Below are 125,625 nucleotides of genomic sequence, written 5' to 3'. Positions count from 1 at the left end.
CAAGTGTTTTAAAACATTGTGTAGCGTGTTTTTTCACTGCTTGAATTGGCATCAGGTCTCAGGTGCAAAGAACTGCCTGGGGTTACATGCCTGGCTCTGCAAAGGACTCAGCTACAGAAAGAATCCAGATGAATACTCAGGGGCATAGTTTCACTATTACAGGAAACATGAAGCTACGAGTTTGTTCAAGGGGCAGAACTTCCTCCAATTTCTTGCTTTCCTCTGCCACCCACCTCCCCAAAGCTTTACTTTCTGTTAATACCCTCAGCAGTGGAATATTGATGACAGTAGTTAATCAAGTTTAGCAGTTAATCAAAAGAGACCATTATTTCTCCCTGAAATCCCCATTATTCTTCGTATTGACAAGCATGTTTGCAAGGATGCATTGTGGACTGAACCACATAGGTTCTTCCCTTTGAAACTAGCTCATTGCCATACAAAATCTGCCACCCTGGCTTGTTTGTTTATTATGGACCCGTCATGGTTTGGAAATGTAGCTTAAAATAAATGAGCCTGAATGCCACTGACTCTAGAGTTATTATTAAACTGCTCAGTCCTGAGGAAATTGCTTTTCATAAACATCCTAAGCTCTTATGGGTTTCTTTTAAAGTGTTTAATACAGTGAGGATCCTAGTTAATCTGAATCAATCTGCAAACTGCATCACTAATGAGAAAGGAAAATGTATTATCGTTCGATATTGGAATACTAGCGTGAAAAGGACAAGGCTAGAGAAATGGGAGGGGATGCACAATATACATATATTGTTCTCTTACTACTTGATGCATCAGCCAATACGTGAAAGAAAATGCCTGTTAATTTTTTTCTTTATTAGCCTCAAACTTTATGTAACATTTATTCCAACCTTATTGACATTGCCTACGTGGTGGCCATCAACCCTCTGATTTTATCACCTGAGATTGGCCTTGTTCAGACAGTTGTTTCCACCTTACAACAGCTGATGGCCTACATTAAAAGAAGAGCTGGGCTCAGGGCAGTTCTGAGTGGATTTCCCAATTACAGAGCTAATACCACTGCCTAACTTCAGTCTCAGGAGTGCAGAAGCCATCTTCTGGAGGTGCTCATTTCTTACTAAAATATTTGCACTATGGTAGCACTTCGAAGTCCCTTATTAGGCTCTGCTAGACATTGTACCCTCTCAAGGAGGAGAAAGTCCCTGCCCCAAGGAGCTTACAATCTAAGCAAGTTCATTTCTAAACAGGGGCCCCATGCATTGCACAAATGAATGAATGGCAGCTGGATGGTACATTCCTACAAGCAGTGCCATGGCTTGGGGACAGTGAATCCAGACACAGATTTAGAAGCATAACCCAGATGAGCTCTGAACACTCAGCAGCTCCAAGGCCTTTAGGAGGGAGAATCTCGTGTTCCAAGTCTGCTCCTACACACCAGCAAGGTATAGAAAGGGGATGTCCAAGTGACTGGAGTCTGTCTACTTGTGAAGCCAGCATGTGATGGCGACTCCTGTGAAGTGGATGCTGTTATACCCAGTGAAACTATCTCAAACTCTCCCCTACCCCCAAAATCCTTGGCAGCCTCCTTTCACCTAGTCGCCACTTCCTGAATCTCTGAAATAATAATCAGTGGCCTGCAAGAAGTGAGTTAGTGGGTCTTAATCCAGTCCCCACTAAATGTGTCCACGTGACCAAAAAAAAAACCCCACACATATTGGCAGTCTCAGAAGAGGCAACAAAGAGTGACCAGGTTAGGAAGAGTGACCACTTCTCTTCCTGCCCCTCACATCAGGGTTGAGACGTGTTGCTGAGGAGGAGGAGGAAAGGAGGGAGTCGTATGCCTAGCTTACCTTTCTGCACTACTGTAATGGTTTATTGGAAATTTTTCCTTTGAAAAGATTTTCCTTTAAAAACATAGGCTTTATTCAAGAATGAGATTTTCACCAAAAAAGTACTTTTGTGAGAAGTTGTGCTTATAAAATGGTAAATGTACTAATTTCAATAGCTATTTTGCCAGGTTTTTCTAAATAAGTTTTTAATATTCTTGAAAAAATGGAGGGAGGGGGCTAAACTGAGAAACAGGTCACTTTTGAACACCACAGAATAAAGAAGGTCTAAATTTTACGTACATACAGGGTTTCATTTTTTGCCCAGCTCAAATTCTTTGTATTCTAGTAACATGTAGAAAATTCCAATTAAAAAAAATGAAGGTTCCATCATGCTAGATGCCATCAAAACCATTTAATAAACAGACAGCTCCTGAGAGAAAAGACTTCAGTCTCCAGAGCTGCCAACCCAGCACTTTTCACCCCTGCAAAACGGGTACAAAACAAAACAAATTAACCAGCAGATGCTCCACCTTCCATAGCTTTACAATGTGAACTAGCCAAGTGACGTCAACCTTTCATTTTCCCCCTCGCTGACAGATAACGTGATACAAGAAAGAAATTCCCTAGACCTGATTTTGCATCCGGTCAGAGAAATGACGCAGGTCCCAGCCCTTGTCACATACCCGACCTTCTGCAAAATTGAAAAGAAGAGATGAAAAATAGCAGCTAAAAGAACAAACAAGAACTCCAGGAGTGCCTGACCCCTTCAAATAAATTCAAGTGCAATAGTGCCTATACAACAACATGGAGCCAAGACTCCTTGCATCACATTTTTTAAAAATGTAAAAACTAAGGATCTGTAACCAGGAATAAATTCTTATTTGCATTGAGGCTAAATTGAAGAAAATGATGCACATTTTTCCTCCCAGAAAATGGGCAATGTAGACCAATCTGGGTTGCTATGCAACCAAGGCCTGCACATGGCTGATAACACTCAAGGCATTATCTGCGTGCCTGACTGCACTGAATCAGAACAAAGCCTGGCTAATGAAGCTTTCAAATGCTGTTGGCTTTGCCTTTGACGGTTCAACACAGGTTCTCCCTGCATGTATGTGACAGTCACAGCAGTGACTCAACATCCCCTCTAACCATGGATGCCTCCCAAGCCCGGACAGGAAAAGCCCAACGGAAAGTGACAGACAGACAGCAGCGGAAAAGAGTGGCAAAATGTCTGACACCTAGCTAGTTTTCAAAATGGAGGACAGCGATGCAGAGAGAGAGAAAAAAGAGGGGATAAAAGAGCAATCAATAAACCACCTGCACAAAACGATGAGCCACTGCACAAAAGACCAAGCGGATTTTGTTTAATCACAGAATGCAATAGTCCTATTTCACCAAGGCTAGAGTTTATATTCATGCTGGAACAGGGACAGGGAGCAGAAATCTTTCTAGTATTAGCTAACCAGGAGGAGAAGAAGAAAGAGTGATCCTTCTCCATTAGGTTATGTAGTTCAAATACCCTTCTGCTAATGCATGCACTAATATGGGGAAGGGTACTTAAAGCCAAAAATCAAGTCTAAAAAATGCTATGTTAAAATAAGTTTGGTTCTGAATGTATTTACTCCATTCATGGATGGATGCAATTTCTTTCGACTATCCTGCAGTTGGAGAAACAGATCCAGCAAACAGATGAATGCTGTCCCCAGCAGGACAGTGTACACGCTTTTCCCCACACCTTGTCTGTCCCTACCCACCCTCAGCTCTCCCAGGTGATACTGAGATGGAGTCCCTTTTTACCGCAATTTCTGATAGTCACTACCAATCCCATTGTTAATAGGTAAATGCACTGGGGATATCCTCCTTAGAAAGGCCAGTTAATTAGATACCCTCTCTACCCCTCTGTCCTGAACAGAGCTATCATCTTTTCCCAGTTGCTCTGCCATCCACCAGATAGTCCATTTTCTGGTAGGACAGAAGATACCACAAGAAGAAAGGAGATCCTATTTGTTCCATTTCATGAATTTCTCATCTCTTTTGAAGGGATCATGTTAGGATGCGATGTGCATATCTCCAGGGATCCTTTACCTGCAATCACAGAGCAGTCTGGGTAAACGCTGTACTTCCTGTTCTCTGTCAGCAAAGAAAGCACACAGCTCTATCAAGCTTCGGGTTCTCTGCTGCTGCTCCTCACCATAGTGTTGGAATGTTTCCACACAAAAATCAGTATCAGTGTCCCTAGTGGACTCCATAAGCATCTGGCTCTTCTTCAGTTTTAGGGTAAAAAAATCTCTGCTTCTGTATCGAGATGAGGTTTGTTGAGTTGCAGAGGAAATTAAACAAAAAGGTGAGCCATGTTGCATCTTCTCCTGTTAGAAAGACAGGGTGACGTGCAAGTGGGGAAGAGGGAAGAAGAGAGCCTATGTAAATACCTAAATGTAAAACAACTTCTGGGTCTGATCCTGCTGTCAATGCAGTGAACATGAGTTTTGCAGATGTCTTGATGATTCAGAAGGAAGCAGGTAACCTACTGAATCAGCAGCATCTTGGGTTGTCACTAGAGGTGTCCCATCCAGCTATTAACCAGGCCCAACCTCGCTTAGCTTGGGTGAGCTGGGGGAGGGGGAGAAAGGGATCACAATACAAGGTTCTATGGCTGTAGAGCAAATTTAACGAGAGACAATTATGCAGCTTTGCCATTAAGACCAACATGTGAAAAGCTTTAAATCCGTACAACGTGTGCCACTCCTGAAATTTGCAAACCTCTTCCCCACTTTCCAACTAAATAACACTCTTTCAGTCAGTTTGTTCTGTCACAGGCAGCCAAAGTGCAGCCAGGCTTGATCGATTTGCTAATTACAGTAATTTTACCTTAAATGCAGGCAGCTGAGTGTTCATCAAGTCACAAATTCGCTGTTTAGGAAGAGACCTCCCCCCAGCTAAATAATTAGGGATAATAACAAGTGGCTCATAATAAATGCACCACACAACAATATGTGCTAAGGACATGATGCAGAGTCAGGAGGGCTATTAGGGAACCCCCATGTCTATTTCTCCTTTTGAAAAAAACAATGCACTATCCTTAATTGTCTTGCTTGAAAACTGGAATCTAGCTCATCAGCCAGCACTGTTGGTTTGTTATAAGTAATACCCAATTATTTCCTTTTTGGCTGCCTCTTATTGTGTCCGGAGAACAGTTTACCACAAAGTCATCAGCATGGGTCAAGAGCACCTTCTTCGATGTACACCGACAGATATGAAAAGCTGCAATGCGAGGCAGCGGGAGACACCGATTATTTATGGAGTTCCTCACCTCATAGCCCTCCAGTTTTTCTTAATCATTAAAGTAGCCAATTTGTGAGCCTCCTCTATAACATGGCATGGGTATTTGGGCCTCTCTTCCACCACCCCATAAATATCTTCCTGGAGGGGAAAAGAGACAGATTTTTAATTTGCATAAATTTAACTAGGCTGGGGAACTGCCTCAATTACAAGGGTCGGAGTGGCTGTACCCGGTATAACACCACGGCTGGCACTGGTGGAACTTACTCTAGGGTTTCAAGCAAGAGGTAAAGGCTACCAAAGCAGATGTGGTTTTGTCCATCTCCACTAGTGGTTGCACCATTATAGCATACTAGCTATATTCAGGACAACCCCCTAGTCAAGGAAAGGCCTTACAGTGATTATCAGTGATTGGAAAAGGAGTTTCCATCCACTCCCACACCAATGGAGAGGAGCTGAAAGCACCAAGTACAGTACTCAGTGTTGTTGCCATTTAGGGTAGATGGGGGCTCTCAGCATCCTGAAAGAAAAACACATGCAGCTCTGGAATTTTGCCCTTGCCACTTCCCCTGTTGGCCACTAGAGGCTTCTGTGTCACTTGCCCTGCAAGCTACCTGTGCCTGTGAATCCCTGAAGCAGAGTGGAGCCCTGAAGTAGGTACAGCATAGCAGAACCACCCTGCACACCCACAGTTCAGGAAGGGGATGTTAATGGAGGTCAGGGGCCAGTAAAGCCCCATCCCATGAAAGCTAGAGACAGGGAGCAACTGCTGGAGCCTGCCCCAAGAGGGGGTGCCTGTGGTAGTCTGCTTGGAAGGAGGGGTTTTGCAGAACCCTGCCAGAGAAACCCCTCCCTAGAATATAATCTTACACACACACACACACACACACACACACACACACAGTGAATTAATCTGCCTCCCTCTTACCCAGCCTCCCAAATACTTGTGCAGATGCTCCAGATGCGCCCATTCCCATTGCTTTCCTCAGCACTAGACTTTTCTGCGCCATCCCCAGTTTCTTTGTTCCTTCAGTCCCCTCTTAGTTCTATCTGGGGCACCTGGAGTCTCACTTCCATCCCCTGCCCAAGCCACGGGGTGGGGATAACAGGAAAGAGTTTATTCACCCTGCTGTTCCAGCCCAAGGACAGGGCCATAACGGGAACCTGCGAGGAGGTGCTGGAGAACCAGCTACAGAGGAAGGAAAGGATAAGTGTTTCAGATGTGCTCCTGGGCCTTCGAGAGTGGTGGAGCTCAGCCCATTGCAGGTGCCGACGGACAAAGAAGCCATGTGGCGCAGGGAGAAGCTGATTAGCTGCCTTTTCCCTCTCCCCCGCCTCCTGAGGAAGGACAGCCAATCAAAGGGCGTTCCCACAGAGGGACAGGTGTTCCCCATAGACTTCAGAAAGCCTGAAAACCTGGGGAAAACTATGGAAACCAGAGCTGCCAACTCTGCGGTCACCACCTACGTGGTGTACAGTCACTGCAACTCTGCATTATCTTCAGTGGGACCCTGGTAAATGGCACAAAGTTTAAGAGGTTGGCCTAAATGCATCAATCTTGCCCAACTGGGACAGTCCCACAATCCAAGGATAAACCTTTATGGCACTAAAGGATGCATAAAACTACTTTCACGTCATGTTACTTCAGTCCGAGACATTAAAACCCAGTGAAAAATGTAGACAAACACTGGAATTCGTGCTTCATGAATCCGGTCTCAACATACAAAGTATCACTTCACATTTAACAATGTTCCCAAATTAGGTTTGGGGATTCCTTTCATTTGTATGGTGCTCCTCTCCCCCGTACCTCAGAGGCTGCTTGAGTATCTGCAGAAAGAACTTCCAATTCATAACCGTGCGTGTTCATCCTTCGTCCTAGAAACCTCCAGTTTTAACCAGCCTGTCACCACCACTGCCAATTAAAACACAAAAATGTATCCCAAACCAAACAGATTTTTTTTAAAGCTTACAGTTCTCCTGAAAATCATGACCTACTGTCAGGAATTTGTAGAAATTATGACATTTTTAGTGAATAAATTTAAGAGGAGGAAGTCAAACTCCTCACAGGCAAGTACCAAAGGGAAAAAAGCATCTAAAATGTGATAGATGAGTTATTTGCTACAAATTATTCATGTTGCTTTAGCAAATGTGTTTATTTAGCAGAACCGTTCTGTTATCTGGTTGTTTTTCTATGGCATTCATCTCACTGTGCTAAAGTTTCATTCAGCCACTGAGATTATTCTTGTTCAAGACTTCATTGTATTTCTACACTGATTTTGTCCTGGGGCAAATGTTTTTTAAATAGGTGACATTTAAGTCAGTTCCACTTTATATAAATCTGTTTAACCAACATTTTGCTAAGCTCTTGCATGCTATTTCCAATTATCACCTCACGTCTCACTGTGAACAGTATACAAAATAAATGCCCAGCTTTTATTCAGAGCAGACAAGATGGCCATGTAATGATCAATCAAAAAAATGCCCTTGGGAATGAGAGAGATTAGCACTTTGATAATGTGGAAGATGAATGGGTGAACTGAGTTTGATAAACTGGTGTTTTCCTCAGATAATCCCTCTAAAATACTTAAAAAGAGAAAAGCAGCCTCGAACCACTTGGCCTGTTTTATCCTCCCATTCATCTAAGAATCACTTAGGGAATCCTGCATCTAGAGTGATAATCCTGTGCCCACTGCTATTGCTTTTTAAATAAGCACAGCTTTGGGCTTGTGCCAAATTTCACCACCCAAACAATAGGCAATTGCAGCACCCAGCAATAAAACAGCAACTAATCATAATTTCATTCCACAGATAACGTGTGAAACCCTTAGCTTCCCTTAATCTTAGTTAATAGTTGGTTATTAGCCGTTAACCAATAGCTGGACTACTCTGAACTATGCGTAACCATAGACATGGCCCAATGGAGGGTGGGGGGCAAAAGAATAGAGGGGTTTTGTCTTTAGCTGGAAGTTGAGATGTAGGTGAATGAACATGTATTGCCTTTCTAGGGCCTCTTCTTGGTTAGGTCAGGATGTCCATCAAGAACCTAAAGTCTCTGGCTTTGCTTCTTGTTGTCCAGAAACACTGGAGATAGAGCAGCCACAGCCTAGCACAGTGGACAGGTGACCAGTGGCAGAGGTAGGAACTGAACGAACACACACACACGGGTCATTCCCAACCCAGCTGGTTCCCTTTGGCCTTAGAGGAGAAGGGAAGCTGTTGAAGGCTGAAGTGTTCATTTCCGAACACAAGCCATAGAGACATTACAGGACAATATGGCTCAGGAATGAAGCAATCAGCAGTCTGGTTTCCTTCCTTGTTACAAGATCTTACCTGGAACCTCATCAGGTATGCCATACCTCAGTTTCCCCTTGTGGCCCAGAGTCTCCCTCCAGCTGGTAGGATGCTTTGGGTGCTTTAACCCTCTGCCCAAACCAAAAGGATCCCCTCCCAAAGAAAATTAGTTGAACAAAAGCAGACCAACCCACACCCTCCTGGGTTGAGTCCCTTTCTCCTGAAGATAGGGGTTAACACCAGTTCTTGCCCATCCCTGGGAAAAGTTCTTCTCCATGGCTGCAGGGACTGGGTGTTGGGGGGCTCCTCCCCCTTCTTCCACAGTCCTGGCCTGGGACCCCCTAACTGAAGAGCAGTAGCACAGAGCAGGTGTCGTCCCCATACTCTGTCCAAGGCCAGACCATCCTCCACCCACCCCAAATCTTCACCAGAATAAGAGCTCTTTACATCTCAATCCAGGGCACACTCCTCCTTGGCCCCCATTAAAAAACAACCACCCTTTATCTCAGGGTGTCTTCCAGAGGCCTGCAATGGAGACCCATAGACAGCTCCAGGCCTCCCTGCTAGCTTTTTAGCCCAAACACCACCCCTTCCTTGAGGGCTTCCTTTCCCAGCCCTTTGGTTGTTTCCTCAAGGCTTCCCAGCACGCTCTTCTTTGTTCCTTCAGTCCCCTCTTAGTGCTTTCTGGGACAGCTGCTATTGTTCCCTTCAGTTCTTCCTTTCCCAGGTCCAACTGTGGAAATGCTCCTGGCACGGATGTTGGAATTTGGAGTGCTGGGGGTGCGACAGCACCTCCAGCTTTAAATGATTTCCATCATATATAGGGTTTAAAGTTTTGTTCAATGGCTTTTGGCACCCCCATAAAAACTGTTCCAACACCCCTGCTGCCAGGCACATCTTGCCCACCCTGTCTCCCTCTTATTTAGCGGGAGTCATGACATCACACGATTCCCTTCTCAGTCATACAATCCATCCAAGTTTTAAAAGGGCTGAGGCCCTACAACAAGTGCGCTGGTAGAAACTTACCTTTAAATGGCCAGCTTGCTCTGTTACAGACCTCATCACTTCCTAAGAATAGGTCTGAAGGGCACCTCATCCGAAGTGAGGCAGTAATGTCTACAGAGAGTTTGAATCAGGTCCCATACCACAAGGAACACAGGGACAAATTTGTAAGCTCTGTGTACATCTTGCCAATGTCTGGAACTAAAGACATGCGGAAAGTCAAAAGTTACTTTAAAAAAAGGTCATCTTGTAGTTCGTTTGACTGGTCTTTTTGCCATTGAGTACTAAGACTTACAGTCAATATGTTTTATTGTAATATTGATAATTTTACCTCAAGACCTGTAAAAATTTATTGTTGATATTTTGACTCGAGTCTCTCTGGTTGACCAAATCTTGGCCCCATCTATAAGAGTTTTGCCATTACCATCAATAGAACAAGGATCTGTCTCTTCATCGTCTAATCCTGCAAATATTAATGCACGAAGTTTTACTCACTGTATGCTGCCAAGACTGAATTTGGGCCACTGTCTTCAAATGAAGTTAATAAATCCAGCATGTAACTGAGATCAGAATATAGGGCTAGTATCTCCAGTAGACAAACATAGTTGCATGAATGTATTTTTGTCCAGTAAGCTCATAGTTGCTATCCCATCCTAAGTGCGGATTTCATACCCTGCCACTGGAACGTGGGACATAAGAAAGCCATTTATCTAACAGCTTATGATTCTTTTGTTGGTTTATTGATTAAGTGGATTTTAAATACAGCATTAAAAATATTGTAAAAAGTTAATAAAAGCTAACATTCAAAACAAAACTTTTACATTATGGTGACATTGTTCTAGCCTCACCTGACTTGGTCTTTTTTACAAAACTAGGAAACTGAAAATACAAAAGAACATCAATTCTACAGAGATGAGGAGTTTGAAATACAATTTCAATACAGTTTTATATTCCTAGCCTATTTGCCTCACGAGACATTCCCCCTAACCTTGTTTTTCACAGCACTTATTTCACATGGTGAGTTTCTCAGCAAACCAAAGAGATGAGTTCTTTTATAGAAGTGATGGAGTAGCATTTTCCTTTGTCCCCACTCTCTAGCCCTTGTAGCCACTCAGAATGCACAGTTATTATAGCACTATAAAATATTCCTCATACCAAAGCAAGCAGAGTCCTATACTGCAATTTAGACTATCCTGCTGCTGCTGTTGTCTGTCTTTGTACCTTGAACTATATATATATATATATATATATATATATATATATATATATATATATATATATATATATATATATATATATATATATATTTAAAACAAGTACATCTCATTCACCATTACATTGGCCAATGCCCTTTGTGTTTTCATGTATAAAGAACCTCTATTGTCTCAAAGCACACTATTATACTTGCCATTTACATGTCAGATTTTCAAAAACGGGCACAAAATATCTGTAATTTGCATGCACAAGCCAGACAGCTGTACCTGCAAATGGATGAAGAGCATTTGAATGTTCAGTTAAATTAACTGGGCATGCAAATGAGGCATGCGTTTTGTATACATATTTGAAAACTTTGAAAAAAATTTAGCCCTAGATGTAGAGTATCCCTCCTTCTGAGAGCTCTAAATCGTTACCCCCAGCAACCAACTGATCGGCATTTCCCAACATTCTGAAGCGTTCATATCTTGCCATTTCTCTGAACAACTGGGCTAAGATTGGGAGAAGAGGGAAATGCAATGTCAGCTGCTTATCTGCTTGGGAGAGAGGGCGATCATTTGTTTGTATCTGGTAGGAATGCTCTGCTCCAGTTCCCGATTGAAGATATATTGTAATGACTTGTGAAATGCCACTAGACAAGTTTTACACTGAAAAAAATTGAATATATAAACAAAGACACCTAGGATAGTAGCCGATGGGTGAAGAAAAAAAAAAGAAATCCCCGTGATTTAGAACTACCAGGAGTGCATCTTACAGTACGAACACCTTTAATAGGAGGGCGTGAATGAGCTCATCTATATACTTCTAACTCCCACATCATTCATGAGATGGTACCCCGGTATCCAAAGACGTGCCACCATGCAGCAGCAGCTATTACTTTAGAATATTGTATTCATGTTTTGTAAATCTTGGCTGTGTTTTTGTTCTTTTGCTAATATTCATAACAATCACTTTGGCCAAGATTTTCAAAAGTGACCAGTAATTTGTGGCCCTTGGGTTTTAAGGGCCCAAACTAAGAGCAGCCTGATTTGCAGGAGTTGTGAAGCATCCATCCTCTGAAAACCAGGCCCCCCTAAGGTAACTTAAGTAATCCCCCCCAAACACACACACACAAACACACATTGAGGCACCATAGTCATTAGCCACTTTTGAAAAGCTTCACTTACAATTTCAGATCGTTTTTTATGCTCTTTAAAAGAGGATCAGGAGAGTGGAAGAAATGAAAGTAATGATCCCTCAAATCTGTGCATCTGCACATCATAGTTTTAATCTAAAAAACAAACAAACAAAACAAACAACCAACAACAACAGACATTCTCATATAGACAACATTTTAAAAAGTCAGCAGCGTAAATACAGGAACGACATCAGGACTAAGAAAAATTAAACAGAATATGGCTCAGCTGTTTCTCAAGCATCTTAATCCTCTCAAAAGAATTTAACTGGGATGGAAAAAGGAAAAGAAATCTATATCTGAAGTGCTCTTATAAGAAATTTTATGATTCCAAGACAGGGAAGAGCAACAGCCAAATATCAGCCTGAGAAAATAGTAAAGAGGATCAGTTCAGATGGCAATGGAAACAATTCAATTAGTTGAAGAAATAATACTGAGATCGTCGCCAGGGTGGATAAGGATGGGCCAAAGATGACTTTCTGAAATACACTTGAAGGACAGCCCTGTTTGTGCCACATGAATGTTTAGAATACATTATATTGCCTGCTAGGGGTAGAGTTAGGTGGATAGATTTGCTGCACATTCCACAGTCTATCATTGTGTATAGTGGGCTCCCTCATTCTTTAGGGATTTCAGACCACTGTGACACTTCTGAGGTATTCTTCCAGAGCTGCATTCCAGTTCCGATCTTAAGGAAGCCAGTACACAGATGTTTATGCTACCAGACAGGCTGTAACAATTCTGGGCTCTCCCGAAACCTACTGCATGCACACGCCAGAGTCATGGAAGATTGCAGCCAGTATAAAAGAGCCTGATTCAGTGCCCACAGTAGCCTTAGGGAATTTGTAGTCAAAGATGATCTCCACACATCACTTAGATTACTTTTACCCTGGCAAGGACTTTAAGAAGCTGCATGGAACTGTGGCCAAGTCAGACTAAGCCTCACATTAATGTTGATTTTGCGGGCTTTAACATATCTACCACACCCAAACCAAGCCCAGTTTGGCCCCTAGATCAGAAGTTCTTTGAAATACAATAAAAAAAATCCTCAAATACAGTTCCAAAATCTCTCCTCTGCCACCTTTTACCCTTGAGATTTCACAAAGATGATCAAGCAGCAAAACTAGATGCTGGTCTTCCTTTCAGTATTGGAGCACTTCACATCCTGGGTGTATCTATTACGATTTCCACTGTGAATTACCAAAAGGACATGTGCAGGGACAGGCAAGCACCTTGGCATGTCTCCTCTATCAGTTGGTCCCTCTGAGAAGAGCTGATACCAAGTCCATATTTTTCCAGAAACAATTAATTCTTCTTGTGCGCAGCTTTAACTGTAGATGTTACATGAAGAATGCAAGTCTCTCCTTACATCTGGCCACATCCATTAATCCCTCCACAAACAAAACCAAAAGCATCCTAACACTTTTTAGAGAAACCGTAAGACTTGAGGAGTGGAGGGGGCTGGGGAGAAACGAGTCTAGTTCTCCCAGCACTGTACATGTGACGCTCACTGAAAAGTCCATGAAACTTAACACATGCAACACAAGGAGACTAGATTGTTGATAGTGCTAGTTGATTTGACCATCTCTCTCCTCCAAAATGAGGACATGGTCAAAATAAAGAACAATGCAAACCCAAAAGGATTAAGAGACATTCTACCAGGTTCTTCCTCCAGGACAGGTCTCTCCTCCACTTTCTCTGCAGCTCTGCTTGCAGATGCTTTACTAAGAGTATTCACACCCTCTGGATTCTGTGACCTAATGTTGACTTCCGCTGGTTAGCAACTCTCAAGTGCTCTCTTTTTTCAGCCTGCTGTAACTAAAATAGTAAAAAACATTCCAAACCAACACTGCTTATTTCCCTCCAAAGTAACAACCTTCCTCCATTCTGGGATGCCACATTCATTAAGAAAAGTTCTAGCTTTCTGCTCCCACCCAGAATCTTGAAACAAAAGTCTGTTTTCACTCATGTTTTCCTAGAGCATCCGTGGAAAGGATGGATTTTGCTTTATAATCCATTCAGCATGGGGGTTGATCTGGTACAAGTCTAAGAGATATGTATCGGGGTCCAGGCAATGTTCACCTGTTGGATAAAAACACAAATTTTAAAGAGAAGTATTTTGCACCCTCAGTCCCATAGCTATTACTTTTTCCTGTGTGTAACACTATTCAAATTACATCAAATAGATATGTATAGCTAATTAGAGCAAACAAGTTCCATAAGTCAGTAATAGCTATCCTTGTTTTTAGAAGTGGACTCATCACAGATCAAGTTTTAAGAACTGATTTTCATTTGTGAACATGCAACTTTTTACCCATGCACTTCAGGACCATTAATGCGTGCAGATATGAGAGAGACAATTCCACCTCCGTGCTGGTGATGGGTTTTGCAAGTATGAAGTTCTATCACTTGTTTGTGCATTGCTGGAATCTGATCTGAGTCCTTCTCTGCATTAGAAAGTTTTACTGGTATAACAATTTGGTTATGGGACTGATTTATTTTACTGAAATAACTATACTGGTATAAGTCCTAGTGTGAACAATTATACTGGTATAAAAGAGATATAGTTATTCCCTTTCCCATACAGGAATAAGCTATATCACAATTACTGCACTCCCACTAGAGGAGTTGTTCCACTAATTATATTGGTGTATTTAAAGCAGTACAACTCTGAGTTTAAAGATAGCTTGAGTGTGCAGGCAGTGGTTTTGGAGAAGTTTAAGCACAGAAATGGGTTACAACCTGATCTTCCCTTTAAAAACATTTTTTAAATAATGAAGTTTCCTTACCTGTGTTACTAATGTTATCTTAGCTTATAAAGATGACAGAATTTGTATTATTTAATTTAGCTTTCACAATCTATGCTTTTTATTTCTTTTTTCATATCATAATGATAAATTAAAAGCCAGATTTGTAATTCTTACGTGTTTGTAGTCAATTTCACTTTCTAGTTCTCATGCACTAGTGAGTCTTTGAATTAATCACATTCCAATGCAATCTTTCAGAAATCAACATATATCCTTTTTTAAATCAATCAACCAGAGATCAGATTACCTTTTACTTTCCTTACACAGTTCTGCCGCGTATAGAAATGGCAGACCAGAATAGAAGCATTAAGAGTAATGTAGCAATTTACTGACTATATTAACTATGGGAGTATGGCCCTGACTCAGCAAGGTAATAAGCATGTGTCTAATGTTAAGCATGTGAGTATTTCTCATTAAAGTCAACATCATGAGCTTAAAGAGAGGCATGTGGTTAAATACCTCACCCTCTAATACTTACACGTGACAATTTGTCTTACCAACAGTTCTGTGTATTTTTAATAAAGAGCTGGCAGCTAACAAAACAATTAAGTTCATTCTAGATTATGAATAATTTTCCCCAGTGTTGTGTGTGTTTGTTTTTAAGTTCTGGGGTAAGTTGACAGTGTCCCTTGGAATAAATGACGTTTACTGGGCCATCCTCCAGCATATGACTTGGTAAAGTTTCCTGAACAGATATACTCTTGTTGCCAATTTAAGTCACTACAGAGAACCAGCCTACCATCCTCATTCCTAGCTTTGGTCTTTTTTCATGATAAAGGCACTATAACACAGTATTAATAGCCAGGAACTTTAGTGCTGGTAAAGACCTTCACACAAATCACTCGCAGCCTTTGGATCTGGTAGAAAGGATTTAGTTGCTTCTATCAAGCAGGCAGAGTCCTTTGTCTTTTGTTGATATAATGGAGACGCATTAAAGGCAGACCTCTGCTGGTAGATCGAATTATTCTTCTGACAATCCTGTAACCCATTATAGATGGGCAATACAGAAACTCCATCTTCATGCTTAGTCCATGTTGCCTCACCTCCATGTCCTCTGTACTCATTAGGAGAGACCAATCTTTAAAGATTCATAATACCATAACAAACCTTATCAGTCCTCACAAGACAAGCAGTGACCAACTAGAATAGGGGTGGGCAAACTTTTTGGCCCGAGGGCCACATCTGGGGGGAAATTGCATGCAGGGCCATGAATGTAGGGCTGGGACAGGAGGTGCAGAGTGCGGCAGCGGGCTCAGGGCAAGGGCTTGGGGGCTCAAGGCAGGGGGACAGGGTGAAGGACGGGAGCAGGGTGTGCCAGTGGGCTCCAGGCAGGGGTTTGGGGTGCAGGAGGGATGCGGGGTGCCACAGGAGGCTGGGATGTGGGGTGCAAGCTCCAGTCTGGTGCCGCTTATCTGGAGCGGCTCCAGGGCGGCAACAGCATGTACCGGGCCCAGGGCAGGCTCCCTGCCTGCCTGTTCTGGCCCTGCACTGCTCCCTGAAGTAGTCAACACCTTGTCCCTGCAGCCCCTGGGGGAGGGGGGCAGAGGGCTCCGCGCATTGCCCTCTCCTGTGGGTACCTCCCCTGAAGCTCCCATTGGCCACAGTTCCCTGTTCTCAGCCAATGGGAGCTGCAGGGGGAGGTACCCACAGGTGAGGGCAGCCCTTGGAGTCCTCTATCCCACTCCCCCCGAGGGGCCGCAGGGATGTGGTGCTGGCTGCTTCCAGGAGTGGCACGGGGCCCGCAGCACCACGGAGGTGGCAATCCTGCAGGCTGGATCCAAAGCCCTGATGGGCCACATCTGGCCCGTGGGCCATAGTTTGCCCACCCCTGAACTAGAACCTTGAACTTGTTGAGCCAGCTGCTATCAGGGAAAGACAACCCAAACAGGTGTTACTGGTTCATTAGCGAGCAAGCCTTCCAGTAGCATTAGCCTTCTCCTTTAATATTTAATAGATGATACTGTACATCATATTATGGTACAGGATCATGTTACTAATGCTGCAGACTCGGTCTTTAAACAGGATGAGGTGTACAATGGAGACTGACTCACAAGAATAAAGTTGGGTTTGGTTAGAAAACCTGTATGTGAATTGGAGGATGGCAGAGGATGGGATTGCATTGCTCTGGATATCTGTGTAACTTAGGGTTAAAGCCACAAGCAAGCTCTGCAGAAAGAACTTGTGCCAGAACTATTCAGAACTAGTGCCAGAAAAGCCTTTGTATCACCATGAAAAGAAGTAGACATGTACCTTGTTCTGCTGCATTTCAGAGGAGTTTCTTTAGAAAGCATAACTATTTTAGGGTCACATTTTCAAGAGATCTCTACTGTAGGCACCTGCACCAAGTGGACCACTTTTACGAAGAGCTAAGCACCCACAAGCTCCCATTGTTCCAAATGGCCTTGTTCTCAAGGGGAGCTGACCACAACTTTGGAATGTCTGGGCTTTAACATTGCTTAATGGGCCCATTTTTTCAATAACTCCCCTCTATATCAAGCTGGATTGTCTGGGTAACCACTTCGAGGACTCTTTGAACCGCTTAAGTGGCAGAGGGTCTCGTATGGGCCCTATGTACTTGGGGTGAATTTCACCCATGGGGAGAACGGTTTTGATCCACCTTTATCAGAACCCACTCCCCCAGCCGGATTCTCTTTCTTAATTCCCCACTAACGCCCCAGCACCAAGAAGAGATCTGTAGTTGTTCAGCATCCAATCTCACATACTTATATTGCCGCCTACTTCGTAGAGGAGCAGGTTCATTGACTCGACAGCACCATTACTGCAGGAGACAAAGAAGAAACACAACATTGTAATTGGGCTTTGCACAAGGCAGGCCGGAACAATCGCATCCAACTCAGCAGTTCATGTTTCTAAGGACAGCAGGGGTAAGGGAAGCTACAGGGCATAGGGCAATAGACTCCCCTTATGCTCTAGGAGTGCAACTCTTGAAAAGCTCACCCAAGAATCAAGACTGAAGCAAGGCAGACATTCTTCACTGCTATAAGACCCACAAGGGCTGGCAAAGGACTAGCTTCTCAGACAGAAAATAAAAGGCACAAAATCAATGTCTATCAGCAGCGTCCACCTTGGACTGACAGCCTATTTGAGCAGCACTCGTCTGTGTAAGGAACACTGCAGCAACCTTTGGCAGAGCCGGCAGCTGGTCATTGGGATATTAGTGCTAATGCTTTCCAGTCTAACGTGACAGCTTTGATTGCCTTCTCCCCTGCTCTCCTAAGCCTGGACATACCCTGCTTAGGGATGTGATGTAAGAGATGCATCAATGTGTGCTTCCTGAAAACACTGCCAGATACAAGAAACTGTCTGGATTAGCACAAAGGGTGATATTTTGGCTGCTAAGGAAAGCTGACACCACTTCTCCTGGTTTACTGCAATCTTTGAAATGGAAGCCAATAAGGGCTCCCCACAACCCCTGGAAGGGCATGCACTCCTCATCCCCAAGAGGATCTTGCATGTATTGTTACAGTTCACCTGCTCTATAGCAACCTGGGGGCAGCAGACCAATAGCTGCTCCACATCCCCAAAAGCCCATATGATGACGCAGTCACAATTCAAAAGGAAGATTAGGGTTTCCTCTCCTTCCCCCACACACACTTCGAAAGGTTTAAACAGCAAACCAGAAGGAGTCACTGAATGTAATCACTATATAACAGAGGTGGGCACACTAGTCCCCGGCCCCTCCTCTGCTGTTCCCCCTCCCCCGCAGCCTCAGTACGCCGCCGGCGCAATGCTCTGGACAGCCGGGCAGAGCAGTTGCAGAGCCGCAGCCTGACCCGGTGTGGCTGTAGCATCACCAGCCACCAGTGCTCCTGGCAGTGCAATAAGGGGGTGTGGGGGTTGGATAGAGGGGGTGTTAGATAAGGGGGAATTTGGGGTGGTGGTCGGGGGCAGGGAACAGGGGGGGTTGGATGGGGCAGAGGTCCTGGGAGGGGCAGTCAGGAATGTGAGGGGGTTGGATGGGGCAGCAGGGGGTGGTGGATGGGGCAGGAGTCCCAGGGGAGCCGTCAGGAGGCAAGAAGCAGGGATAGGAGGCGGGGGCCGGGCCACACCTGGCTGTTCGGGGAGAGAGCCTCCTCTAACTGGCCCTCCATACAATTTTGGAAACCCGATGTAGCCCTCAGGCCAAAAAGTTTGCCCGCCCCTGCTATATAACCTCTTTCTCCAGCCTCCCATTCCTGCAAGAGAAACATATGGAAACACAAGAAAAGGCCTTTTACCGTTTGATGAGGCTGACTTTGTTGACAATACTCCAGCCGTTCTGGCTGAGGTGTTTCTGAAACTGCCTTAGGACATCTGCAGCTTTGGTTCCATTGTTCAAATGAACCTCCAGTGAATCCTTCAGTAACAGAGATGTCTGGACTTTCACTGTCTTGGAAGGCTAAAAATAAAGGGTGGGGGAAGAGAAATGGTTTTAAAAGAAAGACACTAACAATTTGAAACAAGATGCCAGTTTTCTAAACAGAGATGGGAAATCATTGTACAAGTACAAATCCAACGGCCCATTGATGGGATTTACACCAGACTGAGATGTGAAAATACAGAACTGTCTAAAAGTGGTGAAGATTAAAGAGATCGACTTCTGTTTTAATATTAGGAGTACTTGTGGCACCTTAGAGACTAACAAATTTATTAGAGCATAAGCTTTCGTGAGCTACAGCTCACTTCATCGGATGCATTTGGTGGAAAAAACAGAGGGGAGATTTATATACACACACAGAGAACATGAAACAATGGGTTTATCATACACACTGTAAGGAGAGTGATCACTTAAGATAAGCCATCACCAGCAGCAGGGGGGGGAAAAGGAGGAAAACCTTTCATGGTGACAAGCAAGGTAGGCTAATTCCAGCAGTTAACAAGAATATCAGAGGAACAGTGGGGGGTGGGGTGGGGGGGGAGAAATACCATGGGGAAATAGTTTTACTTTGTGTAATGACTCATCCATTCCCAGTCTCTATTCAAGCCTAAGTTAATTGTATCCAGTTTGCAAATTAATTCCAATTCAGCAGTCTCTCGTTGGAGTCTGGTTTTGAAGCTTTTTTGTTGAAGGATAGCCACTCTTAGGTCTGTGATCGAGTGACCAGAGAGATTGAAGTGTTCTCCAACTGGTTTTTGAATGTTATAATTCTTGACGTCTGATTTGTGTCCATTCATTCTTTTACGTAGAGACTGTCCAGTTTGGCCAATGTACATGGCAGAGGGGTATTGCTGGCACATGATGGCATATATCACATTGGTAGATGCGCAGGTGAACAAGCCTCTGATAGTGTGGCTGATGTGATTAGGCCCTATGATGGTATCCCCTGAATAGATATGTGGACAGAGTTGGCAACGGGCTTTGTTGCAAGGATAGGTTCCTGGGTTAGTGGTTCTGTTGTGTGGTGTGTGGTTGCTGGTGAGTATTTGCTTCAGATTGGGGGGCTGTCTGTAAGCAAGGACTGGCCTGTCTCCCAAGATCTGTGACAGTGATGGGTCGTCCTTCAGGATAGGTTGTAGATCCTTGATGATGTGTTGGAGAGGTTTTAGTTGGGGGCTGAAGGTGATGGCTAGTGGCGTTCTGTTATTTTCTTTGTTGGGCCTGTCCTGTAGTAGGTGACTTCTGGGTACTCTTCTGGCTCTGTCAATCTGTTTCTTCACTTCAGCAGGTGGGTATTGTAGTTGTAGGAATGCATGATAGAGATCTTGTAGGTGTTTGTCTCTGTCTGAGGGGTCGGAGCAAATGCGGTTATATCGTAGAGCTTGGCTGTAGACAATGGATCGAGTGGTATGATCTGGATGAAAGCTAGAGGCATGTAGGTAGGAATAGCGGTCAGTAGGTTTCCGATATAGGGTGGTGTTTATGTGACCATCGCTTATTAGCACCGTAGTGTCCAGGAAGCGGATCTCTTGTGTGGACTGGTCCAGGCTGAGGTTGATGGTGGGATGGAAATTGTTGAAATCATGGTGGAATTAGTCAAGGGCTTCTTTTCCATGGGTCCAGATGATGAAGATGTCATCAATGTAGCGCAAGTAGAGTAGGGGCATTAGGGGACGAGAGCTGAGGAAGCGTTGTTCTAAGTCAGCATAAAAATGTTGGCATACTGTGGGGCCATGCGGGTACCCATCGCAGTGCCGCTGATTTGAAGGAATACATTGTCACCAAATGTGAAATAGTTAAGGGTGAGGACAAAGTCACAAAGTTCAGCGACCAGGTTAGCCGTGACAGTATCAGGGATACTGTTCCTGACGGCTTGTAGTCCATCTTTGTGTGGAATGTTGGTGTAGAGGGCTTCTACATCCATAGTGGCTAGGATGGTGTTTTTAGGAAGATCACCAATGGACTGTAGTTTCCTCAGGAAGTCAGTGATGTCTCGAAGATAGCTGGGAGTGCTGGTAACGAAGGGCCTGAGGAGGGAGTCTACATAGCCAGACAATCCTGCTGTCAGGGTGCCAATGCCTGAGATGATGGGGCGTCCAGGATTTCCAGGTTTGTGGATCTTGGGTAGCAGATAGATACCCCAGGTCGGAGTTCTAGGGGTGTGTCTGTGCGGATTTGTTCTTGTGCTTTTTCAGGGAGTTTCTTGAGCAAATGCTGTAGTTTCTTTTGGTAACTCTCAGTGGGATCAGAGGGTAATGGCTTGTAGAAAGTGGTGTTGGAGAGCTGCCTGGTAGCCTCTTGTTCATACTCCGACCTATTCATGATGACGACAGCACCTCCTTTGTCAGCCTTTTTGATTATGATGTCAGAGTTGTTTCTGAGGCTGTGGATGGCACTGTGTTCTGCATGGCTGAGGTTATGGGGTAAGCGATGCTGCTTTTCCACAATTTCAGCTCGTGCACATCGGCGGAAGCACTCTATGTAGAAATCCAGGCTGCTGTTTCGACCTTCAGGAGGAGTCCACCCAGAATCCTTCTTTTTGTAGTGTTGGCAGGAAGGTCTCTGTGGGTTAATATGTTGGTCAGAGGTGTGTTGGAAATATTCCTTGAGTCTGAGACGTCGAAAATAGGATTCTAGGTCACCACAGAACTGTATCATGTTCGTGGGGGTGGAGGGGCAAAAGGAGAGGCCCCGAGATAGGACAGATTCTTCTGCTGGGCTAAGAGTATAGTTGGATAGATTAACAATATTGCTGGGTGGGTTACGGGAACCATTGTTGTGGCCCCTTGTGGCATATAGTAGTTTAGATAGCTTAGTGTCCTTTTTCTTTTGTAGAGAAGCAAAGTGTGTGTTGTAAATGGCTTGAGTAAAACTATTTCCCCATGGTATTTCTCCCCCCCACCCCACCCCCCACTGTTCCTCTGATATTCTTGTTAACTGCTGCAATTAGCCTACCTTGCTTGTCACCATGAAAGGTTTTCCTCCTTTCCCCCCCCTGCTGCTGGTGATGCCTTATCTTAAGTGATCACTCTCCTTACAGTGTGTATGATAAACCCATTGTTTCATGTTCTCTGTGTGTGTAGATAAATCTCCCCTCTGCTTTTTCCACCAAATGCATCCGATGAAGTGAGCTGTAGCTCATGAAAGCTTATGCTCTAATAAATTTGTTAGTCTCTAAGGTGCCACAAGTACTCCTTTTCTTTTTGCGAATACAGACTAACACGGCTGCTACTCTGAAACCCGTTTTAATATTGTAGCCAAGGATAGAATTGTTGGTCTTGGATATAATTTGGAACAGAATTAAGCATGGGTGCCCTCTGGTGGGCCTGAGTGGCATGGGCATTAAAGCTGGTATAGAAACTTTGACGTAGCTATCTTCTGTCAGAACAGTCAGTTCCATTGAAATGGAAAAGTTTAGTGAAATTGGGTTGATTTTGCCGGAATTTCATTTTTGGAAGAAAAATGGAAAAGGAGTTCTGAAAGCACTGAAATGCCCCATTGCAACATTTTCCAAACGAAACATTTTGATTTTTTTATTTTCGTTTAGAGAATTTCAAAAAAATTTCAGTTTTGGTTCCAATCAGAACAAAGCCAAAATGTCAAAGTCTCAAAATCCTTCGTAAAACTGAACTTCCGTTCCCTGCACAGCCCTTTAAAAAAGTTTTATAATGGATGTCCGAACGCACACAGTTCTTCCTGCTTCAATTATACCTCTGTTTGCTCCATACCTGATGGATAGTTGCCAACTCTAGAAAGCAGCAGCTTTTCAACAATGATAAATCCCGCATTATGGAATGCATGTTGAGAGTGACCTGTCCCTTTTGTTTAATTGATTTGTGGTTTCTAATTGTTTAATAGTAAAAGCCAAAATTTGCAAGTACACCAGTCTGTGCATCACTTCCTAACTTTGGCACATTTTCCCTTAAAAAAAAAAAAAAAAAGAGCGAGACACACTCCCATTTAGTAACTGTTGTTTTAAATATAGTTTGAAAAGGATCCGTCAGCACCAATGGAAAAGAAATCGGTACGGAAACAAGTACAGTGAATCACTATTGTTATTCGTATTATCTCACTGCCTACAAGCCCTAGTCATGGACCTATTGTTTGCTAATATACAGCACCACTGCATGCACCTGTACTCATTAAGGCTGGTGTCATGCAACCCTACTGATCAGAACAAGTGTTTGGAAGCACAAAAGCAGGGTAGGAGAGACTGACAGGTACCTGAAGGCTGCTGCCCTCACCTCTAGGTTTCTAGGATTTCTAGCTGGCACTTGTAATAAAAGCCAGTGTGTATCAGTAAGATGAGCCGGTATGTCCATTGTGAGCATAAAGGGCCAGACCCTCAGTTGTGTCAAGTTTACACTCAGTGCAGCTGAGAAGACAAGATTCAGCCGCCAACATTTCAGATTTCCCTCCTCACACACAAGCCTGAGAGCCCATGGCATCTAGGCCACAGCATTTGCGCAATTTAGTAAGGGGAATTGGGCGTGTTTTGCAGCAAGCCAGTGAGATGAATTTTTGAGGAGTCTGTTGTAATGTCTTTGTCTGTTTCTCTTAAAATGTTGTTTAAGGAGAAATTTAACCCCTTGGCATACACTCATCGCTCATGAGGGGATCTTTAACAGGAAATCCTCATTTAACTCCATCCTCAGAGGGTTCAGCTTACTTACTTCTGCCTGGTTTTTCTCCACTTTGTCCTTGTCTGTGTGAATCTTCCGTAGCAAGTTTTTGATTCGTTTGTCGTAGAACTGGTACCTCCGGCTGCTGCTCTCATTCAGTTTTCTCACTTGAGCTACCAGGAAAGAGGATATCTAAGGGAAATAAAAACAAACCAATAAATAGAACCAATGGAGAGGGGCGTGTGGATGGATAGATTCAAGGACTAGACAGTCATTCTATAAAGATACTTAGAAAGCACTGGGCTCCAATATACGTTGACAGTTACACTGCTGCATGCGCAAGTTTTCCCTACATTGAAAGGTTGATGGGGTTAAGTAGAACATGGTGAGTGGGGGGTGGCACATCCCCACCCACTTTCAACCCTGAGGAAGAAGAATGCCTCCTAGAGTATCTCCAGAAAGTTACTCCTGCAATGTCCAGTGCTCTTTAGGGGACTTTTGGTGGTGTTGTTTCTTTTTAAAAGGGAGGATTTGTGGCTTTATGCATATCACCTCCACAGGCCAGGTCACCTGTATTGAAATTAGAGAGACTTTCAAAGACTTCTATTGTAAATAGGAAAAAGCCCCTAAAAAACAAACATTCCATAGACATAATATTTTGCCTATGTGCCTTCAGAACAGCAAAGACAGCAACTGAGCTTAGCCAAACAACTTTTGTCTACAGAGCTCAGTTTCCTTTAAGATCTCCAGGATTATCTCATTCTTCTGAGTCACGTCCCAGTCTGGTTAATGCACAGGTTGCTATCACCCAACGAACAGCCACGTGACTTACAGTCCAAAGCAAGTCTTGGTAACGGATCATCATCCGCACAACGTCAGCTGCCCCCTCTGCCAGCTGCTTCTCCTTCCCTTCTGGGATCTTATTCACCAGTCCTTTATGCATGAAGAGATTAGGAGCGATGACTGTGGAAACATTCCAGAGATTCATTTTGTTCTTTTTCTCCCTAGCAACCACTTTACTAAGAAATTCCAGCAGAGTCTGAAAGAGGGAGAAAGACATGTGTTTTCAAGACATCTGTGAACAGTACAATTCAGCAAACCTGCTTGGGCAAGTGCTGCGTGGCTTAGTTGTTTAATGTCAATAGCCTTTCATTTCTGGAGACCTGAAGGCAAATCACAAGCGTAAGTGGACTTGGTGGTCAGGTCCTAGCGCTAAGAAGTCATCAATTAGTTGTACCAAGCTGTGATGGTGGCTTTTGGGGGGTCAAATCCATAAGTGAGGAAAGACAACAAGGCAGACAAGGTCTTCTTTCCTGACCCATGGCAGGCTGCATCCTTTGGAATTCACTCTGAATTTCAGATTCCAAAGACCTCTCAAAATTCAAAGCTTTACTCAGATGAAACAGACAAGCGTATCCTGTTTCTACCCAAAACCATAAGCCATCCCAAGCTGCCTCAGAACACTAGATCATTTGACCAATTGAGCCTGAGTTTTAAAGTTGCAATAGTTCTGCAGGACTATGGAGATATAGCACCTTGATCATCTGGAGGCGGCAGTATCAGCTGACTTGGGAGATACTTGTGGGAATTAAGGACATGGCTTCTGCAGTACTCCGGACACCTGGGTCCCCAAACTGCGAAAAAACAGAAGTAAAAGCCAAATGTCCTGAACTGCCACAAAACATTCTCTTGTTCAAAATTAGCTGCACAGGTGAGGAAGGGATTTTAGTGCAGTCTGATCCGTAGGGGGTAGAAAGTTAAAAGTTCTACAGCACTTTTTTCCATGTTTTAAACTGATATTATATAAGAATCACAAAGATCAGCTGCATCTTGGTATCCAAGAGCTAAGGAGACTTTGGCCAATGGATATTCTAATAGGAAGAGCCAGATTTTTAAACATGGGCATAAGAGATGCACCCTGACAAGGCACAACTCCTGCTGCTCCTGCATTTGCATTCATAAACTTGGCAATCCCACTCAACTCACACAGGAGTTTGTTTGGCCCCAGGCATCCACACCTAGACAAGTTAATGGAGTTGATACGAGATCAAAAGGAGAAGTCCAGATTGCTTATACATCTCTTTACATGAGGTATTAAGACATAGGTTCTCTGGAAGGATTCACATTCTCTCACACAACTGATACAGTAGAAGGTGGTTATTACCTTTAGAGTGTTTCTATTGGGCTCTGGCAGAATCAGGATAAGCAGGTTGAGAGCTTGCAATCTCTGCTTCAGGTCTGGGATATCTATAGGAGGGAGAATGTACTATGTCACATCAAACAGCAACAGCATACATGCAAAATAATCTGAGTCTAGTTAAATATCTAAATCCACCTGGCTCCCACATGGAATCAGAGTTCTGAACATGCTGGTGCCCTATTATGAAACACATACCACGAATATGGGAAAAAACACAAGAGTAAAACTTTCCAAAGAATCTAAGTGATATAGGGCTTGTCTCCAAGGTACTGCAGTCTCGCCTATGGGGGTATGTACTATAGAACCCTCTAACTGCCCTGTATTTAGTTTGCTTTAGTAGAGTCTATAAAGGACAGTTAAAGCACTCTACAGTTCACACCCCCAAAGTTCAGACTGCAGCACCAGGCAGACTAGCCCTTAGAAGCCTGAAGCCTACTGACTCTCCATGAAACTTCAGAGAGTAAGTCAATTTTGAAAAATGGCAATTAGGTTCCTAAATCTGAGGGCAAAGTTTTCCAAAGAACCTCAGTACATTATTTTGATTCTAGGATAGGTGCTACTGAAATGTGAGGCTGTTTTACAGAATTAACTGAGCTCACAGCATCCCTGTGAATAGATAGATTATAACCATTTCAGAGATGGGGTAACAGAAGCACTGAGGTTGTGATTTGCTTTAATTAAGATAGCAACTCTGTGGCAAAGCCACTAGCAGCACCCAAGAAACCAGATTCCTAGAATGTGCTCCAACCGCTACTCCATATTTTCTCCAGAGGCAGAGAGACAACAAGTACAGAAAACTAGGGAATGAGTGAGTTTTGGGCGACAGCATTAATAAAAATTAACTAATTTAATAATGCATTTATATTCCACTACAGCAGCTGCAAGACTTGAAAAATACACTACACTAGATGGATTGAAAAAGTAAACTGGTGCCACATTCTTCTGTGTTTATGGAAGCAACACGTTTTGAGACAAAAGTCATGTTCTATCTGAGAACCACAACAGAAAGTGAGAGAGAGTGTGTGTGTGTGTGTGTGGGGGGGGGGATGTCTTGTCCAGAGGTGTGCAATCCATGTGTTAAGGCAGGCTATGGAGGACGTATTGTGGTCCATGGAGTGTGGTGGTGGTGGGGGGAACGGGATGGGACAAAGAACTGGGATTCAGGAGAGCTGGTGTCTATTCCTGGTTCTGCCACTGACCTACTATTTGACCTGGAGCAAGTCACTTCCTCTGTCTGTGCTTCTATTTTCCCTCCCATCCTTTATCAGTCTTATCTTAAAGGCTAATTTTTACCATGTGTTTGTACAGTGACTGGTACAACAGGGCCCCATATCGGGTTGTGGCCCCTAGGTGCTATGGTTACACCAGTAATAAATAATACTATTGGGATACTTGAGTGCCATGCAAACAACTTTCGTACACTATTGGAAATAAGAAAGAATCTAGTGTTTTCAGCACACTGGGTGCAGCGTCCGTATGTATTTGACTGATCCTAGTTCACATCTGTCTAGAACACAAACGCTTATGTGGCACATATCAAATAAGAGATCACAAGACGAACAGAGCTTTGAAAAAAACCAAGGCTGCTAAGACCAGGCTGCTTGGAAAAGGACTCACTTTGCACAGCAGCGAACGCCGGCAGATACTCGGCTGTCAACAGAGGGGTGGGCAGCTCTCGAATGAACCTCTTCAGTAAGCCAGACACATCGTTCTGGCGGACCTCATCCCAGCGGAACAGACCAGTATAGAAGTCACTTTCCAGCTTTTCTTCCAGGCTCTGTATAGGGAGGAAACACCCCATCACTTTCACTAACTAACAGAATGGGAATCCAACCGGGGGATCTTGCACAAGGCAACCCCTCAACAATGCACACACTGCAGAGTGCCTCACAACGTAGACTACTAGCAGGCTCTCCAGCAGTGAGTTTTCCCTATTGTGTTGGCAAGGTGTGCGGGGATTGCTTTAAATAAGGCTGATACTATAAACAAGGCTCATGCAACATGATCACTTGACATGTAGTCCCGTACTTTACAGTATTACACAAATGATTGTACCTTAATCCTGGTCTGGGACCCAGAAACTCTCAGGATGCCTTCAGTGTCAAGCCCTTTCTTTTCCAAACATGACAGCAACTACAAGGGAAACAGAAAGCTCTCAGCTAAAGATCTGAAGGCAGCTGTTTCAGCTTATGGTTCAAGACCAAGGAGCTATCACGTGCAAGTGAACTCTGAAGATAACTTACTGCTTGGAGAATCAGCGGGACCTTGGTGTTGGGGATGAGTTTTTGGTCATTTTCCAACAAAGTGCTGAGTGGAACTCCAAAGAGTCGATTCTCTGCATTAAAGGACAATACAGGTTGTAATTCTTTACTACAGTTATAAATCAAAAGGGGCATTTCTTCTATTGCAACCAAGAACTACACTTTATCAATATCCAAGTTGCTGGAGGAAAGAGAGGAACAGAAGCTACAACAGTAATTAGCAGAGCAAGGGAATAGGGGAGACCCACAGAGAGCAGCCATGAGAAACATGGACCCGTGTTCTGATCTCTCAAGTGACAGCTGTGCAAGTGTGGCAATATCTCAATAGTCTTTAGTCTGGATTTACGTTGGTTAGACTGAAGGAGTCTGTAATGAAGTCTAGTGTTACTGAGACCCATTGTCCAGCTTTAATCACAAGAACTGAAATAGAACTGACCTTTTGCCTTCTGTTTGGTTGCCTTGTTCCTCTTTAACTCCAAGCCCAGGATGTCACAGAGAGCAGTCAGCTCAATCAGGGCCAATGTGGGGATCTTCTTCATGTCCTGTGGAGATAAGTCTCCTATCCGGGTCACTCCCAGCCTGCCCTTGGGGATCTTAAACTGCTAGGGAGAAAGAATGGAAGAAAGTTTGTAAGGTTTGATGCAGATAATTCTATTGATTTTCTTGTGTGTCTTGAATTCCTTTGTGTCCCTACCACTTCCTTGCACAGCTCTTATGGCTGTAAATCTTGCCTCTCACCAGCCACAAACCACTGCCCAGGAATATCACTCACTACTTCTGCTTCACCTCCAGGGAAGTTCTTATCCAGGCATTCACCACCTCTTGTCTCCACTACTGCAATCACTTTCTCTGGGGTTACCACAGAGTCCTAAACTGAAGGTTTCCTAGCAGCTGTCAAGTTTCATGCTGCAGCCTGCTTTGCACCCAGAGCTCTCAATAGTGCAGCGGGATGAGTTGAACACAGTAGCTCAGCTACTTGCTGTGTCAAAATGCACCACCACCAATTTGGATGGGACTTAAATCAGATTACAATTTCAGGGTGGATGCACATAAGACAGGCTAATAATTTAAATAATGCTAAGTGTGTGTTTTAAATAAAGAAGATTTGTTACGCTCTGGAAGAGCTCGCTCCCTTCAGCATTGCTTTTCCTTGATTACTGTCTTATTTGGGATCCCAATTTCGTCTGGCAAATTCAGTACACAAGACCATCCCAATCCACTGTAGCACTTAGAAAGGGGCCCAATAGCTTAATTCAGCTTTGACAGAGAGTCTCCTTTCCTATGCAAGTCAAAATTCCCCAGCACGTACCTTGGGTCTGGTTATTATCCTTCCTCTAATGTACAGTGAAAAGAGGAAATGCAAGTGGTCCAGACACCAACAATGCAGAACTGCAGGTGTTACATCAGCTAAGATTTGATGCAGAGATACCACTTTTCAGGACTTCTACCACAACACAGTTCCTTTTATTTATCATTGCATTACAAGCACACAAACTCCCCTATTCACGCATACACAGTTCTGCTATGCTTACCCAGAAGTCTAACCTGTTTAATATCCTGAAAACACAAAATGAACTAAGTTCACAAGGCTTCTCTCTATAAGAGGGGAGTTCAACAGGTTCCAAGGGGAGAAGTGCCTTAAAGCCCTTACAGTTAGGGCGCTCTCGTCCTTTATCCTCCTAGACTTTCGTACAAATGATCCCTTGAGCAAAATGGCTGCTTGCTCCGAGTAGGCAATGTCAGTACAGAATATCTCCTCTTTTCCAGGGCTTCCGAGCATGCAAGGAAAATCCTGGAGTCCTCTTGAATCTGCTATGGATAAAAGAATCTCTTAGTTGAGGAAGTTTGGAAAGCAAAGGGGACACATGGGCATACTAACCTAGGAATGTGTATTAAAGTGTAAGACTTGTGGAGCCACCATAAACAAACAACATCCATGGGTATTTGAGCTGGGCAAGGTTTGTCAGCACACAGTATTATGTCCATGTTCAACAGGATAGACTGGCTTAAAGTCATATTATATCTACGATCTACCAGGTCAGCGACACGCAAAATGTCTAAGACGACCTTGAAATGAATGAATGTCTAGATGGACAACTTCTTAAATATAAAAGACACACAATTGATTTTGGTATGATAGCATGCATTAGTCTCAAACTACTTATTTTCACAATCCATAGCAACTACCCAGGTCTGTAACAATGTGATCTTAAACTTAAACTCCATAAACTTTATCCTCTAAAAAACCAAACACCACACAACACTATTTGAGCATTGGGACAGGTCTAGCAAACCCATGACAGATGAAATGTTTGGGTTCAAAAATCTAGGCCAATGCTCTGCCATTACCAGATGACACTGAACCTAGATATTGTAGCATGTAGAATATGTGTTACATAAAGATAACTCTTCTTAGAACCTTTAATACTGGAGTCAAAGCCGTTTAAGAACTTCGATTAGAAGCACGTCCCTCCTGGATTTTTAGCCCTACCTAGGAATTTCCTTGCTATCGGAGATGATAAACAAAGGTCAATACATGTACGCAGTTGCACATTATCTGAATATTGTGTTGCCAGGTTGACTCCAAAGTCAGTTACTAATTCAAACTGTAAACAAGTGCTGCACTCCCTGACTTTTTTTAAACCAAGGATCAATTAGGAAAACCTGAAACTTGAACGGTTCTAAACCTTGGCCTTTGCATACGTGAAGAGAGAGAAATTAAATAGCAGAGTGAATTACATCTCATGTGTATGTTTTAATCTCTTATAAAGGGATGAGATTCTATGGAAGTGGTGCAGGTACAGCTCTTAGTTTTTCACTGCTGCTAACGAAGAAGGCAGAGGGATATTTGCTTGTGTTTTTATATTGTGAAAAAGAGCTTATCATAGATGCTCTGTTCCCAAAACATGCTCTCTTCCTTAACATCAATGACACACTGTAGATTTACAATACAGTAAAACCACCTTACGTTTCTGAGTGTAGTTTGAAGTCTCCACACTGTGCTGAGACCGATTCTTGCCAGATTCCTCCATCTCCACTACCATCTCCTAGAAAAAAGGATGGAACACAATATGCCACATGCAGAGCAGATCAGAGACCAACATGGGGCATCCTCATTTTGGCAAAAAGTAACATGCCAAATAATCTTGCTCTCTACCATTGAAGAGCTATAACAATGCCATTTGATTGAGCTGAAATCTGAAAGGGCTGCCATGGATGCGGCAATCACTTAAAGAACTGCTATGGAATAAAATACTTCACAAAACTCAGTGTACATGTCTTAGTTTTAGAGTATCTATATCTTACTTTCTTCAGCAGCAGAAACCTGCAATTAGCACTCCTCTGCCTGCCCCTCCCTCCATAACCTGTACACTCACACCATTGTTAAATCACCAATTCTTACTCTTTCACAGCTTCAGGAGTCAGTTGACATATCTATTTAGTTTAAGTATTCTAACTGTCAAAATGCACCAATCAGCAGTCAATTTTCATTCAAACAGCTCCTGTGACATCCACCCATAGCGTGATCCATCCATGGAATACTGGCCTTTGAGGAGAAGTCACTTTCTTCAACTATATGCCATTTAGCCACATGGATGAAAATGCACTAAGCAAACTAAGCAACACAATGTTTCCCTTTTGTCTGCTCTACAATAACGCATCTCTTTGCCACAAGTCATATAGGTCCCTGATGTGACATGTGTCTAAAAAATTAGTGTGATCCCAGATGCCTCCTAAGGACATGCTGATAAAATCCCATGGTCATCAGAGCTGGCTGTGAAACAGGAAAAAATATTTTCACTCAAGTTTTTTACCTCAAAAACTTTAATCAAGACTTTCTAACTAGCTCCAATTGCAATGATCTTAGTGTCCAGTTAACTCAGCAATAAAGAATATGGAACCTGTGCTGAGCCATTGCAAATAAGTAAAATCATCCAGGTGCAGAGAAAGATTTTACTTTCTTTTTCTTGAACAAAATACATGACTGATTAACCTTGTGTACAGCTGGCCAGTGACTTAGCAACTACAGTCCTGTACCTAACAAGCACACAGAATGACATCAGAGCACCATGGTCCTTTCCAACCTGGCGTGCCTATTCTGTGAACAATGCGGTGCATGCATGTGTGTGAAAAGCTATGCTAGAAATGCAAGTCATTTTGAGGACTAAAAATGCCGCTTCAGAGATGTAAATAGGAGGTCAAGGCAGAATGAAATGCCACACCCACTGAAAACACCAGTAGAGAACTCAGATAAGGAAATTTTGTCATTGTGAAGCAAATTAAGAGTCCCTGCTGGTTTTGATCCATTGGAGTCAACAGCTGGATTCCCATTGACTGCAAAACTGCAAGATAACTCTCACTGTTGACATATTTATTGGGCATAATATTTTCCTTAGATCAAATGTGGCACCTAGAATTCACAGTAAGAACAGCATTAGAAACAGGAGAAAACGTGCATCTGAAGATGAACAGGAACATGGGCAAGGGTCTGATCATAAGACCAGGAGCCAGGTTTGCAATTGTTACTCTCTGCCTCTTGCACTGAATTTTTTCTTAGTGAGATAGTTTTGTGATTAAGGCAGTGGGCTAGGAATCAGGGGATCTGGGTTCAAGGCTTGGAATGCAGTGAACTTCCTGTGCACCTGTTGGAAAAATCAGATTATCTCTGTGTGCCTCAGTTTTCTCATCTGTAAAGTGGGGACAATATTCAACCACCACACAAAGGGGTATTGTGAGAGCTCATGTTTGTGGAAGCACCAGGAAAACAAGACATGCTAAGTATATTTGTTTGTTCAGGAGGGAACCCACACTTGCATTGGAAGGCAGAAATTGCCCCAACTTTCAAGATGTTCTGTGAAAAAAACTGGCCTGCTCCAAAGCTTATTGAAATCAATGGGACTCTGGATCAGGGTCTCTAAAAGGGTACTAATCAACACATTATACAAGTTGTTTATGATCCCAGGGCATTAAAATACAAAGAATTAAATATTACAAATAAAGACACTGATTGCTCTTTAATGACCCGAATTAAGGATTTGGTACTTCCCCGGCAATGGAGGAGGGTATCACAAAACTCAGAAGAGAGAACAGATTAATTTCCCTTTTTATTTTAAGTGCTTATGATTTCATCTTCTCTTGCAATAAGGGGAAGAAAATCCAGGAATATGGAATTCAGGTCTTGGCAAGTCAGTAAAGGAGGAACAAGTTTTCAAACAACTAACTTTAAAATATACCTATTTGCCGTTTTTAGCTTTGCTCACCCTGTCCAGTACATTCTGCTAATGTTTGGGGATCTTAAACACATGACTGCAAAGCTCTGAAGTCCAACAATATTGAGACAGAGAAAACATGAATAATTCCAATGGCTCTAATCAGAGCCTGTAGAATGGTGTTTAGGAATCTTGCTTACAGCTAGAAATGAGATGGAACATTCTGTTTTCTTATCAAGTTAAAAGCTATTTAAATAAGCAGGTTTAGTATCTTTGAATGTGCACACATTATACCAAATATTTTAAAGCGTGAAGCTGGATCTCAGTTGCATGGATTATCAAACGCAAATATTAGCAATGTATCAAATGCACACAGGAGACTGATATTTATAAACTCAGCAAATGCTTTAGGAGAAATGGAAAATGGAATTTCACAAGAGCCAATGGGATCACATTACATTTGTTGCTGATAAGTCAAAACTAAAACATTCAGCATTAAATTTTAAGAAAAGCAACTAGATTGGACCCCAGGGCACAAACAGTTACTGTAGCTCCACAGAGGATAACCAGACATCCTGATACTAGGGGCTTTATCTTATATATGCACCTTTACATTCCCACCCCCTGAAAAAGTGTCCCAATTTTTCCACACTTGCTATCTGGTCACCCTAGTTGCACATGCAAGATGACAACATGTGTGCTGTCAACCACTTGTGCATGAACAAGAACATTCTGCATTTATACAGGATTATTCATAACCCTATCTCCATGCAATTAAGCATGCTAGAATTATCTCAACCTAAGAACAGTGAGAAAGCTACAGCTAACATCTGCCACTGGTTTTCAGCCTTATATTAAGGAGACACTAGTTTATTTTTCCAGCATGTATTTAAACAGTTATACTATTAGTGTGTTCAACTGAAACCTATCAGAAAGGTCTCCTGGAGAAGTATGAAGGAACAGCTCATTCCTGCAAAAGGTCTGAGTTATAAGGATGACACCAGGCTAGGCTCAGCTTGTATAAATGAGTATTCCAAATTTTTAAAAGGCATCAGGTGGAAAGGAAGGAATTTGGCAACTTCCATTGGGTAAACTCCCTGGGTTAATTCACTAGCAAGTTCACTTTCCAGGGCTCGTAATGAGGTAGGTTTAAGGACTGTGCTATCCTGCCTAATGCTTTTTTAAAACCGAGCGATACTAGCAAGTCTCTGAAGGCAAATTAATTGGAAGAGGAGCAATTAATCCAAATGTTCCACTTTCATGGGACTAAGTTCAGGAACATATTAAATGGGATCTGTATTATGATCCATTCTCTCGCTCCTGACTAGGCACTGGCCCCAGACTCATAGCAAATTATAAATTAATACCTCTTCTCCCTACCCTTTGTGTCCATGTGGTCAGCTTAGACTCTGAGCTCTCTGAAGACTGTGTACATGCATAGTGGAGGCCATGATCTCAGCTGCGGCCTCTAAGTGCTTTTGGAATACGAGTAAAATACTAATGTTCCATGTATGACACACAAAAACATTTCATGAATTCAGATCTGACCAACACAGTTAACAACAAGGAGTCACTGGTGTTGCAAGCTCTGGAAAGAGGCTCTTACTTGTCGACTATGTACTGGAGTATCAAACATCACAAAGATCCCCACCACTAAGGACATTAACTAAAATGCTTTTTGACCGTCTGCAGGAAAGCTATGAAACAGCCCCTCAACGCAGGAAGTGTTAAGGCATATTGGCAGAAGAGTGGCTGGAAAACTTGCATTGCCGCTGTGGCTACAGAGAGGTCTTCAGACTTACAGAGCTGCCATTCTGCTACCTTTCTCTAGCGCTACACTGAATAGAGTGGCAGTTCTCAAACTGTGACTTGTGACCCCAAAGTGGGTCATGACTCCATTTTAATGGGGTTGCCATGGCTGACATTAGACTCGCTGGGGTCTGGGGCTGAAGCCGAAGCCTGAGCCCCAATGCCTGGGGCTGAAGCTGAAGGCCTGAGCCTTTGGCTTCAGCACTGGGTGACTAGGCTCAGGTCACAGACCCCCTGCCCTGGAGCTGAAGCACTCTGGCTTCGGCTTTGGCCCCCGCCTGTGGTGGAGGGGCTTGGACTTTGGCTTTGCCCCCACATCCCCCGGGGTGGTGGAGATCTGGCTTTGGTCCCCGCTCCTGGGGTCATGTGGTCATTTTTGTTGTCAGAAGGGGGTCGCAGTGCAACAAAGTTTGAGAACCCCTGGACTAGAGTTAAATCTCTAAATCCTCAGAGTCTATAACATTATTTTACTGTAACCCTGAGGTGTAAACTCTGCAAGTTATACTTCCGCTTAGGCTCAAAGGTGAAATGCTGCTAGTTCACAGTCATACAACCCCACAGAGCCAGAAAGCCAAAGCGGCTGATAGGATACATGGAAACATTCTGGAAGTCAGTAAAGCAACATACCTCAGAACTGGCCACACCAAAAATGTCTCTGACGTCACGCACGGGCGGTTTGTTCTTCTTCCGCCGTGACTGCGAGTAAGTATCCAGCCTTCGCTGCACAGCTGCAGCCTGGGTCTTGGTCAAGGTGGAGAGCAGCACTATGTTGTCATTGTCTGAGATGTCATCCCCAATTAGGTCAGAGAGGCCTGCATCCTGTAGCCATTCAGCTTCGGCTTCTCCCTCTGAGAGGCAAGGGATGAGCAGAAAGGCAGTGAGAGAGCAGGGTAACACTACGAACTAACAGATACAGTCTGAACAAAGCAGGGCTAGAAAGACAGTCAGACATGCCAAAAATCCCAACAGCTCATTTCATTTGGGTCCCTCAAGGATTGTTTCTCCTGAACTACCAATTTATGAAATCTAGAGGGCTTTGAGCCACGGCCCTGGGTTGGCGATGGATCCAAGTCACATCACCCCAGTGGGCACAAGGAGAGACTGGGCTTATCAATTAGGGTTGGGGGGTGTAGAGGGAAATGCCCATTGCAAAAGCTGCAGCCTAAACTCCTCTCTGCAGCTGGACAGCTCCACTGAGCTATGGGGAGAAAAGGTAGGGCCCTGTTACCAACAAGTCCCCTTTGGGGGGAGGCTAATGCCACATCGTTCCCTACTGAGGGCTAATCTTTAAGCTCTGACAGTGCATTGACTATGATTATGGCTGAACACCGTCAGGATGAGGATGGGGGAGGAAAACTTGTGCTCTCCCATTACACAGCTGCCCGCCACAATCTGGCCTCAAAGGAACTTCCTAGGCAAAATTCTGCCCTGGCATAAAGCAGCACTCCACTCAGTGACCGCACTGGGGTCGGCACCAGTTCACCCCATCTGATCCACTGACAGCTTCCTAGCACAATCCAGAGAAAAGCTCTGTTAAAACACAACAACTGATATTCCCTCGGTGGCTTTTATGCTTTTACTATTTAGATTGTTCCTTTAACGGCTAGATACATAGTTAGATTTATCTCAGGATATATCCAGACTCTGCCTGGATTCAATTTTACCATCTTTTATTTAACTTCTTATGCGCAGTTATCTTGGTGCAGTAACATTATTCTTTTACCACCACAGTTTATTTGCCATTACATTTTAAGTGGGCCCAGACATCCTTGCAGTATTTCTACATGCAGGTAAAATTAAGTTAAGTTATGTATTTAATTTACAACTATATTCATTTAAAAAAAAAAAAACTACTACTACTATAGTCAAAGCACGTTATGGATCCAAAGTGAAGCTCTCAGAAGTCAGGCTATGCCAAATGTAAGGTTGTCTGCAAAAACTTCACCCTGTTCCCTTCTGCAAATAAATCAAGTCTGAGGACATGGCATATTTTTCCTGCATAACTCATTCGGTGTGCAGGTCAGACAGTGCTATGAGAATGAGGCAGCTGTTTGAACTCCGAGGATAAAAATATTCATGTGTAGTTTCAGCCTTAATACACTGTATGCCATACAACCTCCTCTCTTCCTCAGCCTGGTCTCTGCATACCGCACTTATTCTCTACAGGGAGGTTCACAGACATTCTGTACTTATCCATTTACAAACATGGCCAAAAAATCACTATCGAACTGACAGAAGAGGGAATATTTGTTCATGCTCTTCCTCTGACAGAAGCTGATATTTCCTCTTCTGGGATAGCTGCTCAAGCAAACCATGAGTGTCCACTCTATTATACTGAATGTCTGTTAAATGTTTTTTATAGGAAGTACCCCAGCCTTGTGAAGTTAAATTCACCTAACAACTGGATAAAGCTAACATCTCATCGCATAGCCTTAAAAAGAAGTATATTTAAGTAAAAGAATCCATATAATGAAGAAAGAGGAGACAGCTCATTATGGAGTCACAGTGCAAGATATTTTGCATGCTAAACCTTATTTTCTAACTTGGTGAAAATAGAACAGAAACAAGTATCACTTGCTTGTAGTCTAGATTTACTATTCTGAGGTTCAACTTGGCCAGGAAGATTTTTGACCCCTGTAAAAAGTATCAATGAAATGAATTTGGGGGGTGGGGGTGGGGGTGGCAAAAGGTTCCCATTTTGTCAGAGAGCCATTTTTGCTGGAAAAGGCAGACAAAAAAAATGCAGCCAGCTCTATATTAAGCCCCCAATCCTATAAACACCTGTGCACATGAGTGGTGCCACTGAATTCAATGGGAACTCAGATGTTTGAGGTTACTCATGTATTTGCAGGACTGGAGCCTTAATCTAATCTAATCAAAGAGCCTCGCACTAGACACCTTATTCTGATAAAAATCCTGACCTCTGAAGTCAGTGGGAGCAAGGTGTGCACAACAGGGCCTTAGTTTATTAAATTTTGGGGGTGAGGAGAAATGTCAGTGTAATTTTTGCAACTCTGAAAGTTTCTAATTCCAATCATAACAGGAAACAAAAAAACTGGCACACACAGCTAATTCGGTATCTGATTTATGGTCTTCTATTAAACCTACTAGCCTGTCTGATGCATCCAAAGTATCTTGGATATAATTCATCTAAATAATTTCCATTTAATAACCTTTGGCTAAATTACATTTACAGCTGGCATACAAGGAAACAAATATGACTGGTTATTTCTCTGGGAAACTCCATTGGGAGGAACTGTCCAGTATACAGGTTCATGAAAATCTCGTCTTGGTGATTTAATTTGGAGAATAATTTCAAGGCTGACCCAAGCTACATAGGTGCTAGACATAAAACATTCCCAGGGAGGGAAGGGAAATATGTAACTGAGAAACATAAGAATGGCCATACCGGGTCAGACCAAAGGTCCATCCAGCCCAGTATCCTGTCTACTGACAGTGGCCAATGCCAGGTGCCCCAAAGGCAGCAAACCTAACAGGTAATGATCAAGTGATCTCTCTCCTGCCATCCATCTCCACCCTCTGACAAACAGAGGCTAGGGACACCATTCCTTACCCATCCTGGCTAATAGCTATTAATGGACTTAACCTCTATGAATTTATACAGTTCTCTTTTAAACCCTGTTATAGTCCTAGTCTTCACAACCTCCTCAGGCAAGGAGTTCCACAGGTTGACTGTGCACTGAGTGAAGAAGAACTTCCTTTTATTTGTTTTAAACCTGCTACCCATTATTTTCATTTGGTGGCTCCTAGTTCTTATATTATGGGAACAAGTGAATAACTTTTCCTTATTCACTTTCTCCACACCACTCATGATTTTATATATCTCTAACCCCCCTTAGTCTCCTCTTTTCCAAGATGAAAGTCTTAGCCTCTTTAATCTCTCCTCATATGGGACCCGTTCCAAACCCCTAGTCATTTTAGTTGCCCTTTTCTGAACCTTTTCTAACGCGAGTATATCTTTTTTGAGATGAGAGGACCACATCTGTATGCACTATTCAAGATGTGGACGTACCATGGATTTATATAAGGGCAATAAGACATTCTCTGTCTTATTCTCTATCCCTTTTTAAATGATTCCTAACATCCCGTTTGCTTTTTTGACTGCCGCTGCACACTGCGTGGATGTCTTCAGAGAACTATCCATGATAACTCCAAGATCTTTCTCCTGATTAGTTGTAGCTAAATTAGCCCCCATCATATCATATGTATAGTTGGGGTTATTTTTTCCCAATGTGCATTACTATACATTTATCCACATTAAATTTCATTTGCCATTTTGTTGCCCAATCACTTAGTTTTGTGAGATCTTTTTGAAATTCTTCACAGTCTGCTTTGGTCTTAACTATCTTGAGCAGTTTAGTATCATCTGCAAACTTTGCCACCTCACTGTTTACCCCTTTCTCCAAATCATTTATGAATAAATTGAATAGGATTGGTCCTAGGACTGACCCTTGGGGAACACCATATGGAAGACACATGGATCTGGGAATTTAAAGAGAACACTGACTATCATGTACACACCTTTTGAGATGTAATTTAGCCAAAAATAGTAGTCATAAAGGAACATTACCCTGAATTACCTAAAGAGATTTAGCCCATCCTGCATTGGACTGAAATATGTTGTAATCCCAAAAGCTAAGAGAAAATTTCTGACACATGGGTTTCAAAGAAACTGTAAGAGGAAAGGGTTTTCCCTTGTACAGACCTCTTTCTTAGGCATATGGCAAAGTCACTGAGCTTCAAATTGGGCAGGAGACAAAGAACTTCTGAGATTCAGTAATCTCACAATCTTTGTAACTTCAGTTTAGTGTCAGCCCAGCACTGCTTTCTGCAACACACAAGTTTCTTGACCTCTTATCATATTCTCTCTTTCTGGGGGGAAAAAAACACTGCTACTAAAAATGCCCATTTAATTCTACATGCTTGTGACTGGACAGCTGGGGTAGTTGCTAGTATTGAAGATCGTGAACTATGAGGACTGGGGAGGCAGCACGATGAACAGGTTATGATTTAAATACAATTTCAGAAGCATGGAGAAAGCTGCCATCTTCCTTCCCACACATAGTGCCACAGAAGGATTTATGAGGGGCTTTGGGAGTACCAAGAAAGCCAAATAACCAGAAGGGTCCAGGCCATCTTACATACATGAAGTGCTTTGCTGACAGTTTGTGAGGGAGTTCTATGATTAATTTTTCCAGAGGAGATAAACCACTTCCTCTCAGGAAAGAACCAGGATATTTTTCATTTGTGTCAGCATTTTGGGGAGCTCCTCATCTGTGCATAGCCCTCAGTTTGTTTCTGTTATCAATATTTGTTGTTTGCTAAGCTCCAACCACATGCCCTGCAGCGTATACTGCCTTAGCAGTGCTTTAAACTGCAGTCTGGAATCCAAGCTCTTCCTTTGCACTTCATGATCTGCAAAAAACGTTCAGTGCTCTCTTTCTTTTGCTACACAAAGCTTTGAATAGCTCATGCTCCAATGCCATCTAGTGGGCTAGACTGACTACAAGGAGAAAGAGTAGCAGCCGTGTTAGTCTGTATTCGCAAAAAGAAAAGGAGTACTTGTGGCACCTTAGAGACTAACAAATTTATTAGAGCATAAGCTTTCGTGAGCTACAGCTCACTTCATCGGATGCATTTGGTGGAAAAAGCAGAGGAGAGATTTATATACACACACACACACACACACACACACACACACACACACACACACACACACACACACACACACACACACACACAGAGAACATGAAACAATGGGTGTATGATAAACCCATTGTTTCATGTTGTGTGTGTGTGTGTGTATATAAATCTCTCCTCTGCTTTTTCCACCAAATGCATCCGATGAAGTGAGCTGTAGCTCACGAAAGCTTATGCTCTAATAAATTTGTTAGTCTCCAAGGTGCCACAAGTACTCCTTTTCTTTTTACAAGGAGAAAGTATCAGAGGGGTAGCCGTATTAGTCTGGATCTGTAAAAACGGCAAAGAGTCCTGTGGCACCTTATAGACTAACAGACGTATTGGAGCATAAGCTTTCGTGGGTGAATACCTACTTCGTCGGATGCATGTAGTGGAAATTCCTGCCTCTGAATTTCCACTACATGCATCCGACAAAGCTTATGCTCCAATATGTCTGTTAGTCTTTAAGGTGCCACAGGACTCTTTGCTGCAAGGAGAAACTAGTTCCAAAGAGAATGAAAGTAAGAGCTTATTGGGAAATTCATAGATTTCAAACCCAGAAGGGACTCTTAAATCTAGTCCAGGGGTGGGCAAACTACGGCCATGTCCAGCCAGTCAGATCTTTTAATATGACCCCCGAGTTCCCATCTATCTTTCATAAAGGCCCCCTGTCTTGAAGGCACCACTTCCCTTGGTAGTTTATTCCAACTGTTAATCACTTGCACTGTTAAAAAATTGTCCCTTAATTCTAGATGAGACCATGCTGCACAATTCCTTTAGCACCCCAGAATATTTTTGCCCTTTTCCCCATCCAAATAGCTGCCCCTACTCTTTATCCCCCCTCCCCAAATGGTAAGAGGTAAAATTATCAAAAAGTACCTATGTACTTAAATGACTTAGGAGCCTACATCCCAAATGACTCAAATACAAAGGTACTTTTCAAAACTTTACCCAGTGAGATTTGTTCCTTGCCAACGACATACATTTTCCTCTCCATTGATCCCTCCACCCATATTCCCAGTGACCTACCCTCTGGGGTTTTGACATCTGTAAGGTTGCACTCCTCTTGCTCAGCTTCTGTGCTCTGTTTGATATTCTCCACCTCCAGCCAAAAATTGTCCATTGACAAGCTGTCCAAATAATCTGCTCTGGAATTCATGCACTCCGACAATGGGGGCTCCATAGAACTCTTCTGAGGAAACTGACTCATTTTGCAAGGGCAACTTCTGCTGCGGAGAGAGGAAGGAAATAAATTAAATAAACTGATATCTGGGCTTGACTTTCACGCGTAGTGAGAATAAGTCAACGCTTCATGATTAATGACTGCAACAACCAAATAAAGATAAGTGCACGACATCCTATTGTTTTTGTTTAGTGATAATAGGAGGTTGAAGGCTGGAAACAGGCTCATTAATTAGTCAGTCTAGCTACATGCAGTATGATGCGAGTAGCAGCAGTAACAATGCACGTTTCCTTGGACTGTCTTTCCGACGACTTAATACGGAACACTCGTCAGCGTAAGTGAGGAGTAACAAAATCTCATACTAGCTCGGGTCAGCTAAGCTGTAGGCCTCTCCAAAGAAAGCTACAGTCCTATTGAATATGGGACTGTTAGTGCAAACTAGGTACCTTTTAGAGCGTGCAAGCAGAGTCTACATGGGGCAGTCAGAGCACAGGACTTTAGAGCACTCTACAAATCACACCCTTCTGGTACACTTAGCCAGCGCCACATAGACAAGCTGTGATGTTGCACCCCATAATTCTTTATGGAAATATGCTTATGAATGTAAATATAACATAACTGGAATATGTTTTATGCTACATATGCCATGTAATGTTTTTGCAAAGGTTATGACCTACTGAATACATTTATTCTATTTGTATGCATGTGTCATTTTTGTATTTGAAGTTATGAATATTGGCTGTGTACTTTTTTGAGTTTAAGTAGCCTTAGTAAAGCATTTGGTTAGCTTCTTGAGAAAGGAATGTGCAAATTAAGTGCCCAATTAAGAAACACTTAACTGACAATAGATCTTGGAAGACTCCAATTTACACAAAAAGTCTTCCTGAAGACATTAAGATAGCATGTGGGCAATGGCTGCTGCCTGTAAAAACTAAGTCATGCATGGACATGTAACTAGCCTATGCGACTCCAAAACTCCATCTTGGAGCTGGCTTTTGCATAGAAGAGAAGAGGGGGTCTCCATCCACAAGAGAAAGTCTATTTAAGCCCCTGGGAGACCCCTCCATTTTGTCTTCAGCTGGCTCAAGACATAGCCTTGCCATCCACAAAGGACACCTGAAAGAAACTGGAACAAACGACAGTAACCACAGGAGGGTGAGTGATTGCTGGACCCAGACTAGGAGGCTACTCTGTAAAAGAAGCTTACAGGAACATCTGAGGGTGAGGTGTCATCTGTAATCACTTTCTTACTGTATTAGGCATAGGCTTGCGTGTTTTATTTTATTTTGCTTGGTAATTCACTTTGTTCTCTCTGTTATTACTTGGAACCACTGAAATCCTACTTTTTGTATTTAATAAAATCACTTGTTACTTATTAATTAACCCAGAGTATGTATTAATACCTGCGGGAGGGGGAGCAAACAGCTGTGCATCTCTCTCGCCCTCTCTAATACGGAGAGAGAACAATTTATGAATAAAACAATTTGGGGTTTGGACCCCATTGGGGGTTGGGCATCTGAGTGTTGGAGACAGGAACACTTCCTTAAGCAGTTTTCAGTTAAGCCTGCAGCTGTTGGGCGATGTGATTCAGACCTGGGTCTGGGTTTGCAGCAGACTAACGGGTCTGGCTCAAACCAGGCAGAACACTGAAGTCCCAAGCTGCCAGAGGAAAGAGGCTCAGGGTTAGTCTCAGCATACCAGCTGGAAGCTCCAAAGGGGTTTCTGTGATCCAGCCCGTCACACAAGCCTTAAGAGACCAAATACGGAGACCAGAATTACTCCCCAGTTGTCTGCCGAGCAGCAGGTTATTAGGCTTTAAGCAAAGATACTTGATCTATTTTGACAATAGAAGATGCTCTAGGCATAGTCTCAGTAAGTGAGGATTTCGGAATTAACACTGCCACCGCACTCAAAGTAAGCAAAAGCAGAGTAGATTTTTCACAATGGCTTTGATAACTTGATGGTTACAGAACCTGGATTCAGCTCCAGTCCCTACACCAGTTGATCGACACTTGCCTGATTTCCATAGGTATTCCCAAACTTCCTGAAGGAAAGAATTTTAGATCATTCCAGACTCAGAACACAAATCTTTTGTAGTGCAAGCAATATATGCAACAGAGACAACAAAAAAATGAGAGTACCACTCATTTTACCACAAGCTATATAAACTGATCTAGCCCTATGTAACCTACTAACTAGTATGATAACCCTGAACCTCTATGTCACAGAGATTTTGCCATTATCAAACTCGGCATTTTAGAGGGCTGTCACTAGCTCTATGGGTGAAATCAGTGTTGCCTACTCTTGTGGTTTTATCACAAGTCTTACAATGTTTGGTGTTTTCCTTGAAGCGACAGCTCCTGCAGTCACGTGATTATGTGAGAAACTAAACTTTCATTTTAAAAAAGAAATCATGGTCAAGGAAATAAAACCTAAAGCCTCAAAAACCAAAAGAGTCTTTACCCCAATACTTTTTTTTTAAATCTCTGTCCTTAAGCCAATCATGATTTTTGGGGACCCAGCTCATGGATTGTTGTTTTTAAAACATTTGAGACTCACAATACTGAGAATTAGTAAAAGAACCAAAGCAGCTAGGACCTACTGAACAAACAGCGCACTGCTATGATTCCATGAAAGGGAAGTTCAAGATACTAAAGCCCTATTAGGCCACCCAGCCATCCCCCGATGAGTGTCTGCTTCCCCTCCCCAGCTGTTGAAAGTTGTATTACTCTGATGGTCACAAAGTAAGAGACTAGCGTTTGCATGTTTGGGAAGTCCCCTAGAAAGGAGAGAAATGCTTATAAAAGGGATCTGATAACCAGCTCTTAAGAAGAGGAAACGAGTATATTACGGTAGGAGTTGGGGAGATGAAAAAAGAAATATCCTTCCCTATTGACCCAAATTGAGTAGTTCTGCTTGGTATTCCCCTATACCAATTCCAAATAAAAGTAATGGTCACTTGATCAAACACTTGCCTAGATGATCAGATCTGTTTCTCATTCTACAGTGGTCATTGGCTTTACTAAGGAAGTAATTCTGGAGAAACAAATGACAGCTCACGGCTCTTCAAAATGAAATCAAATTGGAGTCAGGAACACAGAGAAATATATATCTGTATACACACCACAGATATTGATATGTAAATATGCACAAGTAATCACATTTAAATATGTATATAAAACCACCCGACTTGATTCTACATTTGATCCCATTACAGAAAATAAAAACATAAGGTGTACAAGAGAATCTGGACACTGAATCGAGGACGCATCGCCTTGCTTGCCCTGGGAGGGACAGTAGAAGACATTTATCCACACAATTCTGAATAAAGAACCAGCCCCACATGGTTAATTACACTAACAATGATTCCCACCCAACCCCAGAAACTCAGAACATCCCTTTTTTCTGACTTATTTACACCTGATGTGTAACTGACACCGTTTTCCTCACTGAATTTGGCCCACAGACATCCATGGGTTCCATTCCCACTGACATCACATGTGAAGTTAGGCTGCAAGCTTTTTGGTGCAGGGGCCATCTTTCCATTATGCATTTGTACAGCATTATGCATTGTACAGCCCTGACTGGGCCCTTTATTTAAAGTACTTCTATGACCTGTAGTATCTGGTTGCCTCACAATCTTTAATGTGTTTATTCCCAGTACCCTATGAGGTTAGGAGTTGCTATCCTTTCCATTTTACCTAAGGAGAACTGAGGTACAGGGAGGATAAATGATTTGCTCAAGGTCATGCAAGAAGTCTGCTTTGGAGTAGTGACTTGCACACAAGTCTTAGGATGGCACACTAACCACTGGACCACCCTTCCTCTCACACTACTGTAATGCAAATAGATTTAAAGCCCAATTGTTTCTGTAAACTGAAGACAATGTTTTCTTTTGATTTTTCTAAACAACAAAATTGACATTTTAAAGCTGCTTTAAAAATGTGACTGATGAGGCAGAAAGCATACATCAAGTTAGCTTCAGATTCCAGATGCTTATAAGATTATCCCTCATTGACCTGCGAAGACAGTGAGGAAGGAACATTCAGTGACCTACACGAGTAACAGCAGTTTAGATTGGAGGTGGAGATTGTATGTTTTAAGCAAAGAGTAGGTGGAATAACCAAATTCACTCAGACGAACCGCAACCATAACAAAAAGTTTAACACTTAGAAGATTTTTTACAAATTAACTCGACAAAGCAATTGGCTAGAAAATCAAGTTAGTGAAGTGCATAGTAAAACAAACAAACAAACAAGGCAATCCTCCATCTTGAAAGACAATGGTGTAAGTGCCAAAGCAGTTCAGTTACTGCATGTCATGCTTGCAGCACCACAAGTAGCTAAAAAGTCCAATTCTAAAGTGAGAGTCATTGCAAGAGATAATGTAGGCATAAGGTGCAGGGCCAGAAGATAAAGCTGACTCATTACAAGCACTGGAGGGCTGCTGCTCTTTTCTCTTCACTCCTCTCCACGCAACCATCTCTCTCCAGTCCCTTTAGCTTCCTGATGCAACACAACCATCTAATGCAGGCTGTTGCTAGCTGCATCTTCCCAGCTGGTAACATCCATGTTGAAACTTTTCAAGTCCCTCTTGCAAACGTCCTTAAACCTGAGCCTAGGTCGGCCCAGTAGCCTTGGAGCATCCACAAATTCTCCATACTGGAGATCCTTGGAATGTATCCATTGTCCATTCAGTGCCAATAACCATTCTTATTTGAAGAATTTTACACAAGCATCTGATGTGTTTAGTTTTTTTGTATGTTTAGGGTAAATGCTGGATTATAAGATCCTGAAGAGTACATTGTACGCTGAAACTCGTGAAGGATCTAGAAAGAAGAGGAAGACCGCTGTTTAGATTTGAGGATGCTTGCAAAGATGACTTAGTATCCTTTGGAATCTCTGTGGAGGATTGAGAAAGGAGTGCAGAATGCCACGCTGGTTGGCAGAGCCAGTTTGTAGATTGAGCAAGGCAGACTGGATCAAGCTTCCTGATGTCTGGCATCAGAGGAGGAAAGAATCTGCTGCTCCGATTCAGAGCATTGCTTGCGTGTGGGTGTTCCCTACCAGTGGAGGGACGGTCACTCATCCATTGGACTTAGCAGTCATCAAAGAACTCATATGTGCATACACTATGCTCTATAAAGAGTGACTGTGCCATTATTATTATTTAGACACGTTTGAGTGCTATGATGAAGAAGCCTAGTAAGTCAGATGGAGCAGAGTTATGAAGAGTCAACTAGGCATGGGATGTCATCTCATGCTCAGGTCAATCCTGGGCCAAGTGTTGTGAGGGTAAGAAATTAGGGAGGGGGACAGGAGGCAATCAGATATCTGGAATGATTTGAATTTTAACGGCACAATCTCTTAAGAGGCTACGAGGACCAGAAAGAAGTGCTTTCTACAGCACCACTGGAAAGAAAGGATTCCCCTCTCTCCAACAGCACTTGTTCCTAAATCTGGTGGCTTGTAAAGCATTGGATATCAAAGCTGTCACAGCCCCTTGTTCCTGCAGTGCTTTTTGGGTACTAGAATAGTAAAACACAGTTTCATTTTTAATCAGTAGACATTGACAAACGCAAAACAAAAAGTGCATCATAAAACACTCACATAAACCCAAGCTCTTCTTAACCTGATAAGAAAACAGTAATCATTTTGTTCCAGCACAGGATCATTCCATCTAGAGAGCTGCGCTCTATGCAGTGTTAGACTTGGACTTCTGCATCACCTGCTCAATGTTCTTTCTGTATTGAGAACTCCTCAGACTGCCTCTCTTTCATCAGATGCATTAATAAAAAAGGTTTTCTCCCCTTGTGCTGAACTACTTCAAAGGGGACACTTGCTAACAGTTTAAGCCAAAAAAATATGACCCACTTTAAAACTGTTCCAAACCTAACCAAGGTGGGAAAAGGAAAGAGACTGAAGTCTTCCAGGTATCAAAAAAAATGCAAGACAGGCATCACTTAACTTAGAAGTATTTCCAAGGACATGAGCCAGGCCCATAGGGACTCCTGGCACCAAGAAACAAAACGAGCAAGAGTCAGTTTGAAACTAAAATAAAAAACTAAACACAAAAATGTATCAACTCAGAGGGGAGGAGTCAGCAGGGTGCAGTGCTACAAAATCACAGGTTTTAAAGAACAACATTCAGTGTGGAATAAACAACAGTTCTTGAGAAGGGGAAAGCAGGAGTTGATTGTCATTAGTTGGATAGGTTATTAATTTAGAGGGAACAACTGAAGGTCTCAAAAGACGCCTGTTTCTTGTTGACCTTCAATTTATTTCTCAAGGTAAAAAAACCCTCTAAAAACAAACAATCAGCTGGCACAGGAGCGCAGGATTAAAGGAAACGTAGGAGGACCACGCAGTGGGAAACTAAAGTCCTCTTTAATTTGCTTCCAAGTTTCAGTCCGGAGCCATGAGTATAAATCCTAATGAAGAGGCATACTAGTGAGTTCTGAAACAGAGCTGTACATAGGACAGATCAGCTGATAGGGGCTCACAACAGGATAGATTCTCCTTTGCATTCGGATCCCTTTGCTCTGCGACCTGAGCTACATGAAGGGGCTAAAAATAGCCAGGTCTGACCAGCTAAGCATTCCTCTCATTGTGGGGGAACTGTGAGCCATTAGAGAGCCAGGATACCCACCCCCATGCCATGCCCAGCATAGAATACGGTGAGCAGAGAAAGGCTGCAGCCAGAGTACAATACACAGGAAACATTCAGTGGTCATATGGCCCCTCCAGAACATAGCCAGATATCTTACGAACTGCATCTAAGCTGGTCTACCCTACACTGGAGCTGAGTATGGCACAGATCCATCCCAGACACTTCCCCCTTCTCACTGAGATAGGAAGCTTAGTGAAGCAAAGATTCTTGGCCAGCATGTTTAAATAGGCCACTTCAAACAGTCCGGTTTATTCACATGTAGATTCATAGATTTTAAGGCTAGAAGAGGCCACTGTGATCCCACAGTCTGATCTTCTGCAGAACACTGGCTGGGAATTTCACTTAGAAAGCTGTAAGAGACTCTCTTTGGGGTGCAGGGTGCAGGAATCTCAGACTCTATACTTGTTGGTTCTTGAGTGGTTGTTCAAAGGTAGATCATTTGAGAAGCTGAAGGGAATCCTGAAGGAAATTAAGTTGTTTCATTTGAATGAGAAATATTTTAAAATGTTTTTGAAAATAAGTTAAGATTTTTTTATAAAATTAAAAAAAAAGTATTTTCAGTGCACAAAAAGGTCACTTATATTCACAATATTGATCTGGCTGCCAGTTACCCAATGCTTAGATGAAACTATCGGTGTCCTGGCAAAAGCAGTCTTTAAAAAACAGGTTTCATTGTCCGTTGTAATCCCCAAGTTCAGTTCAGTTAAAGCGCTGTCCTCAACTCATGCTACCAGTTGTCCCTGAGGTTTGACAGCATAACAATACAACTCACCCCTTTAAAGAGACTGATTGCCAAATAACAAGGTTGGTGCAATTGTTAGGTCCATAACCTATTTGTTGTCCAGGCCATTCTACTTCTCAACTGTGTCACAGATGAGGGACCTCAAGCCCAGACAACGTTTTCATATGCAGACAAGATAGGGTGATCAGACAGCAAGTGTGAAGAATCAGGACGGTGGGGGAAACAGTTCCCTATGTAAGACAAAGCCCCTATTATCAGGACGTCTGGCCACCTTAAAACAAGAGCTTGTGTATGCAAATTACAGTGCCTTGAGTGTACCCTCTTTCTAAAACAGTGTTCGACAGCCAATCAGAACACCTAACGAGTGCTTTATACACTGATAAAATATAATATCAGAATTTCTTCAATGGGTGCATTTTCCTACTAGCTTTTAAAATAAATTTAAGTGCTCCCATACTAACATAATAGGCCTCAACACTAAACCGGAACAAGTTACCCAACTCTCGATTTAGACTGTTGGAGCGAAGGAAGAAGAAACAATGGCTCCTTGCTAATGTAACTGCTGTTCCTATAGTGTTTGAAGGGAAAGGGAGAAAACAGCAAGAAGGAAAGAAAAAAACACCATTTGTGATAGGATCACCTTGTACAAGGTGGATTCATGCCAGGGCTATTTTAACCTAGCTTAACAAATAGAAGGCTAAGGGGTGACTCGATTACAGTCTGTACGTACTTATATGGGGAGAAGATACTTGATCAAGAGCTCTCTAATCTAGCAGAGAATGGTATAACATGATCCAATGTCAGGAAGTTCAAGCTAGACAAATTCAGACAGGAAATAAGGTGTTAATTTTTAACAGTGAGGGTAATTAACCACTGTAACAATTTACGAAGGGTTGTAGTGGATTCTCCATCATTGCCAATTTCTAAATCAAGATTGGATGTTTTTCTGAAAGATCTGCTGTAGGAATTGTTTTGGGGTTCTCTGGCCTGTGTTATATAGGAAGTCAGACTAGATCACAGTGATCCCCCTTCTGACCTTTGAATCTATGAATAAAATCCAATCAGTGGTTAACAAGTTCACACCGCACTATTATACAAGAGAGAAACACAAAAAAATCTCACTCCAGAGATTAACTGCTGGAAAGCAGGAAAAGGATTTTCAAAGGAGCTAGAACCAGTCTCTTTCTAGGGGCAGTCTCAGCTGATAAGTCTTAGAGTGCTTTGCTTTTTTGGAATGAAGAGTTGTTATAGCCACATTGGTCCCAGGATATTAGAGAGGTTAGGCAGCTGAAGTAATATCTTTTATTGGACCAACTTTTGTTGGTGAAATACTACCTTACCCACCTTGCTTTGTTTGCACATACGCTCATATTGCCCTGATTTATACTTTCCAAATACTTTCTGGGTAAAATGACATCTTTGTACTGATAGCCTTTACCTTGAGCAATGAATTTTAAAAATTTATCATGGGCCTTGGGAACAGGAATGTCAATGTCCAGCCCAAGCCCAGAAGTCTCCACCCAATGAAACAGCCACGCAGCCCTGATCTTTTTATTTACTTCACTGGGAATTGGACTGAATTGGTCCTGGAGATTGTTCTGTGATGATAGTAATAGCAATAGTAGTAAAAGCTGCTGTCATTGCATCCCTCTGAGAATAGGAATAGGTCCTGGAAACAACTTCCATTTAAAAGTGACAGCAGAACAAAGAATAGGACAGAGCATTAAGACAGGTTTCAGAGTAGCAGCCGTGTTAGTCTGTATCCGCAAAAGGAAAAGGAGTACTTGTGGCACCTTAGAGACTAACCAATTTATTTGAGCATAAGCTTTCTAAGGTGCCACAAGTACTCCTTTTCTTTTAGCATTAAGGCAGTTTGCAGGCTATTTTGCCAACTACAGACCATAAGTTGGAAGGCTCTATGTACACCGAATCCCGAATTAATGGCGGCATCCCAGTCTTTCATTGCAGTTTCAAGACCAAGTTTTTTAGGTGCAAGGCTAACACTTTACACCACATCACTAATGAATCTGGCCTTAATGCCAGTATAATCAGCTCAGGGAGGATCAAACCAGTGCAAGAGCGAGCCTTCAAAGCTATAGCCAGGGTAGAGACTTCCATACTGCCCTTCCTCTACTGCTGGCATTTCAAGAAAAAGGGGCAGGGTCAAGATTCCTCTAGACTATGCTGATCCTCTACTTGTGATGTGAAACCAGTGAAAGTTAGAGCTGCCTCCAGGCTTCTCTAACTCAGCATAGCTGGATCAGCCCTGCAGAACAAGAGGCATCAGTTACAGGGCAGTGCAAAGCCGAGCTTTAAGCCAGCTCTGCACATACTTCCCCTGACATACTACATGCAGGTCATCCACAGCCCAGGGGAGCCGCAGCATTCATGCTTGTGTCAAAATACTTTATCAAGATTGCTTGGCCATAAGACTGTAGACTTGTAACTCTCAGGCACTAGCAACAGTAGCTGGGATTTTGTTACCACCATCTGCCTCTGGGATTATAGTTTATGCTCAGACATGACAGTTGCTTTAGCATGGCCTTCCTTTACACTGGGAACAGCTCTGGAGCTGATATTCTCTGCTTAAGCTGCCCCCCTCATCCTGATGTCAAGCACATTTTTCATTGTGGTACCATGTTTTCAGCCCACTGCTGATCCCTCAGCACAACAGAAATGAGAGCGCAATGCTGGCTGACTGCCTCCTTCGGTCAGCTGAATGTGGTATTGTGCTGTACTTTTAAAGCAGTTTTTTCACTTGTACACAGGGCCTCCTTAGACAATAAGTGTTCCACAGGCTTGGCATACCTAGCACGTGCACTGAATCATCTGTACAATTCTCCCCTGCTCCGGCCGAGTCTTCTCCAGGAAAAAGGAGAGCATGCCCCAACTGCTGGCCTTTCACCCCACAACCCTACCCAGAGCAGGGTGAGAACATAGTGGCAAAATATTACCTTGCCCTGTCTACATGAGGTGGTGAACTATGAAGCCTAAATTTACTTAAAAGTGCATCCTCAAGTCAACTTGTACTGCTGCATTCAAGCAACAAAAATGCTTTCTGTTCCATATCTAAACCTCTCCAATCTTTATTTCCACTTCAGCCATGCCAACGTAAGAGCACGTCAAATTTTCATGCTAAATTACCCGAGCCCTGGGAAACTGCACCTCAGTCCTCTCTTTTCTGGGCTGCATCCCAAGAAGGCTACCATTACACACCTAGGATGTGGTGGTGCAGAAAAGAAATACCAAATTAGAGGTGAAGGAAACATGAGATTTGCACACCACTAATAAAACAAAACTACCTTAAACATAATTGAGACATAAGAAAAAAAATCAAGACGATTTGCATTTAAAAGTGATTTATTAAACAAAGGAAGCATTATTGTAGTTAGCAAAGTGAACTGATTGTTTCTGACCACCATGTCCTTCAAGATTTCAGAACTGGTAGATTTCATCCTCTCACGCCTACTTTCTATTCACAGATTGGAATAGAAAAAATAAGCTTTCGTGCTTTCTCAACTCTCAATTGATTTAACTAGTTGAATAAACTGGAATGATGAAAACGTTCTCTCTGTACCAGCAAAAGGGGTTACTGCTGTCAAAAGCTAGCACACTCAACCTCTTCCATCAGTTCAGAGTTTTGACTTTCTTTAAAAATACGGCAGCAAACATGTACTGCTTGATATTATTTTCTGAATTTAATTGAACTGATTTTAATAGATTATAATAATTTTTGGATTTAATACAAATTAATTTCAAATTTAATTTTAAATAGTTTTTAAGTAAACCTGCATTTAGTTAAGATTAAATAAAAAATTGTTTTTTTTTTAAATAAATTTTATCCACTCTGCAACCACACAGGCAACTATGATTTATTCACCATCCTACCCGCAAGTGGGAATAATGATGATCTACTTCCATCACACATAAGGTAACTGGGGCACAGAATTTCAATCATTTGACAAAAGCCAGAGAGTCAAGATATCCTGGCTCCTAGACTTCTGCTTCAACCTGTAGACCGTGTTGCCTCTGTGTTAGAGTAAGTGAGCTTGGTTCTATTCCAATCTCTGCTGTGCAACCTTGGGCAAAACACAACCTCTGTGTACTTCAGCCTTCCCATGTGCACAGGGACAAGTTATCTGTCTCTCAGTGGGAGAGCTAGTCTGTGTGTTAACATGCTTTGAGATCCGCAGGCAAATCATGGTAGGAGGGTACGCCAAGGATTATTTTCTGTTTGGTTCTTCGTTTATTAAAGGAAGGCCTCCTTGGAATTACAAAGATACATATCACATGTGGTTAGTATGTTTCTAATTTGCCTTACAACTACTCTAGTGCTGAATACCTACTTACTCGGTGTAGTAATTACTATAAAATAACTCAGCAGCGCCAGTCATTTCCTGTTGCAACCCATTCTAGAAGCTGGCCAATTTCACTGTGCATTAAACCAGATAGAATAGATAAGCATAGTTTACTGATCAGGAATGCTGGGAAACAATTGGCAAGAGATTACAAGGAAGGTACATGAATTAACTACTGACCAACAGCATAAAAAAAAAAAAGAAAGAAAGAAAGGACCAGAGAAAGATACATTGAAGGATCAAGTTAAGCTTCATGCTTAAGAGATTTAGGGACAGTGGAAAAACAGGAAGGGCAGAAACATAAGCTCCTTACGTGGATTGCTCAGGTTATGTCTACACTTAAACAACTAGAGTAGCACAGCTGCGCCACTGTAGTGCTTCAGTGTAGACATTCACTATGGTGACAGGAGGGATTCTCCAGTTCCTGTAGTTCAGAGGTTCCCGAACTGGGGTTCGCGAACCCCTGGGGGTTCACGAAATGTTGCAGGGGGTTCTCGGGAAAAAATTCCCTAATGATGGACAGAGCTGTCCCTAGGGACCCCGGGCAGCATGGAGCCAGCAGCCCAGAGCCCCTGGACTTCCAAGAGCTCAGCAGATCAAAGCAAGTATATCTATCACACTGAGGAGATTTAAACTTTAAGACTCCTTATAAGAAATGGAAAGGGAGGTGGATAGTTTTTGCTGTTTTTAAAATTAAACAGGCAACTAGTATTGTTTTTAAAATTATTATGAAGAACAAATTTAAGCTTTGTTGTAAGGTGTGTTGTTTGCCTGGACTTCTCAAGACCTGAATGCTTGTGTAGGAGGAACTCTTTGAACTGGATTCTTAAATACATTCATGCTGTTTCACATCTGATACTCCTTGATGAAACACAGGAGCCTTGTCTTATAACAGGCTTATTCAAAAAGTGATACAAGTTACAAAAGTGAGATCTCGAAAGAGTGTTGCCATTTTCATAAATGTAATAAAAATACCGTAATGATAAATAATAATGTCACAAAAACAAATTTTATATTTCCAAGATCACTGCTTTTCTGAATTATACTCAGATAAAGGAGAAAATCCCTGGAAATATTCATTTTTAGGAGAAGGTTTGTGAGACTTGACATCTTAGTGAAAGAGGTTCACAGGTTGTTAAAGTTTGGGAACCACTGCTGTAGTTAATCCACCTCCCCAAGAGGTGGTAGCTAGGTCAACAGAACAAATCATTGTAGCACGGTCCACATTGTGGGGTTAGGTTGGTTTAACTACATGGCTCGGAGTGTATATTTTTTACCCTGAGCGACATAGCTGGGTTGACTTCAATTTTTCAGCGGCATATGCTGAAACAGTAAAAAATGTTGACTTTGCACAGAGACAGAAGATTCCACAGCTTGGTAACCGTTCTCAGGCAAAAGCAACTGTCAAGGACAGGTTAACCTTACCATTGTTCATGATACATGAACAGTTCCTGTCTGCAGCTTGGTCATCTCGCGGAATGTCACTAAGCAAGTTCTAGAGTTCAGAGAATGCAAAGTAGCTGGCTACCAGCATGCAGAACAGGGAACTCACCAATACTCACACATGGCCTTTGCCTGCCAGATTTAAATAGAAGGGTTACAAGTAATAGGGGGAGGTGCACTCAGGGAAGGAATTTGAGCTGGATCAATAGCACTTTTCCAAGATTGCTTGGGAGGAATGGTAACAAGGCTACCATTACAGGGGGTCCCGGGTATACGACTCGGTATACGACGGATACTGAAATGACGAATACCAGGGAATTTTTCCCCATAAGAAATAATGTCCCCCACCTCGTTCCACCTCCTCCTCTGAGAGCACTCCATCCCCACTCCTGCCTCTCCCTCCCAGCGCCTCCGGAACACCAGGGGAAGCACCCAAAAAAAGCCACACAGAAGGTGAAGCGACGGATATGCGGATTGGGACCAATATGAATTGGAACATGTTCCCCTACTGATGAGCGATGGATACGTGAAACGACAGATATGGGGAAGACGTATCTCGGGGACCCCCTGTACTGGGTAAAATGATATGTATCTTAATGACAATCCAATACACATTCCATAGTTACCACTGCAGGAACAATGGATCATGAAAAGCAATTAATCTGAATACTGGGATTTTTTGCACATCATTTCACAAACATACACTTCATTGTACAGCAATCAAATTCTATGTCTATAAGACTACTGTGGAGAGATTAGTTATACAAGAGTTAAGTGGTTTATATGATGTCTGGATTTGAATGAGTGTTTCAAACCAATACCCGGCATTCTGCCTTCAACCTATTGTTTGAATTTAAATGAGAACTACTTCTATTCCAGCACCTTCTGATTGAGCAATACAGGTATTATGTTGGCAGTGTGGAGAATTAAGAACAGGTGGCTAAGTGGTTTTTCAAAAATACTAAGAGTTCAAACTATTCAATAGCCAACTGTCTTAAAAGAAACCCCCCAACTGTCTCAACGAAATACTACGTACTTAGAATCTAGTCCAGGTTTTAAAAATGTGGAATCTAAAGTAATGTTCCCCTCCCAACAGTTTTTACAAACATGTTTTTTGTTTTCCTCCTTTGTTGCTATGTGAAAGACTCAAACTGACTGTACAGCAAAACAGACCACACAGAGTATTGTGAACTTCAAAAGTACACAAACTGAAAACAGAGAAACATACATTTTCCTGTAAACCCTTTCAGATGGGATAAGCTACCCTGCTCATTCTAACAATAAACAGAAGCATGATTTTTAAATAGAGGGTCTCTGCAGCTGGTGTATATTCTCAATACAAAGTGGTAAGCTAGCTAACTAGCAGAATCCAGTAAAAGATGCTCTGATATGATGCATTGATTCTTAAGGTTTATTCTGTTTCACACAAGAACTCTGAGCCAAGAAGCATATTTATGTGACACTGTTTTAGATTAAAATGCTATATGAGAATTTGTGGAAGATCAAGATGGCCAAAGTGTGTTTTTAAAGGAATTAACTACTCTTGTTCATATTCCCATTAGGGTTTCACCTTGTTTCCACTCATTTGTATATTCTACTGGAGTTCAATATTGTTCTAACCTTACATCCTGCTTTCTGAACAGAACTTAAATGCACAGTAAAAAAGTAACTCAAAAATGTGAGCACTCCATACCTGCAAATGCCAGAGACCTGTGAATGGGAAGGAGGCTGGATGGAATGGAATACAAGTTGAGGTCTGGGAATCCGAGTTCTGGCAAACCCAGAACCAGGCTTTCCAAGTTTATCCATGGTCTTGGTTACAAGAGGAATCAATGGTTGCTTTCTTTCAGCAGCAGCAGCAGCCCATCCGTGTGCCTTTGACAGTCACAGAGCAAGGGAGTTGCTGTTATTCCTTGTGTTACATCTGCAGCTGATTGCAAAGAAAGCAACACCACAGCTCCACCTACTCATGCTGCAGAAACTCTGCTAATTGGATGGTAATTCCCTCCTCCTCCTCTCATCCACCCAGCCAGACTGATGTAATAAAATCATGGTAAACATACCTGTGACTTTAAATATACAGCTATGCAGCCCGTCCAAGAGCTATAATCATCTGTGCTGGGAAAGCAATACATACCTGAAGGACATAGTGAAACCAGCTTCTGGCGTTTGAAAACTGTATTGTTATATGTTTAGATCTATAGAAACTGTCTGCTCTACTATTTTCCACATAACTGATGCAAATCAGACAGGGAACATGTCCAAGCCCGGGCTGGTTAAACGATAACTAAAATCTCAACCATGTGAAAAGTAACTCCCATGAGTGGCATAAATAGCTCTCAGAGTAGCAGCCGTGTTAGTCTGTATTCGCAAAAAGAAAAGGAGGACTTATGGCACCTTAGAGACTAACAAATTTATTTGAGCATAAGCTTTTGTGAGCTTCGGATAAATAGCTCTGAACAATCAACCCACCTGAACTGTACCAAGGGTCCTCACAGACTGGGGTATGTTAACCTTTCAGTAATCCCATTATATCTACCAGAGGATGAGATGATATAAGTGCACAAATTGAAGCCCAAGAACTCTTGGAGAAGAGGAGAAACAAACAGTTATATGGCTGTTCCAAGCTTTGGTATCATGTTCTGAACCTATTTCCTGATGAGTTAGGAGTGTAAAGAGCAGTATTAACTGGATTACAGTAGTACCAACAACATGCAACCAAACATATGGCAAGATACAAATCCCAAGCCCAAAAACTCATTGAAGACAAGCAATATGTGACAGGAAAGGGGAAAAAGGATAAAGCAGTCATATTCCCTCCTTTTGTTCTTTCACCAGCTGTCTTCTTTCCACCTTTCACCCTCAATTGCTCTGAGATTTTTCCCGTCTGATTTTCAATGTTTGTTTTCTGCTCCTTGTCTTTTCACTAACACTGAGTTACCATAATCACTGCAAATCTTATAGAAAAATAAAATCACATTTGAAATTTACTCAGTGAAGCCATGTGAGGCTTGTCAAGTACTAAGAGATCTTCCCAATATTCCTAGCACTAATGGTTCTACGGGTCATTCTTATTACTGGGTCAAGAGAAGGGACATCACCAATTGAATTTCCTCAGAAGGACTCAGTATTTAAAGTAAGAGTATGCTAAGGCCATCTCATTTGTGAATTCCTTCTACTTATTAACACAGCCCCTATTCCAACCTATGTACTAGTAACTATAGACCCTATGTAGGTGATTCCTAACCACTGGATCTGCATAAATTTAGATCTAGCGGCCAGTCTGCACTAGTTTATTCATTGCAGACAAGCATGGCCCATGACAGCAACATGTGGCACTCTACCCACGTTGCCGTCCCTCCGCAGGGCTAACTTAGGAACTGAGTGAGGCATGGGGCTATGTGCAGGGAATCTGCAACGGGGTGAATTTCACCCCAACCCATTTGTAGAATTCAGGAAGTCTGTCGCCTGGGCATTAATATTAGCTAGCAGGGGAACATTTCCAGTTTTCTTAAAAGTATAAAAATTACCCTCACTTCTGTCGTGTTGAAGAATTTGTCCTTTTGATAGTCTTGGAGCTTGACAGAATGAATGTTAAATGTTAACAGATTGTCAGTGGGTGTCAACTGGCATCACTCCATTGAAGCCAGTGGAGCAGCTGAGGATCTGTCTTACAAGAGGTCTCATGCCAAGCGCACCATGCTCTGACACAGGCTGTAAAATTCACAGCCTTTTCTTTGCCTTTTAGATGATCCTTCCACAGCTCCCCCTTAAAATTCCTATGAAAGAAAACAAGTGCACATAACTACCTTTGCTGAAAGAACAGAGGGCACGTCACACCCCACGAACGCCTTCTCCCAGCACTTGTAGGCAGCCTCAACATTTCTTGCCTTTGCCAAACAGGTTTTCTGATAATACAAGTTGTCTGCGGGATATGCAATAATAATACAAACTAGATTCACAGTCCTGGGTTTTTAAAACGGACAGTGACTATACAAGACGATAGTTCAATCGGGTAAGCTACAAAATGGAAGCTTTTAGAGTATATAGGATGTACTGAAACAGGAACATGTTTCAATTAGTTTATGTAACTTAATTCCTGGGAGCAGAGCAGCTTGTGCACAATATTTCAAAACTGAGTTTAACAACAGGGGTACATGTATGCAACTCAGAGTTGCTCCATATCTTGTATGGGGCCAACTGGGTGAAAGTGCTCAGCCTATCACGTATTCATTCCTTTTTGCATTAAAGTTGGTGACTTGCTGGCATCTGCTAGGGATAATTCGCGTGAAACTTTTTTTTTTTTTTTGAAAGAAAGGACAGAAAGTCACACCGCTTGCTAAGCTTGTGCTCCGGGTGCAACTCCACTGTTCTGACTCTGATCTCTCACCACTGAGAATCAGGAATCTCTCCAGTGAAGTCAGTGGGATTACATGGGTATAAAGCCAAACTGAGTTCAGAACCAGGCCTCTCACGCGCATCCTCAGTCATGCATCTTTCAGATGCAAAAAAAGACACAGCCAAAAGGAAAACACAAGAATTCATTTCTGGCTTCTGAGAGCATTTGAATGAGTCATTACTGCAACCTAGCATCGGGATTCGGCTGTTAACAATATAGGTGACTCCATCACCAAACATGAGTTGCTGCTGAGTGGCTTGCCAATGCCGCACAAAACATTTTCAGACAAGTTGGCCAATACCAGTAAACCCTCATTTCGCTGGGGAGTGCGGGGGGGGGGGGGGGAGAGAAGGGGGCCTGAGGGGCGCTATAAGAGGTTCAGATAACCAGGAGGTTCAGTCAAGCAGACTGCATATGCCCCACAGGGCTGAAGCCTCCGGGTAAACTCATGTGCAACCCCCAAGAGCTCTGTAGTTACATTTCTGTGAGAATTTTGCTCCTGCAGGATGAGCTCTGCAAGAACAGTTTCAGATGATGCAACACCTTTCTAGGTACATGGTGTTAGCCTGCATCCACACTGCTGGTTAGTCATGTTAGAAGCTGATGGGCTGCGCTTACTTGAGCGGTAGCCTACACCACTGTTTGGGCCAGCCAATTTGAGTCAAAAATCACCACCATATTTCAGTTAAGCGTATGCGTGGGCATGGGACTCAAGTTAAGGGCACCACTCCAGTAAACCTTGCAGTGAAGACAAGCCGCTAGAAGCGACAGCAGAAACAGATATTGTAAAGTGCCTTTTAACCATTCAGACTTCATATATGCTCCCAAGTGAAAGACAGTGTTCATCAGAAGTGAAGGGTGAAAGTTGGTCATGTCAGCTGAAATCCCAGAAGGGAATGAGGTCCTTTGCTCAAAAAGCATGAAGGTTAGAAAACACTCTTTACATTTTACAGAGTGCCCATTAACGCTAGGTGTGCAAGACAACATTAAGTCATCCAAGTAATTTTAGCTCTTCCCCCTGCTCCTCATCAGAGATCAGGAGAAACCTCAAGTTACACTATCTATCCATCAACACATCCTTATTGAGATTAAGAAGTAATTATAGTTTTTGTAGTCCCTAATGAGATGAGCCTGTGTGATGGATGGATAAGATTATCTGAGTCTCTGCTTGTTCTCAGAATGATGCTACAGATAGAGCCCTGCGCGGATACAAAATTTGTACCCGCATCCAATCCACAATCTGCAAACATGCAGATGAGGATATCCACAGATATAAAGCAGATATCCGCAGCTTTGCATGGCTCTAGCTACAGAGACATTGTTGTGGCTTGGGGTAGTGTAAAGTAACAGTGAGGTTTATTCAATGGTAAGCAACCAGTAGCAATCAAGCAGCTACAGAGGTTTTTGGACCCTATAGAGCTCCCAAATTTGTGGTTCTACATCTCCTCCAAGAGTCAGGATCTTGGTTTTACATCTTACCTGGAAAATGGCACCTCATGCAGCCCCATGCTATGCCGGGGCATCAGTTCAGTGCTGACTCAGAAGGGAAAGCATCACCTTCAGTGAATCCCCACCATTACTTTACGTCCTGCAGCCACCTAGCTTTTAAGTCAAAGGATTCAATCCAAATACTGCACAGGTGAGAGCCTGCTCAATGGCACATATAAGACCCAACCTGATCCCAGCCTAAGACTGTAAATCAGAGGGCATAATCCTCCATTTGTGGATTCATAATCTGCTTTAAAGCACCTACGTGTTATGTGACAAACAGAGGTTCAGAACTTCAAGTGAGAATAAACAACAGGAGCAGATGACTCAGAAAAGCAGTGCAGATTCTGTTTTCATGCAAATAAAACTTTAATCTTGTAACTGATTATCTTTCTTTTTAAAAAAAAAAGGAATGATGGTCAGGGAATACACTAGCAGCTGGGGAAAACGGGGTGGATGCAGTGAGAGCTACAGACAAGCAGTGGAACCCAGAGTTACTTCTGTCCATTCAATACACTATCAGCAGTTGCAGCTGTGCTGTTCAGTTGAAAGTAGAGCAGAAGATGGGAGCTGCCTGCACAAAGCAGGAATAGATTGCATACCATAGGAGGTGGGCAGAGGAGAAAAGAAAATTTGCAGGATGGGGAAATGGAGAAGAGGGCAGGAAGAGGCACTGCAAAGCAGGCTCTGCATTCCCAAGTTGTCTCAGCATTATCCGACCAATTATCTCACCACTTCTGCTGTTCCCCAGTGTGCCTCTAAAGTGGCACATGAGAACTGAAGAGTTAATAATGAAGAAGAGGGGGGAAAATGCAGAAAATCTGTACACAAAAGCCCAGAGTTTCAAATTTTGTACATAGATTTAGGATACAACATCAATGATATTTCAGTTATAAAAGTACCTTGGGCTGTAACATAGCAGTCATCAGGCTTGAGAGCTATAGTGAACTTTGAAGAACCTTTTCCTTTATAACCCACCCATGTTGACTTACTCAGACCTTTGTCAAACATTCTCCTTTTGAGTTAAAGTTTTCCATGATTGCTCCTGCCTAGAGTAGAATTGCAACCCGTATTTCTCTTTCTTAATCAGAGGCAACTTTCCAAATACAATAGGGTTCGGGGGCAGGGCACCCAAAGAGGTGAGGGTGTGTGTAAGTAGAAGAGAGTATGTATCCTAGAGGCTAAGGTGGGGGCAGCTGTACTGGGAGGGGGTGTTACATAGAAACGTTATAATTATCAGAACCTAAAAATTTCCCTCCCCCCCCCCCCCGAGATCTCTTTTCTCATACTACACCAAAAATCCACTGAGTCATATACTTCCAGCTCCCATACCTTGTATTGGGATGCTGTATCATTCACTATGCTGTTTTGCCACTAGAGCTTATTTAAATTCTGATGCGAGTAGTTCAGACCCACCTTTGTACATTTATTTTAAAACATTCTGCATCCTGAGTTTGATTCAGTCCTGTTTGTGCGGAGCATTCATTATTGGTGACAGTTCAGGCCACCAAAAATTGATTAACTTGCACATAAATGTACATTTGCTTGGAAGTTTCTACTCCAAGTTACTTACTGTCCTGTTTCAGTCATCCATTCTGGGAACCAGAACACTTGCAAAATAGCGGTTAGGAAACAGCACCAATTTCATTATTCCTGCATTGTTCATACGCCATTTAAGAGAATGCATTTCTGCAACCTACAGTTTTGGATCCCATTAATTACATCATTTCACACTCGGGCCAAAGCTCTCCGTTTAGATATAAGCAGCTCTACAATAAAGTTTATCTAAACCAATGTACGTCTCGTCACTACTGTAAATAATGAGATTTAAAACTACCCAAAACATTTCCACTGCCCAAGGAAAAGCTGTAACAATAGACGGAAGCTCTAATACATAAAAGCCACTATTGCTTTGATGAATGAAGTTATTTACTAACCTAGTTGCACAAGTTTCTGCCTCCAAGGCATTTTTCAAAGATCGTAAAAAACTGCAGCTCTTAAATAGATTTCATATTATGCCTTTGTTTACCTAGCTGTTGAACACACACCTCACTCGGCCCCATAGGGAAATAAGAACAGTAAAGACATTAATGGCGTACAATATCTTGTATCAGGTTATATCTCTGTACCTTTAAGACATATACAAACCCGATTGCAGAGTGGAATGAGAGCCACCAGTCTAGCATGCTGACCACATTTTAGTAGTCTGTCAGGTAGCTTTAGGAATAAAAATAAATGGTGACCCTTGGAACCCACCACCAGATGACATGAAATGCTGCCTGTAACTTCAGAAGACGGAATACAAGGATGGGGTTGGAAATTGGTCAGAGCACCTTCCACCCTTTAAGTTCAGCCCCTTACCATAATGACTGAATATCCAATTTCCGTGCAGTAGTCTCAGTCCAATGTGAACTGGACAAGAGTCCACATCACAAAATACCCCAACATAACTGGTCATCTGTGCAGAGCAGCCAGGAACTGACCAAGCTGCCCTCTCTCCCTAGAGCTCACCCCCTCCACACCAGGTTTAGGACCCCCTGGCATAGTGTGATGTTGAAAGCTTGCACTACTCTTGGCTGCCGCCTACTCATTTCCATGGATAAAGAGCCTACAGAGCTCAGACTTCAGCTCTCAACTCAGCACATTCCAAACACTAATTTTATTCCCTTCCCTCCCACCCAAAGAAGTTAAAGGAGACACTCGCTATAAGACTTGAGACACTTGGGATACCCAGATGGATGGAGCTGTAGGGCAGGGCAATGCTATACATGGACCCACTATTTCTTCTCCTGCTGCCCTGCTTTTCAGCATGAACCACAGAAATTTAAGGCAGCCATCTTGTTTATTTCCTGCCCTGTAATTACAAGGATCTCAGCAACAGCTGGATGGTCACCATGAGCTCAACTTACTGTGAGTAAATGCATTTTCCAAACATCCCAAGGGGTTTACAGTTAGATAAGAGCTAAGCTATGAAGGAGCACAGCTGTGCATGTAGCTTCACCTTTCTTTGCCCGAAAGTGGGATCAGTTGCTCTCGGGTTCACAAGGTTGGGTATTGTCCAAAATGAGCTAGCCAAGCAACAACTAGTGACTGTATTTTATTTGAAATAATATTCAGGCAGGGATTATAAAGAGAGAGAGAGAGAGAAAGAATCTAATCACAGGGAGGAGGGCTGGATCTCTCAACAAGGCTATAGTGAGCTATCCCATTGTGAGCAGTGCCCAGACACAAGAACTAGCAAACTTTGAAGTCAGGATTTTTTTAAAAAAAAAAAAAAAAAGCAAATGCTGCTTCTTGTAAACTCAGTGTATTGCACCTTCTTCAATCTTGCCCCCTTTTGCATTTTTGAAGACAAAATTTATCTAGGTTCCAAAATTCCTTCTGCAATTCAAAACAGCTTGCAGCTTGTTCATTTGTTCCAAACCAGCCGCTGGTTTGGAAGGTAGAGCGGGCCACTCTCCGGAATGCCAGCATTCTGCTTTATAATAATGCACAAAGAGATCATATAAATTGAATTCACTTCTCCAGAGCAATGTTGTTTCTCTCTGTACCCACAGAACATTAGCTCCCAAGCAAGCACCCACACATCATCATGGCCAAGGTAACCTCCCGCTCTCAGTATTTTTGGACACAGGCTGTGTTTTATTTTTATCTCTAGTTTGTTTTTTGAAGCAAATGCTGCTGCACTGGTTTGTGGTTTTGGATACCAGCCAGACTCTCTTTGCTAAGCAAAGTATGACAGGAGCGCCAAACGAGAGAGAAATACATTCATCTGCTAACATTGCCAACGGGGTCCTCCATCTACTGAAATACAGATAAAGCTGTCTGCGTGTACCAGTTTAACTCCCTCGCCAACCACCCCATAGGTTGCCCTCTGAGAGCCCTTGCTCTATTCTTCACTGCAGAAGGAGAGCATTTACTTTAAAAGGACATGTTGTGCTTCAAAAGCAAGGGAGAGTTTTGTTTCCAATTCAGAGGAGCTGGGGGCACTTTTGTCTCTGGATAATACTCCCAGTTTCACCAGGACACTGACGCCCATTAGTCTCATCCCAGAAAAGAAGTCTATTTACTTCAGCTCCCTGATTAACTGCATCACTTGTCGTCTGCTTGCAAATTAGAAGCTTGCTGGGGAACCCCTCTCCAAGTGACATCAGCCAACGTTTGTACTCAAAGGCGTAATTATTGTTGCATTGGTTTAGCCTGGGATACAGGTCTAAACTTGCAGCCTGCTTCCACTCCACAAGAACTTTGCCATCCATCCAGTGGGAGCCAGAGTAGGCTCCTAAGGAAGAATTCAATTGTTTTCTTAGTCATACAATCCTTTTCTTATGGCAAATGTCATGTGACTGGGATTTACAGTCATTTTCCTCATTTGCCATCCATGTCAGTAGCGATTTGGGACCGACATAGGACAATATCATATTTAGCGTGTTGACCTTTTTCCTCTGAAAACTGTGCCATTAAAGACAATTTGGTTGCCTCAGTTTACCCCATACTAGATCTTCAAAAAAAACAAACAAAAAAACCCAAACAGTCAGATCCTTGCATCATGCACAAAAAAGCTGCTAGAATGACAGCTGAAACAAGCTCGCTCTCGGTACTTGCAATAAGAACGTAACAGTGGTGTTCACAGTACAGCTACCAGTTTCATAAGGGGGCTATAATAGATGACATCAGATACAAATCACTTAGTAGTAACTAAGCCTTTTTATAATCCTACCTCAACAACCCAGAAAAACCCTCAGTGGAAATTCTAGTTTAATTTTTCCGAGATATTTTAGGGCAAACGATAAATGGAATTACATTGATCTTAATGAAAGCCAAGATGGGCACATTGAATAGGTGAGCTGAGGAAATACAGAATTTAATTTGTGAAGTGAAGTGAAGATCTTAGAGAGAGATGAAATAATACTAAGTTCTGATTAGCTATTTTCATCAATAAATCTCCAAGTGTTTTACAATGGAGAGCAAGTACTATTATCCCCAATTTACTGGAAAATTGATACAGAGAGGTGAAATGATTGCTCAAGGCTACACAGAAGGTGGTCAGTGGTAATGGCTGGACTAGAACCCACATATCTTTACTTCCTCTCCACCATCAACATGCATCATCCTGCATCCCTCACATATCTACAGGTTAGAGCAAGGAACTGGAAGCCACAACTCCTTGTTCTGTTGCTGACCTGCTGTGTGGCCTTGCAAAGTTACTTAAGCTTCCAAGACTTCAGTTTATACCCAGTGTGCAATATGGAAATAATACTTACTTGCTTGACAGTGGTGTTTTGCAGCTTAATTTTGTTTAAGATTCTCTGATGAAAGGTATTGTATGAAGTACTAGAGATGGACAAGGAGACAGAATTTCATTCCATACAATTTAGCATGATTTTACAGTCCCCCCCCCACGCCCTGAATTTCAGATATCTCTAGATTAAGTTTAAATGAGCACACATCCATTACACAGATAGATATGCTATAAAAGTGATTTGATTTCTTAGTTCACAAATCCTGCATGTCATCATAATTGTACTATCTGAACTTCATGTCAGCTCTAGTAAGTGTTATAATCCGTCAGTTCTAAGCAGCAAAGCATGTCCTTCACAATTGATATTTTCCCCACATGTGCGTGACTCAATTCGGATGTTTTATTGTGTTCAAATGTTATTGTGAACTTTGTGTTGCGCTCAAAGGTTACAAATCTTTATCTACGTTCACAGATGTCTCCTCCAGCAGCCAAGTGGTGTTTCCTTTACCTTACAAAGTCTTCCCTTTCCTTGCCTGCTGCATTGACCGAAATTGGATGCTCATTTCTGCTGTAGGACTGCACTCATTACTTACATTCCAAGTATACAAAGAGTAGCCTTGGAGAAGCAATTCTTTGGTCATGTTTAATGTTACCAGTGTTTTGTTTGATCCTCCTTATTCATGTTTTTCTTCTGGCAAAGCACCATATCATGTACTAGTAATAGCAAAGTTCTCTCTTTTTTTTCATTGCCAAAAAGCTTTTTTAGTGTGTACTAGAGTTTAGTAAAACCTCAAGTTCTTCTGCACTAGTGACTTCAAGTAGTTCAAGTATTTATTTTACCAGCAAGGAGTGATGTAGTTGCATAACGTGCTTACTCAAATGATTTATAAACAGATCTAGGGTGTTTCTTCAGACACTAAGGGTGTGATTGTGTGCTCTCCTATTAGAAGTGCAGCACACTCAGGCACAGCTGGGTGTGGAAGGGACAGCATAAAGGTGGCTTTAAACCATTGTTGTGCCCCTGGGATTCTGGATTAGTTGAGAACTGGTGCGGCCCCAGCATAATTCTGCTATTCAGCATGGCAACAGAGCTTTGTGCTAGGACTCCACTCCCTCGTGCCCCCTACTGGCCCCTTCTGCCCACAACCTCACCCCTAGCACATTCCCGTACACTAGGACTGGCCAGGAGCCATGCTTGCATGGGAATTCTCCCCCAATTCCTGTACACCAGCACAGTGCTGCACAGAAACTGTAGCAGCAGAAATAATCTCTCCCTTACTAGTGTGTCAGAAGACAACATTAGTTGAAGACAAAGGGACTGCTTACAGTAATAAATATTTGCAGGATGAGGTCCATAGTTATTAGAGACAGTGGTGCTGTGCATGTGACACCTACAAAAGGCTATTGGAGAGCTTTATGAACTGGGTCATATTTCCATATATTGAGCCCTAGAAATTCACATGGATTGAAAATAGCTTCTATAAGACTAAAGTATCCATTCAGATCATTCTTGGTGCCAATTTATTCAAAAATTGGAAGACATTAAAAATAAGACAAAATAAGACAGTGCAGCCAGCCATTGGCTGGAGTATTTTTAGCTTTCAGCACCTGTACTTCACCATACATCCGCAAACAAAATTTGTCCCAATGGTTTTACAAGTGTTGCTTGTAACACCGGGGTAATACCTTTAGCTCAGGTCCCAGATGGACGTTTGTACTCTGCAACCGTTCCTCCATGGTGCAGATGGGAAATCACAGGCATTATAGCCACACCAGTTCAGCCAGCCCTCCTAATTCTACCCTGCAATGCAATGCCTCATGTTTAGTTTTATCCAGAACCCCTATTCTCAGCTAAAGTGCTGAAGAACCTACCCTATAATGTTTCAACAATCCCAAAATGCACCAGGTACAGGAACAAAGAATCTATGTAACAAAGAATCCTCAAGCTTCATCCCTTCAGTCCCCCTAAAACCCATGCTACTCACAGCACTCCATGGTATACAGAAGTACCTCTGCCCACAGCTACGCATCCACCACTCCATACCACTTACACAGCAGAAAAACACCCAGTTTTGCTTCACCCTCAGACAACCTGCCCCCAACTAAATATAAATGCTACTTAAGAAGAGCCCACACCAATGACTGTCATTTGGTGGTGCAAACAACCCCTGGTGGGCACTTGAGCCTGGACAGTAGTTTTGGGAAGTTGTGTGTGCATCTCTTAGTGTACAGAGTGGTATCTCTTGAGCATCATGTCTTGTTGTGACCCATCAACTGCCCTGTCAAATGTTTTCAAGATTCTAAATCCTGATTCAAGGGTTACAATATAACCATGAGCAGCCATTCATCCAACCATAACAAACAACTTGCAATGATTTCTGCAGATTGTGAACCATCCAACACACACACACACACACACACACACACACAAAGTTACAGAATATCTAGACACACAAAGTGGGGAAGGTTTGATTGCTCAATGTCCTTTTTTTTTAAAAAAAAAAAAAAAAAAACCAAAGTCCATTTCTTTCTACCATTTTTTCTTTCTCCATTTTTTTAATTCTAATTTAATTTTAATTCATTTATTTCTACCATTGAGGGTAAGAAAGTTCTTGGGGATTTTTATGTGGCGCAATTTAAAAATAGTTTAGGGAACAAAAAGTTGAGTTTGTTGCCACTCCCTTCTTAAAAATCCTCTAGTGAAGCATCTCCCTGGCACTTCCCTATTGCATACACATTTTATATTAAATCTGACATAAGTAGAAGTGTTACGTTCTGGATCTGTTTTAACACTTCAGGCCCTATTCTATTACTACTGACATAAGAAGAGAATTGAAGTCAGAGTCACACTAGCGTAAGTGAAAAGAGAATCAGGCCCTTCATTATTATTTCATATTTACATTGTGGTAGCATTCAGAGGCTCCAATTACAATCATTGCACTAGGTGCTGTACCCTGAAGATGTGGCCCCTGCTCTGCAGAGCTCACATGTAGTGAAGGATGCTTTACAAGCTTCATCAAGCCATGTGCTGGGAAAATTGTGGCCAGAAGAGCACTAGGTACAGTTTCTACACTCTGATCTGTTCTCCTCCAAAATCAGTAAGTCACACCTTGCTAGCCCTCTGCATGTCAGACCAATGGAGGGACATTCCACCAAAGGGTTTAAAGGCAAAGGGTCAAAGGATGTGTCTTTTAGCACAAACCCCATTCCACCCACGACTTCTATGCAAACTCAGACACTCAACCACTCCTGTCCCTGGCTCCTAACCTGCCTGAGAGCAAAATGAGTGAAATAAGAGTTCAATGTGATGCTAGTTTTGCAGCTTTTTTTCCACCTGCTTTCAGGATAGAACTTGAGAGTGTCATGTTTCAGATGTGAAAAGCTAAAACCATCTCTCTCAAACCAAGCTGCTGGAGATTCTGCTAAGCACTCTAGTACCAACGCAGGGTTTGGCTCCAATTTTGTTTTACAATTCTTTGCAGGAAGTAGTTTTGCAATTAACAGAAATTACCACAGCAAAGATCCATGCCACGGACCTTCTGCTTTCACTGGGGTTAGAAAACAAAACCCAGAGTTGTAACACACTAAACCAAAAATCAGAGAAGTTCTCGTTCCTGCTGCAGATCAGAATGTTTTTGGTTCTGTCACATTTATATTGGACAATGTTACTGTACTGTTCAAAGTCAGGAGAACTCCATTACATCAAATAGGGGGTTGGGGGAGTCACACTCAGACTTTAATACCACTCTTGAGCCTCTTCTATGCCGAGGATTGGTTAGGCTCCTGGTACAGGTTAAGATCAGCATTGAGGTATACCCTAGTTGTACCTAGCTCCAGAATAAGGGCTGTTCTAGAAGCCAGAAGCCTGAGCACCCAGAAACCTGAGCTCCCAATATACTCCCCAACCTTGGGCTGGCATAGAGCTGTTTACTCCAACTCTATAGGTGCTGAGGTATTTCCCTGTGCTGGAATCTGACTACTTTATAGCTCCTTTACTTTGGCAGAAAGGAGCCGGGGGGGGGGAGGGAACCAATGAATTGAGCCCTCAGATTCTTGAACTAAAGGCATCAAGTATCTCCTCTACTGCTCCCAAAAGTCACCTACCTCTCCTGCTAATTACAGAGGAAATGCTGCCTTTGAAACAGAGTGGTTACCATTACTTCCTTGTTTTTAACACTCATGTGCACAAACTGGAATAAATCCAGAGATTATGGAGCTTTAGCCAAGCAGCTGCGTTTCAGATCAGCTGCAGGGATGTATACACAGCAATCTCATGCTTACCTTCCACCACAAGGCAGGCAAGGATTTCCTTCCACTTGTGCTAGCTGTGATTTCAAACGTTAACATTGTCTGAGATTTGCCTTGGCGGAGAAAAACAACCTTCATCAGTGTATTTGTTTATCTGTTGCCCAAAAAGGATATCCTTCCAATTCCATTATACAGTGGCCATCTGTTATCGAGCTAGTGGCGCTTGGAATAAACTGATCCCTATTCACTAGAGAGCATTACAAATCAGCTTCTCGCCGCTCTAAACAAAATCTTGAATAGCTAGCAGACAGGTTCTTCACAGCTCTGTATATAACGATCCACCCTCTACCTCAGAAAATTAACATGTACAGTGCCACAAAGCCATATTTCAACTTTTACAATGCAGAAATTATGTTCCAGGTTTGCTTAGACACTAGTACATTTACTTTTTTTTTTTTTTAAGATGTCAATCTGTATAACAAAATTAGGCTACAGTGTACAGTTACATACAAGACGAATACTCCATGGGCACATGTGGATGGAGGATCATGTTCATAACTCAAGACATTTCAAGGCCATCAGCAAATAAAAAATTTTGATCATTTTTCCTTGCCACACGGCAATGCACTTATGGCAAGCTTGTTAGCTAATTCCCATTAATTCAATACAGATATTACTCAAGCAGCACAGCTATCTGTCCCCAATCTCATGACATGGCACTTGGACTGGGAACCTTGTGGCTGGCTGGCACGTAATAGCTTTTCCAAGTGAGGTGAAAGGCATCCTTCCCCTGATTCTTCTGCATAAAGTTGTCTTGTTGGTTTCTCCCTAGAAGATCTCATGGTTTATGACTAAACACTGAATATGTGGTGAGGCGGTTTGGAATTAAGTGGAATTCTGTTCTTGCTCTGCCACTAACTTCTCGGTAACTTAAAGCTAGTCACTTAGGGTACATCTTCACTGCAAAAGACCCCCAGCATGGTCGCAGCTGGCCCAGGCCAGTTGACTCAGGTTCATGGGGCTTAGGCTATGGGGCTAAAAATTGCTGTGTAGACATTTGGGCTTGGGCTGGTGCCCAGGCTCCAAAACCTCACGGGGGGGGGGGGGGGGGGAGCATGTGTCTCAGAGCCTGGGCCCCAGACTGAGCCTAAATCTCTACACTGAAATTTTTAGCCCCACAACCCTAAGTTAATTGACCTGGGCTCTGAGACTTGGTGCTGCAGGTTTTTTAAAGTAGTGTAGACATATCCTTAGGGCCTGATTTTCAGAGGCTGGGGTTGGGAGAGAGAACTGGAAGACACTCTAGATCAGGGGTGGGCAAACATTGGGGCCACATTGGGGTGGCAAAACCGTATGGAGGGCCAGGTAAGGAAGGTTGTGCCTCCCCAAACAGCCTGGCTCCCGCCCACATCCGACCCCTCCCACTTCCTGCCCCCTGACTGCTCTCCTCAGAACCCCCGACCCATCCAACCCCCCTGCTCCTTGTCCCCTAACTGCCCCCTCCTGGGACCCCCACCTCTAACTGCCCCCCAGGACTCCACCCTCCACTCCCTGTCCCCTATCCACTCCCTGCCCCCTGACAGGCCCCCCCGGGACTCCCACGCTATTCCAACCTCCCCTCATTCCCCGTCCCCTGCCGCGCCCCCCCCCCCAGAACCTCTGCCCCGTCCAACTGCCCCCTGCTCCCCATCCCGACTGCCCCCCAGGACCCCCTACCCCTTATCCAACGCCCCGACCCCCTTACCATGCTGCTCAGAGCACGCACGGCAGTGTCGCCAGCGGGGGAGGGGCTGGGAGCTAGCCTCTCTGGCAGGGAGCTCAGGGGCCGAGCAGGACGGTCCCAAGGGCTGTAGTTTGCCCACCTCTGCTCTAGATTTTCCACAGACAATGGGGTCCCATGAGAATACTGCAGCCCCCAGAACGAAAGGTCACCCAGGACATAAGTTAAAACAAAAAGCCTCCTGGTTACCTTACACAATAAAGACCTGATCCACAACCATTTGAGGCAGTCCATTGATTTCAGTGGGCATCAGAATGGGGAACAAATATTTATACTGGGCTCTTCAGTCAAGCAGAGAAAAGTAGAATACAAGCCAATGGCTAGAAATTGAAGCTAGACAAATTCAGACTGGAAGTAAGGCAAAATTTTTAAACTGTGAGGGTGCTTAACCTCTGGAACAATTTAAAAAGAATTCCATTGCTGACAATTTTTAAATCAAGATTGAATGTTATTCTAAAAAGTTATCATTAGGAATTATTCTGGAGGAATTCTCTGGCCTGTATTATACAGGAGGTCAGACTAGAGGATCACAGTGGTCCCTTCTGGCCTTCGAATCTATTAATCTAGATCAGGACTCTTAGGTCTAAGCTCCTCATACTCTTTAGCCTGACAACAATGGAAGGACGTTTTTGGTAAGTCACACCACGTCTGAAACAAACGTTACTATTTTAAAAGGCTCACATCCTCATTCTTAGAGGATTTACATTTACTTCATAAAGATGCAGACATGCCAAAAATAAAAACTCTCTGTATCGGAAAGAATTTGCTCCCCATACCAAGACCTCTCAGCGTGATGCTTCTGATTTCACTGTCAGGCTGAACCAAATTGGTATTTGCAATGCTATGTGGGCCTAGGGAAACCACAGACACACCTAGTATACTACATATCAGAAAGGATGGTCTCACACAGATTTGCTTGTTTGAATCCACAGACTCTTTCAGATCACAAAAATTAATATCCAAATGTGGATGGTTATGTTGCATCTTTCATCTGCAGGTGTTTCATAGACTGTGTACACCCAGCACCAGTGAAACAGTCACCTTTGCAGCAGAGAGCAGCAGCTAGAGAGACAAGTGCAGCAGGTCCCACAACTATAGAAGCCTCTTACTGAAACATAGCTAATCATTTAGATCTACTGGCACCAGCTTGTTCTTCCAAGGCTGAGTGTCCTGGGTGTGGCTGGTTGAAACTGTTCTGTGAGAAATCAGGGATTTTCAGTTAAACTAAGTGTTTTGCAAAGAGTTTCTGCTTTTCACAGAAAATTTCCATTTTTAGGTTAAAAAACTGAATGCCCCAAAACTGAAATATTTCAATTCAGAAATGCCACTGCAGTGTCTTGTGGGAGTTGTAGTTTGAGCGCCTTGTGGTCCTTTTATCCTCTGTCTCCCATGAGGCATTGTGGCCATCCAACTGCCATGATGCACCATCTCACTTCACAAAGCAGTCACTGGTGCATCTTGGGAGATGTAGTCCAATCAGCGAGCCCATCCTGTAGAGGAGAAAAGGAGGACAAGGCATCCAAACTACAACTCCCATGAGGCACTGCAGTTGCATTTCTGAATTTCAAAATCTAAATGCTTCTGTTTTCAGACAAAATATTCTAGTTTTTGATTTTTCACTGAAAACTTGAATTTTTCTAAGCAAAATAACCCTTTTTTTTTGCCCTACATTAGTCTTGGGTTCAATCCCCACAGATTACCATAGTATTCCATGTTTAAATAAAAATAATATGGCAGTTGGAATATAGTACTGGCCACTTGACCAGGTGGAGGCAATGACTGTGAAATGCCAAGGGACATTAGAGAGGCTACTAAAGCAGAAAGTGAAAGAATAATGGTTGATTTCAACTATCCTCATTGACTGGTATGCCTCACCTCAGGGTGTGATGCAGAGATGAAATTTCTAGACACCATAAATGACTGCTTGGAGCAGCTAGTCCTGGAACCCACAAAGGGAGAGGCAATTCTTGATTTAGTTCCAAGTGGAGCACAGGATCTGGACCAAGAGGTAACTATAGCTGACCCACTTGGTAATAATGACTCTAATGTTATTAAATTTAACATTCTTGGAAGAGGGAATACTACTAAAAACACCCACACCACAGTAACACTTATCTTTAGAAAGGGGAACTACACAAAAATTACAAGTCTTTAGAGACAGAAATTAAAAGGACCTGTCACAAGGGTTCCATGCCTGCAAGCAGAATGGGGACGATTTAAAAACACCCTAATAAAGGCTCAGACTAAGTGTATATCCCAAATCAGAAAAGAAAACAGGAACAAAAGAACACCACCATGGCTAAACAGTAGAGTAATGGAGGCCATTAAGTCAACACATACCAAGAATAAAACTCTAACAGGTTAAGTATAAGCAGGCAGGCCAAGAAAGAATTTGAGAAGCAACTTGCCAAGTACACAAAAACTAACAGGAAGAATTTTTTAAAGTACATCAGAAGCAGGAACCCTGCCAAACAGACACTGGGGCCAGTCAACGACAAAGGTGCTAAAGAAGCACTCAACCAAGACAAGGCCATTCCAGAGAAGCTAAGTGAATTCTCTGCATCAGACTTCACTGCAGAGGAGGTGGGGGAGATGCCCAAAAAGACTAGCTCTGATGGGGGTAACAAATCTGAAGTATTGCCCCACACTGATGTGTCAGTAGGAGAGGTTTTTAAATAAATTGATAAATTAATGATATATTGCAGGGGTGGGCGAACTTTTTGGCCCAAGGCCACATCGGGGTATGGAAATTGTATGGCAGGTCATGAATGCTCATGAAATTGGGGGTTGAGGTGCAGGAGGGGGTGAGGGCTCCAGCTGGGGGTGCGGGCTCTGGGGTGGGGCCAGAAATGAGGAGTCCAGGGTGCGGGAGGGGGATCAGGGCTGGGGCGCTGGAGTGGGTCGGGGTGCAGGCTCCGGGTGGCACTTACCTCAACCAACTCCTGAAAGCAGTGGCACGTCCCCTCTCTGGCTCCTAAGCGGAGGCACGGCTAGGCGGGTCTGTGCGCTGCCCCGTTCGCAGGCACTGCCCTTGCAGCTCCCATTGGCCGTGGTTGCTGGCCAATGGGAGCTGTCGGTGCAGCGGGCAACTTGCAGAGCTCCAAGGGGGACGTGCTGCTGCTTCCGGGAGCTGCACGGAGCCATGGCACGTGTGGAGCAGGGCAAGCCCCAGACCCTGCTCCCGCAGGAACTTGAGGGACAGATTAAAATGTCTGAAGAGCCGGATGCACCTGGGCCGTAGTTTGCCCACCCCTGATATATTGGGTCTTTTATTGATCTTAAAGGTTCTGTGGTCATTCTCAAGAGTATGATTTGCCCAGATGTCCTCAGCCAACATTCTCTCTTTCCGTATCCCTGTTTAGTGTGCTGTTGTAACAAACCATAGCTGTATAAGAACAGAAGAAATGATATATGGTGTCAGACCAATGGTCAGTCTAGCCCAGTAAGCTGCCTCCAAGAGTGGCCAGTAACAGAGCTTTGGGGGGCGGAGCGGTGTACAGAAGAGGGCAATTTTGGAGAGATCCACCCATCTTCCCCTCCCAGGTCTCACAGTCAGAGGTTTAGTGTTGTTTGGAACATGGGATTACATCCCTGACCATCTTGTCTAATAGCTGTTAATGGACCTATCCTCCATGAAATTACCTAGTTCTATTTTGAACCAGTTACATTTTTGGCCATCACAACATCCCATTACAATGAGTTCCATGGAACAATTGTGCGTTGTGAGAAAAAGTATTTCCTCATTTGTGTTCAACCTGCTGGCTATTCATTTCATCGGGTGACTCCTGGTTTTTTGTGTTGTGGGACTGGGTAAATAACACTTCTCTGTTCAACCACACCAGTCATGATTTTATAGACCTCTATCATATCCCCCTTTAATTTTGTCTTTTCTAAAATGAACAGGCCTAATCTTTTCAGTCTCTTCTTGTATGGAAGCTGCTCCACACCCTTGATTGTCTGTGTTGCCCTTCTCTGAACCTTTTCCAGTTCCACTATATCCTTTTTGAAATGTGATGACCAGAACTGGACGCACTATTAAAGGCACACCATGGATTTATATAATGGCATTATTATATTTCAGTCTTATTTTCTATCCCTTTCCTAATAGTCTTTTTCACTGCTGCTGCAGATTGAGCTGAAGTTTTCAGAGGACTATCCACAATCATGCCAAGATCTTTCTTGAGTGGTAACAGTTAATCTAGAATCCATCATTATATATGCATAGTTATGATTATTTTTCCCCCAATATGCATTTCTTTGCATTTATCAATGTTGAAATTTCATCTGCCACTTTGTTGCCCACTCACCCAGTTTTGTGAAATCCCTCTGTAACTCTTCACAGTCAGTTTAGGACATAGCTATCTTGAATGAGTTGTATCATTTGCAAACTTTGCCACTTCACTGATCACCCTCTTTTCCATATCATTTAAGAATATGCTGAACACCACGAGTCCTAGTACAGATCATTGGGGTACCCTGCTGTTTACCTCTCTCCATTGTGAAAACTGACCATTTATTCCTACCTTTTGTTTCCTGTCTTTTAACCAATTATTGATCCATAAGAGGACTTTCCCTTGACTGCTATATAATTCTATACATCCTCCCCACAATCTATAGAAAAAGGTACCACCATTAAATTCCAGGGTTTTATAGAAATTACTCTCTCATTAGTTTCTGTAGGCCTTTTCCATAAGAAATACACAGACAGCAAGCTAAGGATGAAACTGAGGAAACAAGAGAAAGAAGAAAAGGAGTACTTGTGGCACCTGAGAGACTAACAAATTTATTTGAGCATAAGCTTTCATGAGCTACAGCTCACTTCATCGGATGCATTTGGTGGAAAATACAACTCTGAAAAGAGAAAGAAGGGAAGTGAAAATAGCCATTGCCATTTCGTTAATTAATGGCCCAAGTTTTATTTCCTCTTTGTCTCGGTGTTGAGTTCACATAGGTCAGGAACAGTTCCCATCTGAGCAAGAAAAACATCCATCATGCTGGACTTTGACACTACAGGAATTGTTTCACAGCACAGTGTGGGACAATGCTAGAAAAATTCCTGTAACATATAGGATGAGAAGAGTTGTTTTCACTGCAACTAAAATTCCCTCGATTAGGGGAATTTGACATGAATTTTGTCAAGAGGGAGAGGGAAGAGATCGCCGAGTAATGTGGTTGACAGTCATCTTATTGCATGAATGTTTCTGATGTGCATAGATTGATCCCCCAACACCAAAACATGGGTCTTTCCAACTGGAGGTGAAGCACTAAATCCATTAACTAACAGGAGCAGCAGGGCAGCTATTTCTCTGTGAGCCAGCCACAGAGGGGGATGCATAGCACACTTCACAGATGTGTTACATGTACGTCTTCCAAGATTACTTTAGTGACAGTGTTCTCCACTGCCATGAAGCAGATCCAAGTTTAACTGCCTCATTGCTTGATTCCTAAGCTTCCAGTGCTGGATAGCTGACGGAAATGCTATTCATATGGAAACAATTATCTTGGAGGGAAAAGAACTCCTACACTGATGGAGCAAAATTTCAGAAGATTAAAAAAAAAAACCTGAAAACATTGCAACTCCTAGAGTAACCTACCCTGGGGATTGGACTTTTCTGTAAACTATGCTAGCTTTTTAATTTCCTTTGTCTTCTCAAGCATCCACCCTAACCCTGCCAGTCTGAAAGCCAATGTAATGAAAGAAAGGAACTTCATGAGGATTTATTATTAGATCTCCCAATAGATTACAGGTTCAGATGTTAATACTATTTCAGGCAACATGGACCAGCTCTTCCCCAAGGACTCTGCAGCTACAGTTTGTCAAATATGTAGTAATGACCTGCCTTTAGTCACTTACAATTGAATACAAAAGCCAAGTGCATAGATTATTCCTAAAATAATCTATGAACGGTAAAGGAAGTATATTACTATATACAGATTAATCATTATCTTAACTGATCATTTCTATACTTCATATTGCTCAGATTTAATTAACTAGAAGTCTTGCTGTGCTGTGTAATGATTCTGTTAAGTAGAAAAATCGCTTTAGGTTAACAGAGCTTATTCTCTTTTGAAGCTATGTTGATGGTAAAAAGGGAAAATTAAATTAACGTAACAAAGGCTATTATAGAAAATAATTAAACCATGTTTATGTTCCTCACTGATTAGAATAACTCGAGCAGTTGTTAATTTGATCCTTACAAGAAAGGCTTAAGATATGTTTTATATACTCTGATGTGGGGAAAAAGTATCCTAGGTAGATGTCACTTTAAAAAAAATACATCCATTTAAATATCTCTGCTTTTGGGGGTGAGGGTGTGTGAAAGACATTTATTTAGAAAAATTCTATGAATTCTTCAAGTAACATAGAAAACCAAAAAAACAACGTAGTGAGTAAGACAGTTAAAAAGGGCCATCATATAGATTTATTAGAGTATTTTTGGTAACATGGCTCATACAAAAAGAAAAGGAGTACTTGTGGCACCGTAGAGACTAAAATTTATTTGAGCATAAGCTTTTGTGAGCTACAGCTCACTTCATTGGATGCATTCAGTGGGCTGTAGTTCACGAAAGCTTATGCTCAAATAAATTTGTTAGTCTCTAAGGTGCCACAAGTACTCCTTTTCTTTTTGTGAATACAGACTAACTCGGCTGCCACTCTGAAACTTGGCTCATACAGGATATCATTACTAGACCATTTTTAGGACTTCAACTCAATCAACCACACAAGCACATGTTTGAGCATTGAGCACATGGATAATCTCAGCCCTATTAAATATGTGCTTTGCTGAACAAGAGACCCAAGTTTCATCTGGAACCATAATACACTGAATTTATGGTCATGCACTGGGCCTTTCCAATCTCAAAATTAAAAAAGAAAAAGCGTGAATCTGAATATCAGTGTGGTTTTGTATGTTTGCATTCTTTTGTTCTGAGTTATATCTGCCCCAAACAGAAAAGCCACAGTACAGCTTACAGTAAACATCTAACAAAGACCAAACAATTATTTATGATTTTAGGTTAGCCAAAATAAGGACTGTTCCCAGCATGAATCCATGTCTGCTGTTTCAACCTGTTGCAATTTTCTCCCGCCAATTAATCCAAGCTATCAAAAACCTGGAAAATAAGATGACCTCCTGAGGTCCCTTCCAACCCTGATATTCTATGATATTACAATCGAAGCATCACTGTGCCAAAAATCTTCCTGACCAAAGTGTAAACTGTGCTGCTGTCACTGCACCTCCTGGTGGCAAAGTGAGTAATACCAAAGTCTTGAGTAAAAAGAAAAAAAAGAGTACTTGTGGCACCTTAGAGACTAAAATTTATTTGAGCATAAGCTTTCGTGAGCTAGAGCATCCGATGAAGTGAGCTGTAGCTCACGAAAACTTATGCTCAAATAAATGTGTTAGTTTCTAAGGTGCCACAAGTATTCCTTTTCTTTTTGCGAATACCGACTAACATGGCTGCTACTCTGAAAGTCTTGAGTGTAATTTTTGTACTTACAGCTGAAAATGGGCTGGTCCAAATAACCTAATAATGGTTGCTTTTCATTAAGCACAGATGTTACCACGAGCATTTGCAGCTGAAGTTATTCCACAACTCCTTCAGGATAAGGATGCAAACAACTATGCTACATCGCACCCTGACACTAGGATCAGGAACAGACACTGATGACAAGTTACACAGTGTGTAGCCATATCCCGAGTAGGTTTTACCTACCTCCAACAGATACCAGATAGCTAAGAGGTTGGGAATTGGGGAGGAGGGGGGGGAAAGAAGGGTGTGTTTGTTTATATTTTTTCTAAACCACACACTTTTAGCAACACTTGTAACCTGCCTCACTTGTCATGCCAATGAAGACTTGTGGACCTGAAAATTAACTTGTGAGCAAGAGATGAAAACCCATCTTGCATTTCAAAATATTGCTAAGCAAAGAAACATATTGTTTCCACTGGACTCAGTGGCAAAACTACCACAGACATCAAATGGAGCAAGACTAAACCTGAGCATGTAAAATGTTGAGCTACATACCCTCCTTCAACAGTGGTCGCTCCGGATGGTGCAACGATCCTCAGTAGACTATGCATGTTTGATGAGGATGCACCCTCCTTCACTTTGAGTTGAGGGCACTAAGTGCCTCAACAAGTTTGCATTCTCAGCTAGGGATGTAAATATCGGTTTTAAAAGTTAACCGGTTAAATGATCAAAATTATTTTGTTTAACCGGTTAATCGTTAATCCAGGTAGCTGGGGGGGGGCTTGGCACGGTGGAGGCTGTGGGCTAGGGTCCAGCCAGCACAGTCGGGGTCCCCCTGGCAGGGCCGGGGGCCCACTCCAGCCCGGTGGGGGCTGGGGCTGCTCCTGCTGGCCCGCCGCTGGGCTGCCAGGGTTAACAGTTAACTTTGGTTAACCGTGTACATCACTAATCTCAGCAGGTAAAGACTGTAAAGAATTCATTCCAATCCTAAAATAAGTTGAAACAAAGTTGCCCTTCAAGGATGCTAAGTTTGGGTTTTCTTTGTATATAAAGTATAATATATGCTTATTATGCAGACACATGAATAGCACAGTGACAATTACCACACAACTCAAATGGAGATTATGATGTTTCTAGGATGGTCGATTAATTGCAGTTAACTCACGTGATTAACTCAAAAAAATTAATCATGATTTAAAAAATTAATCATGATTAATTGCAGTTTAAGAACACTGTTAAACAATAGAATACCAATTGAAATTTATTAAATATTTTTGGAAATTTTTCTAGATTTTCAAATGTATTGATTTCAATTACAACACAGAATACAAAGTGTACAGTGCTCACTTTATATTATTTTTATTTCAAATATTTGCACTGTAAAAATGATAAAAGAAATAGTATTTTTCAGTTCACTTCACACAAGTACTATAGTGCAATCTCTATCGTGAAAATGCACCTTACAAATGTAGGTTTTTTTTTGTTACCTAACTGCACTCAAAACCAAAACAATGTAAAACTTTAGAGCCTACACTCAGTCCTACTTCTCGTTCAGCCCATCGCTAAGACAAACAAGTTTGTTTACATTTGCAGGAGATAATGCTGCCCGCTTCTTATTTACAATGTCACCAGAAAGTGAGAACAGGCATTTGCAATGGACTTTTGTAGTTAGCACTGCAAGGTATTTACGTTCAAGATATGCTAAACATTCATTTGCTTCTTCATACTTTGGCCACTATTCCAGAGGACATGCTTCCATGCTGATGACGCTTGTTAAAAAAATGTGTTCATTAAATTTGTGACTGAACTCCTTGGGGGAGAATTGTAGGTCTCTGGCTATATTTTACCCGCATTCTCCCATATATTTCATGTTACAACAGTCTTGGATGATGATTCAGCACGTGCTGTTCATTTTAAGAACATTTTTGCTGCAGATTTGACAAAACACAAAGAAGGTACCAATGTGAGATTTCTAAAGATAGCTACAGCACTCAACCCAAGGTTTAAGGATCTGAAGTGCCTACCAAAATCTGAGAGGGATGAGTTGTGGAGCATGCTTTCAGAGGTCTTAAAAGAGTATTGGTTCAATGCAGAAACTACAGAACCTAAGCCACCAAAAGAGAAAAATCAACCTTTTGCTGGTGGCATCTGACTCAGATTATGAAAATGAATATGCTTCAGTCCACACTGTTTTGGATTGTTATCGAACAGAACCTGACATCAGCATGGAAACATGTCCTCTGGAATGGTGGATGAAGCATGAACGGAATATGAATATTTAGTGCATTTGGCATGTAAATATCTTGCGGTGCTGGCTGCAACATGCGAATGCCTGTTCTCACTTTCAGGTCACATTGTAAACTAGAAGTAAACTAGAAGTGGCAGCATTATCTCCTGCAAATGTAAACAAACTTTGTCTGAGCAATTGGCTGAACAAGAAATAGGACTGAGTAGACTTGTAGGCTCTAAAGTTTACATTATTTTATTTTTGAGCACAGTTATTTTTTACATAATTTTACATTTGTAAATTCAACTTTCATGATAAAGAGATTGCACTACAGTACTTGTATGAGGTGAATTGAAAAATACTATTTCTTTTGTTTTTTTACAGTGCAAATATTTGTAATCAAAAATATAAAGTGAGCACTGTACACTTTGCATTCTGTGTTGTAATTGAAATCAATACATTTTAAAATGTAGAAAAACACCAAAAATATTTAAATAAATGGTATTCTAATATTGTTTAACAGAGCAATTAATCACAATTAATTTTTTTAATCACTTGACAGCCTAAGTTGTTTCATTAAAAAAACCAGAAGTTATAAGCACCCTGGGGTGTCCTTGAGGATTTTCAAAAAGAAAAGGAGTACTTGTGGCATCTTAGAGACTAACAAATTTATTTGAGCATAAGCTTTCGTGAGCTACAGCTCACTTCATCGGATGCATCCACCAAATGCGAATAAGAATAGCGAAGTTTTCCACCGATACAAATAATGGAAAATGCAACTGGCAATAGAATATGTTTCTAGCAGCAAGTTATGCCTCTTAAAAGGCCAACTGGATACAAGAGTAGGAGGGGGTTGAGGGTTTTTTTAAAAGCAAACCACAAAAATAATTGCATGCTATTGTTTTCAAAGGCTGAGAATCCTTACATAAAGGCACTGCCTAAGATTTTCAAATTGACCAGTGATTTGGGTGTCAGACTTGAGACACCTTAAAAGGATCTGGTTTTCACAAAGCAGATGCTCAGAAGTTTGAGAACCAAGTTCCTTAAAAGTGTTAAGTAAAGTAGCCAAAAATTAAAGGATCTAAATTACAAGTCACTTTTGAAGATTGGAATTAATCAGCCTCCATCTTAATTCAATGAGTTATAAAAGGGATACTACTAGATTTCTCAGCTTTTATTGGTGCTCTGCTCTACTATATATATAAAAAAGCACCTCATGTTAAGTCAGATCACAATATTCCTATACAAAATACCATCTTAGCTTTTATAAGAACAAACAAAAATTACTTATACATCCATTCATATTCCTCCTCCCCACACATGCACTGTGTATTAGGCCATTTTAATTTCCTCCTTGATAGAAGTAGAGTGATCCAGGAGACCATTTTCCAATTTTTCCAGTTACTTGAGTTCCAAAGATACCTTTAAAGACCTGTTCATCCCAAAACCAATAGTACCTTCTAGAAGAGAATCCCAAAACTCTTCACAAACATGAACTAAGCATCATAACATGCCTATGAAGTGGCGGTTTTGCAGATAAGAAAACCAAGGTACAGAGAGCTTAAGTGACTTGTCCAAGGTCACACAGAGCACCTGTGGTAGAGATAGGAACACAATCCACATCTCCCGATTCCTAGTTCTGTGCTTGAGCCTCAAGTGCATCCTTTGTCTCATACACCGCCGTATACTAACCTTTACTCCAAACTGATCCCCAAAAGGTAGACTGAACAGAGATTCAAACTTTTCAGTTTGGAGAACATCCTAGATGTAGCAATACAAAGGGCTTAAAAACAATCCACTGACTTGCCACAGGTGAAGAGAGTATCCTGTTGAGTAATGTTGGGGATTGGTCCTGCTTTGAGCAGGGGGTTGGACTAGATGACGTCCTGAGGTCCCTTCCAACCCTGATATTCTATGATTCTATAATGGAGCTCCAGCCAAAAATGTTGGCAGCTTTTATGTTTCTATTCCCCGTGAATGCAGAAATAACCTTCCAGATCAGCAGAGGTTCTGCATCAGTTCCTGAGTCTGCACACAGACAGCTGCAGTGTCTCTGCTTCTGCTTATAAAGTAGCTCTTGCATGCAGCAACAGAGTAAAATTATGATGACACTGAGATTCATTACTACTATTGAGGTACCCGAGGGAAGCAGTGAAACTGGAAAGAATCATGACACTTGCATCAATACAGTGTAACTGTTTGGCAAAGCTATAGGCAGTAGCAGAGGCAGGCACTGGAGTTATTAGCATGGAAGGAAAAAATTAAGAATGAAATGCAATACATGGAAAGAGAGAGAAAACAACTGATAAGATGGAGTCACAATACTTCACTTCCAGTAGGAAATGCAGCTGGGCCAAAGCCAGAATATCAAGACTCTTGACGTTTCACAGGGAGAAGGGTTCAGATTTGAATCTCCATGTCAACAGTTTTGGTTTTTGGCTAAATCCAAAGCCAGAAGGGCCAATTCTCTGGGCCTGGTTTGAATGTAGGCAAAAATCTTAAGAAAATAAGCTTCAAATCCAAGCCTGAGCCTAAATAGCCTCTCATTTCTTTCTAGCAGAGCCAGGTGGTGGCACATCATTGTATTCAGGTATTTCTGCACATCTTAGATTCAGTTACAAGGAAAATAAACAAAAACCAAATTTATTTGCCCGCCAATCTTAAAAAACAGAATATAGCAATCAAATGCAGCAGATATTAATACCCAACTGTAAGATAATATTTCAGGAGCCCGTTAGCCAGCAATAATTTATCCACCCATTCCTTATAAACATGACAGGTTTCAGAGTAGCAGCCGTGTTAGTCTGTATTCGCAAAAAGAAAAGGAGTACCCGTGGCACCTTAGAGACTAACAAATTTATTAGAGCATAAGCTTTCGTGAGCTACAGCTCACTTCATCGGATGCATTTGGTGGAAAAAGCAGAGGAGAAAATCTCTCCTCTGCTTTTTCCACCAAATGCACTCTGCTTTTTCCACCAAATGCATCCGATGAAGTGAGCTGTAGCTCATGAAAGCTTATGCTCTAATAAATTTGTTAGTCTCTAAGGTGCCACGGGTACTCCTTTTCTTCTTATAAACATGCTTTGCCAATATCACTAAAAATAAATCACAGTAGTGTTCCTTTGGCAACTCCGGGAAGTTAGGTTTCAGAGCAGCAGCCCTGTTATCCGTATTCGCAAAAAGAAAATGTTACAGCTGTAGCTCACGAAAGCTTATGCTCAAATAAATTTGTTAGTCTCTAAGGTGCCACAAGTCCTCCTTTTCTTCCAGGAAGTTACAGTCTTACCATAACCCAAAGCAAGACTTACTAACTTAGGCACAGCTGCTGCATTTAGAGCCACGCAAACGACCCCGAGTGAGGGGATCTCCACGTGGGTGCCAGGGGCTTTGGGCAAGAATCCAACTGCAGGATCCTTGCTCATGCTAACACACGTGTGGGTGCACACTCGCTGTATGCCCAGGCCCGGAAACCCTCTTCCTGCGGGCGAACACTCCGATAACGCCAGAGGGCTTCAGAGCAAACAGGAACAGTGCTCGCTCGCCAACACCACAAGAGAAGCTGAATTTGCAGGGAACGCAGCAGTGTAACGGTCCAGCTGCACTACACCGCCACTTACCCAGCACCATTAACACGATTAGACAGATCCTATCAATATGCAAGCCTGGTGCGTAGGGGAGAGAGGAAAAAAAAGGGAGGGGGAGAAGGTGTCCCCTCTCCCATTGTTCCCACAACTTTTTACTCGCCTGTCACAGCTGGACTAAAGCATCCCCGCTCCTAGATGCCTCATACACACACTTGTCCGCACCATTGCCATGTCCCCAGCCAGCGCTGCAGCCCTGCACAGAACAAGGCTGTACCATGGGGTGGGGGGGTGGGGGGCAGGCTCATTCTGGGGATTGTCGGGTGTTGCAAAGCCCGGACACCCCCAATCATTACTGGGGGTTGCCAACCAGAGGGTCACCCACCCTCGGTCACGTTCTCGCCACGGGGGCAAGGCAAATCTCTCACCCCTAGGTCCTCTCGGCAGCGTGAGCAGTCCCCGGCGCCCAGAGCGTCTCTACCTCGCTTGCAATCCCCCGGCGAGGGGCTCAGCGTCCCGCCCGAGCCCCCGCCAAAGGGCCCTGCAGCTGCGCTCCCCTCTCCGGGACCCTTAGGAACCAGCAGCCGCTGGGAACGCAAAGGCATCGCTCCTGCGGGAATCCCTTCCCCTTCCCTCCTACCTGCTCGGCCTCCGCGGGGAGCCTGGCCCGCGGCCCTGCTTGGGGATGGAGCGAACCAGCGGCGCGAGAATCCGCGGCTCCGGCCGGGCTCCTCCGCGGGCTCCGAATCGCTGGCCCTGGGCAGGAGAGGAGGGGCTTGGGCGGGTTTGAAAGGAGCCGGGCTGCGGGCAGAAGGGGTGGAGTCGGGCAGAGCGAGCTGGAGGCGCGACTCGTGTAAAGGAGGGAGGAGCAGGGGGATGGAGAAGCCTGGGTAGGGACGAGGAAAAGGTGCTCCCCATCGCCTGCTTGAAGCACGGCCGCTTCCCCTTTCCCCTCCGAGCCCTCCTGGCTGCTAGGGAAATACGCTTGTTAAGAGAGACCAGTGGAGAAGCTTGGGACAGGGGTTGGATTGCGGTTGTTGCCTTGCTGTGGGTTTGTTGTTTTTTTAAAAAAAAAAAAAAAAGAAAAAGCACAACTCAATGAAAAAAGAAAAGGAGGACTTGTGGCACCTTAGAGACTAACAAATTTATTAGAGCATAAGCTTTCGTGAGCTACAGCTCACTTCATCGGATGCATGCCACAAGTACTCCTTTTCTTTTTGCGAATACAGACTAACACGGCTGCTACTCTGAAACAACTCAATGAAACCTGCAGGGAGAGCAGGTGGTGCAAAACTAGCCTTACTGCAGAAGTCACATTCTTCATGTAAAGCGACGAATTCCCTCCGCTATCTTTAGACACAGCGAGCTCGCTAACTACGAACTTTTTTTTAGGCCCCGCCACCTGACGATGTTGCTGATTGCTGGCTCGGGCCACCTCGAACCCAGCAGCTTCCCCGGCCTTGAATATGTGATTGCTGCTGCAGAAATATGCAAGAAGAAAAGGAGTACCGGTGGCACTTTAGAGACTAACAAATTTATTAGAACATAAGCTTTCGTGAGCTACAGCTCACTTCATCGGGTGAGCCTCCAACCGCTTAAACCCGTTTCAGTGTTTGCAGGATGAAAGCCTTCAATGTGCAAAAAGAAAAGGAGGACTTGTGGCACCTTAGAGACTAACAAATTTATTAGAGCATAAGCTTTCGTGAGCTACAGCTCGCTTATGCTCTAATAAATTTGTTAGTCTCTAAAGTGCCACAAGTACTCCTTTTCTTTTTGCGAATACAGACTAACACGGCTGCTACTCTGAAACCTTCAATGTGAAAAGACATCATTTGTTATCTTCAGTGACTTGCACTGTTGCATGAGAACTTAGGAGAAACAGTCTTTACCAATCATCCTTCCTTCATTCCTATGCCTAGCTGAGACGAGATAAATTAATGTATGGGATAAGTGCTTTGCCCCTTGCATATTTTTATAATGTTTGGTTCGTGTGGCAAACTAATGTTTTGTTGGAGGAGGAGCTCAATAATCCTTGGGATAAGGGAAAGGAATTAATGTCTAATGGTGAAGTACTAAATTTGTTTCATGTTCTCTATGTATATAAATCTCCCCACTGTATTTTCCACTGAATGCATCCGATGAAGTGAGCTGTAGCTCACGAAAGCTTATGCTCAAATAAATTTGTTAGTCTCTAAGGTGCCACAAGTACTCATTTTCTTTTTACTAAATTAAAGTGGCTCAGCTCACTCGAAAGTTGCAGCAGTGAGGTGTATGCATAAATTAATTTTGAAAAATGAGTAAATGAAAGTGAGTGCACTAGGATCATCTTTATAATAAAGACCTATGCAAACCTGCTGCTCTGAATCTATGTTTCTTCTACTACTGGAAAGCATTTGCAATAAGGTTCAAAACCAGATCAATGCAAATCATACCATAGTCTTAGGAACTCCCATTCATCTGATTATTTCAAAGCTAGCCAGCTGTGAGAGGGAGTGGTTCTCTGTGCTATTCCTATTTCTGTGGTCAGATGAAGCTACTGTTCAATAACTCGGGCATGCAGGACTCAGGTATATACTGGCAATAGGGAAGAGCTCACTACCAATACTTACTTTTCTGCTGCTTCAGTAGAACATGAACCAGTAAGAAATATAAGGAATGGAAGAATACAAAAAAACTAAGTTGGAAGAGACGAGGAGTATTTCCTTCCATTCCTTCTACCTCTTACTGTTTCATGTTCCACTGGAGCAGACAGAAGAGTAATTATTGTTTCTGAGCTCTTCTGAAAAATAAGGGTGAAATTCCAATGGAAAGAACATAAATGTTGCTTTAGTCTTCTGTGAACTGTTAGAGCTCAAATCTTTATTTGTACATTTGATTTCCGAATCTGTTGTCTAAGTTTCACTTACTACTTCAAGGAGGGGGAAATGTCAGTCATTTAAAGATCAGGAAAGCTCAGACAACCCCCTGTTGTACCTAGAAGCTACAGCTCACATTAAAAATAGTAGCAGGCTGTAACTAGTGTTCCACTCCACTGGCAGCTATTTTAAATATTTAAGCTGGCCCATCTTCCTGAGACTGTGGTGTTAGACACCTGCCAAGCCAGTGATTGGTACATACACACCACTGTGAACTGGGGGGAGAGAACAGCCCACCTTCCAGTCACTTTCCAACTGTGACTGCACTGATTTAGCATGGTCAGACTGTAAAGCAAAATCTTTTACTCATCCTCATAGGAGTGTTCTAAAAGGAGAACCATCCCAGTCCTATATTCATCTTCCAGGCATGGATACTTTAATTAGCCCCAGCCAGCTGAGGAATTACAACTAAACTCTTCTTAAATAAACCATTTATTCAATCTTGTGCAGTTTGCCACATGCTTTATTTAGAATTTAGCAACCAGAGAAGTCCCAGGAAATGTAATAGCTGTTTTTTATAAGTGTCTTAGGAGAAGACAACATACACTCAAGACATGCTACATCAATAGCATAGGTTAATACAATAATTATGCAGACCTTTCATGTACTTCTATGCAGGGCAACTTATCTACAGAACTTCTCTAGGAAAAACAAAGGTTCTTTCAAACTCTGTGAATGCTTTGATTGCTGAACAATGATACAGCTTGTGTGTGGTTGTGATCTGCTGCCCTTTTAAAGATTTGTCAAGAACTTACTGAGCTCAGTGCAATAGTCCGTTTCCCTTCTGCTTATAATGTGTCTATCAGGTATTCCCTTAGGACACAAATTAGTGGCTCCCCCCATTTTCATCAGCCCTATGGTCCCTGCACCTAGTAGAGGCAATTCAAATTTCTGAGTACAAATGTACCCCTTTGGGGCACAACCTGACATCATATACACAAGATGCTAAGTGCTTAAAAAGAATGCACCAGGAACACTGGAAAGGAATGGAGAAGTCTTGTGCCCAATGCCTCTGTATATTGTGCATCAATGAACCCATTAGCAATCTAAGGTAGGTTTGTTCCATTTCTCAGAAGCTGAGAACTGAAAAATCTGCTAATCTCCAACATTTGGGGTCTTACAAGTTAGAGACCAGAAAAACAATGGGCTGATTGAAATATGACCCATTATTTTCTATGTTATTGGAGCATAATGGTGCTTGAACAATCCAATAGACATTCATTGCCTTAAGTGTTTGAAATGAGAGGCTGGTGCTGGCAAAAGGTGTCAGATCAACTGACAGACTTGGTCTATTGATATTATCCACATGGAAGCCAATTGTGGGTGTGGATGCTAATCCATTAGAATCCAGATTAAAAGAAAAAAACAAAGGAACACATAGTCAAGATTAGAGAATTTCTATGCCTCTGTTCCACACTAACCGCTCTCAAGGACATTGAATAGGTTACTGCTAGTGGCAACATCTCCACTTGTTTTATTTGCACACCAGTGTAGTTCTCCAGTTTGGAACCACCATGCATATTGCTGCATCACTTTGCTTCAGTTTTCTCATATCTCCTCGCAGTGGATGAAGCAGACAGCCCTCTGATTTCTAGTTTCAGGGAATCCAAGATTTTTACAACCTTTCCTCTCAGCAGGGTGAAAAGCTGAGCTGTGCAGATAACCAGAGATGATGGCAGCAGCTGAATCATCACGACATTGGAGATCTCAAGCAACTGGCAGCCAAAGTTCCAGATGAGAGAAAGAAGCAGGGTGCACAGTAGCTAACAAGAAAAAGGGGGAAAGAGATTTTTCTTGGTGAAGACATTCTTTAAACTGATGACATTTCAGGTGTAAAACCACAATGAGCATCTGGTTCTCCCCCCACGTTTCCCCAGCTCACCTGGCTGCTTTAAAGGAACTGCTCTAAATCACATAAAAAAGAACTGATCTAAATCCCCAGTCCCCAAGCTACTCCACATGGACAGACCCCTGCAGAGCCTCACTGGATAGCTAACTGCAGGATCAACACACAAAAGGCAAGATCAACAGAAGATTTATATTCAGTATGTACTTTATAACAGGCTTTTATAGCATTTGAAAGATATTTCCTACTTTACTGACATGCCAAGACCCCACAGGAGTGGACGATGTCATAAACACTTAGAGAACAGGTAGCACTGCATTCTGTGCTTTGAGTTAGATGCTTGGGACTTCAATATCAGCAAGGAAACTTGAGAATCCAGAATTCAGGTCTTGTCAAGTAAGTGAAGAGGGCAAAATAATTTTTGAAGGAAGAGCCTGTAGCTGTAGTTTTTTAGTCTTACATGTATTCCATTATTTGGAGTCTAGAACAGCTTTAAAAATTATATGATCAATACATTCAAAAGTTACATGCTGACATGTTATATCAAAGGGAGTTTGTATACACAGTAGAGTGTAGCCTTTTAGCTGAATCAGATCACTGAGAAAATGAAAGCTACTGTTGAGGTGCTGTGTCTGCCTTTTGAACTAGAGTAGCTTTGCAATGCTTAGGATATATTTTTAATATATAAAGGCACTCGTGTGTGTCCTTACATAGCACCTTTAACTTCTACCCAGAACAGGAACCATTGGAAATGGAAAAGAGTTTAGTATGGGACAGACACAAATAAATTTGTTGTTTTCTGCCCTGCTGATTAAACAATCAGAATCTGAGTTTGGTTGAAGTGGTGAGGAGGAATAGACAGGCATGAGAAACACACATAAACAGCCCTCGCATAAAGAGCTGGTATGGCTGGTCCACTCACCGTTATGATATTATACAGGGCATTCTTCTCAAAGCGACATAGCCTTGTCCCCTGAGCCCATGACAGACTGTCTGAGATTGCAGTAAAGAGGCCTTTTGTTTGGACTCTTGGTTTTGAACTCAGATAAGGTGGCTTGGGCCCCTTAGGGGCCTTCATCCACATCTCCTTTTGGAACTCCATAGCAGGCATCTCACTCCAGCTTTTATTTCCTGTGGACTCATTCTCAGATTTAGGGTCTGCATTGTCATCAGACTGATCAGAAGATGGCTTCTTTATTTCTTTGGCACGGGGCAATTGGGCTGAAAATAATTTTTTTTAGTTAAATGTAAAGTAACTGTATGGGGTTGGGGTGAGGAAACAGGAGAACAGAAGTGTTAAGTATTAGGGTATAGCAGCTGCACTTAAAGTATGACTCTACTGTGAAAAATTACTCTAGAAAGTTGCATTGTGGGATTCCACCTGTATTGTGTCATAGTGATTTCTATTTCAAAGGTGTTCAGGTTACAAGTTAGAGATTTGTTTTCCCTCTCTACCTGCTAGTCCTATAAGCTCAACTTGGGGTCTGAGAGTCAAGTGGGGTTCCTTACCTCTAGCATATCACCACCCATAGTCGAGGTTTTGGAAGCCAATCAAGGCTCTCATACACTTGTGCATTACTATGAGACGGAACAAATGTAACCCACTGGAGTTTAGTGAGCAATTCTCCTGAGGTTTGAGTAGACTCCCTCTCACTCCCCCGCAGTTGTGCTGACTCCAAAGTTAACTGCCGTAAAATAATACGAAACGTTCCATACGATGCTAGTTAAGCTGATATGACTGAATAGACCGGGTAGGGACTAAGAAGGGTCATTTTACATAGCCCATCGACTTACCTTACTCTTCTCATCGGGGGGTGGAGTACAGCGGTCGACTGGAGAGCGATCTGCTATTGATTGGCGGATCTTCACTAGACCCCCTAAATCGACTACCAGTGGATCGATGTCAGAGCGTCAATCCCAGCTGTGGTGTAGACCTGCTCTGAGATTTATACTGGTGGAGTAGCTTCACCAATGTAGCTATACCACTGCAACCCCCTGGATGCATTGTACCAGTTGTCACTTGCCCGGGTCAGCTTACGCATACCCACTCCTCCACACAGAATAATTTAAATGGCAATGAACTAAACATGTATGTACAGCCATATCCAGACCATCATATAAATACACATATATGCACACAGGTAGGCCATGCCCTCAGCAACATTTCCATTCCACTCAGGTAACTTTGTGCTACCATCACTCCTAAGCCCTGAACCTTTCAATCACCCCCACAGTTCAATTATATTATCCATAACAATAAGCTCCAGGGCACATGTAGTAGGTACTTTACTTACATGGCAACCAGTGGGCACTGAAATATGGTTGTCACCTGCCCTCGTTTGACTAAGACAATACCAGTTGTAGTCTTTGTCCCAGAGCAATCTAACAATGGGATCCAAAAGTCCCCAGGTTACTCCCTCAGCAAATCTGTATCTACAGGACAATAAAGTGGTGAATCTTAATTTCTGCAGAGGGGGACTCCAAGTCAAAATGTAACATGTGGGTGTCTGTGCACACGTATGAGAGGATAAAGGATGGTTGGGGACTATCATCCTCCTTGGCTACCAGTACTTCTCATTCTGCTGCTGCCACACAGTTCAGTAAAGTCCATTCTCACTACTCCCACGGAACCCACTACAGGACTGGGCCTTACAGAATTGAAAGAAAAGCAAATTGCATCAATTTGAGCTGAAGACATGTTTTACATTAGACTTTATTCTCTTTGAAGGCAGTGCCTTCAAAGGAGACACACTGTTCCTGAGCCTAGAATTGATTCCTGTGCTCTAATCCAGTCAATTACACTCCAAGGTTAGAACTAACAATGCCTCATCCCTTCAGGGACATCAGCAAGCCTGTTGTTAGCCGCTGATGTATGAGAAGGTGGAGAAATACCAAGGGGGGAATCACAAAGAGAACGAAAACACATCAATAAAATGAAAATAAACACTTTTCTCCCTTGCAAAAGCTTCTTTTCAGTCCCTGTACTATTTGACAAGGCATCAGTGCTGACACTCAGAAACAATATCATAAGTGACTGAGGAGAAAATTAAGTACCCAGTTATGAGATAACTCAATAATATTTGAGGTTTCACCACCTCAAAAAAGGGGGGGGAGCTTTATTTAAAATCCACAAAACACTCTTCCACAACTTTCTTAAGTTAAACGGTTGCTTTTCAAAGAACGATTAACAAAGAGAATCCACCATTAATAACAGGTCCTTCTAGCTAGACATTCTTAACTGATAAAACATCATATATTGAGCTTGATTTTCCACATACAACCTGCTGCACTGAGAAAGCCTTTAGTTTCTTTAGGAGACAAGCTGCATTAGCCTAAAAATAGCTAGCAGAGTGCTGTAAAAGGAAAGCTAATACTTAAAGCCTTTATACAAAAACATTGATCTGATAGTAAAACTTACCTTCATTGAGTAAAAGGTGAAGCCAGATAATCAGTAGGATCAACAACAACCCAAATGGCAAACAAAACCAAAAAAAAAGAAGAGGAAAGGTCAAATCATTCAGTAAGGGAACCAGAGGATACCTCATAACTAGTTTCAGGGCAAGCTAAGACTAAACTGATTGCTTACTCTGCTTCGGTAGCTACCTTTTGGTAGCATCACAGTGTGTGTCATAAAAAGACTATGCTGTCATTCTCAGCTTAGCTAGTATGAAGGACAACCCGTAGCCCACCAGGGAAGGAAACAAAAAGGATTAAGGGCAGGATGAAAAAAATAAACTGGAAAGAATCTGGTTTAATTGCCCCTCCTTATATTTGCAATTAGAAGATAGCCATAAATTATGAGCCCTCCAAAGCCTATAAAAATATAACAAACAGTACTTCCATGCCTACTGTAAAAAAATAGATGACAAGGCACTTTAATATTTGTCAAAAACAAGGTGACTAGCACACCTTCCAAGGAAAAAAATGACTGCAATCAGGATCAAACCTACAGAGATGGTTAAAGAAGAAAACTTATATTTAGTGAAAAGTTCTTATGTAAGCTCACACAACTGCGATGAGCAATAAGCAATTTTCAGAGAAATGATAGATAGATAGTATAACCATCTCAGTGATTCTTTTCTTTCCTTGACAAGTATATTAGTAACTTTTTACCTATTCTTTTTTTCCCTTTTTTTCCTTTTAAGAAAGGGAAAATATTCCTTTTTATAGGAATTGTGGGTTTTGACTTATTTCTAATCACAAGGGAGTTTGGCAGTGATTAGAGCAGGAACACTAGGAAAAAGCCCGCACTCTCTCATTGACCTATGGTGCAACTGTGGAAAAATCACTTAACTTCTCTCTGTGTGTTTCTCCATCAGTCAGATAAAACCATTACTAACCACTCATCTCACAGGGAGTTTGTGTTGCTTAATTGTTTGTATAGCACTTGGGAAAAAATGTCAGATGAAGGGGGGTATATATAAGGGCACATTACTAATGTTTGCATGCTTTTAATTTTCTTGTATGTGTATACATTTGTTTTCTATAATATTCACAACCTTTCGAATTTTTTATCCCAGGTTCTCCAGGTGCTTTGTAAATTCTAATTAATTAACCCTGACAGCACCCGTGTGAGCAAGGGAAGTCTTGTTATTCCTACTTTGTACCCTGGGTAAACAAAGAAATCAGTGAGCGGTGTTTCAAAGAGGCTGAGTATCTGCAACTTCCATTGACTTTCATGGGAATTGTAGCGACTCAGCATTTCTGAAAATCAGGCTCTTAGTGAGTTGCCTAAGGCTAGATAGCCAGTCAGTGGTAGAGAGGAACAAAACCCAACACTACTGACTCAGGTCTCTTGCTCTAACTAGACAATGCTTCTCTTAGTCACAGGTATGCTAAAAATGTAGTTAAATATTTCTAAAGAAAAACTGTACAATTAAGGCTTTGAGATAAAGTATTTAAAAGGTTTAACTGCCATAATTTTTAATTGGAAGGCTTTAAGGGGAAAGCGTAGTCGGAAAAGTCTCTGCTCTGATCCTAAGCATCAGTTGTGAAACTGAGGGGTGGCAAAACTTGGCTTATTAACCAGTTTTACCAGGTGTGGGGTTTTTTTTTGCTGAATTGTTGCTTCTTGTAGAAGCTCTTTCTTTATATAATTCTTCAAGAGCGTACTCATCCTTAGCATTAACCTTCTTGGAAAGCTGCCTAAAGTGACTTCTAGTTTAGCCACTACATTTTAGGGTCCCTTTGATATGCAAAATCTTCCAGTTTGTCACATTTATTCTGTGAAGTGCTAGACACACTAACATGACATCAGGATTATAACGTTCAAAAACCGGTAGGAGAACACTTCAACCCCCCTGGCCACTCAGTAACAGACGTAAAGGTGGCAATTTTGCAGTAGAAAAGCTTCAAAAACAGACTCCAATGAGAAACTGCTGAGCTTGAATTAATATGCAAAGTAGATACCATTAACTTGGGGCGTTTTGAATAGAGACTGGAAGTGGCTGGGTCATTACACATATTGAATCTATTTCCCCATGTTAAGTAGCCTCACCCTTCTTTCAGAGTAGCAGCCGTGTTAGTCTGTATTCGCAAAAAGAAAAGGAGTACTTGTGGCACCTTAGAGACTAACAAATTTATTTGAGCATATTTGAGCCAGCAATGTCCCTCTGCCATGTACGTTGGTCAAACTGGACAGTCTCTACGTAAAAGAATGAATGGACACAAATCAGCCGTCAAGAATTATAACATTCAAAAACCAGTCGGAGAACACTTCAATCTCTCTGGTCACTTGATTACAGACCTGAGAGTGGCTATCCTTCAACAAAAAAGCTTCAAAACCAGACTCCAACGAGAGACTGCGGAATTGGAATTAATTTGCAAACTGGATACAATTAACTTAGGCTTGAATAGAGACTGGGAATGGATGAGTCATTACACAAAGTAAAACTATTTCCCCATGGTATTTCTCCCCCCCACCCCACCCCCCACTGTTCCTCAGATGTTCTTAACTGCTGGAAATGGCCTACCTTGCTTGTCACCATGAAAGGTTTTCCTCCTTCCCCCCCCCCCCCCCCCGTGGGTGATGGCTCATCTTAAATGATCACTCTCCTTACAGTTTTCAGAGTAGCAGCCCTGTTAGTCTGTATTCGCAAAAAGAAAAGGAGTACTCGTGGCACCTTAGAGACTAACAAATTTATTAGAGCATAAGCTTTCGTGAGCTACAGCTCACTTCATTGGATGCATCTGATGAAGTGAGCTGTAGCTCACGAAAGCTTACGCTCAAATACATTTGTTAGTCTCTAAGGTGCCACAAGTCCTCCTTTTCTCCTTACAGTGTATATGGTAAACCCATTGTTTCATGGTCTGTGTGTGTGTATATCAGTCTCCTCTGTATTTTCCACCAAATGCATCCGATGAAGTGGGCTGTAGCTCACGAAAGCTTACGCTCAAATACATTTGTTAGTCTCTAAGGTGCCACAAGTCCTCCTTTTCTCCTTACAGTGTATATGGTAAACCCATTGTTTCATGGTCTGTGTGTGTGTATATCAGTCTCCTCTGTATTTTCCACCAAATGCATCCGATGAAGTGGGCTGTAGCTCACGAAAGCTTACGCTCAAATACATTTGTTAGTCTCTAAGGTGCCACAAGTCCTCCTTTTCTCCTTACAGTGTATATGGTAAACCCATTGTTTCATGGTCTGTGTGTGTGTATATCAGTCTCCTCTGTATTTTCCACCAAATGCATCCGATGAAGTGGGCTGTAGCTCACGAAAGCTTACGCTCAAATACATTTGTTAGTCTCTAAGGTGCCACAAGTCCTCCTTTTCTCCTTACAGTGTATATGGTAAACCCATTGTTTCATGGTCTGTGTGTGTGTATATCAGTCTCCTCTGTATTTTCCACCAAATGCATCCGATGAAGTGGGCTGTAGCTCACGAAAGCTTACGCTCAAATACATTTGTTAGTCTCTAAGGTGCCACAAGTCCTCCTTTTCTCCTTACAGTGTATATGGTAAACCCATTGTTTCATGGTCTGTGTGTGTGTATATCAGTCTCTCCTCTGTATTTTCCACCAAATGCATCCGATGAAGTGGGCTGTAGCTCACGAAAGCTTACGCTCAAATACATTTGTTAGTCTCTAAGGTGCCACAAGTCCTCCTTTTCTCCTTACAGTGTATATGGTAAACCCATTGTTTCATGGTCTGTGTGTGTGTATATCAGTCTCTCCTCTGTATTTTCCACCAAATGCATCCGATGAAGTGGGCTGTAGCTCACGAAAGCTTACGCTCAAATACATTTGTTAGTCTCTAAGGTGCCACAAGTCCTCCTGTTCTTTCTGTGTTTACGGACTCCCGCTTAGGGAGTGCGAGGAGCCTGTTGTCCCACCTGCTCTGCGAGCCGGACGAATGCAGAGGAGGCCACGTGCAAAGCAGTTAAGCCTTCGCCGAGGTTGTCAGCAGACAGCAGCTGCCCACGCCCAGGCCGGTTTCACCCGCCCCGGAACGCTGGGCGCGGGCTCCCGTTCCCAGCCGGAGCGGAGGGAGCGCGGCGGCCCCCCAGCATGGCGGCGGCGGCGGGCCTGGTGTTCCAGTTCCGCGACGCCCGCTGGCTGCCGGACCCGGTGCTGGGGCCCAGCCCGGCCGTGCGCACGCCGCAGCCCGTGCCGCTAGTGATCGATAACGGCTCGTTCCAGGCGCGGGCGGGCTGGGCCTGTCCGGACCCCGAGGTGCCCGGGGAGCCGCTGCTCCGATTCCGCTCGCTAGCGGCCCGGAGCCGGGGGGCCCGGGGCGGGGCTGGCGCCGAGACCCAGGTGGGCAACGACCTGGGCAGCCCCGAGCCGCTGCGCTGGCTCCTCCGCTCGCCCTTCGACCGCAACGTGCCCGTGCAGCTGGAGCTGCAGGAGCTGCTGTTCGACCACGTCTTCCAGCGCCTGGGCGTCTCCTCGCAGGTGCCGCCCGGGGGGCAGGCTCGGGACGTGGGGAGACCGAGGAGGGATCTGGAACCTGGGCCGCGGGGAAGAGCGGGGACGGGAGGGCGCTAGGCCCGGGGAAGGGGGTGGGGGATGGACCAGGTGGAACCCAGCGGGGAATGGGGGCTGGAGTCTGAGCAGAGGGGTGAGGGGCCTGGCTTGGGATGGCTGTGGGAAGGAGGATCCAGGAGGAGCAGAAGTGGAGAAGAGTTTCTGCTAGCACTGTTCGGGAAGGCGGGCGGGGGAGGTAGATCGACACTGGGTATTGACTGGGGGGGTCGGGATGGGAAGGGTGAAGAGCTCGGGGTGGGACAGAGTTTGTGGCTGAGCAATAATGGAGGGAAATGGGGGCGTTCTCAGGTAAAGCTACTGGTGGGGTGAGACGGCCGAGGTACAGAGAACAGAGTATGTGTTACGGTAGGAAATCCCAAGACGCTTCTAGCTTTCTCTTTAGGGGGCTGTGTTCTGATTGTGCCCAGTGTCTTGGGTTCTGGGTTGTAAAACGAAGCTGTCCAGTCCATCCTGCACTGAGAACTGCACCAGGAGTGGGGCGTTGACTTCTGGGAGGCTCTGCAGAGTTCTTGTTGCAGGACCTTGGTTGAGAACAAGTTGTTTAGAGCCAGCCTTTAGGAAAGAGATTTGGGGGTTTAGCTGAGTGACTATCCCTCCTTGACCTAGTTGTCTGTCTTATATATCAGACTGTATTTTGTTTGTAGAGCCCTTTACCATATTGTGTGTGTAAAAAAAAAAAAAAAAAAAAAAAAATCCAGCCCCTTTAAGCCTTGGGTAAAGCTTTCAAAGGAGCCTATATCCCACTCACAATTAGATTCCTAACTGCCTGAATCCATTTTGGAAATGGGAGTTGGGATCCTAAGTCACTTAGATGCATTAAAAATTTCCCTTTTCTTCCTAAGATTAGGACCCAGCCCATTACTCTCTACTAGTTGAAGTAATGGTGGAATTTATAGGGTAGACAGGGTTCAGGTATTTTTATTACTTTGTCACTTAATCCTGACTTTTATAGTAATCTATTAAAAAAATGTATACCAGTCATTGCTCCAAGCTATTGCTGGTACCCATAAGTATTTGCATTATGCTCCTTTAGTAGGGCTGAGGAAGACTAACAAATGAAATGTACTTTCACTCTTTATCTGCATATATCTTTTAAGCTGTATATGCAAAATAACTAGAAATGAGAAAAGATTTGTCTGTTCAGTATGTGTTGATCACATGAACATCATAATTCTCTTATTATCATCTCTGTCCCATTGTTCTGCTGTAGGGTTGTGTTGACCATCCAATCGTTTTAACAGAAGCAGTGTGCAATCCTCTGTATTCGAGGCAAATGATGTCAGAGCTGCTGTTTGAATGTTACCAGGTCCCAAAGGTTTCATATGGAGTGGACAGTATGTACAGCTTCCACCACAACAGAAGGCAGGACTGGCCTTGCAACAGTCTGATAGTGTCTTCAGGTTATCAGTGCACGCACGTTTTGCCAGTCTTAGAGGGCAGGTGAGTGACACTCTAGCACAGGTTTCTACAAAGTGACGCACAGCGGCTCTTATTTTGAATACAGAAGTGCAGGCAGCAGATACAACAGGTTCCCTCAGTGTGTGTCTTGCTCCAAACAGATGCTGGGACCTGAACTCTTTGCAGGCTAAAATGTATATTAAAGACAAGAAAGGATGGGTGCGGTCAACCTTCCAATAGCAAGATTTTGGCTCTAATATACTTGAATGCTGGGGTGAAGTGTACTCTTTGTGGAATACACACAATGCATTTCTTTATTGTTACAGTGCATAAATCCATGTTTCTAAAATAAAGGGGTAAGATAATCTTTTTACTAGTAAAATAACAGACAGTAGAAAAGGTACATACATTGTGTTTAATGTGATTGTTCAGACAGTCAAAAAGGCTGGGTCAGACTTGTGAAGCCTTCACCTGGGCTTTGCCATACTGATCAGACCATTGATCCATGCATTCCAGTATTCTTCCTTCAGTAAGTGGTCCTGTAGCCTATACTTGATGCTTCAGGGAAAGGCAAACTTTCTTCACATGATGCACATGGCCAGTTGTGCAGTGCTGTACAGGGAAGGGAGCTTTCTCTAGCAGTCAATTTACTCCATGAAGTAGGAAAATTTGAGCTTCTATTAGCTGGCATAGCTAGACATATTGTTTTTCACAAAATAGGCTAGTTCAATGTTTTTCAACCAGGGGAACACATACCACTGGGGGTATGCAGAGGTCTTCTAGGGGGGTAGTAACTCCTTTAGATCAGTGTTTCTCAATCTGAGGGTTGCAACCCCCAGGGGGATCACAGGATGGACTTAGAGGGTCGCAAGTGTAGGGCCAGCCCTAGGGGGTGGCAAGCAGGGCAGTTGTCTGGGGTGCCACATAACAGGGGCCCCCGTAAAACTAAGTTACGTGCTTCGGCGCCGGGCGGCAGGGCTCCATCTTCAGGATGGCTCACAAGTGAAAAACAGGCTTAAGTATCTCACTGAAATGTAAGTGGAATATAAATATTGTAATCAGTTTCTTTTATAATTATATGGTGCAAATGATGATAAAGTAAGTAATTTTTCAGTAATAGTGTGCTGAGACACTTTTTTGTATTTTTGTCAGATTTTTGTAAGCAAGTAGTTTTTAAGGGAGGTGAAACTTGGGGTACACAAGACAAATCAAACTCCTGAAAGGGGTACAGTAGTCTGGAAAGGTTGAGAGCCACTGGTCTAGTGGAGGTGACTGCAGAATCCATGGCCACAGAGGTTCAAGCTGATTGTACGCTGGGGGAAGAGTAATCCACTGTGACCAAGTATTTCTTTTTGGTGTTAATTGTGTGTTATATGCTCTGTTGATGATCTCCTGCGACTCTTATATTCAAACATTTCTTAATCAACTTTTCCCCTTTCCAGTATTTTCCCCTGCCTTTTTTTTAAAGGAGCTGAAACTAATGTGATTGTAGCTGTTTTGAGTCCCATTGCTTTAGAAGTGTTGTGATCCTATGGGATTTCCAGATCTCAGTAGGCACAGACATTTTTTGTGTCCAGTCATCTTTGATATTTTCCCTTCTGTAAAGCCAGTTCTAGACCTTTTCTGTCCCCCCGCTCCCCGACCTCCCAAAAACCCAGCAAACCAAAACAACCTGACAGTAGGGGCTTTTTGCAAACAAAAAATGAAACTTACAAAGCTTTTTGAATAGTGCCTCTAGTTGATGGTGTTGGGGGGTAGCAAAGGTGTTGGATCTGCTATGTATTTGCCTACTTATTTATAATCAATATTATTTCCCTTGCGATTTAAAAGAGATGTTTTATTCTGTGAAGTTCTGGACTTCTCTAGTTTCCTTTGTCTGCCTTTTTTGTATTGCGTTAGATTGGATGCTAAAAACTGCAAACGTATCAATCTTGGTGGATGCCAGGCAGCTGTGTATCTTCAGCGCCTTCTGCAGCTGAAATACCCTGGGCATTTTGCTGCCATCACTCTCAGCCGAATGGAGGAAATACTGCATGAACACAGCTATATTGCAGAGGATTATCTAGAAGGTAAGGCTGGGTTTTAATTTTAATTCAAGCTTGATCCTGTCCTCTATCTCATTGTCAGGTCGACAGGATTCTCCTTTTATTGAGATTCTGACAGTCTTCATATATAAAGCAGTTAAGCCTTCATGACTTCCTCTCCATTAGTCCAGCTTGTAGCACATATGGGACAACAGTTTCACAGCAGTCCATAAAATAGAGAGAATTTAAAGTAATGTTAATAAAGATAAAACTCGTGCTATTTTAAAAACATTTTGTTAGTTTAAAATCCTTCTGTTACTAATAACTGGCATTATTTCAAATGGGTACATATTTTAAAATCAAATTTTCCTTTTTATCATTTCTTTATTGCTAGCATTGGGTGAAAATAGACTGGTCAGCTTCACTTCTTTTTCTGATCTGGTTCGTTCTCTGCTTCTCATGTATCCATAATACATTTCTATCATGTTAGGGCTACTAGCATTTCAGAGAATGCATCTGATACACAAAATCTTCCAAAGGGGCCCTAAAATGTAGTGGCTAAGCTAGGAATCACTCTAGGCATCTTGCAAAGAAGGATACGTTCAAAGAATGGGTATTTTCTAGAAGAATTTTATTTATATATTTTTGTGTTTAAAAAGTACTACTTCACGAAAAAATCCTGCGCAGTAAAAGAGTCTGCAAGGGCCTGTAGAAATACAGGGAGACATGCAACCTGGGCAGAAGGACTTCAAGAATGAGTTAGGGCCCTGTTCACCACTCCTCTATTTCATGCTTTTTGCATTCTGGAGATCAGAGTGCAGCGAGACAGACTGGAAGACACTTGATCTGAGTATGCAATCTAATGCTCTCGCATTCAGTAGGTGCTACTCTGAGGGGACAGCTAACAGGGAACAATGGTTGGCTAGGCAGTAGGAAAGGGTCCCAAACTAGATTGCTGCTTCTTACCATGTTCTTTAATGTGAGAACTCCCAGAACGGGGTATGGACAAGGTAAAGTGTCAGCCTGGCAAATAGATTATTTGCATTCAAAATATTCCCACAGAGCTGCAGAAGTGGAGGTCGCCTGAGTACTATGAGAGCAATGTGCACAAGATGCAGCTGCCCTTCTCCAGCAAACTCCTCGGTAGCACCCTGACATCGGAGGAGAAGCAGGAGAGGCGGCAGCAGCAGCTACGTAGGCTCCAAGAGCTTAATGCCCGCCGGCGGGAGGAGAAACTGCAGCTTGACCAAGAGAGGCTGGACAGATTGCTCTATGTGCAGGTAGTTATAGAAGATGAGTTTGCCGTGTGTGTGGGGGTGGAGGGTACTGCTCTCAGAGCTCTAATGACCTGGGAATGTTTCCAGAATGGCACTGTTTTACATACAGCACATTGAAGACTTAGCAGTTACCCTGTTAAGGCAGCAAGTCTGCATCACAGCAGATGGAATTGTGTTATGATCTATAGCAGCCAAGGGGAAATGTCCAGTGCCTTCCCCTGGAATTTTCAATAGGACCACTGCAACCACTGCCTACTTAATGGTGGGATTTCTCTGCAGGAACTGCTAGAAGATGGTCAGATGGATCAGTTTCACAAAGCTTTGGTTGAACTGAACATGGACTCTGCTGAGGAACTGCAGTCATACATCCACAAGCTGAGTCTGGCCATTGAACAAACCAAACAGAAGATCATACAGGCAGAAGTCAGCATTGAAGTGGATGTTGTGGATAGCAAACCAGAGGTGCGACACTGAAGCCAGGTTATTTCTGTTACTACATGTAATGCACTCAAAATTACATATCCTGAGAGTGTGTCTGTTCCCTAGACTATTCTTATGGCTGAACGGTTCTTCCCTTTAGCAACCTGTAACTCCCTATTGATTTGACTACTGCTGCCCTGCCCCAGTGCCACTCCTCTTCCCACCTGGCTATGAGTACGTCTGGAGCTGGCTTTGTGGTTTTGTCTGAAATTTACAACCCTTGCTACGTTCAGCACTCAGTATCCTCACGCATCTCTTGGGTGTCTGTTTAGATTTATACTCCAATACAAAAATCAGATCAGCCATCCTGATACTTAGTTAAACTGTACAATTATCTGGGATGCACATGTTTCCCTGGTTCCCCCCCAGAGCCGATTAGGAGGGTGGGGGAAGGAGAAAGTACCTTCATTGGGATTGGGGCAAGAGCAGTCAGAGGGGATGAATGTTTTCCTTTCCTTCTTTTTAACACCTGCTCTAAGCAGCACCTATAACTTAGTATCGTTATACAATGTATCCCCATAGCACCACCTTCTCCCCTCCTACTTTGTACTCCTGACACAGGACTCGGCCAAACTCTACCCATAAAAAAATTTAGGAACAATGTATTTTTCAATTTTTGAAATATAAGTAAAAATGTCCATCCCATGTTCTGGGTACCTTCACATAATGAATTTCCACAGTAATATCAACATGGACTGCTCATCCCACTCACAAATAAATGCACGTCAACAGACATAATAAGAATCAGGCCCCTCCAACCAGATCTAAAGTGTTGGGTCTTACACTGTGCCTGGAAGGTTAACAAATCTGGGCTATTTTGGACCAAGTTCCAAAAGTTGAGGCATTGTTATGGAGAGCACCTTGTTCTAACTCCTTATTGGTACTGAGGGTGCTCCATCCCAAGCACCTTTGCTGATTTCTACTGTGGCAGCATGGCACGGGCACAGAAGTAGACCCAAGTGACCAAACCACTTAGGACTGTACAGGTTGAAACTAACTAACTATTTGAATTCTACCCAGAAACTTATTGGCAGCCGATGCAGATCCCAGAGCACTGGTGTGAGACTCCAAGTAATTGGCAAGCCACCTTCTACACTAGCTTTAATTTGGGAGTGGTTTCATAATGAAGTCCCAATTAGAGCATGTTGCAGCAATCAGATGTTGAGGTGATCAAAGCATGGCAAATTTGTGGCACAGTCCCTGCATCAGAGAGAAGAATCTCACTCTTCTCACCATGTACGGATGAAAAAGTGATCTTGACTGTCACTGCTACCTGCCCACCCAAGACCAACCCAGAATCTACCAATATAAAGATGGCACAGCTGGTGGCTGCACTTCCTCAGTTAGGGGTGCTGATAGGAGCTTCACTGATTCCTCTGGCTGACTTTTTTCCTAACCCACTAATACTCTGTCTTCTCCAGACTGACTCTCAACCTGCTAGCCCTCATCTGAGCTCCAAATTCGAGAGAGTTGGTTATTTCTTTACTACACCATACAGGTCAGACATGACAGAGATGTAGAGCTGGGTGTCATTGCCATACTGAACACTTCAGTCCATGTTCCTTCGTTAATCCTGCCAACGGTGGTGCTCGTTGAACAGGAAGGATGATAAAATAGACTCCTGTGATACTCTGAGAAGGCCTGGGGATGGGGCCCAATTGCCCCCAAAATCTACTCAGAAAGATTGGAATGGAGAGCCTGTCTACCCTAAGGGAATAAAAGCCAGGATTCAGGGGTGGTTAATTACATTGTGTACCATGTGCTGTGCCTGTGGCCACATTTTCCTATCTTTTGCTACTTTCTTCCCTCTTGGGTATTTGTCTTATTTTGTCTTTTAAAAGAAACTTAAACATTTAACAGACCTTCAACTAACAGCATCCATCTAAAATTAACTCTTCCCAAAAACATGGGATGTCATTTAAGACTTTTGAGCAAGAGCTTTTTCTGTTTGATTCCTCTCTTCCCATTTTAAAAAGGGAATGAGGGGATTTGTTAACATACTCAGACCATTTAAAACGTAACTTTTTTCCCTTTGTTTGCTCAGTGTTTCAAAATAGCCTGTTCGGTGTACGACGGGCAAAGTCAAGACCTCTACAACAAACAGTAATTTGGGTTTGGGGTTTGTTGCAGAAGTAAATGAGGTAATTTAAAAAGTTACCCTAAAAATCTTGCCCAGTTCTCAAGAGTGCTCTAGGATCATGGCTAAAGGTATCATTGCTCAGCAAAGAGCTTTGAAGCTATGACCATCCCTATGTCTGACAGAATGTCCTTGTGGCCTTTCTGGCACAACACACACAGACTGTTGCTTGTCTGAAACTAGGCAACTCCAAGACTCATGTGGCAGCTGTGTAGCCAGTAAGTGTTTGTTTTCCAGACCCACACAAACAAGGTGAGGAATTTTGGTAATTATAGAGCAGTTAAAATCTGGTTCATTTCCAGTTCTTTTAACTGATCTTAAAAACCTATTTAAATAAGATTTAATGTAGGCTTTGGATAGCAGAGACCCTTTCTTCTAAAAGGCTAATTCAGGGGGATGGGTGGTCAGCCTGTTGAATAGGAGGCTTAATGTGTGAGTTGGCATCTTGATCAGGAGTTAAAGGGCTTTATGGAATTTATTCCACGTGTATGTATATATAATATTGTTCCCTGTTTTCTCTTCAGTGACTGAGAATTTTTAACGCTTGTGTAAGCATATTGCAGAGATGAGTTTTCAGGCAGCAGGGCAGGATCAGGCTAACAGGCCATTGTTTCATCAGAATCCCAGCCTGTTATAGACTTGGCACATCAGAGCTAAGGTCACTGAAATAACTGATCCTCTTGGTTTCCTTTCCTAGACCCTGGACCTGGACCCTTTGAGCAGTGAACAGTCCCTGGAGGATGTGGAAAGCATTCATGAGTTTGAGCCTTTGTTTGCTGAGGAACAGCCTGAAGTTGAAAAGCCAGTTACCACAGTGGAGGTTTGACTCTTTATAATCTTTCCTTGCTTCATAGGGCTCGCCTTACCAGTCGAGACCAATTGTCCAGTGGGTCTACTGTCCTAGCTAAATAGCAGCCAATGCTGGATGCATTAGAGAGAGGTTTCTCGTCCACTGGAACGTTATACTATGGAGGAAACTTCTTCACAACCACAGTTGATCAGTTATATTCTGGTGCATGAGGATTGATGGTCCTTGCGCTTTTTTGTCCTAGCTAATGTAGCTGCTCATACTTATTCAAAAAGTGTGATCATGCTTTGAAACTTACTGTTTGCCTCTGCAGCCACAATTAAATAATAGAGGCGTACTAGAACTTTGCATGTTTCAGCTGACTGATTTGAGACTGATGTGCAGCCAAGAAACTAAATAAATGAAAAGACTGATCTTTTTTTCTCCTCACTAAGGTTTATCTTTTTAATGGAGTAATGTTTTACATCTTGTAAGAGGCTCTTAAACAATGGTTCATTAGAAAGAAATATTAAATGTGTGAAAAATAGAATTGATGGTTGTCCTCTTGCGGTCAGCTTGATACATTGCACAGATGCTTTAATTTCATTCTCCATGAAGATGTCCTTCAAGCAAGTGAGACTTGGCTGCTAGTATTGCAGCTGACTGGGCTTCTTGCTACCAGTTTAACCCTGTCCACACTAGAAACACAAACGTGCTAGCAACGGCAGTATGTCAATGTAGCTTTTGCTAGCAGGGTTCTGGCATTGTTTCCCTCAACAACATAGGGAGGGATTTTTTTTTTTCCCCTGAGAAATTTTAATATAAAATGAAGCTAACAGGCTGTTAGCCTATGTCAGGTTTGGTCTATAGCACAGTTCTGCTGGCAGCTTCGTCAGATAAAAGTCCCTATTGACAGTGATGAGGCAAACAGTGCTAAAGCTCTATGAACACGGCTCTGTTACCAGTGACTTTAGCCATATCTGAAAAGGGCAAACAACCTTGCTTAGCTGATTTCTACAATAGAATCTGGCTCAATGGCATGGATGGGGACAAACCCAGTCACAACAGGCTAGATCGCAGCTCCAGCCTATGTCTCTATTATGCGCTTGTCTGCATTAGCCTTGTTTTTTTATTTGACTGTTACTGCCACTGATGGTAGCAGCAGTGAGAACACTAGTATAGACAAGGCCCCAGTGGAGGTTTTAACAAAGTAACGTGACTTCTAACCTTGCTTAGGGCAGGCCTACGTGACACGGTGGCTTAAAAGTATGGTCAACCATTAGTGCCTTGGAGCTCAAATTGTAACAGTAAGAAAAAGGTCTAGTATAGATGCAGCCTGTTTGGGCTGAAGCCTGGTTTTATAACATGATTTGGCCCTGCTCACACTGGCTGGCCAAACCATGTTACAACCTGGCTTGCCCAGAACTGTACTGAAAGCGTGATTGTCAACCTCTGCCCTGTGTAGCTGGTGCCTTTGTAATCCATTTAAGCAGCAGTCTGCTGGGAAAATAGGAAATGGAAAGGAAAACGAAGCACATAATAATTCATGGATTACAACACTGATGTTGCCTGAGGGTCCCTTCTGGTTTGTCTGTCCCTAAAATCTCAGGGTTTCATCAAGGATCAGGAAGGGATTTCCTCTCCCGTAATCTGGGTTCTTTTTGTCTCCTTCTGAAGCATCAGAGATGGCCAGAGCTGGGGCACTGGATGGGGACGACCAGTGCTCTCAGGTGGTACTGAGCATTCTCTTTCTCGGGTGCTTGGCTGGCTAGTTCTTGTTCATGTGCTCCAGGTCTGACTGATTGCTATACATGACCTGTTGGAGGGTAGGGGGAGGCAAGGTGGGGTTGCCATCTTCAGCCTGGGATGCAGGTCTCTTGCCAGGATAATTGGAGTATACCTTACTTAATTCCCTGCCACTGCAAAAACCTCAAATTTGGTGTACCTCAGTACATGCTGTTCTCGCTCTGTGGCACATAATAGTTTAGTCTTCTGAGGGCTGTAATACCTTGGTCTAATTTCAGTTGGAGATCAGAATAAATCTGGGTGTCCTTTCTGGGCTTAAATTCTATTACTCTCACTCTGACACTATAGTCACCCAACATGATTAAAACACACTTTGGCCTTACAATGTCGATAGAACGGAACCATGATTCAACTGTATTGACTATGTTCTACAGACCTGCAAGGCTTAAGCCCTATTGCACTGTAGGAACACAGGTAAAACATGAGTTAGTCCTATCTATGCTGCCAAGTCAAACTGTGTGTGAACTGTCAGGGCAGTGGTGTATTGGAATCAGATCCTGCAACATAGTAGTTAAGGAGGCATACTTTCAGGGAGGGGAAAACATAGTGGGAAAAGAGAGAGGTAATATTTAATGTTTTATATTTAAAGCCCGTGTTTAACCTGGCAGAGTACCACCAGCTTTTTCTTGGTACGGAGAGAATCAGGGTTCCAGAAATTCTCTTCCAACCCTCTCTGATAGGAGAAGAGCAGGCGGGCATAGCAGAAACCATGCAGTACGTCCTGGACAGGTGAGTTAGCAAAACGGCTTGCGCTTTGCTTTGCGGAAATGGAATTAACTCCTTTAGCCTAAACTGAAAACATATTAGGGGCCCAATCCCACTAAAATTCATTTTGGTCTGGGCATTTAACTCCCTTAAGCTCGTCTGAAAATCCTCATCTTAGTTTTGAATTTCAGCTCTCACAGTTTGGGTCAAAACAGCTGCTTGCTTGACAGCACAGGTATTCAAATCCTCTTTTCTTTTGCTGGCCTTGGAGCATTGTGGATCAATTATGTGGCCTTTGTGTTCTGGATTGAATCGTTAGTGACCAAGTCACAGTCCTGTGCTAGCCTAAGTAGATACAGATGCCAACAATAGCCCCTTGTAGGAATCTGAATCATGACACTACGACCTGGAGTGGTTCAGGATTAGGATAGTCCAGGGGCTTGCATATCCGTGTAGAGGGACACTAAGTGGATGCCCAGCCTGACCTAGAGCCCTAATTGATTTATTTTTATCAGCACTGAGTCACCCCACAAATGTAGGACCAGAAAAATAATCTGAGAAAAGTTCTAGCCCTACATAAAGGACTGTGGATTGAAATCACTATAAACAGAATTCTGGTAATGTAGGATTGTGATTCTAACGTGGGAACCAGCAGAGGAACTGTTTTAATGACTTATAGATTCATAGATACTAAGGTCAGAAGGGACCATTCTGATCATCTAGTCCGACCTCCTGCCCAGCGCAGGCCACAGAATCTCACCCACCCACTCCTATGAAAAACCTCACCTATGTCTGAGCTATTGAAGTCCTCAAATCGTGGTTTAAAGACTTGGTTGAGGGAGCAGAGAAGCCTCCCTCAAGTGACCCGTGCCCCATGCTACAGAGGAAGGCAAAAAACCTCCAGGGCCTCTCCAATCTGCCCTGGAGGAAAATTCCTTCCCGACCCCAAATATGGCAATCAGCTAAACCCTGAGCATATGGGCAAGATTCACCAGCCAGATACTACAGAAAATTCTTTCCTGAGTAACTCAGATCCCATCCATCTAATATCCCATCTCAGGGGATTAGTCCTATTTACCTTGAATATTTAAAGATCAATTACTTACCAAAATCACATTATCCCATCATACCATCTCCTCCATAAACTTATTGAGTAGAATCTTAAAACCAGATAGATCTTTTGCCCCCATTGCTTCCCTTGGAAGGCTATTCCAAAACTTCACTCCTCTGATCGTTAGAAACCTTCGTCTGATTTCAAGTCTAAACTTCCTGGTGGCTAGTTTATACCCGTTTGTTCTTGTGTCCACATTGGTGCGGAGCTTAAATAATTCCTTTCCCTCTCCTGTATTTATCCCTCTGATATATTTATAGAGAGCAATCATATCTTCCCTCAACCTTCTTTTAGTTAGGCTAAACAAGCCAAGCTCCTTAAGTCTCCTTTCATAAGACAAATTTTCCATTCCTCGGATCATCCTAGTAGCCCTTCTCTGTACCTGCTCCAGTTTGAATTCATCCTTTTTAAACATGGGAGACCAGAACTGCACACAGTATTCTAGGTGAGGTCTCACCAGTGCCTTGTATAATGGTACTAAAACCTCCTTATCCCTGCTGGAAATGCCTCTCCTGATGCATCCCAAAACCGCATTAGCTTTTTTCACGGCCATATCACATTGGCAGCTCATAGTCATCCTATGATCAACCAATACTCCAAGGTCCTTCTCCTCTTCTGTTACTTCTAATTGATGCGTCCCCAACTTATAACTAAAATTCTTATTAATCCCTAAATGCATAACCTTACGCTTCTCACTATTAAATTTCATCCTATTAGTATTACTCCAGTTTACAAGGTCATCCAGATCCTCCTGTATAGTATCCCGATCCTTCTCCGAATTGGCAATACCTCCCAGCTTTGTATCATCTGCAAACTTTATTAGCACACTCCCACTTTTTGTGCCAAGGTCAGTAATAAAAAGATTAAATAAGATTGGTCCCAAAACCGATCCCTGAGGAACTCCACTGGTAACCTCCCTCCAACCTGACAGTTCGCCTTCCAGTAGGACCCGTTGCAGTCTCCCCTTTAACCAATTCCTTATCCACCTTTTGATGTTCATATTGATCCCCATCTTCTCCAATTTAACTAATAATTCCCCATGTGGCACGGTATCAAATGCCTTATTGAAATCTAGGTAAATTAGATCCACTGCATTTCCTTTATCTAAAAAATCTGTTACCTTTCAAAAAAGGAGATTAGGTTGGTTTGGCACGATTGACCTTTTGTAAAACCATGTTGTATTTTGTCCCATTTACCATTGACTTCAATGTCCTTAACTAATTTCTCCTTCAAAATTTTTTCCAGGACCTTGCATACTACAGATGTCAAACTAACTGGCCTAAGTTACCCGGATCACTTTTTTTTTTCCTTTCTTAAAAATAGGAACTATGTTACCAATTCTCCAATCATTTGGTACTACTCTTGAGTTTACAGATTCATTAAAAATTCTTGCTAATGGGCTTGCAATTTCAGGTGCCAATTCCTTTAATATTCTTGGATGAAGATTATCTGGGCCCCACGATTTAGTCCCATTAAGCTGTTTCAGTTTCGCTTCTACCTCAGATATGGTAATATCCACCTCCATATCCTCATTCCCATTTGTCATGCTACCATTATCCCTAAGATCCTCTTTAGCCTTATTAAAGATGAGGCAAAGTATTTGTTTAGATATTGGGCCATGCCTAGATTATCTTTAACCTCCACTCCATCCTCAGTGTTAAGCGGCCCCACTTCTTCCTTTTTAGTTTTCTTCTTATTTATATGGCTATAGAACCTTTTACTATTGGTTTTAATTCTCTTTGCAAGGTCCAACTCCACTGGACTTTTAGCCTGTCTCACTTTATCCCTACATGTTCTGACCTCAATTAGGTAGCTTTCCTTGCTGATCCCTCCCATCTTCCATTCCCTGTATGCTTTCTGCTTCTTCTTAATCACCTCTCTAAGATGCTTGCTCATCCAGCTTGGTCTACAACTCCTTCCTATGAATTTTTTCCCCTTTCTTGGGATACAGGCTTCTGATAGCTTCTGCAGCTTTGATTTAAAGTAATCCCAGGCCTCCTCTACCTTTAGATCCATAAGTTCTTCAGTCCAATCCACTTCCCTAACTAATTTCCTTAATTTTTGAAAGTCAAAAATCTTTTGAAATCAAAAACCCTAGTTGCAGATTTATTTTTGTTAATCCTTCCATTCAGTTTGAACTGAATTAGCTCATGATCACTTGAGCCAAGATTGTCCCCTACAACCATTTCTTCTATGAGGTCCTCGCTACTCACCAAAATTAAATCTAAAATGGCATCCCCTCTAGTCGGTTCAGCAACTATTTGATGAAGGAATCCATCAGCTATCGCATCTAGGAAAATCTGAGCCCTATTATTATTACTAGCACTGGTCTTCCAGTCTATATCTGGGAAGTTAAAGTCTCCCATGATCATGCAGTTTCCATTAGTATTTACTTTATTAAAAACATTAAAAAGGGCTCTATCCATATCCAAATTAGATCCCGGAGGTCTATAGTACACCCCAAGCACTATCGTAGGAGAGGCTTTACTAGTTATCTTCCCCAATGTAATTTTTGCCCAGACGGACTCTGTCTTGTCCATTGCATCGCTTCTTATTTCTTTACATTCTACCTCATCATTGATATACAATGCTACTCCACCACCTTTACCTTTGTTTCTGTCTTTTCTAAACAGCACATACCCTTCAATACCTGTAGTCCAGTCATGACTACTATTCCACCATGTTTCTGTTATCCCTATAATATCTGGTTTCACTTCCTGCACCAGTAGCTCTAGTTCCTCCATTTTGTTACCTAGGCTCCTCGCATTGGTGTACAAACATCTTAATTTTTGCTGTTTGGCCTCGCTCACATTTTGTACCCTATTAGGCACAATCATTCTACAGCCAGTATAACCTATTAGACTAGTATCCACACCGCCCTCGCTCCTTATATACATTCTCCTACCCATGGCTGTATCCTTTCTTACTTCGTCGTCTTCCCTCTCAATGCTAAAATCTGGCATGGAGATTTCCTGGACACCTCCCAACCATCTCCCCCAAATTCCTAGTTTAAAGCTCTCTTTATCAGTTGTGCCAGCCTTGACCCTAGAAGTCTATTTCCTTCCCTACTCAGATGAAGTCCATCCCGAGAGAACTGTCCTCTATCTGAACGCCTCCCAGTGGCCATACATCCCAAAGCCCTCCTTATAGCACCACTGCCTAAGCCATCTGTTGACGGTCATAATCTTGTCACACCTTTGTTGCTCTTCTCTAGGAACAGGAAGGATCCCGCTAAAGATCACCTGAGCCTCAATTTCCTTAAGCGTCTTCCCCAGCCTAGCATAGTCTCCCTTAATACTTTCCAGCGAGAATCTACCCGTATCATTTGTTCCCACATGAAGGATAATTAGGGGATTCTTTCCGGCTCCCTTTAGGATCCTTTTCAACCTCAGGTCTACATCCCGTATCTTAGCACCCGGAAGACAGCACACCCTTCTATTCTCTGGATCAGCTCTAGTTACAGGCCGGTCTATTCTTCTCAATAAAGAGTCCCCTATCACATAGACCTGCCTTTTTCTGGTGACAGTGCTATTCTCCAGTCTCTCCCCTGTTCCCTCTGGCTGCAAGTTCTTTCCATTCCTATTTTCCCTTATAATCCTCTTCAACCCATCCTGTATCCTCCTGGGGCTCATATTTGGTGTAGTCTCCCTTGACTCTTCCGCTTTTCCTATAGGACTAGCCTCTCTTCTCTTCTTCCTTACCCTTCCACCTTCAACAAGTACCTGCTGAGCCCCTTCTTCATTTTCCAACTCTGCAAACCTGTTCCTAAGCTCTATTTCTCCTTCACTAGCCCGTCTTTTCCTCTGCCTGGTTCTTTTAGTCACGTGCTTCCACTGACCACTTTTCTCACCCAGTCTCCCCTCAAAATTCCCCAGCCCTGCTTCCATCTGTAAGTCTGAGCTTTTCCCTTCAGATACCTCATATCTTTGCTCCATCATCTGCTCAAACCCCTTCCTAAACTCAACCAGACTTTCCACCTGCATCTCCAAACCTCATATCTTTTCCTCCATCAGCTCTATCAGATGGCATTTCATGCAGAAAAAACTCTTACAGGTCCCCCCTCCAGGATCATGTACATACCACAGCTTCCACATCCAGTCATCCTCAATGTGTCTTCCACTATAGGAGTCACTCCCACAGCTGCCTCCGTATCTGTCATCGCCTTCCCACCTAAGTCCTGTTAATCTGGGAAACACAAGCCACACCAAAAAGATCACCCCCCGCAGCAAAAGCAAACCCCAAACAAGCACCACAATACAAACTCTTCCAACAGAACTCCCACTCAAACTCCCCTGTTTACAGCTCTGTTTGCTGGCTCCTGTGCCACTGCAGCTATCTGTGCCGCTGGCTGGCTTCCTTTATAGGCCCTCTAGTCAGAAAAGCCCCGCCCCCTAATCAGACACAGACACAGACACAGACACACACACACACACACACACACACACACACACACACACACACACACACACACACACACACACACACACACACACACACAAATACTAAAAATACAAAACCAAGTACAAATACCTTCTCTTCCAGCAGAACTCCCACTCAAACTCCCCTGTTTACAGCTCTGTTTGCTAGCTCCTATGCCGCTGCACCTGTCTGACTTCATCTGCTACCTCAGCGAACTTCTGGCAGTCTACAGAAAACAAATATGAGCATCACGTGTGGTATTCATGAAGCAAGGACTGTCGGCTTAAGTCCAAAGAAATCTCGCTTGATGTTGAGGTGGCAATATTCTTCTCCATAGCTATTGACTCGTTGCAGTGAGATGCTCCCGAAGTTGAAGCATTGGTTTTCTTCCGGCAGGTATCCAAAGGAGCAACAGGCTTTACTTGTCCAGAATGTCTTCCTCACTGGTGGAAATACAATGTACCCTGGACTGAAAGCCAGAATCCAGAAGGAGCTACTTGAAATGAGGCCATTCCAGTCTTCTTTTCAGGTGCGGTATTGGCTGTGAAAATGCACAAGCTCACAGTGTATTCAGTTTAAAAAAAAAAAAAAAAAAAAAAAAAAGCAAGGCATGCATAAGAGCAGTGTGAGGTGAAATCCAAGTCTCTTGTATGGTTTTGTAATGACACTTGCAAGGTCCTTCCTACCCATCTCAAAACAACTTGCCCAGCTTTTCCCACAGCCTGCCATTTCTTTTTAAATAGCAGACTGGTCTATAGACAGTATAAAATGACTGATGTAATCATAGTCTATTTGTTTAATATCTGTTGCTTTGCAATTTGATGACTCTACATAGCACTGGCCTTCATATGACTGACCAGCACAGAAACATGGATGCAGCCATGTTTTTGGCAGTTGTAATAAGGGTTACTATTGAATGCCACTCGCTATCTTTCTCTATATTAACCACCTTTGGGGTGGCTTTCTCCTAATCACCTAATCCCCTTATTTGCTGCTGCACTCTGTGTAGTTCTGCTGTACATATCTGAAGGTGAATTTGGGGCTGCTAGCTTCCTCACAGCAATGTAGTGCCAGCTTTTGGTGTTCCTACTTCTTTACTCTTTGATTTCTTGACAGTCTCTTCCTTTCTCTCTTTTTCTACTCAGCAACCTCTCTTGCCCATGTCTTCCCATCTGGCCTACCCTGCCACCCATGAGGTGACACTCCCTGTTAGTGCAGTACATCCAACATGCTTGCATTGCTATTCCCAGCTGCACTGTAGCCCCATATAGCTGGATGTTGGCTTTCAAGGAGTGGGAGATAAGTGCTTGGAACACAATCAAGTAGGTTCCCAGCTATTTGATTATATTAAATGCAGGATCATGGTAGCCAATAAGTCAGGTAGAATAAGTTGGCAGTTCTTAAACTGTGTTCTGGAAAGCATTGTGCTGGGTTTTCTGGTTTCCTGCTGCTGATGGGGGGGAAAAAAAACCCCACCAAATAAAAAACTAAGCACCCTATAAGTACTTCCTTACTTTTCCTTATTAAGCAATTATTGTAGTTGCTGCACGGATGTTATGTGATCATATATGGAAAGGGAGGTGTCAACACAATGATCTTCCCAGTAAGATGTGATCCATGCTGTAGAAGCCCCTGCCATAAATTCTTCATTTTAACATTGATATCTCTTGAATCAGTGGTGGTGCTGGGAATCTCTAAGAAAAGGGCAATGTCAGTGGAAGAAGATACAGTGCAAGCTTCTCCAGTACAGCACTCCTTACTCTTCATCTGCAGTTCTTCTCTGCTGTTCTAGTCCTAGGTTGCCAGACCGTTCTGCCAATGCACTTAACCTGTGCTGCCCCACCACTATTGTTCTAACCTGGGACTTCCACTTGTTCTGAATCCCGTGGTGGGATTTTTGATGTACATAATACAGAGGTCCACTAAACCCACTGGGGATTTGTCTTCAAGATCCAAAGAACAATACTTTGACCCCCATGACTTCCAGGGCATTGAGTGGGATTGGCTCAAACTCTTAAACATAATGTATGGAATATTGCAGTATGTAGACTCGATTTTGTGAAGTAAGTTAAGGGGCTACTCTCTCCCAGAGTCTCTCTTGTTTTTGGGGCTCACCTACATTGTCAGACCTCTTCTTTGTGCTTTCTAGGTTCACCTTGCTTCCAATCCCATTCTGGATGCTTGGTATGGAGCTAGGGATTGGGCACTGGAATATGTGAACCATGAAGAAGGCTGGATAACCCGAAAAGATTATGAAGAAAAAGGGGGCGAATACCTCAAGGAGCACTGTGCTTCAAATGTCTGGGTCCCCATTCGCCTTCCAAAGCAGGCTCCACGGACAACTGAAGCTCTAGCACCCACTAAAGTACTGGCGGCTAGTGTAGGCAATCCTTGTGACCTGGCATAGCAGAGAGATTTTGACCACATACCCAGGGTTAAAGTGACTGAATGCCAAGCAAGGGAATAGTTGCTACCCTGGACAGTAAACTCATCATGGACTGCAGGCTGGAGCCTAGCACAGAGCCTTTAGCACCTTGGGTAGCAAGTTTCTCTTGAACAATCAGGAGGGGGAGCTGTTCTGTCTCTAGTGCAGCAGCTGGCCTTGTCATAGCACTGTAACATGGAAGCTTTCGGCAGCTCCCTATCTGATGTTGCCTGCCCAGAATATGGGACTATGCATCCATTCGATGAGGAATCAAGCAAGAGGATGAATACAGAAGATAAATATTTCAGATGAAAAACACGATCAACCTCTTGGAATTTGAGTTCTATTATAGATGTTTTATAGAATTTATTCAAATAAAAACATTTTTTTACTTTTTTGATGCTGTTTTATTAAATGACTTATTCTATAAGCAAGATATATAATGTAGCAGTCCAGCAGGGGTCTCTCTTGCCCATTATAGTATGAGTGGTTTGTAAGAAAACTTGCACACTTCCTTGGTATTGGAGAACAGAAAGCTGGGCTGATGCAGTGGCTTTAATCCTTGTTGGTTTGACCATCGATTCTTGTTTCCTCCTCCCACCCTCCAAATAAGTAAAATTTTGAATTGGTAGCCATAATTGGCTTTTATTAATCCTTTGTTTTAATCACTGTCCCCTTTAGGAGTGGGGCCACTTGTGCTAATTGCAGTTGAAGTATAAAGAGATCTCCTGGCCTAAAGACCTTACAATCTGATGGGCTTGCCAGATCCTTAACTATACCTAGGATCCGGGGAGGGGGAGGTGCAGGTCAGAGTGGCCCCTTGACCGATCGATAGTTCTGAGGCAATAGGCCTGAGAGATGTGATTGGTTCTCCTCCCCTCCTCTCACAGAGTCTGCCCCTGTTGTGGAATACCAGTTTAAGACCATCTTGCTGTGCCTATGGGTTTTAGAGCAATCTGAAAGTTAAGAGCTCCTAATATATTGATTTTGACATTGGGAACCCCTTGATCAAATGACCCCACCTTTGCACCATAAGCTCTTCTCTGGCCCAATAGTCTTCTGTGCATGTAGATCTGAAGTCAGCAGTTTACTGGGGAGTGGAGGCCTGTATCTGAGGAAGCCCTGGACCAAACAACCCCAACTTGCACCATGAATTCTACCACAGTCCTAATGTGGCATAGCAATATTGTGGTGGCATGGTCGTGCCACCACAGTTAAGGTTAAACCAGGATTTCCACTGTAATGGGGAGGAAAAGGTTGGCCAAAATTGTCTTGCGTAACATAGATCACTTAAACTTTATTGTAGTTTGTGCACGGCTTGGGGTTTTGTTTTTTTCCCATACCTGTGGGATACAGCCAATAGCAATCAAGGTTTGCTGTGATCGCTTTAAAGAAGGGATGTGACTAAAAAATTTCTAGTGTCTGACATTTCCTTCAGACCTCCCTTTTCACAAGAAGTAGAGCACATAGGGGGCTGAATGGTGTGACCTTTGGTAGGTGTAGATAACTTGACAAATTTCAGCTATACAAATTGATGTCTTGACTGACAGTATCTTCCTGCTATGTTAGCCAATAGTGACCTTAAACCAATCCTTAGAGTAGAAAACTTTCTATGAGGGTGCTTTTCTTGATGCTCAGAACCTATTTTGATGATGCTGGCATTGAGAGTCACAGCCACTTGCTCTTTTGTTCATACAATCCTATTGATAAGGGTGAGGAGCCTGCAGCATAATTACATTACCCTAATGTTGTTGCTTATTAGAGTCTTACTTCTCTTTGCTGTTTTCCTTGACCATGCTTCTGAAGTAATGAATGAGCGTGCATGTGTCTTAGAGCACTTTGGAATATCAGCTCTTAACTCAGAAGCTTTGCTCTTAGGGCAGCATTTCCAGAAGAAGCCTCTGCAGAATGCAGACAGCGAGAAACTAGTGCACACAACACAGGTTCTAAGAAAACTGCCACACACAGGACTCAGACTCAGTATGTGGGTGCTGCTCACCAGGTTGAGCAACAACGGTGCAGCACCTTGAGCCACCCACTTACTATCAGGCTGCCTGTAAACTGTCTTGGAACAGAGCCCCAGTCCTGCTGCACCAGTGCAAATTACTTCCTCTGGCTTGTCGGCTTGACTTGAACCTCATTTTACCCCCTGCCTAACGTGTGGAGTATTGCTTTCCCAAAGGACAGTGGGTGCCAAAGACTAGCTGAGATCAATCCCAAGCAGGTAATAGTTTGGGGAGGATCAGGACCATAGTTTGAGCTCCAGGATAAGTTTTTGTTTTTTTTTGTTTGTTTTTTTTAAAGGGGGGGGGGACCTGTAAAATTTTAATGTCTTGCTAGTTTGGGAGATGTGGGGATGGGGGTATATCTTAGGAACCCCTTGTTCAAGTGAAATCACATTTGGACCATTGATCTGGGACCCTGAGAAGGCACATCAGTTTTCAAAACAATCAGAGGCAGCATGTGGATTTCAGAGAATTTAGAAAAGTCAGCTGTTAAATAGCAAACTAGTATCAGCCTTACCTGTAGTGATGCTACTCTCCCACTATAATGAAGTAGAGGTGAAAGGTGGAGCATCCCTTAGCTGTTCATTCATTTTTGACAGCCCCCTAGCTATGGGGGCAGCACAGCTCTTCGCTGAAATACTTAAATAATAGTGAGAATTCATTTAGGCTCCTCAAGACTGAAGTAATAAAAGACTAGCTATGCTGAATGTTCCAGCTATTGTCTGTGGCTTAATTTGAGCAACACAATTAGTGTGATGGAACCAGAGATGCCAGATCAGCTGCTCAAAGAGTAAAATTGTATAATGCCCCAAAATAGAAACTATTGATTTGTCACTTTACATAATCACTAGTTGTAGTATCCAATGAGAACTCAGAGGGATGGAATGCAATCATTGGCTGCTAAAAATGCATGCCAACCTATGGATGTTGTATGGGTGAGATTTTCAAAGTCTCTGAAAGGTTTTGAAGGCCTTCATTAATTATAATGGGAATTAGGCATACAAATCCTCTAGGGCTCTCAGAAAATTTGAGGCTGTAACTGGGCTTTGTGCCAGGTGGGACTAAAAGATGCAAACTGTGGAGGGATCAGGCCCACAGGTAAAGGGTTTTTAGCTTGGTTTTGGGTTGTGTAATAGGTAGTAAGAATGCATTGGTGTTGTGGGTGCTGCCGCATACTCTGGTTTGAAGTGGTTTCCCCCATATACAGGGTTTACAGTTTGGTTCAATAGCTGTCAGCACTCCCACTATACAAATTGTTCGAGAGCCCCTGTAAGAGTGACTTAGACCCAGTAAAAAGCCCTGTGTCTTAACTGCAAAAAAAATCTATCTGCAGCTCCTATGTGTTACCTGTAGGCTTGTGTAGCAAGTACAAAGTGATGTTCAAGGCAGCCTTCCACAGGGGATTTCTCACAAGTGCCCATTACTAAATAGCAAATGTCTTACAGTCTTTAATGTGCTTATCCTCACAACCTCCCTGTAAGCTAGGGAAGCACTATTTTATCCCTATTTGACAGAAGGGGAATTGAGGCACAGTTGCCTTTAACACGTGAATTCACAGCAACATACAACTCTGTTAAATTAATGGTGTGTTATCACCTCTTTCAGGTGAAAGAACGCAAAGACACAAATTACCACTTTGTGATAAGCTAGGTAAGCTCAGTCTGCTCTTTAATCTGAAAGAGGCAATCTTCAACTGGGTTCCACCTTTCACAGAGTTGCTTAGATTTATTCTGAGTGGAAACCGCACATCACTGGGAAGCCCTGGAGACTGAGAACATACGCCACTTGTTTAAATGTCCCAGGTTTCAGTTTGAGGTGCAGGCAGGTTTGTTTTTAGTGTTTGTGGCTTCTTACACTCCCTGTCCCAACATGTTTCATGTTAGTCTGTATTCGCAAAAAGAAAAGGAGTACTTGTGGCACCTTAGAGACTAACAAATGTATTAGAGCATAAGCTTTCGTGAGCTACAGCTCACTTCATCCTGTCCCAACATAACTCTAATGTTGTGACTCATTCTCAGTCTCCACCAAAGCAGCCCAAGATCAGAACTCTTTGCTCCAATTAACAATCTGTGAAACATGTAAGGTGCTGTATAAGCGAGCTGTCCAGAGAAATGGAAAGACACCTGTGAATTATCACTGCCCTCAAGGTTAGAATGCAGGACCCTCCCTCCCAGAGAGAGGTACAATGGTCCTGTGACAACCCTTGTGAAGGCAGAGAGTCAGAAATGGGGCTGAAGGAGAAGTGCATGAAAAGTTGGGAAGGCAAATGGTGCAATGGATTTTCCCCTGTAATATTACTATCTATCTTCCCATAGGTTCTATGCATGACAACCTGAGAGACCTACTATCCTGGGTCTTGCCCTTCATTCTCACGTGCCACCTCTCTTCTCTTTTGTGTGAAATAATAGTCGAGACCCTAAAAGTTCAGCTTAGAGAAGAATTTCCTTTCAGAGACGTAAAATGCTCTAATCCCTCCTTACCTAGCATAGCAGGTATTCTGCAGACTGGCTCTTGCTCCCTTTTCAGGTGCTTGGCTACTTACATTCAGCTGGTACACAGCTCTCCTCCTCCTTCACATGCCCAGCACTGGCTGTCTTAGGCAGCATTATGTTAAGTTATTTTTATGGTAAATGTTCTTTTTTACGGTCTTTTTTTCTTGAACACTGATATTAGGGGGCGGTTTACCTTTCAGCGCGCTGTGTGGTTGAATGAGCAGGGCACTAGACTGAAAGTCAGGAGATCTGAATTCTGCTCCTGTCTCTGTCTTGTTATATACATGATGATAGATGAGAAGCTATTTGCTTTGGGATCTTGGGCAAGTCACTGCACTCTTCTGTGCCTTAGTTTCCCCCATCTGAAAACAAAAAAAGAACTAATTTCTTAGATTGTAAGGGAATGGTGTTTTTTGCTCTGTGTTTGTACAGCACTTAGCACAATATGGCGCTCATCCATGGCTGGAGTGCCTAGGCACTATGATAATATAAATAGTCACCTTTGTAAACTGCTTTGAGATTGAAGCATCATGTGATAAGTCATTCATAGCCAACTGCAGGCCAGACAGGATTATTAAAAGTTGGCTTTTCCCTTTCTAGACTCAGACACAATGTACCAGCAGTACCTCCCTCTTCGTCTACCATTTTCTTTAGCAGCGTAGGGCAGTGTCTGCTTCATTTATTGTTCAACTTACTGAAATGACTCTCTGACGCCGTCTATGTTTATGTGTAAGTGGAAGCAATCAGAAAGAAGAGTCCATTCAAAAAGAACCCAACCCACCCATGAAATTCAAACCCCCTTCTTCAAAAGGGCTGGCTGAATGGACAAGCATTGCAGCATGCCAGAAAAATGTGGCTTGGTTCAGGCCAAGCTCTGTCACGGTGAATTCAATGGAGGAGAGTTCTCTCTTGAGCACACCCAGGCTCCCGGTATTCAAATGCAATTAGCTAGTATGCCTCTGGTAGATGACGTACAGGGAGAGAGGCAGCCTGTAATATAACCAGAGCTCTAACCATGCATGGGCTTTGTTGTTCAAAATAAAGATCTTCCACAGGATTTGGAAACAGATGCGTGAGTCAGTGCATCCTAGAGAGCATTGGTGTCATGAGAGAAACCTGGCTTGGCAAGACACCAGGGCTCCTCTGGACTTCTAGGGAAGCTTTTCACCGTGACAGAGGGCTTCTGGTTCTTTTCCTCCTCCCCCTGCTCTCCAGGCTACCCACCTCTCCCTGTTTATCCTGTATCTCTCCCTATCCAAACTGCTAAATGAACAACCAGGTATAGATTTTTCTCTTAATGGCCTGGAAGGCTGAGGATTCTCTACCTGAATACCCCGGCGTCTGGTAGGAGGCAGCACACACAGGACAACTAGAAAAGCATAGCTGTGGGACCTAAGGACAACCTCGGATTCCCACCAAAGCTTTTAATGTACAGAGACTCAGTTCTTGAGTGTGTTTTCCCCATGGCTGTTAAAGGGGACCTGCAATAAAGGGGGAAGAGGTAGGGTCTGGGGTTTATTTTGTTACTTCATGATTCATAATGGTAATGGCAGCCTCAGTCCTGGTGGTTTTCTTGGTGCTTGTTTTTTACATTTAAAAAAAAAATTAGGAATGTCATGGCTGGTCTTCTCTGCTTTTGCTGGGAGATTGTTAGGGGCTCTCCAATGTGTATTGGAGCAACAGCAGCCTTTAATTGAAAAGGGAAGGGACCTTGACTAACATTTTCTTCTAGTTGGTTGCAGGGCATTTGAGTTAAGTCTGTACAGTCAAAAAGCAAGTGCTTCTCTACACACTGTTTTCAGGACTTCAGCTCTCCCCTTAGAATGAAATATAGTTAAATCAGAGCAATGCCCTAATGTTGACTGAGTTATACATGTATAGCCTATAGCTGTACATCTACCCATGTCTAAAAGGATTAGTTACATGGGTACAAAAACAGTATGTAGATCAGCCTTTAGAGGTTTTACTTCCTTGGTATTTGTAATATTAATCCTACCAGTTCTCCAGTCATTCACAGAGTCATCCAGAGTAAACAACACCTACATTCCTCATCTGAAGAGCGTTTCCCCCCCCCCCCAAAGGAATTCTCAAGCTGCTTTTATCCATCATGTAGAAGCAAGAAAGGGCATAAATTCAGGTGTGTTTTTTTCCCTTTGCAAATCACCTTTATCCCCATAAGGCAGTTGAGCAGGGAGGTCTCCTCAGTGTTACAGGCAGTAGTTGAAACACTTGACCCATCATATTCACCTATGTTATAAGGCTACAATGAGCTCCTCAAACAGTCCATAAACAGCATCCCATAGCAAAGAACTGTTTTCTCGGATGCAGTCACATTAGCGTGCTTCCACCACTGATTTACCCTACTTTAGGAAAGTTATTACAGGGTAGATGCAATCTGTTAACACAGAAGTTTGGGCTATTAATTAAAAGCATCTTGCATAAGAGCAGTGGTAACTTATCCAGTTGCAGGGTAAATAGCTTTGCTTTCTGAACATGGCAAGTTGTTTTTAAAACTTCATTTCACATCTCCCTTGCACTAGGGGTTTGTATCAGAACAGCATTTCCAACAGTTTCTCCGCTGGGAAACATGCTTGCCACCATGTTCCTTTGCAAGTTCTGTGTTACAGGATGGCTAAAACATTCCCCCACCAGACACACACTCCCCTCACCCCAGATTCTTACCACATACCTGTCATTCTTTCATTTTTAATGAGATAAAGGAGTGGGGGATTTCACTCTTGTGGAATCTTAGAGGAACAATAAGTGGATTTATTTTCCAAAGCCCCATTTAGGGCACAAAAGCTCCTTGCGAGACAGTCCTGTCATCCCCAGTCAGGCAAGGTTTGTCGTGCATGAGGGATCTTTTAGCTATTTATTCAAAAATCCTGCTGAATATGAGCTCCCAGTGTGATTCTGCCACCAAAAGAGCTAATGAGTTCCTGGGATGCGTAAACAGGGGAATCTCGAGTAGGAGCGGAGTGGTTATTTTACCTCTATATTTTGCACTGGTGCGACCACTGCTGGAATGTTGTGTCAACTTCTGGTGCCCACAGTTCAAGAAAGATGTTGATAAATTGAAGAGGGCTCAGAGAAGAGCCACAAAATGATTACAGGATTAGAGAACCTGCCTTACAGTGATGGACTCAAAGAGCTCAATCGGTTTAGCTTAACAAAAAGAAGGTGAAGGAGTGACTTGGTGACAGTTTATAAGCCTCTACATGAGGAACAAATATTTAACAATGGGCTTTTCAATCTAGCAGAGAAAGGTATAACTCAATCCAGTGGTGGGATGTTGAAGCTAGACAAATTCAGGCTGGAAATAAGATATACATTTTTAACAGGGAGAACAATTAACCATTGGAACAATTTACCAAAGGTCGTAGTATATTCCCCATCACTGACAATTTTTAAGACATGCTTTAAAAATTATTTGGGGTGTTCTCTGGCCTGTGTTACACAGGAGGTCAGACTTGATGGTCATAATGATCCCTTCTGGCCTTGGAATCTATGACTCCATGAACTTCCCTCTCCCCCTGCCCTCCTCCTGGCCTTGGAATCTATGAAAAGCCCAGTAATGTTAATTCGTCCCTTCTTCCTTCTGAGTACCATGTTCTTTACGGTCTTTGGCCTGGTCTACATGGGGGGCAGGGGGTGTTTCCGATCTAAGTTATGCAACTTCAGCTACGTGAATAATGTAGCTGAAGTCGACATACTTAGATCTACTTACCGCGGTGTCTTCTGTGGTAAGTCGACAGCTGATGCTCCCCCATCGACTCCGCCTATGCCTCTCGCTCTGGTAGAGTACCAGAGTCGACCGGAGAGTGCTCGGCGGTCAATTTATCATGTTGTGATAAATCGACCCCCGCTGGATGGATCGCTGCCCGTCGATCCAGCGGGTAATGTAGACAAGCCTTTTGACTTCAACGGAAGCAGAGTTATGCTTCCGTTGTGCACTGTTGAAACCTGTACCCTAAATATCCCATGGTCTAATTCATAAATTGCTGGCTTGCTTTAGTGTCCTTGGCCCAAATTTCCCCTTTTCCCTATCCTGTGCGATACCCTGCCATCTGCTGTCCCTTGTGCAATCGCTTCCAGCTTGGACAGCAGGTGTCCATATAGAGTTATGAACTGTTCTGGAGGAAAGGTGCACAATTACTACTATGTTTCATATTTTACTCCTGTGGATGAAACATTTGAACTAGGAATCATAAGGAAGGAACAGGAGTAGT

At 42.8% G+C, this 125,625-nt stretch overlaps 3 protein-coding genes across 17 annotated transcripts; 1 reads left to right on the top strand and 2 right to left on the bottom strand.

Annotated features, from left to right (window-relative positions):
• Positions 1–11,566: 11,566 nt before the first annotated feature.
• Positions 11,567–86,522, bottom strand: ARHGAP40 (Rho GTPase activating protein 40). Of its 15 annotated transcripts, none has more exons than XM_043495671.1 (17): positions 86,224–86,336; positions 58,682–58,924; positions 57,618–57,729; positions 41,780–41,979; positions 35,678–35,898; positions 31,000–31,078; positions 29,683–29,843; positions 28,468–28,633; positions 28,014–28,105; positions 27,826–27,903; positions 27,388–27,547; positions 25,735–25,817; positions 24,403–24,609; positions 23,622–23,762; positions 18,809–18,969; positions 17,294–17,349; positions 11,567–13,845 (listed from the first exon to the last, which is right to left on the bottom strand). In XM_043495671.1, exons 4-17 carry the CDS (start codon positions 41,958–41,960, stop codon positions 13,739–13,741), a joined length of 1,893 nt encoding a protein of 630 aa, XP_043351606.1. In that variant the 5' UTR covers positions 41,961–41,979; positions 57,618–57,729; positions 58,682–58,924; positions 86,224–86,336; the 3' UTR covers positions 11,567–13,738. The 15 variants fall into 15 exon arrangements, with proteins under 15 accessions (XP_043351606.1, XP_043351604.1, XP_043351605.1 ...); XM_043495669.1 differs by having other exon boundaries at positions 41,780–41,976; XM_043495670.1 differs by lacking the exon at positions 86,224–86,336 and adding an exon at positions 83,695–83,750 and having other exon boundaries at positions 41,780–41,976.
• Positions 86,523–89,257: 2,735 nt separating this feature from the next.
• ADIG (adipogenin) lies at positions 89,258–95,689 on the bottom strand. Its single transcript, XM_038370074.2, has 3 exons — positions 93,763–95,689; positions 91,267–91,565; positions 89,258–90,261 (listed from the first exon to the last, which is right to left on the bottom strand). The coding sequence occupies exons 1-3, from the start codon at positions 93,887–93,889 to the stop codon at positions 90,028–90,030; spliced, it is 660 nt and encodes a 219-aa protein (XP_038226002.1). The 5' UTR covers positions 93,890–95,689; the 3' UTR covers positions 89,258–90,027.
• Positions 95,690–97,610: 1,921 nt separating this feature from the next.
• On the top strand, positions 97,611–117,294 carry ACTR5 (actin related protein 5). The gene is made up of 9 exons (XM_038370073.2): positions 97,611–98,236; positions 99,540–99,769; positions 101,627–101,796; positions 102,814–103,031; positions 103,308–103,490; positions 106,343–106,465; positions 108,828–108,967; positions 114,870–115,002; positions 116,623–117,294. Exons 1-9 carry the CDS (start codon positions 97,850–97,852, stop codon positions 116,878–116,880), a joined length of 1,842 nt encoding a protein of 613 aa, XP_038226001.1. The 5' UTR covers positions 97,611–97,849; the 3' UTR covers positions 116,881–117,294.
• The last annotated feature ends 8,331 nt before the right edge of the window (positions 117,295–125,625 follow it).

The sequence above is a fragment of the Dermochelys coriacea genome, chromosome 13, assembly GCF_009764565.3.
Source record: "Dermochelys coriacea isolate rDerCor1 chromosome 13, rDerCor1.pri.v4, whole genome shotgun sequence".
In the NCBI taxonomy this organism is placed as follows: Eukaryota; Metazoa; Chordata; order Testudines; family Dermochelyidae; genus Dermochelys; species Dermochelys coriacea.
The sequence above is the reverse complement of the archived record's forward strand: the minus strand, read 5'-3'. Positions and strand labels throughout refer to the sequence as shown.

Coding starts and splice junctions, on each gene's coding strand:
- ADIG (XM_038370074.2), bottom strand. CDS start 93,889: ATGAGGTATCCTCTGGTTCCCTTACTGAATGATTTGACCTTTCCTCTT. Junction 91,566..93,762: donor TCACCTTTTACTCAATGAAG/GTAAGTTTTACT, acceptor AATTATTTTCAG/CCCAATTGCCCCGTGCCAAA. Junction 90,262..91,266: donor CCCTGTATAATATCATAACG/GTGAGTGGACCA, acceptor TTTTCTTGTTAG/CTACTGTGCACCCTGCTTCT.
- ARHGAP40 (XM_038370470.2), bottom strand. CDS start 86,501: ATGGGGAGCACCTTTTCCTCGTCCCTACCCAGGCTTCTCCATCCCCCT. Junction 27,904..28,013: donor TCCCGCTGATTCTCCAAGCA/GTAAGTTATCTT, acceptor TTTCCCTTGTAG/TTGCTGTCATGTTTGGAAAA. Junction 27,548..27,825: donor GGTCCCAGACCAGGATTAAG/GTACAATCATTT, acceptor CTCCCTATACAG/AGCCTGGAAGAAAAGCTGGA.
- ACTR5 (XM_038370073.2), top strand. CDS start 97,850: ATGGCGGCGGCGGCGGGCCTGGTGTTCCAGTTCCGCGACGCCCGCTGG. Junction 106,466..108,827: donor AGCCAGTTACCACAGTGGAG/GTTTGACTCTTT, acceptor TTATATTTAAAG/CCCGTGTTTAACCTGGCAGA. Junction 115,003..116,622: donor CATTCCAGTCTTCTTTTCAG/GTGCGGTATTGG, acceptor TGTGCTTTCTAG/GTTCACCTTGCTTCCAATCC.